Source organism: Sciurus vulgaris (assembly GCF_902686455.1).
Source record: "Sciurus vulgaris genome assembly, chromosome: 14".
NCBI lineage: Eukaryota > Metazoa > Chordata > Mammalia > Rodentia > Sciuridae > Sciurus > Sciurus vulgaris.
In genome coordinates this window covers 411,629-551,696 of record NC_136475.1, presented here as the reverse complement: position 1 = coordinate 551,696, position 140,068 = coordinate 411,629, and the positions used below count along the sequence as shown (strand labels likewise).

General features: G+C 55.4%; 3 protein-coding genes across 6 annotated transcripts; 1 reads left to right on the top strand and 2 right to left on the bottom strand.

Annotated features, from left to right (window-relative positions):
• Positions 1-11,963: 11,963 nt before the first annotated feature.
• On the bottom strand, positions 11,964-16,275 carry FOXI3 (forkhead box I3; the record flags this gene model as incomplete). Its single annotated transcript, XM_079109543.1, has 2 exons — positions 11,964-12,877; positions 15,585-16,275. The coding sequence occupies 2 exons, from the start codon at positions 16,273-16,275 to the stop codon at positions 12,273-12,275; spliced, it is 1,296 nt and encodes a 431-aa protein (XP_078965669.1). The 3' UTR covers positions 11,964-12,272.
• A 41,691-nt stretch (positions 16,276-57,966) lies between these two features.
• On the top strand, positions 57,967-59,712 carry SPMIP9 (sperm microtubule inner protein 9). The gene is made up of 2 exons (XM_079109542.1): positions 57,967-58,056; positions 59,039-59,712. The coding sequence occupies exons 1-2, from the start codon at positions 57,982-57,984 to the stop codon at positions 59,471-59,473; spliced, it is 510 nt and encodes a 169-aa protein (XP_078965668.1). The 5' UTR covers positions 57,967-57,981; the 3' UTR covers positions 59,474-59,712.
• A 14,925-nt stretch (positions 59,713-74,637) lies between these two features.
• On the bottom strand, positions 74,638-128,927 carry EIF2AK3 (eukaryotic translation initiation factor 2 alpha kinase 3). 4 transcript variants are annotated; one of them, XM_079111249.1, is made up of 17 exons: positions 124,714-128,899; positions 113,746-113,875; positions 100,341-100,535; positions 99,729-99,862; positions 97,387-97,621; positions 97,060-97,222; positions 94,957-95,094; positions 94,321-94,443; positions 93,414-93,634; positions 91,336-91,436; positions 87,739-87,861; positions 86,700-86,849; positions 84,957-85,728; positions 82,014-82,181; positions 76,855-76,956; positions 75,744-75,806; positions 74,638-75,152 (listed from the first exon to the last, which is right to left on the bottom strand). In XM_079111249.1, the coding sequence occupies exons 1-17, from the start codon at positions 124,980-124,982 to the stop codon at positions 74,976-74,978; spliced, it is 3,264 nt and encodes a 1,087-aa protein (XP_078967375.1). In that variant the 5' UTR covers positions 124,983-128,899; the 3' UTR covers positions 74,638-74,975. The 4 variants fall into 4 exon arrangements, with proteins under 4 accessions (XP_078967375.1, XP_078967376.1, XP_078967377.1 ...); XM_079111250.1 differs by lacking the exon at positions 124,714-128,899 and adding an exon at positions 124,172-124,629; XM_079111251.1 differs by lacking the exons at positions 113,746-113,875; positions 124,714-128,899 and having other exon boundaries at positions 97,387-97,577; positions 100,341-100,508.
• Positions 128,928-140,068: the final 11,141 nt, after the last annotated feature.

Here is a 140,068-nt window from a genome sequence, read left to right as displayed (position 1 = left end):
TGTCCTGTCTCGAGGGCTTGCTCCCTCCCACCTCTTCCTTCCACTTAAGGAGTGACCCGCTCCTGGCTCTCTGGCCGTGGGTCGGATTTGGCCTGCAGGCTGTAGGTTGCTGGCTACTGAGAGACTCAGACCTGGTATGGTTTCTTTGTACTGGCATGGAAGTCAGGCCTTGTGCTCTGTAGGCAAGTGCCCTACCGCTGAGCCGCATGCCCAGACCTCTTGTCTTGTATTTTGAGGCAGGGTCCCTTGCTGAGCTGCCCGGGCTGGCCTTGAGTTTGCAATCCTCCTGCCTCCGCCCAGTGGCTGGCATAGGCGTGGACACCACGGCACCTCCTGCCTGCTAAGATTCCTCTGGAGCAGCCCCTGAGGTGGGGCAGACAGGGCTCCCAGGCCACGTGGGCCTCTCTCCGACCTCAGGGGCTTGGACCCTTTCTTCCAGGAGTTCCTGCCTCCTGTGCCCCCAGTGCAGCTGCCTCCTGTGCCCCCGAAGCCCTTTGCTTTCCATCCGCAGCACACACCTGTGGGTCCCCACGTGGATCACGTGTGCACGCGGCTCCTGACCCTGCTTCCCACAGGGTCAGCTCTGCGCGGTGCCTGGCACGTCTCAGATACGGGGCGGTCTGAGGGCTGGGAGAGGCTGGCCAGCTCCCCAGAGTCACCTGCTCCTGACCAAGTCTGTGAGAGAAGCAAGCCTGGCCGCATCGGGCCTTCAGTGGTGGAATGAGGATTGCTGGGGGCACTTTGGGACTCGACTCTTATCTTGGTGGCCTCTCAAAGGTCGACCAGGAAACACCTTGGAGGCCCGAGAGCTGGGTTTCCTGCAGTGGTGCTTTGCAAAGCCTTTGGAATTCCAGGCGAGCCTGGGTGTGGTGCCCAGCTCCTGGGGCACTCTTCCCTCACTGCGGGGTCTTCCAGATACCCCTGAAGCCAGAAGGTGAACGGAGAAGGAACGAGGTTTTGCCTTGTCCAGCGTTGGGGCCACTGTCAAGGAAGAGGCCTTGGATGAGAGTGAAAGAAAATGGCCAGAGTCCTCACCCCAGCCCCAGAGAGGGGCGAATGAAGAGGTCAACTCCAGGGAGCACTGACCACAGGGCCGCCCGACCAGTGAGGCCGCTTCCCTAGTGACAGGTCCGAATTCCTGAGCTGGGGTGGAGCCCCGGGCACATTCCCTGTCTGCAGGGAGGACACCTGCGCCTCAGGGTCCAGACGAGAGGTGGCGGTGGGGAAAAGGACTCCAGGCAGGCCCTGCGTGGACGGGGGTGACCTGAGGTCGACCCAGGGTGAGTGGTGCTGGTCCTGCTCGGCCAGCCGGGGGCCTGCTCCTGGTTTTGCCAGGAGTGGGCAGCCTCCGTTGGTTGCTTGGTGGTTGCCTGGTTGTTTCAGGAGCAGCAGACTCCAGACCTTTCTCCTTGCAGGAGCTGGCAGGCAACCAGAGGCAGGCGTTCACTGTTCTGACAGGAACCAGTCATTAGCAGTCAGCAGAGAAAGGACGACAGCCGGGGGAAAGGGGTCCCTTCTCCCTGCTCCGCCTGGACACCCTGACAACAGAGCCTCGTGGGAAGCCGAAGCTTCCTGAATTGCTGAGAGCTTGCGGGGAGGAGCCCTGAGAGATGCAACAGAGACTGCTTTTCACTTTGTAGAGCACATGACTGGGCACAGCAGCCACACCTGTCATCCCAGCCGCTCAGGAGGCTGAGGCAGGAGGATCCCAAGTCCAAAGCCAGCCTCAGCAACCCAGCGGAGGCCCTGCACAGCTCAGCAAGACCCTGTCTCAAAATAAAACATAAAAAGGTCCTGGGATGTGGCTCAGTGGTTGTGTCCCAGGGTTCAGTCCAATCCCTGGTACCAAAAAGAAAAGGAAAAAAGAAGGAACTGAAGCTTCAAGTTCAAGGAAGATTTGTCACCATGAGGTGACAGCTACATTAGGGTCAAGAAGAGACAGGGAGGAAAACAGAATACAGCCCCAGGGTGAATCGTAAAAATGTGAACAGTAGAGAGCGGCGAAGGGGCTCGGCAGTGGGGAACTTGCCTAGCGAGCTGCCCAGCCATGGGCTCAGGTCCCAGCACCTCCAAAAACAAAAGTTTTTGGCGTTACAATTGGCATCAAAAATATGGTGACATCTTGCTATATTGAGTTTTCCTATTAAAAACATGACGGATTTTAGGATGGGAGGTTTTCTGTTTTGATTACAGGCATGCACCCACCATGCCTGGCCCCTTTTATGTTTTGAGAAAGGGTCTCCCCAAGTTGCCCAGACTTGAACTTGCAATCCTTCTGCCTCAGCCTCCCAAGTAGCTGAAACACTTGGGTGAATTAAGAAATGTTTCTTCTGTTCCTAGTTTGGCAAGACAGTTTTGGCATGGCGTTGCAGCCTGTGATCCCAGTGACTTGGGAGGCTGAGACAGGAAGATTGCAAGTTAGAAACCAGTCTCAGCAACGTAGGGAGACCCTGTTTCAAAATTAAAGGAGTGGGTGGTTAGGGGAGTAGCTCAGGGGTACAACTGGGTGGTATCCCCAGTACCACAAAATCAGTGGCCTAAAAATAGTTTCGCTGGTGTTCATTGTTTTTAATAACAAATAGGTGACAAACTTTACTTAACAATAATTTTCCAGCATGAGCTTCCTTTTCCTGTTCTCTTGGTGCAGTTGACTCTACTGGCAGGTTTTCTGATCTCCTTGAGTGAGTAACCCCACTAGGGCACGTATGTGACCTCTCCATGCATCAGTGAATGCCACCTGGAAGCGGAGTCGGCCGGTAACAGTCCGAGCCTTTGCTGGGAGCCGTGAAGGGTCTGCGAGGCATACCCTGCTTAGAGGCTAGGAGCCGAGGGCCACCAAGCACAGCTGCCCGGGACAGCAGACTCCCGGGCCAGAGCAGAGCCCGCAGACCAGCTGCGGCTTCCTCTTGATTTCTCTTGCTCTCAAGTCCCACAGTGAGGACGATCTGGAGGGGTCAAGAGGACGCTGTCCACACCGTGGGCCGTGCCCCTGTCCAGGCCCGGGGAACCCGAGTCTTTCACAGAGAAACACGCAACGCTGCTGGAGGGAGACTGTTGTCCACGGGCCAGGCAGCAGGGAGACCCGAGGCTCCAGCAACATTCCCAAGATCACGCGGATGTCCTTGAAGATACAGCGCAGAGCGCGAGGGCAGGTAGGACTTGGCGTGCAAGACTGGAGAGTCACGAGGGCTCATGGAGCCTGTCCCCAGCAGCTGTGGACACCGGCTGCTATTTCACGGTGAAATCTAGCCACAGTTTTCTCTGGAGGGCTGTCCAGTTAGAGAAGTATCAGGATTTCCCTGCTCCTAGGAAGAGCTAGGCAGTTGGCATACTTGTCCAGGGGACACTCGGGGACAGTGTCTCAGGAACACTGTAGAGCAGGCTTCCTCCTCCTCCTCCCTCCCTCCCTCTCTCCTCCCTCCTCACTCCCTCCCTCCTCCCTCCTTCCTTCTTCCCTCCCTGCTTGGTGGGTCAGCCTGCTTTTCCTTTGTCCTGCTCGGGTAGATCCACAACACAGCATCTTTGGAGCCCAGGTGGGAAAAGTTGCTCTCCAGCGTGCACCTTGCAGCTCCTCCGTGCTCCACGTGAGTGCCATGCTCCACGCGTCCTCCCCGGCGGGAGAGTGGGATGGAGGTGCTGGAACTGGAAGACACACACACTCATCGCTCTCCCTTTAAGATGCAGCTCCTGGCCAGGCGCACTGGCCATACCTGTAGCCCTGGGGGCTTGGGAGGCGGAAGCAGGAGGATCACAAGTTGAAAGCCAGCCTCAGCAACTTAGTGAGGCTCTAAGTGACTTAGGGAAATCCTGTGTCAAAATTAAAATTAAAAAAAGTACTGGGGATATTGACTCGGTGGTACAATACCCCTGGTTCAATCCCCAGCACCACAAGAGAAGACGCAGCTAGTGTCCTGAGGGTGGGGCTTGGTAGAGGACGCCCAGCCCAGGGCACATGCAGGACCCAGCTGGGCGGCTCGCTCAGAGAGCCCTTCCTCAGTGGCAATGATGGAGACCAAGAGTGACCCAGGGACCTCATGCAGCGGGCACCTTGCACCTGCCTGAGCTCAGACGCCTCCAGCGATCACACACACAGCACTGAGCAGCCTTCGTCCGCATCAGCCGGCGTCTGGCGTCGCCCCTTCCTCTGCACCGCAAGCAGCCCCGAAAGAGGGCAGAGGAGCTGGCCCCGCCCCAGACGAGGCCCCGCCCCAGACGAGGCCCCGCCCCAGGGCCCCAAGGTCGGCAGGGACGGGGAGGCCCCGCGAGAACCTGGGCAGAGGCCGGTGGCCAGTAGTCTTTCTCCCTGTGATTTCGCGTGTGCGCTGGATGGAACCCGGGACCTGGCCCAGGCCAGGCAGCCGGTGCCACCCGCCAGACCCCAGGCCTCGTTCTGCAGGTGCCTCGTTCTGCAGGTGCTTACTAAGCACTCTTGGGTGCAGACGCGGCCCGCCCCAGGCACACCCGGTGAACCAGGCGGTGTGCGGGAAGACGGCCACGCCCCGCGTGCGGCCTCGTGGCCACTGCCGCCCCACGCCCGCCCGGCTCCAGGGGCTCCGTGGCCTCTCCTCTGCTCAGGAGCAGCCACACTGTGACGGGCACACAGCAGCCCCTGCTTCATGGACACTCGCTTCGAGCAGCAGGGCAGGCAAGTGACTCGCGACACCAGGGGATTCATGGGTCCTCCGACGTACCCGTCGTCCAGCCCCTCATCTGGCCACAGCTGCCCCTGAAGAGGCTGTGCGAGCTCCACTTCAGCCAACCTAGAGCCCAGCACGGGGCCGCACGCCCGTGGTCCCAGGGGCTCGGGAGGCTGAGGCAGGAGGATCTCAAGTTCCTCAAGCCAGCCTCAGCAATTTAGTGAGGCCCTAAGCGCCTCAGGAAGACACTGTCTCTAAAGAAAATGTAAAAAAGGGCTGGGGATGTGGCTCAGTGGTTAAAATACTGAAGTATTTATGGGTAGCGCAGTATTGTCTGCCTCTCATCCAGGAAAAAGTCTGTGCATATATGTACATTCTGTAGCCCTCAGTGAGGTCGTGGGATACCTAAGGCAAAGAGAACCTTCTAGAAGCAGCTGGAGAGACGGGCAGATGCCTGAAGGGTGACATGAGTCCTGACAGCCAGAAGATGGGAACCCACATCCCTCAAGGCCAGAGGACGGAGTGCCAACCGGGAGCTTGAACACGTCCCTGCCAGTACAAAATGAAGCATTTCCAGGTGAGTGTCATGCTCTGACACTCCAGAACCTTGAGCCCAGGCCCCCGTCCTCTTTCTGCCTCGATCACCTCAGGCCATCTTCCATCACGGGAGGCTGAGCCCCTCCCCAAGCCTGCCAGGCCAGAGCCAGGCCCACCTGTGTTCCTACCTGGAGCGGATGGCACGGGGGTCCCTTGGTCCTCCCCTCCATAGCCGACTCACCTGCATTGGCATCCGTTCTGTCTTCAAAGTTCATCCAGGCATGGACTCTGTCTGGTTGGTACCCAGTCTCATAAGATTAGTAAACACAAGAATGTCCACATCTCCACACTGGGGAGAGGACCCAGGCACGGACAGGGATGGTCCGTGGAGTTTTGGGAAGCAATTTGTCATACGCTTTTAAAATCAGAGCGAAGGCGTTCCAGGCCAGGGTGGCGCTCAGGGGGGCCAGCTTCCACCCCCAGCACTGAACGCATCAAGCACACAGCTGGCCATAGCTGACCGGCCCTGCCCTGCAGTCCTGCAGCCGCTAAGGGGACGCCCCTGTCCTGCAGAAAGTCTCGGTGGCCCTCGCCCCGTCCGCACGCTGCTGCTGCTGAGCGGCTCCTTCCACAGCCCCAGCCTCCAGGAAGGTCTCTTGGCAAACATTCCTCCATTCCTCTCTCGGCTTCCTGTCTATCTGGCATTCCCGCTTGCTGGAACTGGCAGTTCTCTTTGAAACACATTTCATTCTTCAAATGAAATTAGATTTCTTTCTTTCTGCCCACCCGACTCTGCTTCCTCACGGGCTTCCTCAGTCCACCTCCCAGCCCCTGCTCTGCCCGCTGCCCAAGGCCCTGCCCTGGAGCCTGCCTCCCTGCCAGCCCGTCCAGGCCCCTGCTGGCTGCCCCCTCCTGCCCTGGCCCCTCCCTTCAGCTTCCCTCACCTGCTCACCTCCTGCGGGGCCAGGTTGGGGCTCCCTAACCCTGACCCTCCCCGTGGCCACGTCCCCGGCTGTCCCTTTGCAGATGCACGCACACCCTCCCTGGGGCACTGCATGCGGCTGCTTCTCCGGTGGGCACAGTGGGTACTTGGTAAGAATCCTGGAGCCTGTGGTGCTGCCCTCCAGAGCCACCTCAGGAGACCGAGCAGGACGGGGCCACCCTGGTGCCCTCCCCGACCCCGGCTCCAGGGAGGTGGGTCTCCAGGGCACGCGCCCTGAGCAGGTGGGGTGAGGCTGGCCCCTGGCCAAGGGCAAGGGCTTCTGCGGGGCGGGGCGGGTGCCCTGCAGGCATCTTGGGGCAGGGAAGCTCTAGGCTGGGGTGCAGCCTGTCCTGCCGTAGAGGCGCTCTCCAAAGCCTGCTGGGTGTTCTCCTATCTCCACCCAGGAAGGGTGGAGGAAGCTCCCCACAGCAGGAACAAAGGCCCCCGTGGAGTCCGCAGGAGAGCCCGTTCTAAATCCAGGCTGCACAGAGCGAGCCATGTGGGTCTGCCCACTTAAAGCCGAAGGGCAAGGAGAACTTTTCCCATTCTCTGTACCTAGAATGCCACAGAACGGCAAGCAAGGCACATCACAAATAAAATCATATCACAAAATCATGGCCGGCACGGTGGCACACGCCTGCCATCCCAGCTACTCAGGAGGCTGAGGCAGGAGTATCGCAAGTTCGAGGCCAGCCTCACAATTTAGTGAGACTCTGTCTTAAAATAATGAAAGGACTGGGGATGTAGCTCCGTGGTGAAGTGTTGTAGCTCCGTGGTGAAGTGTTCCCAGGTTCGATCCCCAATGTCCTCACCCCCCAAAAAAAGGTGAGGTGGCTCCAGGTGAACGGGCGAGGTGTCACGAGCCAGGACAAACCCTGGATCAGGAGCCAGCAGCCCTCACTTTATAGCACTGGCAGTTTGGCTCGGCAAGGGCACTTGCTTAGCCGGCTCAGGGCCTGGGCCCCCTTCCGGCCCGGAGACGGCCAACGGATGCGGAGCGTGAAGGAGGCGGGCAAAGCTGCACACCTGGCAGGTCTGCCACTGGCCCCTGCGATGTCAGGAACTGCGGTGTCAGTGAAGAGCGTCCCTTCCAGGAGCTGCCCTGTTTTCACCCTTCTGTCACGAGGCTGACGATCCTCACCTTCCAGGCCGTGGGACCCAAAGTGGGCATCCCTACCCCCGACTCTCTGGGAGACCAGTGGGGCTCCATGGGTGGAGAGTCAGGCAAGGAAGACTGAGGAGGGTGTCAGGGCCGCTCCCCTCCTGGCCACCCTGGCATGATTGGCTTCCATCCAGTCCACCCTGGAGGGGTTTGTGGGACTGGGCCAGGCCCGGGTGTGGGGTGGAGGTGAGGGGCACGGGTCAGTTGACCCCATCCTGGAGAGAAGGTCCTCCCGCGGCTGGTGCGCCGCTTCCCATCCAGCTGGAGCGAGGCTCTGCCACTGAGGTAACACAACGCCATACAGAAGGGTGGACAGAGAGGAGACACCCAACGAACGTGGGGTCGGGCCCTCCAGGAAGTGCCTCCAAAGAAGCCAGCCTCCCCCGCCAAGGCCAGGACGGGGTTGGAAGCAGGGAGCCGGGAGTGCAGATGCTGGTGGGTCGGAGGGCACCCCGGGTGGGAAGGGGGCGAGGGGACCCCCTGGGCAGGCACAAAGCCGAGGCCCTTTGCGAGCTCCCTCCATTCTGACCAGTCCTGTGGTCGCACTGTGGACCTTGTGCCTGGACCGTCCTGGTCCACGTTCTGGCAGGAGCCATCAGAGAGGAAGAATCCAGGCTGCAGCCTCTGGGCCCAGGCCTGTCAGCTTAGGCCTGTCCACCCTGCTCAGCGTCCCCCATTTGGAGAGTCGCAGCTGGATGAGGAGGCTCAGGGGGCCTTGTGGCCCCCTGCCCTGTGCACATCTGTTCTTGGCCTCCCCCATGTTTTCTAAGGGGCTCATCTATTCCTGAGTGGTAAGCAACTCAAACCAGGGTCTGGCCTTGGTCATCCTGATGCCCAGAGGGGGGATGCTGAGTGTGGCCACACCTCCCAGGAGTTCCCAGCAGTGGTTCCCAATGTCCGGCCTCCCTGGGCAATTTCAGGGCCCAAGACCTGGGCGTCTGGTCCAGTTGCCGGCTGATCCCAAGGAGGATGTGCCCAGGAAAAGTGGCTTCCCTTCCCACGACTTGCTTCCTGTGTTCAGAGGAGCCCAGACCCAAGTCCAACCTGGGGACATGCGAAGGAAATGCCGGGTCAGGAACACCATGTGGCTGAGCAGGAGCCAGGTTCGAGGCTGGCCTCCTTGGGAAAGTGCCCTGACCCCTGTCCCTTCTGTCTTTCTCCCTTTTGAAATGCAGAGGCGGGCTCTGGCATAGGCGGCCTAATTTTGAATCCCAATTCAACCCTAACCCTAACCTACAGCTCCCCTTGGATGGCTGGGCAGGGGCAGGCACCCAAACACCCAGGCGGGCATCCCTGGTGAGCCCTGGGCAGGGGCTACTCTGGGCTTCAGGCAGGGCTTTGGGAAGGTGCCGGCACCTGAGGTGGAACGCTTGTCTTTTCTTTTTTTTTTTTAGTGAGGATCCCTTAACTTCACCAGTGAGAAACTCAGAGGAACCGGTAGGTGACTGTTCCATTCTGACCTTTTTTTGTTTTCAAATCTGAGGGGAAATTCCTTCTCCTTTGGTGGCACCAGCCAGCCAGCCACATGCCCCTGACAGGCTTTCCATGACAAAGGCAGGCGGGCCCGGTTCCCAGCGAGCCTGCAGGTCTCCCGCCTGCCTGGCCCGGCCTGGGGACACACCGGGGTTTCTGTTTGATTAACTGCCCCAGGGCTGGAGCCACTGGAGCAGCACAAGGAAACAAAAACCCAACTTGACCCCAAGACAGGGCCTTGCGAAGATCTGGGAAGCCTCGGGAAGGAAGAGAGGCCGTTTGGAGTCTGTTCTGCAGTGCGCTGACTCCTCCGTGGCCAGAGCTTGGCCACTTGCCTGGGAGGGACTGAGTGCCTTGGGGGACCGGCGGGGGGAGGATGGAGAGGCTCATGGCTTTCAAAGCCTCCGGGTTCCGGCTGCCTTTTTCCAGTAAGTTCAAGAGTGGGACTGAGGATGTGAAAAAGCGTCAAGAAGGAAACTTGCAACCTGCTCTTAAGCCAATCACTCTCCCTGGGCCCCGTCTGTCCTGACCAGTCCTGAGAAGCAGGCAGGAGGTTGCCTGGGCCCATGGCCTCAGCCTGGGCTGAAACTCCAGGTGGCCTCCGCCTGCCCCCACCCCAGGGAACCTCTCAGATGCAACCTAACTGCCTGCCGTGGGCCACATCTCGTCCTTTGCACCCACCGAGTCACAGGGTGCCATGCAGGTCCAGCGTCTGACCTGGTTCCCAGGCAGTGTCAGGCTGCAGGAAATTGCAAACTGGTGCTGGCCAGATTTGGACCTGGAAGCAACCCAGGCCTGGCAGCTGCTTCCCCTGTTCTTCCCGTCCATGCCCAGCAGGAGCCAGGCTGGTGGACATGCCACAGCACAGTCCCTGCAGTATGTCGCAGCCTGCGGGGCTCGGTCGCTCTGACCTTTGACCGTCCACGGAGAAGGGGGAAACAGTGTCTCTTCACCTTTGTCCTCATAAAGGGCATCATTTGCATTTAATGTCCACGAACTACCCAGATCCAGGACTTTCAAATACATTGTAATGGTTTGTTTCTTCCCAAGAAACCCACATATCTGAGTCCCGCTGACCTGCCCCACGCCAGGTTCAGTCAAAATCATTCCCAGACTTGGTCTCTAATAACTCAATGTCAAGGAAGCTCCCCTAAGAATCTATAATCAGGAGCTGACACTGACAAGTTCCACCTCCACATGACAATGTGACCAACTGCAACCTCAGCTCCAAGAAATGCCTCAGCCATTTGGGTCGCTGGGCTCAGATTTTCTTCAGGTAGAAGCAAAGGCACTGCTGAGGTCAGAAGCTGCCCTGGACCAGAAGCCAGAGGTCTATGCAGACAGCCCTCAACCCCCAGCCCCAGGACCTAGGATTCGGGGAGGGGGCAAATGCCAGGCGTTGGGCTGATTGTGCCCCACCTCCTCAGGGGACTCTGGCAACTGATGAAGCCCTGGTCTAGAATTTCAGGTGCGGCGAATTCATGTTTCCTGTGTTCCTTGGAAATGATGGGCTTCCCAAGAGCACCTCTGAGCACCACGTCCGATGCACTGAGATCATCTGAGCTAGGGAGCAAAACCTTTCCTGTCAGGGTAACACTCGTACACTGGTGTGTGGGTGGGGGCACAAACCTAAGGGACAGGTGACTGCTCAACAGTCCCCAGTGGCTCTGATGCCTCGCCAGGTCCCCTCTAGTCCTTCAGGACAAAAGCCACCAACCAGCAATGCCCCAGAGAGGCCAGAGACATCCCACTTGGAATTTATTTCATGTGATCTTCTCAGCAGGCACTTGACTTTCCTGGGAAAAATTTTTTTTCTTTGCTGCCCTGGTTCACATTATAAATTAATTTTCAAATATAGAATTGTGCTAGAAACAATATTTATAAAAGTTCATATGCTTGCTCACATACAAAAATATCCATAGGAAGAGTTTTCTGTACACACAGGAGGCTAGGTAGTCTCTTTGGTTCTTTCTGCTTAACGGTTAAAAAGCAACGGGGGACATAATCTTTACTCCAATAAGCTATTTTTTTCCCACATGTTCTATTTCAAAATAAAGATTTTTTAAAAAATATTGTATCTTAAAGAATACACATGAAAAAGGGTTTTTTTCACAATATTCATGTGATCCTATTTCTAAAAAATTCAAAATCCCAGACTAAAAATGTTCACAATCAAAGGCTCGAAAAACATGACAGAAAGGAGACTCACTAGACACTGTCTTCATCTGAGTGAACTGCTGTCCCTGTAATTCCAACATTCATTTTTAACATTTTAAATAACTTGCTATTCAACAAATAATGGCCAAGTATTTGCCACCTAATGTCCCAGGTCCCTGCCGGGCACAGGGAGGGGGAGAATGTGTGAAGGGACCAAGCCTCTGAGAAGTGAAAGGGGGTGCTAAGATAAATAAAATCATCTACTATTTTTAAAAATTTTGACCACAAATGGCTCATCATATTAAAAACTGAGATTCCATTTTTAAACTATTTTTAACAAAATTCTAACAATTTTTGTTAGGAAATGAAATACCCACGACAGGAGCTGAGATCAGGATAGGCGCCGTGGTCAACTAGCTCAGCAGTCACCCCGGACCTTGGACTTGGGCAGCAGAAGTGAGCAGAGCTGGGGTGACCCCTTTCCTGCTCAGGGAACATCGCCAGGGACTCCGCTGTTTCAACCAGAATCTTTGGTCAAGTGAGATCCAGCTCTGCTGTCCAGGGTGCAGCTTGTGTGAGCAGCTAGGATACAGGCTACCAGCACCAGCTCTGGAACCAGTGCCCAGCTCCACTGTCTCCTCTCTGGGACCTCGGGCAAGTCCCCTCTCATCTCAGAATTCCACAAGTGTGGGCACAGGGCTCTCCTGCCACTCCTGCCAGGCAGGATTCCCGGGGCTAAAGTCTGTTGCGTCTAGAACGATCCATAGCACCCAGGGCTGCATGCAGTGTTTTATTGTGGTTAGTACCTAGTGGGTGCCAATCGGAGGTGACTGAGCTGGATGTGGCTCAAGGTTTGCAGTGCTTCCGAAACTGATAAAAACTAACTGGAGGCCAAGGACACAAAGTTGGAGGTTTCCTATCAAAAAATTACCTGCTTTTCTAGAAAGATAAGAAAGCTGCAGGACAGGAGATAGCCGCTTGGCGAGCCTTTGGCTGGTGGGTCCAGCTTAGCGTCGTTGGGGCCTGTTGTTCCAGCTGCCTGAGCACCTCGGAGCCCACCACCTGGCACAGAGCGACAAGCCCCCCAGACCCAGTTTCTGCCCTCACAGGGCTGCAGGCTGCCTGTCTTGGAGGCAGGTGGCCTTCTCCCCAGAAGCCCATCTCCAGGAGACCTGTAAAAGCTTGCTGGGGTCTGAGGTTCCTGGCTCCACCTGGCTCCTCCCAGGCAGAAACAGGACCGCCAGGATCAGGCAGGGGAGAAATGCAGAAGTTCAGCCCCACCCAGACCGGGCTGGGGGTCCGCAGCACCGCCCGCAGGTGTGCCCTAGACCTCGGAGCCCTCCCGGGGGTAGATGAGGCTGTTGACCACGCCCAGGTTATAGAAGGGGCTGCTGAAGGGGCTGCTCTGGCCCCCGCCTGCGCCGGCAGGGAAGGGGCTGTAGTAGGAAGACCGCTGGCTGCCGCCACTGCTGGTGCTCAGCGAGGAGGCGTCTGCGGAGGCCTCGGGGAAGGCGCTGCCGGGCGGCAGCTGGGCGCCCTGGACCCCCGGGGGGCGGCTGCCGGGGCCGGCGCGCTGGGTGCTGCCGCCGCCGCCGCCGCCCAGGGCGCCGAGGCTGCTGAAGAAGGCGCTGAGGCAGGGGGCCGAGGCCAGCACCGGGCCTCCCGGAGGGGACGCAGGGCTCTTGGCGCGCTCGGGCTCGGGCGACTGCGCTGGCCGCAGTAGGGAGGAGCTGTCTCCCTCGGCCGTGCCGCCCACTCCGGTCCCCAGTCCCGAGGGCAGCCCCTCCTCTGACTTGGAAGTCCCTGCGGCCACCGCGGAGCTGCCGGGGCTGCCGCTGGCCTCTGAGCGCCGCTTTCGCTTCCGACGGAAGTTTCCATTGTCGAACATCTTCTCGCAGTTGGGATCCAGAGTCCAGTAATTACCTTTCCCTGGGAAAGAAGCACACGTTAGAGGGGGGCCTGTTTTGTGCCTGTGCATAGTTCACAGTCCCCTCAGGTCCCAAAACCCCCAGGGGATGCCCAGGACCCTGGCAGCACCAAACCCTCTTTATAACTATGGCTTTTTCCATACATACTCACCTACGATATGGTTTAATTTATAAATTAGGCACAGTAAAAAAAAAAAGAAAAAAAAATCAATACTAATAGCTAATAATAAAATAGAACGATTCTAATGAAAATACAACTGTAATCACAGCAATGTGAGCCAAGCAGTGGCAATCACCTGTAATCCCAGAGACTGGGGGGCTGAGGCAGGCGCACGAACAACTTAGCAAGACCCCTTCTCCAAGTCAGGACTGAGGCTGCAGCTCGGCAGTAGAGTGCTTGCCTAGCGTGTGTGTGGCCCTGGGTTCAGCCCCACTAACACACACGCATGTGCAAGCGCGCGCGCACACACACGCAGACTTTGATTCCCAAAGCACTTACAATTAAATTGCCCAACACCTTCCCTTATTCTAGATCCAAACTGTGTGACCTTGCAAAATCACAGGATTCTGTTGATACCTAACACTTGGGATTTCATTTTTTTAATAAGAGCAATGAGAACAGCAGCCGCCTAAGTAGATTGAAGTTTAAATGACATTTCAAGCACGTAGCAGGCAGTGAAAAGAGAGTGTTTATTATAAAATTACTATTCCTTGAAAGTATAGTAAATTACTATAGAAAATTACTATTCCTTGAAAGTATAGAACTCCCACCCTTGAAAACACTATCCCACTGGAAAAAAAGGAACCTGGACATGATTACTGAGCAATCTGCTCGGTTTTAGCAGCTCCTGGGAAGGCGTTCCTCAGGTGTACCAGGAAGCCCAGCGATGGGGCTCTGCTCATGCCCCTGAAAATCTCCCTAGTCTTTCATCCACTCGGCAAGCATGGATGATGCTCGTCCTCGGCTGAGGAAGTGCCCCTCACATTCTACGACCAGGTGCGAAAGGAGGATTATCTCATCCAGTAGCCTTTTCACTTTTTCACGGAAACCTTGGTACCTCCTCACAGTTCTGTGGAGACACCTGATATGACTGTCCCTCCTTCTCAGACGGGAAACTGAGGTGCCGACTGGTCAGCAACTTGCCATATCCCAAGAGCTACACAATGGCTGCCATGAGAGCCGGCATCTAGGCAGGTGACCCCAGACTCAGCACTCTTAACCAGCCACTGTGCTAAGCTGCCTCCGTACTCCTCTGAGCCACTGAACTTCAGTGCAGCACCTTCCATAGAGAGTTGTAGGAAAGAGGAATGTCATACAACACCATTTAGGTAACAATACCTGCATCTGATCAGATCCGGATATTGAGCCATCTTGGTACCTACAGCTTACTGTTATTACCATGTGCATGTGTGGTGCTGGGGGACCCAGGCCTCCTGCACGCAGGAGAGGGCTTTGCCACTGAACCACACCTTCAGTCCCAAATGTTTTTTTGTTTTGTTTTGCAGGTACCAATAGCTTTGAGAAGCCACTACCAATAATTTTAAATGTTTCAAGTGAAGTTCAGGAGTCCATATAAATGACAAAATAATCTTGGGTGATTCAGAGGCCAAATGAGGAAGATCCATCTTCTAGAATGGTCTACTCTGTCCAATACAGTAGCCACTGGGTACTTGGAATTGAGATGTGGTATAAAATACACACAGGAATTTGAACATGTAGAACCAAGAAGATAATTTAAAGAATGCACTAGTGATCTCTTTTGTTTTTATAATTGAAACATTTTGGATACTTAATAATATTAAAAACATCACCACGTCTCTTAACTTTTTGAATGTGACTGCACAGTATTTCTACTGGTAAGTGCTGCGGGAGAGCCGTGCTCCCCTGCGGTGTACACGAGAACACTTTGGTTTGGCTGACATTTTTCCTTCCTTAACTCTCTCCCCTTCCCTTGTCTTGGACTCCTTTGGAAAGCCTCGAGTTTCTCTCTTGTTTTTAAGCTGCGTCTCTCCATCTCCACCTCCCAGGCCAGGTAAGAGAGGACACTCAACACCGGAAGGCGACTCTCCCTTATCCAGGAGTTGTTGGGCTCAGGGCAGAAGAACCCGGGGACATTCATTTTTTTATTTCTACCTAGTCAAGGTGTCAAAACCACAACTTGCAGGCTCCCGAAAGCCGTGCCGGCTCTCGGCTCGTGATGCGGTGCAACTGTGGGCAAGTCGTTCCTCTCAGGGTGGCCATAGTACTTGTCCCAGGAAGGTCGCAGAGACTAGAAGGAATCTGACTGAGTAGGAAGCGCGCAGATGCGCGGGCCTGCCAGCTGTTCCCTCGTCACCTCCTTCGTGAAACCGACGTGGATCTCTGCTCATCTCCACCACCATCCCTTTCTTCCAAGTTTCCTGGCGCTCCTACTCCCATCCGCCGCCCTAGGTAACGGCGACCCTTCGAACGGGCCGCGGGACATCGCCCAAGGTGGCCTCTCCTTCGGCACAAACGTTCCCCCTTCCTCTAACTGGACGGACGGGCTCCCCACTCACCGCGAGCTCCCTCCAGAGCCCTCTCTGACCTTTCCTTTTCCTCGGGTCCCCTCGCCCCGGTCGGACGAGGTGGGGCGCCCGTCGTGCCACCTGGGCCCACCCCGGCGCAGAGAAGGCGCGGCGGAAGGCCGGGCGGCCCAGACCCCTGCCCGGCTCGGCGCCCGGCTCACCTGGGTCGTCCTCGTCGCGGGGCACCTTCTTGAAGCAGTCGTTGAGCGACAGGTTGTGGCGAATGGAGTTCTGCCAGCCGGCCTTGCTGCGCTGGTAGAAGGGGAAGCTGTCGGCCACGAACTGGTAGATGTGGCTGAGCGTGAGCTTGCGCTCGGGCGCGCTCTGGATGGCCATGGCGATGAGAGCCGAGTACGAGTAGGGCGGCCGCACCATCTTCATCAGGTCCTCGCGGCTGGCCATGGACAGCCAGCCCAGCTCCCCGGGCGCCGCGGGCCCCGCGGGCGAGGCGGGCGCGGCGGGCGCGGGCTGCGCGAAGGGCCGCTGTGCGCACCCGAAGGAGCCGGCGGCGGGCGGCGGCTGCAGGAAGGGCCCGGCCGCGGCCCCGGGCGGCGGCGGCGGCGGCGGCGGGGCGCCCAGGTAGGCGGCGGCGGTGGGCGGGCCGCCCGCGCCGGGCCCGTTGAGCCACAGGTAGGGGTTGGCGGCGGCCGGCGGCGCCGCGTAGTCCGCCAGCGCGTAGGGCGCCCTGGCGGCCGGGGGCGCGCCCGGGGCCGCGGCGGCGGGCAGGCCGGGCTGCGGGTACACGCCGAAGCCGTCGCCGCAGTAGAGCGCCATGTCGGCGGCCGGGCGCGGGTGCGGCGCGGCCGCGGCGAGCGGAGAGCGCGGCGGGCCCCGGCGCGCGGGCGAGAGCATCCCTCTGCGGCCGCCCCGGCCGGCGCGCGGCGCCCGCTCCCGGGCAGGTGGGCAGGTGCGGGCGGAGCGGGCGAGCCGCCCTTATAGCGCCGCCCCGCGCCCGCGGCGGCTCCCCACGCCCCCGGCCCGCCCCGCGCCCCGCCCCGCGCCGCCCGCGGCCGCGCCCCGGCCCTCAGGTGAGCGGCGCCCGCCGTCCTCCCCGCGCCGGCCGCTGGGCGCCGAGTTCCGGGAAGACGGCCGGACGCGGACCCCGGGGCGGCGCGGGTCGCCGGGCGCTCGGGCCCCCTGCGCGCCAGCCCTGGCCCCTCCTGCCTGCAGCCGAGCCTGGCGCGTCGGGTGCCGGCGGCCTCGGGGTCTCAGCCCTCGCGCGCCAGCGGGGCGCATCCGGCACCTGCGGCGGGCGGGCTCCCCCGATCCTGCCATCCGAGCCGCCGAATTCGGGGTCCCGTCGCTCCGGGAAGCGCTGGCTCGCTTTTGGTCCGGTTCGTTCGAACTTCGCTGTGATTTCGTTGTCTTCAAAACGGCGAGGTTCTCAAAGACCTTCGGCCAGGTGGCCTCGGAATTCGCCTTTTGAAGCCGAAGGTTTAAGTTTGAAGTGATTTAAGTGCGGCAGAAGTGTTCGTTTACAGATCTGTCTGATTTTATGACTTGCATTCACTTCTCCTGTTTTCACATCGGGCTCCAGCCTAGAAAAAACATTCAGTGAAATACGGTGACGACCCCACGTTGCTCGCAAGCATTACTTGTTGCTCCAAACAGCAAGAAGATGGTGTCTTCCAGTGCAAAGTGTCCCTGAATGTACTCCCAAGCACGAGGTTCTCCTTCAAGGGAGAAGCGGAAGGAAAAACTTTTTTTGGTGGTGGGGGGGTATGACGTGGGCTAACAGTTCAGAAAGTTTATTCATTAGACCCCCACCCGCCCACATAGCAGGGCATTTATTTTCATGACAAAGTTCATTACTACTTTAGTACTTTCCTCTTAAAACAATGAAATTCAGAGATATTTACTTAGCAGGCTTCAGTGTCGAGAATGTAAATCTCACTTCAAAAGTAACTAGTCATCTGTTTTGGCACCAGAAAAGAATCCTTGACTCTAGAACACACAATTTCTTTAAATCTCCTACCAAATACTGTGGAAAGGAATAGTGTTTGTCTAAATCACATTTTGATTTAAGGATATGAATGTGTTCTTAATGTAGATAAACATGGTGATCCCCCCCCCCCCCAATGGCCTGAAACAAAGTCGTTTGGTTTGGTTTTGAGATTTCTCCTGGGATGTTAAGGATTACAACTATTTGCAGGAAATTGGAAAGCGCTTCTTGATATTCTAATGCCCCAATTTAATATTTGTTCTTAAGTTATAAAGTTCTAAGCTGAAAAGAGAAGGTTCAAAAGAAAAGTTGCCTGCATGGCAGAAAATTACTAAAGCTTTGAAGTCATCTCCCCTTTAGAAATTGTTGCTTTTAAGAAGACAATACCTTCCTTTATCTTTTAGCAAATTGCTCACCCATACAGACTTTGCAGTTTTGAAGGTTTCCTTTAGGGTCTCATTCTTAACCCAGTAGCTCCAAATTATTCTGAATGAGAGGCCATACTTGGAGATTATGGTTTATTGTTTTGATTAAAGGTTCTACTGAGTAGCGATACTTTGTTTCCTAACTGTATCTTTTGCAGTCTTTAGTTTTATTTAGAAAGGACAGAGCCACCTAGCGACTCTTTGCTTCCCTTACAGCACACATCTGTAAGGATGTGGGAGGGCACCCCCTCTAGAGAACTGGAAGTTACATTTCTATATTTTCAATTACATTTTAATTATATAAACTTAAACTAGTTTGGGTCATGCCCTGAGTTATTTAATGACAACATTAAAGTAATGCTTTTGGTCAGGCATGACACATGCCGGTAATTCTAGAGACTCAGGAGACTGAGGCAGGAGGATTGAAAATTTGGGGTTAGACAAGGCAATTCAGCAAGACCCAATCTCAAAATAAAAAGGCTAGGGATGTAGCTCTGTGGTAGAGTGCTTGCCTAGCATGTGTGAGGTGAGTCCTTAGGCTCAATCCCTAGCACCACCTAAGCAAACAACAAACAAACAAATAAATCCCTATTTTAAAAAAATAAATTTAAAAAGCATGTTAGGTACTCAAAAAAATTAATGAGATAAAAAAAATGTTCTTCAAATGCAAGTTCCCTGAAATAACCTTTTGTCAGTTTTGTTCCATTGCTGTTCACAAGATAAATAATAAAGAAAATTGATTGATGGATTTATATCAGTGAAAAATACAGGCTGTTACATGTTTTCATCACTGGAAAATAAAATATTTTGGGAAATTATTTAACCCCAAGAAAATACCATTTTCACTACCATTGGGTAATATTCTCACTGTGTCTTTGACATTGTTGAACAACAGTAAATTTAAACGAGTGGGGCCATTTTACAAATGCTGTACTGGAACGTAAAATTGATCACACTTGTTCATCAGCAGCATCCCAGAAAAGTTATCCTGTTAGTGTTTGCTAGCATCGCTCCGCATCTCCAGAGGAGGGAAAGTAGGACAGAACGTTGGAAGGTAGGGCAGTGCCCTTAAGTACCAGTGTCGGCCAGCGTTCCCTGTGCACTCAGTCCTGGCTCACCGCACAGCAGCCACGAAACCAGTGGGAGGAGGAAGCCACCCGTGTCACCTACCTGCCTTTTTTCCTGGCACTGCCCTCAGTGTGCTGATCCTACCTCTTCAGGTAGACCAGAAACTAGATTAATGATCTTTAATTCTCCCCTCCCCTCCCCCACCTCCCTCTCTCTTCCTCCCTCCTTCCTTCCTTCCTTTCTTTCTTTTTCTTTCTTTCTTTCTTTCTTTCTTTCTTTCTTTCTTTCTTTCTTTCTTTCTTTCTTTCTTCCTCTGTCTCTCTCCTTTCCTTTTTTCCCTCCCTCCCTTCCTCCCTCCCTCCCTTCCTTCCTTCCTTCCTTCCTTCCTTCCTTCCTTCCTTCCTTCCTCCCTTCCTTCCTTCCTTCCTCTCTCTCTTTCTTCCCCTCCCTCCCTCCCTCTCAGGGGAGCTTAATCTCTGAGCCACATCCCCAACCCTTTTTATTTTTTAATTTTTTGTTTAGAGACACTAAGTACTGAGGCTAGCCTTCAATTTGCCATCCTCCTGCTTTAGCCTCCTGAGTCTTAGGGATTATAGGCATGCACCAGGCCCAGCCCAAACACCACTTTTAAAAAATCAGTGTCTCTTGAATTACTGGATGACAAATGCCACATTGGAGTACGAACAGACCCGTTCAGGGTGTGTAACCATGCACACAAAACAAGCAAAAATCCTAGATGCAACCTGGGGAAATTTCTGTAGCAACAAAGAGTTGAAGCATTACCCAGCTGGGGTGGCCAGAGCCCAACTCTGAAAATAAATCACAGCAGACTCATGGAGTAGAGGCTTTAGGAATTTCTAGATCTCCTGTAAGATGTGAGGAAGTGTGGCCTTTATGAAGCACGAAGTCAGAAGAGGAAGAAATCCAGTGAACTGCCCCAAGTAGGGACGGGAAGGGTGGGAGAAGAGAAGGCCAGGCCGTGCCGGGCGCACGGAGCCACGGCCCTGACAGCAGCCGCCAGGGGAGAGGCGGGGCAGCGCGGCAGGACCCGCAGAGGGACGGCCAGCTCCGCCCTCCCTGTCCGCTGAGGCGGCTCCAGCTGTGGCTTCGCTAAGCCCCGGACGGAGGCGGCCCTCCCTGGGGACAGCGTGCTCTCCTCGGGTGGGATGTGTGGTCTGCTCCCAGAATCCCTTTCCCTTCTAGGCCTCATGCTGACTCCATGGAAGGCCAGGGAGCCCCAGAGGGTCGGAAGCACCGAGTGGCCGCCGTGCCCCAGCAGACCCCAGCCCCGGCCCCCTCCTCCACGTGGGTCAGGCCAGAGAGTCTAGCAGAAAGGTGGGTCTGAAGGACCCGAGGAGCCCACGGAAGATTCAGGTGCTTAACTCAGAAAATAAGGAAGGAGATCAGCCCCCAAGGGTCTCCAGCAGCCCCTGGACTGAGCGGATAACTGATGCAGCTGCCCTGCCTGAACTCTGCCCCTTCCCCATCCTGCTCCCCTCTCCGTCCCTGGAATGCTCCCTGCCAGGCCCCGGCTGAGGAGCCCCTGTCTCCCCTCCCCAACCACCCCTGCTGGGGATGGAACCCAGGGGCGCTCCACCACTGAGGCACATCCCCAACACTCTATCTTTATTTTGAGACAGGGTCTTGCTAAGTTGCTTAGGGTCTCACTATATTGCTGAGGCTGGCCTTGAACTTTCTATCCTCCTGCTTCGACCTCCTGAGTTGCTGGGATTACAGGTGTGGCCTCCACGCCCGATTGATTAGCCCATTCTTGAACTTTCCCGGCTACCTTCTCACACTTTTTTTGCTGCTCCAGATCAGCCTCCCAACCTCCCTGTGTGTCTGTAGCTCTCCTGGAGAGCTTTGCCTGCAGCGACTCCCTGTCCAGAGCAGTCCTGGCCCCCAGGATCCTCCCTCGCATCTTCTGCTGAGGGGGTCTCACCTCCCGGCTCAGGGCTGGGTGGGCTGCTGTCCTCCTGGCTCGCCATTCCCCTGCCTGGTGTTCCTTCTCCTGCCTCTTGTTTTATTTTTCACTTTTGTGTGTGGCCTGGGGCCCGAGCCCAGCCAGCGAGCCACCTGCAGCCCTTCCCCCTACCCCCTCCGTCCTCGGTCCTGGGCAGTCTGCCCTCCTCCCGCTCCCCCCTTCCTCAGCCTCCGTCCTCTGCTCCAGGGTCTTCTTGTCCCTCAAGCCCGCCATCTTGCTGAGTGGGCCATGGTCCCCCTGCTGCCTCATGCAACACCCTGGCCCCTCGGTGCCAGCAGCCCCTCTCCAGTCCAGCCACCCGCTACGCTGGTTCTCTCCAAGAAAGGACAGTGCTGCCTTTAAAGCTGGCATTCCTGGGTGTGCGCAGAACACCTGGCCCTGAGCTCAGCTCCTCACCTGTATTCTCCTGTGGCTTTTCAGTGCAATCCTGCAGGACAGGAAGGACACGAAGCAGTGGGCACGGGGAGGCCACGTGACTTAACTGTCCCCAACCCGTGAGGTGTCCTGGGTTGAGCCGAGGGGGCGGACTGTGGAACCCAGGCCTGGGACTCGGTGCTGCAGGTCAGGATCTGGCCAGCCTGAAAAACACTCTCCGGAATCGGTGGGTCCCGAGCATCACCCACCCAGCAGGCCAGGAAAGAGTGTGCCCAGCTCTTGGTTGTTACTTGAGTAAATTAAGAAGCACGAAATGGTATGAAATGGACACGAAGTGTCCCCCTTACTGCCCCCTACCTGCTCGCTGCTCGGGTCTCTCTCGGTGAAGGCGGCCACTTGTCATCGGCCTCTGATGGTTTCCTCCAGCAAGTGCTTTTGAGGTGCACACCTGCAGTCACAGTCATCAAAAATGTACAAATGAGCCAGAGCTGTGGGGCAGGCCCGTAATGCTGGCCGTTCAGGAGGCCGAGGCGGGAGGGTGACAAGTTCAAGGCCAGCCTGGATAGTTGAGCGAGATCCTGCCTCAAAATAAAATTAAGGCCTGGGAATGGCTCAGTGGTGGCTGGGAACGCAGGGCTCCTGGGTCCGGTCTCCAATACTGCGAGCACTTTTTGTAGTAAAGGGAGAGGTACGTGCTGTTCACGTGGCCCCGCACTTTACACTTCGATGACTGTATCTTGGAGAGTCTTCAGAACAGCCCGGGGTCTACCTCTGCTGCCTGCCTGGTGCTCCTTCTCATGGCCTACCCGGGGAGCCTGCCCGTGTGGTGTGTACTGGTGCTCCATGGCCAACATCCTTTCTAATGCTGGTTCCCTCCCTGCCTCTTGGGCAGTATTTTGCATTTAACCTACTTTTAAAGGTTGGTTTTTGGGTCACTTTTTTTTTTCCAAGGTGCTGGGGCTCAAACCCAGGGCCTTGCCTATACTAGGCTGCGAGGCAAGTCCTCTACCACTGAGCTATGCCCCTAGTCCCTGGGTCATCTCTATGTTTACAAAAAGTATGGTTTAGTTAGGTGCAGTGGTGCACACCTGTAATCCCAGCTGCTCGGGAGGCTGAGGCAGGAGGATGGTGAGTTCAAAGCCAGCCTCAGCAACTTAGCGAGGCCCTAAGCAGCTCAGTGAGAACTGTCTCTAAAGAAAATACAAAATAGGGCTGGGGATGCAGCTTAATGGTCAAGTGCCCCTGAGCTCAATCCCCAGCCCCCCAAAATAAATAAATAAAAAGAAGTAATATATTACAAATAATAGCAAACTCAATTAACAAAGAATCAAACCTGAAAAATACAGTTTTCCCTAAGTATAGGACTAGTATGATCAGTTTACTAACAAAGTGATGTTCAGTTTTATGATGTTTATTTTCAAATAAAGATTAAATTTCACATTAGTAAAATAAATTCATTTTTGGGGGCCTTTTTAACCAGCATGAAGATTTGTAGCTCCTAAGTGTCTGCATGGGAATGGAAACGGCTTCTCTTCAGTCAATCTTTGCTTCAAGAAGCCGTCCGAAGTAATCCTTCGGATCTGCTGCAAATTTAATCCAAGAGGATATCCAGACAGGGAGGGAGGAAGGGTTTCTTGTCCCCGCATTGCTGTGCAGGGGCGATGCTGTGGAGCCTTCTTCATCTGGGAAACGCTGCCAGCAAGTGCTCCGGGTGAGGTGACCAGGTTGCTGGAGTGTTCCGGAGCTCTCCCCAGCATGGCGGCCGGGGCTCTGGCTCAGGCTGAGGTGGTAAACAGTGCATGCTTGTCGCCACAGGGCTTCATACAAGAAGGCCCCACTCCATAGAACCCCAGCCAAGGGACCCCCAGCCCAAGCTTCCAGCCCCAAGGGCCCTTTATCATGCCTGGGAAAACTGAAACCAGCTTTCTTTTAAGAATAAATTGGGCTTTCAAATGCTGGAGACTTATCTAAAGATATGCTAATTTGCAAGTCTTCATGCAGTCATGCGCCAGATCTCTAAAGATAGACATTTTCTTCTTCAAAGACTTAATTCTCCTATCTAGAAAAGACAGGTATGGAGCTTCAGTGCAAAGAAGTCAGTCACTGCCCGCCCTTCCCACAGTAGAGGGGAGAATCCAGTGACCTGTTTAACGTTCAGTGTTTGACCTCCTAGCCCCTTGGGCTCCCCTTGGGCTCCCTTGTCAACTGAAGATGCATCAAAATCCCCACACTTTCTCCAAGAATGTCCCTTTTCTTCTTTCCAGTACTGGGATTGAACCCAGGGGCACTTTATCACTGAGCTAAATCACCAGTCTTTATCTTCATTTTGAGACTGGGTCCTACTGATTTGCTGAGGGTCTTGCTAAGTTGCTTTGGTTGGCCTTGATCCTCCTGCCTCAGCCACAGGCATGTGCCACCACACCCCTGGATGTTTTTGGCGATGGTGACGGTGATGATGGCGATGGCGATGATGCTGGGGCCGCCTTGACTCTGGCTCTTCCTGACTTCAGTTCTACTTGGCTGGCCCCACCCCACCAGGGCTGCCACTGAAGGAGCAGCCCATGGAATTTTCCAAACTGTGCCTCCCAGTCCTCTGTGGAGCCACCCAGGGAGCTTGGCTCCACCCAAGACGCCAGGCTCCAGGGTTAGAGAGCCTGAAGCCCTGGGCGAGATGCCTCAGGCTGTGTACTTCTTAATTTTCTTCTGTTGAGGATTAAACCCAGGGCTTTGCACATGCTAAATGCAAACTTTAGACTAAGCTACCCCTCCCGCCCCCCCCCCCATACACTTTGTAACCTCCACCTCCACCTGTTGAGTTTGGGAGCATCATCCTCAAGCATTATTTAGCTCTTTTGAAAGCCAGATGTGGTGGTGCACACCTGCCAACCCAGAAACTCAGGAGGCTGAGTCAGGAGGATCTCACATTTGAGGCCAGCCTCAGTAACTAGTGAGATCCTGTCTCAAAATAAAAAGGAAAAATAAAATAAAATAAAAAGGGCTGGGGATGTGGCTCAGTGGTGAAGCACCTCTGGGTTCAACCCCAGTACTGCAAAATAGAACCAAACAAAACAAATAAAACTTTGAAAGACTTTGAAAAGAAGGGAAATGTTTCTACACACACGTCAATGAAGGAGAAAGCAGCGATTCCCAGGTTGGGGAGGCTTGGGAGGGGTGTCAGGATCAATGACTGTCTTCTCCAGCGGTGGGAGGCTGGTGGCATCCGGTTGGCCACGATGGACAACCAGGACCAGCAGGCGGGTGGAGCAGCCAGGGGGCAGCGCGGAGCCCCGGGGCGGGGCCTGGGAATGGCCAGGGAGCCAGCGCGTCCTGTGAATGCGTCAATGTAGATTTTGAGGGAAAAAGAAGGAAGAGTGGTTCTGGGTAGAACAGGAATCTTATTCCCAGGAGAGAGGGAGGGTGAACGCAGAGTGAGCCCGCAGGGGTCACAGGCGGCTGGCCGCGGGGCAGACCGCCTTCCCCAGCAGAGGCCGTAGAGGCTCCTGGCAGACGGCAGCGAGTGCCGGCTTCTGGTCTCTGTGGCGGGCAGGGTCTGGCGTCGCCGCTTCTCAGCCTTAGGGATCAGGACCCCCAGCCCAGGGGACTCGCCTGTGTCCTGACGTTCTTCTCCCGAGACTGCAGACGGCAACCCCTGAGCTGTCCGGGATTGAAGGTGACGGAGTGGAAAGCCGAGGGGTCGTGGGTTGAACCCAGGGTGCTCGCCCACTGGGCTGGGGTTTCTGTGGGAGAGGAGCAGAGCTCTTGCGGGCACAGGAGAGGAAGCGGAGATTCTCTCTCCTGACGGCAGTTTGCAAGAGCCACCAGGCGCTGATGTCGCTCTGCAGACAGGTTAGGAGCCGGCTGCAGAACCTGGTGGCAGGAGTGTCTTCACGGGCACAAGGGCCGGGCTCATTCTGAGGCGCGGATGCTCACTTCCTGGCCTCTCTGACATTTGTTCCTATTCAGCCTCCAGGGAATCCAGTGCATTTCTGGAAATTGCAAAGATCAGAGCGCTAACATCACACAGACATTTTACCATTGAACTTACTTATTAGCAGCTGGGGTTGTGGCTCAGTGCAGAGCACTTGCTTAGCATGCGTGGGGCCCTGGGTTCCAACAGTCCTCAGCACCAATAAAAATAAAATAAAGGTATTGTGTCCACCTACACCTAAAACAAAAATATTCTAGAGAATTTACTTATTAAAACCAACTCTGCACGGCATGTTATAAACAATCATCTTTGATAAGCTGGTATATAACAAGCGTAAGAGTGTTTTACCTGTCAGTTGAGGACCAAATGAAATTCTCACAGCATGATTTACACCAATAAGACATTCATGTCAATTAGACATCTCATCAGCATCTAGGTAAATCATCCTGCATTTACCAAGCACCGAGTGTCATCTGCCTTCACATGACACAGAGAGACGATGTTCCCACCAGCTGGCAAGAGAGACGTGGTCGGCAAAACAATCCCTCCCCTCCCAAAAAAAATCCGCATCCTCCTCTGGACACTGTGAGGACACCGGATTTTTATTTTTATTTTTTTTATGTGATTGAGTGCAGGGTCTTGAGATGGGAGAGCTTCCTGGGCTGCCGGCAGGGTCCCTGTATCCAGAGTCTCTAGGAGAGGAAGCCAGAGGGTCAGTCAGAAAAAGCAAAGCAGTCACAGAGTGGCGGTTGAAGGGATGCTCTGGAGAGGCGGAGGCCACAGAGGAAGGTAGGCGGGGGAGGCTGGAATGGCCCGGCCTGGATTCTCCCCAGAGCCCCCAGGGATCGGGGCAGTTGACTCCGGGACTTCTGGTCCCAACTGTGAGATCGTGTTGTGGTGTTGTGAACCAGTCGGGGGTTGGAAACGGACTCGGGCCGGCGGGAACGGCTGCCGGGCTTGCTCACGGTGTGGCCTCCCTTCTGCCACCAGCTCCCACACATCTAACTCTGCCACCAGGAGGGCGGCTTCTGCCACTGTCTTATCGTTTCCCTTTATTATATGTATATGTATCTCGTTCTTTTCCTTTTTGTCCTTAGGGACAGGGTCTCGCTGTGTTCCTCAGGCTGGCTGTGAACTCCTGAGCTCCAGTGATCCTCCTGCCTCAGCCTCCCGAGTGACCAGGACCTCAGCCGCAGGCCACTGAACCCCCCACTAGTGCCTTCTGCTGTACTGGTGAAGAAATGGAGGCAGGAGGAGATAAGGACGGGGGTCCTCAGTTGCCAGCCTCTCTGGCTTCTGTGCCCAAACTGGGCAGTCTGCCACTCACCAGGTCAGGCGAGGGAGGGTCAGCAAGGGGCGGGTTCGAGCCACGTCACTCTGTAGCTGCACCATCCCCTTCCACAAAATACTGGCCAAGACAAGGTTGGAACGAGGGTGACCTTCCAGTGTCTTCCTGCCCCGCCACGGGGACCGTGGCACCTGGGGACCAGGGCAGCCCGGGTGACAGAGCAAGAAGGCTAGGGGCCAGTGCCACACGCAGTGGGCACGACTGTTGCCAGCAAGAGTGCCTACAGCTTGACCTGCAGTCGGAAGTCCTACAGAGGTGAAGCTAGCCGGAGCTGGGGTCACACCTGAATGGCAGCAGCTCCGGAGGCTGGGGCAGGAGGATGGGGAGTCCAAGGCCAGCCTCCTCAACTCAGCGAGGCCCTGTCTCTAAATATAAAAGGGCTGGGATGTGGCTCAGTGGTTGAGTGCCCTGGGTTCAATTCCCAGCACCAAAAACAAAACAAAACAAAAAGCAGCCACACCCTAAGGATCAGGTCAGACTACAAAGTATGATTCTGGGCCGGAGGGAAAGAGGAATGTCTTCAAAATCCCCAGGGATTTCCTCAATGAGGAAACAGCCATGTGCTGTCAACTGATGGACGGGTACATAAAAGCACAGCCATGGTAACGGGGAAGGCAGGGCTGAGAGCGTAACTCAGTGGCACCGCCAGGCTGGCCCACACGGGGCCCTGGCTCAGTCCCCAGCCGAGGAGCCCAGCAGCCTGAGGTTCCAGACCAGCCGCTGGAGTCCATCTCAGGTGATGCCCAGGACAGGCAGACGCACGGCCAGGGGTGCGGGCACCTGCTGGTGGGTGCAGAGGTCTTTTGGGGGCCATGCGAGCGTCCTCAGCTGGACTTAGGTCCGTGCACCATGCCCAGACGTCACTGGTGTTCGTGTGGCCGAGCGTGGGCTTGCTGTGTGGACGCTGCGATCCCTTGTCCTTTGGGGGCAGCTCCGTGACCCTGCATCGTTATCAGGCTGTCCCTGCCAGGAGCCAGCCAGCCGCGGGCGCACTGGGGGCCCAGCGCCTCCCACTCGTCCCTCAGGGCAGTGTGGGTGGTGCCGAAGGGCCTTCCAGGTGGCAGAGAAGGGCGGGGACACACACTCCCCCTGCAGGGGCACAGAGGGGACATTGGGGCGCGTGCACAACATGCTGGGCTTTCTCAAAGCTGGAGGCCCTCCGTCTGTCATCGGCCAGGCCAGGAGACGGGGCCACCCCTGCCATCCCTCTTCCTCAGGAGGCTTGCTCTGGAAGGACTTCTCCGCCTGACCCTGTCACCTGGAGTAAGGATAAAGCTGGAGGGCGCGACCCCTCGGGCTCCTTCCCGCCTCCCCCTCACCTGCTGACAGGTGCCTGCCAGACCTCGCTCACCTTTGATCTAGGTGAAACGGCATCTCCCACTCAGCAGAGGCCGGCCCGCAGCCCTTCCCGGAGCCTAGGTCGATTCACAAGGTGACCCGAGAGCCTTCCTCCTGCGGTCATGCCACTGTCCGTTGACACGTTCTGGAATGACAAGCTCCGGGGGTGACACACTCATGCAGGAGCTGGCTGCAAACAGATGTCCCGAGTTCTCAGGAGAAAAAGGAAGTTGTGCCCCCACAGACCCCTGGGCAGATCCCAAGCTGCCTCCACAAGATGCCCTGCTTCTGAGAACCAGGAATGATTTCTAGCCCACATCTGCACCTCAGAAGTCGACGTGTAGTTTTGGAGATAAGGATGGCAAACTTAGAACTGGGGTGGGAAACGACAGAATCATCCAAACCTCCAACCGAATTTCGTTTACTTATTTACTCATCTTTGGGTACTGGGGATTGGCCTCAGGGGCTCTCGACCACTGAGCCGCATGCCCAGCCCTATTCTGTATTTTATTTAGAGATGGGGTCTCACTGAAGTGCTTAGCACCTCGCTTTTGCTGAGGCTGGCTTTGAACTCGCCATCCTCCTGCCTCAGCCTCCCGAGTTGCTGGGATCACAGGTGTGTGCCACTGTGCCCAAATTTCAGATCATGGGTTTTTCTCAATTCGGCGTCATCTCCCCTGAAATGGGTTGGCATTGGTAAAAGTCGTCCCCAGCAATTTGTGTAAAGGAGGATCTGAGTGTCTTTTTTCTCAGTTGTCTGGCGCTCTGGAGTGAATAGCATGTTAATGTCTTTGTGTTAAATAGTATCTGTGGGATGATCCTATTTTATAGGACAGATGGGCTATATTGATTATGCCACGGAGAGAGGTAGGTGTGTGTGTATGTGTGTGTGTGTGTGCGCACGCCTTTTAAGTGTGGGAAAATGATTTTACTCAGGCAGGACGGTGCACACCTGACATCCCAGTGACTCGGGAGGCCTGGGCAGGAGGATCACAAGTTCAAGGCCAGCCTCAGCTACTTAGCAAGGCCCTAAGCAACTCAGCGAGACCCTGTATATATATCTATCTCCAAAGGAATTAAAATCAACGTACTCTAGTGACACAGTCACCTCAATGTTCAGAGATAGTTGATTTTATTTCTAACTTAATTCCATTGCAATCAGAGAATATGCTTCATATGATTTGAGTCTTTTAGAATTTATGGAGATTTCTTTTGTGGCCCAGAACACGGTCTGTGAGAATTTGAAAAGAATGTGCGCACTGCGTTTGTTGGATAGAGTCCCACCAAGGTCCGCTGGATCAGCCGGTTGTCGAGCCCTCCCCGTCCTTACTGAGTCTCCTGGTTTTACTGAGTAGTGATAGAGGAATGCTGACATATCAGCCCCTCTGCAGACTGAACCCAGGGCCTCCGCTGTCGCGATAACACTCCACCACCGAGCCGCACCCCTGACCCTTCTCTCGGGCTAGCCCTAGTTTGTCTGTTTCTTCTTGGAATTCTCTGTTTTGCCTCCGTGTATTTTGAAGGCTTGATGTTCAGTGCGTAAGTATGTAGTGTTGTTAGTTCTTCCTGCTGTTTTTGTGGTCATGAGATGACCCTCTTCATCCCTAGTGTAGTCTTTCCTCTGAAATTGACTTGGGTGTGAATGTGCCCATTCCAGTTGTTCTTAGCAGCGTGGTCTATTCGTCTCTCTGTACTCTTGCCCTGCGTTTATCGTGTCTGTCTATCTAAAGCGGGTCCTGGTAGGCCGTGTCGTCATTGTGATCGAATCTGACCACCTCCGCCTCTAACAGCGGTATCTAAGTGTCTACCCTATGCTGACACATCAGATTTTACAGTAGCTCTTTTGCCTGAAAAAAAGAAAACGGAGATGAATCCGGTGGAAGGGACTGAGTCCCGAAGGAGTAAGGTGTTTTCAGAAGCTGCACGCCATTCTTGGAGTGTTATTCATTTGCATTTGTTCAGATGAGTTCACACAGTCAGGAGACTGGGCTCCAGACTTCCTGGGCTGCCCGGGAGCTTCACAGCACCTGCGCCGGCCCTGCAGCCTCACCGTGGTGCTTCCCTTGATGTAGGGGACCTCGGCTCCCAGCCGGAGGCCCACTGGACAGTTTCCACCGGCTGCACCATCTGTTTTTTTCTTTTTCCTTTTTTTAGATCACCAACACTGCTGAACAAGTGTACTGGGGTCTGCCTTCCTACTCAGCTGGACGGCAGCACGGGTCAATGTCCATGAAGCCAAAGCCAAGATTCACTGGCAGAAGCGGGCCCTTTAAGGAGGCAAAATTATTTTTTCAGGGTAGCTCTCCATGCTTTAGCAGGATCTGTGTTACCAAGAAATGGGGGAAGAAGGCAGCTACCCAAATGCACCCAAATCAAATGAAGACAAGGTTTAAAGATGTACACGTCTGCCAGGCACAGTGGCACACGCTTGTGATTCCTGCAGCTCGGGAGGCTGAGGCAGGAGGATCACAAGTTCAAGGCCAGCCTCAGCAACTTAGCAAGGCCCTAAGCAACTTAGTGAGACCCTATCTAAAAACAAGAAATAAACAGGGCTGGGGATGTGGCTCAGTGGTCGAGTGTCCCCAATCCCCAGCACCCAAAATGAAAAGCAAAATGACCATCCACGCCTCTGTGGCCGTAGGTGCACAGTACCCACGGAGGGGTGCGTATTGCCAGTCATCTTTTGGAAGCTTTTTTCCTTCTTTTCATGGTGGAGGAGTTGGTGGTGGAAATTCCAAGCAGAACGGATTTCTTCCTCTCCTTTTCTTTTTGCTCACGCTGGTGTCTCCCTGGAGCGTGCCCTGCTTCCTCCCCTCAAGCGGCTCACCCTGCTCAGCTGCTCTGGGCCCCACCTAACTGTCCCCTGCGCCTGCCTCTCCACTCCTCCAGGAGCTGGAGGCAGACCCCATCCTGGGAACTGGTTTCCAGTCCCTCAGCGGTGGGGCGGCCTCACCCTCACCCCCGGAAGCTGGAGTCACAGGAGGAGCAGGAGCTATGTGCTGAGCCGTGAAGAGGGAAGCAGTTCTCCAGCCTACGCCCGGCTCCTGGGACAGTGGGCGTGGGGCTGCTGGAGGTAGGAGGGGGCTCTGCTCCTCCCAGAGCTCAGCCTGGCTTGTGGTCAGTGCTGGCCTGGCCTCCCGAGGCCTGGTCCATGGCCCTGTAGGGATGAGAAAGGCAGAGGAAGCTCCTGCCATTGTGACTGTGCGAGATATTTGTGACTTTCAGTCGACCGCTGGCCCCAAAGATGGAGCAGCATCTCCTGTGCTGGGTGGTCTCTGTCAGCATCAGCCTATTTGAGGCAGGAGACTGGCAGGGAAAGTCTGGGGCAGCCAGGGAGGCACCTGGGGGAGGTGGCCTTGAACTGTGACCACCATAGAGGATTCATTCAGACGAGCGGGCGCGCTCTGGGTGGTATGGCTGAAGAATCAGATTCACTCAAACGGAAAAGTGTGGAGGTCAAAAGAGATGGCAGGGGACATAGAAGGGATCTTCACTGGGAGGGAGAGACTGAAGATGAGGCTGAAGGTGGGAGGCTGGGGGAGGCCGAGGTCTTTCTGTCCAGCAGAGGGCTGACATTCTTTCTCTTTCTTCTGTGTGTGGTACGGGGTGTGAACTCAGAGGGCTCCATGTCTGAGCCACATACCCAGCCCTTTTTACTTTTGACTTTAAGACAGGGTCTTACTAAGTTGCTTAGGGCCTTGCTAAATTGCTGAGGCTGGCCTCAAAATTTCAATCCTCCTGCCTTAGCCTCCTGAGTCACTGAGATTATAGGCATGCACCACCACACCTAGCGTGGGAATTCCTCTTAAAATGAGAGGGATGCTCCCTCCATTCCTGAAATGCAAGAAACCCCCATGGGCCTGATACCTCCCAGCTTCTGGATGTACCCAAAGAAGCACCTGGACACCCAGGAGCCTGATTATGGAGGTGGTTCTGACTCACTTCCTCGGCCTGCATTTATTGAACACCCCCTGCCCTGGGGTCTGCACAGTGCTGAGCACAAGGCCACTTAAAAGCCACCACCTGCTTCAGGTCACTGAACGTGAAGAGGAGGAGTTGCACTGGATTCCAGGTGTCCATCGGTCAAAGCCACCCGTGGACAGAGACCCAGTGAGCACTGCGACCGTGGCCTGCGTGAAGAGCTTTGGAAGCCGGGTAGAGAAAGTAGGTATTTCCTCAATTTCCAGAAGAGCATTGTGGCTACTGCCCCACGATGTCACAGGGGGACATGTTGTGAGGGTCCTCAGCTTGTGGGGGTCGCTCCCTCCAGCTTCCTCTGAAAGTGACCGTGGGTGGTGGCAAGGAGGCCCAGGGGCCCGGACTCCACTCTGAGGAATTTTGCTGCTTCTCCTGAACGGGAACCAGTCTCGTCTTCCGCTCGTTTTCTTCCTTTTGGTTCTGGGGATGGAACCCGGGGTGCTTAACCATTGAGCCACATCCCAGCCCTTTTTATCTTTTATTTAGAGACAGGGTCTCACTAAATTGCTTAGGGCCTCGCTAAGTTGCTGAGGCTGGCCTTAAACTTGGGATCCTCCAGCCTCAGCCTCCTGAGCTGCTGGGACCACAGCTCTGCTCCTCCGTGCCTGGAAGAGCCCAGGAACCCTTGCTGCCCGCACAGCCCAGACACCTGCTCTACTCTGCGTGAAGCCTGGTGCCGTCACCAGGGCCTGAGCACCTGGCAATCACACAGCCGGCACAGACGGCGGCGTGCCACAGAGAAACTTCTCCTGGCTTTAGGTCTCCGAGGAGCAGCTGCCTGCATGGATCGGTGTCGCCTCCCAAAGTGGCAAATGCCTATTCCACAACCTGGGAGCTGGAAGCCCTGAGTCCGGAGAACTGGCCTGTCGTCCTCGGGTCTGGAAAGATCCCAGCGGAGACTCTGCCGGGTTCCAGGATCTCCGACTGGGACAAGCTGGGTAAGAGCCCTTGTGGTCCACCGACAAGGCGGAGTGAGAATCCCCGTCAGCGTGGCTCTGCCGCCCGCTCACCTCCCTCCTGCCTGGTGACTGGACCCCAGGCCCCAGGGCCCTGCAGTTGCCGGAGCACGAGAGGATTCCCAGCGTGCCCGGGCTGCCGTGGCAGGAGGTCCGGGGGACGCTGGGGTCCCAGGTCACCCGCCTCAGCGCTCCCGGCTGCTGAAGCAGATAAAGCCCTTTTTTTGCCTGCATGTGATCTGCAGAATCTCCCTCATTCCTAGAGAGAGTCACAGAGCGACAAAGAAGGGAAGGGCCAGAGGGCCGCTTCTAGTCCATACGCCCGCGACTCCGGTTTCCAGAGGACAGACGTGCTGCATTTGTTCTGCAAAAGACAAACGTCATCCCGGCGGAGCTGGGTGACCCTCGGTGGCAGGGCGCTGGCCTGGCACACGCCTGGCCCTGGCTTCCACCTCCAGCACCCCAACAGCGGACAAGACAAAACTGCTCCACATTAAAAAGAAGCGTCCCTAGGTCTCCAAGAAAGCCAGGCAGGTCTCAGACCCTCAGGTTCCATGCTGCTCAGCTGCGAAAGCTGTAGGAAGGAAGCGGAGGCTTCGCGAGGGATTCTTGAGGTCTGGGATGCGCAGAGAGGAATGCCAGGGACTTCCATCAAGCAACGTGGAGGGTCAATTTTCACCGGAGAGGAAGCGAGATGAGAAGACGGGAAACAAACACTTGGCACTTCAAGGTGCACTGACATTCCCCCGCCCGGCCCTCTTCTCCCACGACCCCGAGGTCCTGCCGCTCCTCAGCCCAGGTACAGATCAAAGGGAGAGGTGGCTTCTGACGCCTGTTGTTTGATCATCTGCGCGCCGGCGCTGCCTGTCTGTCAGTACCGGCTGGGAGCCGCTGGCCAGTTTCACGTTCCACCTGAGTTTATGTCACCTTCCAGGGCAACGCTGAGCGGTGCAGGCACACTGGGAAGCGGCGTTCCTGCTGCAGGGACGCTCAGGGACGACAGCGTCTTCAGCCCTGGGGTGCGGCCCGACACGGCTCAGAACTGGATGCTAACTGCATGCTTAGGTTTTAGGTTTTTCCCTTTTATCTCTTTAAATACCAAACTCCTTCTGTATTCTAAGATGGATTGTGTGCCCCATGAGAAACGTCAGCCTGAACCAGTCTCTGCTGGGTTTGCCTGAGCGTCTTCTTTGTCAGCTCCGAGTTTAGAGGACGTGTGAGTCGGGCACCTGCTCCAGGATGAAGTGAGTGTCTCCATCTGCACCCAGGACACTATAAACGCTGGTCTGAATCCAAATTGAGACCAAGGCCGGGAAGGCCACACGGCAGCTGAAAGTGCAGACTTCTTAGCCAAACAGGTCGGAGCCACTCCTGGCTGTGTGACCTTGGGCAAGGCAGCCAAGCCTCTGTTCTTCAGTTTCCTCATCTGTAAAATTGGAGTGCTGGCCTTTGACAGCATCGTGGCGAGGATTCCTGATAGAGATGTGGACTACCCAGACGCGACCCTCGCCGAGTCACGGGAGAAGCAGATGAGGGCTGTGCCCGTTACCACTCATCCCGAGCACCCTAATTTCACATGCAAGTCCAGTGGCCTTAGGGATCAGAGAGGTGGGCCTGCCCATCAACTGACGGAACACCAGTCATTATGCTATGCAGTGCAGCCTTCTGAACGCCAGTCCCGGCCACGGGCAGCCAGGAGAGGGGACTACTTTGTAACCAGCCTGTGTTTAGCCAGGTGCAGCCGCCCTGATGCACCCTGGTGTGGACCTGGTCTGCGGCTCTGGAACTGCATAGGGCTGGGCATGTCCTGCAGGAAGCCCTCCTGCCGTCCAGGGGTGGCAGGCCTGGCCCAGGGCCGAGGTCCTCAGTCTGAGCGTGTCCTGCAGGAAGCCCTCCTGCCGTCCAGGGGTGGCAGGCCTGGCCCAGGGCAGAGGTCCTCAGTCTGACGTGTCCTGCAGGAAGCCCTCCCTGCCGTCCAGGGGTGGCAGGCCTGGCACAGGGCAGAGGTCCAGTCAGTCCTTCCTTCAGGAAGAGCTCCATGCGGAGCGAGAGAGGGAGAGAGAGAGGGAACAGCAGAGAGAGAGAGAGAGAGAGGGAAAGAGAATGAGAGAGGGAGACAGAGAGCAAGAGAGAGAGGGGGAAGGAGAGAGAGAGAGGGAGAGAGAGGGAGGGAGAGGGAGAGAGAGGGAGGGAGAGGGAGAGGGAGAGGGAGAGAGAGGGAGGGAGAGGGAGAGGGAGAGGGAGAGAGAGGGAGGGAGAGGAGAGAGAGAGAGACAGGGAGAGAGAGAGAGGGAGAGGGAGAGAGAGGGAGGGAGAGGGAGAGGGAGAGAGAGGGAGGGAGAGGAGAGAGAGAGAGACAGGGAGAGAGAGAGAGGGAGAGGGAGAGAGAGGGAGGGAGAGGAGAGAGAGAGAGAGAGGGAGAGAGAGAGAGGGAGAGGGAGAGAGAGGGAGGGAGAGGGAGAGGGAGAGAGAGGGAGGGAGAGGAGAGAGAGAGAGACAGGGAGAGAGAGAGGGAGAGGGAGACAGAGAGAGAGAGAGAGAGAGAGAGAGGGAAGGACAGAGGGAGGGAGAGAGAGAGAGAGGGAGGGAGAGGGAGAGAGAGAGGGGGGAGGGAGAGGGAGAGAGAGGGAGAGGGAGAGAGAGAGCAAGGGAGGAAGAGGAGAGAGAGAGAGACAGGGAGAGAGAGAGAGACAGGGAGAGAGAGAGAGAGAGAGGGAGAGAGGGAGGGAGTCCCCAGTTCAAATACTGACCTTTTAAAAACATTTCAACACTAAGCTGCAGCTCGCTCCAGTCAGAATGGCGATTATCAAGAATACCAGTAACCATAAGTGTTGGTGAGGACATGGGGGAAGGGTCTCTCATTCGCTGCTGGTGGGATGCAGATTGGTGCAGCCACTCTGGAAAGCAGTGTGGAGATTCCTCAGAAAGCTTGGAATGGCCCCACCATTTGACCCAGCTATCCCACTCCTCCGTTTGTACCCAAAGGACTTAAAATCAGCATATGACAGTGATGCAGCCACATCAATGCTCGCAGCAGCTCAATTCACAGTAGCTAAGCTATGGAACCAACCTAGATGCCCCTCCTCAGGGGAATGGATACGGAAACTGCGGTATATATATACACACAATGGAATATTTATTACTCAGCCTTAGAGAAGAATGAAATTATGTCACTTGCAGGTAAATGGATGGAACTGGAGAATGTTATGCTAAGTGAAATCAGTCAATCCCAAAAAACCAAAGGTGGAATTTTTCTCTGACATGTAGATGCTAATTCAGGATTAGGGAGTGGGGGCTGGGGAAGAACAGAGGGACTTTATGTCAGCAGAGGGGAGTGAAGGGAGGGGCGGGGGTGGGCGAGGAAGGACCCCAGAATGAACGGGACACATTTCCCTGTGCGCATACACGGTGCATGACGGTGCATGACGGATGCGAGTCTGCATCACGGACGACCAGCGGATGAGAGCTCGTGCTCCACTTATGTGTGATGCGTCCCGTGCTTTCTACTGTCCCGTGTCGCTGACGGGAATAAGTCACAAAGAATTCAAACAGGCTGCGGTCGCCTGTCAGTGGAAGACGCTGACTCACCTATCCACAACTCTTGCCTTACAGTTCATCTGTAGCACCCCGATTTTAAACGCAAAACCAGTCAACTGGGGGATCAGGAGCGTTTGCCTTCAGGTCGCGTTTCGGTCCTCGAGTTGCAGACAGATGTCACTCAGATCACCACCTGCCACGCTCAGCAGCAGTCTCAGGGCCTAGCCTGTCCTGCGTGGGGCGCACACAACCACGGCTTGCTAGGTTGCCCGGCACAGGTGTCGTGGTCAGCAGGCAGAGTGAGAGGCTGGGGGCCTCTGGGCTCGGCTGGTGCCTGTGGACCGAGTGCCAGGGACGCGGGGGCTGTGGCACAGCACTGACGGGGAGGACAGGCACTGCAGAGCCCCGGAGCCACACGGGTGAGTGGGGAGGAAGCCGGGAGGAGGGCGCCGTCCACAGGAGCGGCCCCAGCGGGTGCGCGGAGGAAACAGCCCGCAGCCTGCCATCCCCTGGGCGCTGAGGTTTCCCCGGGGAGCTGTTAGAGAGGCTTCCAAGGAGGAGGCTGAGGTCTGCTGGACTCCCTGCCTCTTGCTGCAGCGCACGGCTCTGCTCTGCCTCTCCGGCCAGTCAGGGCCCTGATTTAGCAGCAGGGGCCTCACCCGCCTGGAAAGGCGGGGCCTGCGCGGCTCTGGGGCGGGGCCTCTGAGAGCCGAGTCTGCGGGGAGGCTGCGGGGGAGGCTGCCGCCCCTGGAGTCAAACGTCCACCTGGACAGCCTAGGCATCTCTGCTCACCCCAGTGGCGAACGAGAAAGAAAACCAAGGGTGCGGTTACCGTGAAAATCAGGGCAGGGTGACTCGGGGAACGACGTGTGCTCCAGGGGACCCCGGGGTGAGGAATTGCAGGGCCTCGTTTCTTAACCTGGGTAGAAATTACACACATGCCTTAAAGCTTTCTTTTTTTCTTTTCTCTTCCTCCCTTCCTCCGTCCCCCCCACCCTCCCTTCCCTCCCTCCCTCCTTCCTTCCTTCCTTCCTTCCTTCCTTCCTTCCTTCCTTCCTTCCTTCCTTCCTTCCTTTCCTGGTGGTTCTGGGGATTGAACGCAGGGACACTCCACCACTGAGCCACATCTCCAGCCTTTTTTACTTTTTATTTTGTGACATGGTCTTGCTAAGCTGCTTAGGACCTCACTAGTTGCCAAGCTGGCTTAGAACTTGTGATCCTCCTGCCTCAGCCTCCCCGCTGCTGGGATAACAGGAGTGCACCCCTGTGCCCAGCAATTAATCTTAATGTATTAAGACTATTTGTAGCCGGCACAGTGGCGCCTGCCTGTAATCCCAGCAGCTGGGGAGGCTGAGGCAGGAGGATCACAAGTTGCTAAGTTCAGCCTCAGCAACTTAGTGAGGCCCTAAGCAACTTATTGAGAACTTGTCTCTAAATATAAATTTTAAAAAGGGCTGGAGATGTGACTCCTTGGTGAAGCCCTTCCTAGGTTCGTATCTGTACCCCGCTAAAATATTTGTATGTTTGTCTTTTTGTTTTGGAGGAACCTTTTCATAACGTACAACACACGTCCGTCGGCCTCACCGGTCGGGCTGGCCCCTTGTACCCCCTCGCCACGGGCAGCACTCATGGTGATTTCCCTTCAGTGCCCGGCCCTCCACCGCCGAGCACGCCCACCCCAGCCGGAACTAAGGTCTCAGGCCAGGGCTCCGGCCTCCCTCCAACCGCTCCCTCTGCACGGAGCCCTCCCTCCCCCAGGTCTCCCGGCCTCCATCCAACCGCTCCCTCTGCACGGAGCCCTCCCTCCCCCAGGTCTCCCGCCCCACCGAGTCCACCGTCACCAGCCGGCTCCCCACAGCTGCTCCTCTGCCCACCCAGAGTGAGCGTCTTAAAGAGTTTCTTGTTTTCAAAATGCTTCTAGACTCACAGGAAGCAGCAGGAAGGTGGAGAGACCTCGGCCGCTCCATCCAGCTCTCCACCGAGCTTTCAGGAGCCAGCCACCAGCACAGGAGGCTGAGGCGGGCTCGCCCCCCAGCTCCTTCAGATCTCTGACCTGCTCTTGTTTACACCAGTGTGCGAGACTCTGCAGTTTCCCCGTGGTGTGAGCTCATACAGCCTCCAGCACAATCACGCGGAACTGGTGCCGAGCGAGTTGCACACCTGTGATCCCGTGATTCCAGAGGCTGAGGCAGAAGGATCACAAGTTCGAGGCCAGCCTCCACAATTAGCAAGACTCTGACTCCAAGTGAAAAAGAACCAGGCACGTCGCTCAGTGGTAGATCAGTTGTCTGCCTCCTGAGGCCTTGGGCTCCATCTCCAGCATCTCAGGGAAATAAAAATAAAAGGGAACTCTCACCTGTCTGCCATCTCCCCAGCGCTGCCTCTACCATCACGCCCAGTCTCCTCCCGGCCCGGACCCTAAGCCCCAGACGCTCTGGTCCCCAGGACTTGCCACCTAGAGAGCCGGTGTGGACAGAATGCCGCAGCGGGTGGCCTGTGTGACTGGCCTTGCCTCCTCAGCCTCAGGCCCAGTTGCCGTACCCACAGTTGCTCCCTGTTGCTGCTGTAAAGTCCACGGCGCGAATGACAATGACCCTTTAAAAACAGACGGGCACTGTCCCTTCCAGACCCAGGGAGCGTTGCCTCGGCAAGTGGCCTCCGGGCTCCTCTCTGCGCGGTGCCCTCCTGGATGACCTCCCTCGCGGCTCCTCCTCGGTGTCCCTGCTGGAACTGGGCTGCAGGGATGGGGCGTCTGCCCACACCAGAGCTAAAGAGGCTCGAGTCCCTCCAGCCCCGGCAGCGAGGCTGGCTGCCTCCTGAATTCCGGCTTCCAGAATTGCGAGTGGACTCGTTTTCTGTTTGGGCCACCACGTCTGCAGCGATTCCCTCCTGCAGCCGGAGCAGACCCCCCAGTCCAGGGCGCAGCCACAGAGGAGCCCAACAGGATGGGGCGCCTGGGCGGCGTGCCGATGGTGAGGCCTGGCCCCACGCAGCCACCCGTAACGACACCGCAGCTCCTCTTGCAGAGCAAAGTTCTCCATGGAGATCAGTCTTTTTTGGTTTGTTTTTGCTTTGTTACATCCCCAGCCCTCTCTGTGTTTTATTTTGAGACAGGGTCTCCCTGAGTTGCTGAGGGCCTCACTATGACGTTGCTAAGGCTGACCTTGAACTTGCAGTCCTCCTGCCTCAGCCTCCCGAGCTGCTGGGATGACAGGCGTGCGCCATCCTCCCGCTACAACTGGAAGGGAACTTGGCGCATTCACAAGCGGGTCGCCTGAGAGGTGGCACGTGGACTCGCAAGCCCCCTTGGTGCTTGGGGCCTGAAACAAGCCGGCCATGTCAGCACAGGGAGACAGAGTAGGGGGCAGGACAGAGACCAGAGGGGAGGCATGGACCGGCCAGCTCTGGACTGCAGAGGCCGCCCTGGGCCTGTGAGGACAGAGTGGACCTCCTTGCACAGAGAGATTCGCGGAGCATCGACCCTGTGCCAGGCTCAGACCCAGAGTGGAGTAGTGAAGGGCTGAAGGTGGGAGTGACTCTCCCAGGGTGGCAGACATATTGGGAATATTTGGTTGCAAGTAACAGAAAATTCAGCATAAGCTGGTCTAAGCAACAATAGAACCGAATCCTCAGTAACTAACCATGGATCTGGGCTTCCCGCATATTGAGCTAAGGTTCTACTCCATCTCTGTGACCGTCTCTTCTGAGAACTGTCCCAGCTGAGGCTGGCCTCTGCTTTGCTCACAGGTGTGAGGTGGCCTCCACAGCCACAGCGGCTTGCTGCACACTGGGGGAGGGGCGTCCTACCACCCGGATCCAGGAGTCCGCCTGCCTACTCACAAGGCACAGGAACGGGAGGTGTAGACCAGCGCTACTCAAAGTACGGCCTCCCTGCCAGCATCTCTGGGGGTCTAGAACCGCAAACTCAGGACCAGAAGCTGGGCGTTGGACCGAGGGCGGGGCTCAGCCTTGGGCCTCCAGGTGGTGCCGAGGCACGCTGTGGTCTCCTCCCGGGCTAGGCAGACCCTGTCTGTTGAGCTGGCGTGGCATCCCTTCCACCCTAACAGCCTAACTGCTGTGCCCTGGCACCAGGACGGAATGGACGCTGTGAGGGCCACCAGGATGGACCGCACCCTTAGCAATCGACGACTCAAACAGAGGTCGCTATTCTGCACCCGGTCACGGTGCCCTGCATGCACTCAGGGAACGGCCGAGGCTGGCCTTGAACATGCGACCCTCCTGCCTCAGCCTCCTGAGTGTGTGTACTCGTTGTATGCGATCCTCCTGCCTCAGCCTCCTGAGTGTGTGTACTCGTTGTATCTGTCTTCCCGTGAGACACTGGAGCTGCAGAGCCCTCGGGAGTCACGCTGACAACGGCAGAGCTCCGAGTGAAACCTGACCCTAGAGCACGGCCCGGGTGCAGTCCTCAGCACTGCAAAACACAAAAGGGGAAACAGCCTTAACCGCGTGTCCCCGGGCCACAGCCACCAGGAGCAGCTGTGGCCAAGTGTCTTCTCGTGTCACTATGACCCTTACACAGTCACACTCACGTGTCGGTCACGCGCACGCACACTGGGCTCTGGGGGATTGCAGGGCGGGGACAGCTTTGCCCTCTTTCCGTGCGTGGCATGAAGCGGCTGCTCAATGAATTCCCAGGTGGAGGGAGCGGGGAAGTACACGGGCAGTTCGTGGGCTTCAATTAATGACAAAGGTACACTCAAGATTTTGGTAAGAAGAATAGAGAAAAAATATGTTTGAACCCGTGGGCAGGACGTGTTACAGATGGACACAGATAGGAAGTCTCCAGGAACTGAAGAAGGTTGTCATGTTCAGCTGTTTTTAAATGTTTTCAAATACAGGAATCAGTAAAGGCGTTTATGGGTGCACGTTGTCTGGAGATTTATTATTTCAGTTTTCAACCCACTGCTACTGCTTCTGGAGTCGTGTCTGAGGTTGCTGGAATGCACGGGGGATCCTTGTAAGGCGACCTCTGCTTATTTCTGCTTGTTTTCTATGCCAGCCTAATAGAATGGAGGGTCTCTGACAGCTCGTGACACGCTCCACGCAGATACGATCAGACATAATGGGGTCCTGAAAGACGAGTCCGGGACAAGGCACCACCACGGCCTCCCTCAGTTGTGTCAAACTCCAGGGCACAAAAGAATTCCCTCAGCACTTGTTCAAAATGCTGATGTCCCTCGTCCCGCCTCCCCAGTGAGATTCCGACTTGGAAGATCTGGAGCTGGACCTTGGGATTCTGTGCTCTTAGTAACTGCACCCAGAGGGACCAGGACAGCGCGTTAGGATCCCAGATCATCCCGAAGAGTCCATCTCCTCCCCAACCTCTGCTGCCAGGCTTGTGCCCGAGGACCAGGGCTGACCTCGCAGTGACTGGCCCGTCTGTCAGCACGTCCTGGGGACAGCTGCTGCCCACTTGGGGCCAGTGTGATGCATGAGGGAGATGCGCTCAGAGATTACACGGGCAGTGCCGGGTCAGCAGGGCAAGGAGGAGGGAGGGCTCACTGATCACCTGGCGCTTTCAACGTCTTGGTGGCCGACCCAGCACTGACCTGGACAGACGTCCCAAAAGCATCTGAAAGGACTTAGGGAAGTTGACAGAGGGACGAGATCAGCTCAGCTGACAAGTTTCAGTAATCGTCAGGCCAACAGGAGCTCCCAGGGGCCACGTCCGGCTGCCAGCCCTTGGCCCTGCTCTCAACAGGCATCACAGCAGCCGCCGCGGCCAGCGACAGTCAAGAGTGCTCCTGGCAGGCACTACCGGTCTCCACGGGTAAGGGCCTCTGGGCCGGGCCTCCGATCCCTTTCCTGGCTTCAGGCACAGGCCGGGAGCCGGCTACCTACACGAGCGTCCACGTTGCTTTCAGTGCCCCACACACGTGTTTCTCCTCACATGGACAAACTTTCCATCTCAGTCCCTCTGAAGGCCTTATTCTCTGCAGAGAGACACTAACACTTCCTCGTGTGTCCACACCGCGTCTATTCAGCCAGTTTCTGCTGACATAGATCTAAGTTGATGCAAGTGTCTGCCACTTGGAGCCACGCTGAGCCACGCCATCCTGGCACACGGGAGTGATCGTCCATGTGAGACTGGCTTCTAGAAATGCAATTGCAAGGTCCGAGGGGACAGCACTGACCCGTCTGGAGACTCCGCCAGCTGCCCTGGAAAACTGGGTGCCAGTATTTACTCCACTCTTGGCATAAACCAGCAGAAGCTGGTTTGCTCCTGTCCCCGGACGCTGCACCTGGGAAGCAGGACAGGCTCTCCCGAGTCTCCTCCCAAGTCCTTCCCGTCAGGCAGGAGGAAGGAGGGGAAGAGGCAGCCGTGCCACCAGGCAGGAAAGGCCCTCCTGTCACTGCTGTGTCCGTCTTGAACAATGTCCTCGCTCCTCTCCGCTGAGCGGTGATAATGGGGGCGTCCCACTGTGGTCTCCGTCCTCCGTGGTCACCGCCACCTTCTTTGGTGTGGACGCTCCGTGAAACCGCTTATGCTCCACAGGAGGATTCGGCGTCCGATCCAGGCGCCAGCTTCTAGATCTGGAGACACTCTCTTCCGGGGACGGAAGGACATCGTTTAAAACAGACCGTCTCCCGATTTCCAGCCTGCAGGTTGCTCCTTCAGAGTCCGCCCTCTTTTTCACCAGGTGCAGAGAGGCCCTGTGACCCACTGGTCAGCTGAGGCTGGAGTCTGGCTTCCGTCCCCCGCTGTGAGTGGCCATGAGCAGGTCGTCTATTTTAATGGTGGATTCTGTGTCGTCTTGGCTGGCGAAGGGAGGGCAGGCGGCTGGCAACGTCGTTGCCGGTTGTGTCTACAAGGGCCTTTGGATCTGTGGGCCCGATAAAGAGGCCGCCTTCTCCGTTGGGCAGGCAGGCGCCAGCCAACCCCTCGAGGGCCCAGAAAGAGCAAAAGGCAGAGAAAGCAGGTGCGCCAGGTCCCTGTGGGCGTGGCCTTCTCCTGCCCCGACTCTGGGCGTGGCCTTCTCCTGCCCCATCCCTGTGGGCATGGCCTTCTCCTGCCCCGACTCTGGGCGTGGCCTTCTCCTGCCCCGACTCTGGGCGTGGCCTTCTCCTGCCCCGACTCTGGGCATGGCCTTCTCCTGCCCCATCCCTGTGGGCTTGGCCTTCTCCTGCCCCGACTCTGGGCGTGGCCTTCTCCTGCCCCATCCCTGTGGGCTTGGCCTTCTCCTGCCCCGACTCTGGGCGTGGCCTTCTCCTGCCCTTGACTCTGAGCGTGGCCTTCTCCTGCCCTGTCCCTGTGGGCGTGGCCTTCTCCTGACCCCACTCTGGCACTCCTGGTCTCCGTCTTTAGGCTCAGGCTGCTTCACGCTGCCTCTTTCTTTAAAAAAAAAATTTTATTAAAATATGTTTTATTGTTACAGACACATTTTGATTCATTGCACAAATGGGGCACAGCTTTTCATTTCTATTTCACTTAGCATGATATTCTCCAACTCCATCCATTTACCAGCAAACGCCATAATTTTACTCTTCTTTATGGCTGAGTAGTATTCCATCGTATACATATACCACAGTTTCTTTATCCATTCGTCAATTGAAGGGCATCTAGGTTGGTTCCACAATCTCGCTATTGTGAATTGAGCAGTTATGAACATTGATGTGCCTACATCACTGTAGTTTGCTGATTTTAAGTCCTTTGGGTATAAATCAAGGAGTGGGATAGCTGGGTCAAATGGTGGGTTGTTTCCAAGCTTTCTGAATAATCTCTACACTGCTTTCCACAGTGGCTGTACCAATTTGCAACTCCACCAGCAATGTATGAGTATGCCTTTTCCCCCACATCCAAGCCAACACTTATTATTGCTTGTGTTCTTGATAATAGCCATGCTAATTGGAGTTAGATGAAATCTTAGGGTGGTTTTAATTTGCATTTCTCTAATTACTAGGGATGATGAGCACTTTGTCATGTATTTGTTGATCACCTGTATATTTTCTTCTGTGAAGTGTCTGCCCAGTTCCTTAGCCCATTTATTGATTGGGTTCTTTGTATTTTGGGTGTAAAGTTTTTTAAGTTCTTTATAAAATTTGGAGATGAGTGCTCTGTCTGAAGTGTGTGTGGAAAACATTTTCTCCCACTCTGTAGGCTCTCTCTTCACATTGTTGATTGTTTCCTGTGCTGAGGAAAAACTTTTTAGTTTGAATGTATCCCATTCATTGATTCTTGCTTTTATTTCTTGTGCTATGGGGGTCTTGTTAAAGAAGTCTGGTCCTAAGCCAACATCATGGAGATTCAGGCCTACTTTTTCTTCAGTTTGGTGAAGGGTCTCAGGTCTAATTCCTACATCCTTGATCCATTTTGAGTTGAGTTTTGCACAGGGTGAGAGATAGGGGTTTAGTTCCATTTTACTGCATATGGATTTCCAGTTTTGCCAGCACCATTTGTTGAACAGGCTATCTTTTCTCCATTGTAAGTTTTTGGCACACTTGTCTAGTATGAGGTTACTGTACTTATGTGGGTATGTCTCCGTGTCTTCTATCCTGTACCATTGGTCTACCTATTTTGGTGCCAATACCATGCCATTTTGGTTACTATTGCTCTATAGTAGAGTTTAAGGTCTGGTATATTGATCACTCTTCCTGCCCAGGATTGCATTGGCTATTTGGGGTCTTTTGTTCTTCCACATGAATTTCATGATTGCTTTTTCTGTTTCTATAAGAAACGTCATAGGGAAGCTGAAGAGATGGCTCCTCTTGGTGGGTGCTCACCTAGCATACACAAGAAATGTCATAGGGATTTTAATTGAAATTGCGTTAAATCTGTATAGCACTTTTGGTAGTATGGCCATTTTGACAATATTAATTCTGCCTATCCAAGAACATGGGAGATCTTTCCATCTTCTAAGGTCTTCCTCAATTTCTTTCTTCAACGTTTTGTAGTTTTCATTGTAGAGGGCTTTTACATCTTTGGTTAGATTGATTCCCAAGTATTTTATTTTATTTTATTTTTTTGAGGCTATTGCAAATGGAGTTGTTTTCCTCATTTCCCTTTCAGATGGTTCATCACTTATGTATAAAAATGCTTTAGATTTATGCATGCTGATTTTGTAGCCTGCTATTTTACTGAATTCATTGATGAGGTCTAGAAGTTTTCTGGAGGAGGTTTTTGGAGCCTCTAAATATAGAATCATGTCATCAGCAAATAGTGACAGCTTAAGTTCCTCTTTTCCTATTGGTATCCCTTTAATTTCTTTAGTCTGCCTAATTGCTCTGGCTAGAGTTTTGAGGACAATGTTGAACAGAAGTGGTGAAAGAGGACATCCCCGTCTTGTTCCCGTTTTTGAAGGGAATGGTTTCAGTTTTTCTCCATTAAGAATGATGTTGGCCATGGGCTTAGCATAAATAGCCTTTGCAATGTTCAGGTATGTTCCTATTTTTTCTAGTGTTTTGAGCATGAAGAGGTGTTGTATTTTGTCAAATGCTTTTTCTGCGTCAATTGAAATAACCAAATGATTCTTATCCTTAAGTCTATTGACATGATGGATTACGTTTATTGATTTACGGATGTTAAACCATCCTTGCATTCCAGGGATGAACCCCACTTGATCGTGGTACACGATTTTCTCAATATGTTTTTGGATATGGTTTGCCAATATTTTGTTAAGGATCTTTGCATCTATATTCATCAAGGATATTGGCCTAAAATTTTCTTTCCTTGATGTGTCTTTTCCTGGTTTGGGTATGAGGGTGATATTAGCTTCATAGAATGAGTTTGGTAGGGTACCCTCCTTTTCTATTTCCTGGAATACTTTGAGAAGTATTGGAATGAGTTCTTCTTTGAAGGTCTTGTAGAACTCGGCTGAGAATCTGTCTGGTCCTGGGCTTTTCTTGGATGGTAGATTTGTAATGGCTTCTTCTATTTCATTGCTTGATATTGATTGTTTAAATCATGTATGTCCTCCTGATTCAGTTTGGGAGGAGCATATGTCTCTAGAAATTTGTCAATGTCTTTGGTAGTTTCTATTTTGTTGGAATACAGATTTTCAAAGCAGCTTCTCATTATGTTCTGTATCTCAGTGGTGTCTGTCGTGATATTTCCTTTTTCATCACGAATTTTAGCAATTTGAGTTTTCTCTCTCCTTCTCTTTGTTAGTGTGGCTAAGGGTTTGTCTATTTTGTTTACTTTCTCAAAGAACCAACTTGTTATTTTGTCAGTTTTTTGAATTGTTTCTTTTGTTTCAATTTCATTGATTTCAGCTCTGATTTTAATTATTTCCTGTCTTCTACTACTTTTGGTGTTGTTCTGTTCTTTTTCTAGGGCTTTGAGCTGTAATGTTAGGTCATTTAGTTGTTGACTTTTCATTCTTTTCTGGAATGCGCTCCATGCAATGAATTTTCCTCTTAGTACCGTGTTCATAGTGTCCCAGAGATTTTGATATGTTGTATTGTTGTTCTCATTGACCTCTAAGAATTTTTTTTTACCTCCTCCCTGATGTTTTCTGTTACCCATGTTTCATTCAATAGCATATTATTTAGTCTCCAGGTGTTGGAGTAATTTCTGTTTTTTATTTTGTCATTGATTTCTACTCTCAGTCCATTATGATCTGATGGAACACAAGGCAGTATCTCTATTTTTTTGCATTTCCTAAGGGCTGCTTTGTGGCATAACATATGGTGTATTTTCGAGAAGGTTCCATGTGCTGCTGAGAAGAAAGTGAATCTGCTTGTTGATGGATGGAATATTCTATATATTTCTATTAAGTCTAGGTTATTTATTGTGTCATTGAGTTCTATGGTTTCTTTGGTTAGATTTTGTTTGGAAGATCTATCCAGTGGTGACAGCAGTGCGTTAAAGTCGCCCAGAATTATTGTGTTGTTCTCTATGTGATCCCTGAAATTGAGAAGGATTTGTTTGATGTACAGTGATGCACCATTGGGGCATAAATATTTACTAAAGTTATGTCTTCCTGATTTATGGTTCCCTTAAGCAGTATGAAATGTCCTCCTTTATCCCTTCTGACTAACTTTGGCTTGAAGTCCACTTTATCTGATATAAGGATGGAAACCCCTGCTTTTTTACTGAGTCTATGTGCGTGGTAGGTTTTTTCCCATCCTTTCACCTTTAGTCTGTGGATGTCTTTTTCTTTTTTTTTTTTTTTTCTCTTCAAATTTCCTTTTAATGAAACACGTCGGTACGCACAAAAGCACAAGGAGAACAGCGGGAGAAGCCCGCACGGCCCGGCAGGTGAAGCCGCAGGTGCAGACGGTCGCCGCAGCCGCTGGTCTGCACAGAGCGGCCTCTCTGCCCTTCCCCCTGGCATCACCGATGTCCCTCCGCGGAGCTGGCAACCGTCACCTGCACACTGCTTTCCTTCATGGTTTCACTCAGGAGTGAAGAAGCCCCCGGGATGTGGCTTATTTTCACAGCCTTTGAACATTGCCTAACGTTTCATGACACTGTGCGTGAAACTCAAGCAAACGCCGTGTGTCCCCTCGCAGTGGACGGCTACCTGGTCACCTGTGCTGCTTGTCTCTCCGCACCCACCGCTTGTGCCCCCCAACTCAAGAGTGGGCTGGACCCGGTGACTTCCTTTAAACAAGGAGAACACAGCGACAGTGACAACGTCACGTCCCTGACAAAGTCACAAGCACCCGTGACTTCCAACTTGTCCCCACCTCCGCGGTCTCTCGAGCTGGCAGTCTCCGCCACCTTCCTGCTTGGATGAAGCAAGCCGCTCCTTCGTGCTGCGTGGAGACGCCACTTGGCCACCGACGCCCAGGATCCCGCGGTCCTCCGAACGCCCCCATCTCCACTCCAGCACCTCTGCTCCTCATCACTTCTCCGTGTCCTGGCAGCCCGCATCTCAGCAACCCCAGATCAGGCTAGGGTCCCGTGTCTTGGCCACGACCACCCAGGGTGCAGAGGAAAGAGCAATCCTCTGACCCGGTGACGACCGCCAGCGACGTGCTCCCCTCAGCCTGTCTTGAGCAGGGTCAGAAACACAACACCATCCAGCTTTTTATTCTTTCTTTCCATTAAAACACAAAAGCCTCTAAATTCACCAAATTCTGTGTGATCATAGGTAATAATTTAAGTAAATAATTGACACTGAATGTCACAATTACCGAGATCTTTTCTTGCAAGACTCTGGGATCACCGCTGCTTTGAAGCCAAGAGATTAGATGAGCAAGCAGGAGACCCATCTTGGAGGGAATGTTTCTGCCCTGACTTCGGACACCCACTCTGTCCCACTCCGGGTCAGAAACATGCAGGTGCAGGTTTCCGGGAAGGAAGCATTCTCCAGGGATGGATGGCTGACCTGCAGGCCAGGAGGGGCCGCTGTGCATAGTCCAGACTCACCAACATCAACCCCGCTCTGGGGGTCAGAGACCTGCTGCTGCCCACCTCTACCACCTCCACGGCCAGACCTCACTCTACAACGCCGTGGGCTGCACACACTGGGAATCCCGCCCAACCCTCACAGGTGCGACCCGCAAAGGGGTCCCGGCCTCCCCGACACGTACCCAGCCTCGTGCTGTGCATGGGGCCGGCAGCGAGAGCTGTCACCTACACCCCACCACCTCTGAGTAGGAAAGTGGACTCAGGCTGAGAAGCCGACACAGACACCAGGGTTCCCAGGGACGGTGGGCATTCGGTCTTCCCACGTCACCAATACTCACAGGTGGCACACGGGACCCAGGGAAAACTCACAGAGAAGTTAGAAGATAACTACCCAAATACAATCTCAGCATGAAGTCCATCACGCAGACACACAGGTGCCCACCGCCCTGGGAGTGCCACCCGGCTACGCAGCCTCCATCAGATGACTGACAGCCTCCACCTGCTACCGTCAGTGAGACGAGCTCTGGAGGAACCCATGCCAAGTTGCAGATTACGGCCAGTCGGGTTGGAAGTGGAGGAGCATGATAATCAGCGTTACTTGTGGATTTAATTCACGTTTCTGTCCACAAAGCTCATCTCCTTCTTGTCCAATTATTTCAGGATCATCTGGGGACGTTCTTGTTTTTCTTCAGTGAAGATAAACAAACCTGCCTTTTGCGATCTCTTTATCCTGCATGCACCCTGTTGTCCAGAGCAATCTTCAGTCTTCAGATCACAGCTTCCAGCAGAATCCATCTCAAGTCTGGCAACCGTGAGCTTCGGGCCACAAATAACCGGACACAGCTGGACCCTTGACTTGCGCCACACACCGAATCAAGCCAAAACAGAGCAAAGCTCTGAACATAAAGTCGGAGACCATGAAACCCTGGAAGAAGGCCTGGGGGAGTCACCAGGTGGTTGCAGGAGGTGACTTCCTGTCAGGACGAAAACACAGACCCCTGGATGTCTTTTTCTATGAGATGAGTCTCTTGCAGGCAGCATATTGTTGGGTCTCTCTTTTTAATCCATTCTGCCAGTCTATGTCTTTTGATTGATGAGTTCAGGCCATTAACGTCAGGGTTATTATTGAGAAATGATTTGTATTCTCAGTCGTTTGGCTTATTTTTGGTTTTTAAGTTGGCTTGGTTTCTCCTTTGATTGGTTTTTCTCTAAGGTAGTTCCTCCCTTTGCTGACCTCCATTGTTGTTTTTCATTTCCTCCTCATGGAATGTTTTGTTGAGAACATTCTGTAGTGCAGGCTTTCTATTTGTAAATTCTTTTAACTTTTGTTTATCATGGAAGGATTTTATTTCATCTTCAAATCTGAAGGTTAGATTTTCTGGGTATAGGATTCTTGGTTGGCAACCATGTTCTTTCAGAGCTTGAAATATGTGGGTCCAGGCCCTTCTAGCTTTTAGAGTCTGGACTGAGAAATCTGCTGCTATCCATATTGGTTTCCCCCTATGTGTAATCTGATGCTTTTCTCTCGCGGCCTTCAAAATCCTATCTTTATTTTGGATGTTAGGCATTTTCATTATAATGTGCCTTGGTGTGAATCTGTTGTGATTCTGTGCATTTGGTGTTCTGTAAGCCTCTTGTATTTGATTTTCCATTTCATTCTTCAGGTTTGGAAAATTTTCTGCTATTATTTCGTTGAATAGGTTGTTCATTCCTTTGGTTTGCATCTCTGTGCCTTCCTCAATCCTAGTAATTCTTAAATTTGGTCTTTTCATGATGTCCCACAGTTCTTGGAGATTCTGTTCATGATTTCTTACCATCTTCTCTGTTTGGACAATTTTATTTTCAAGATTAAATATTTTGTCTTCATTGTCTGAGGTTCTGTCTTCCAAGTGGTCTAGTCTGTTGGTGATGCTTTCCATTGAGTGTTTTATTTGGTCTATTGTTTCCTTCACTTCAAGAATTTCTGGGGTTTTGTTTGTTTCTTTGTTTTTTGTTTTTATGAGAATCTCTGTCTCTTTGTTGAAATGATCTTTTGCTTCCTGCAGGTGCTCTTTCAGCTTATTGGTATTATCATTCATTGCCTGCCTTTGCTCTCTTATCTCATCCTTTGCTTCGCAAATCATCTTAATCATGCATAATCTGAAGTCCTTTTCTGACATTTCTTCTAACATACTGTCATTGGATTCTATTAATATAGACTCTAGATTTGTTTGGATCATTTTCTTCCCTTGTTTGTTCATGTTGTTCATGTATCTTCCCCTCTAGCAGTGCAGATCTGGGGTATTGCAGATTTCCCCCCTATAGCCTTTTAGTGGCCCTATTGGTTTCCAAAACCTTTTCTTTAAGGGGAGATCAATATTAGCAGTGCCCAGTTCAGACAGTGTGCAACCCTAGACCAAATAGCCCCTATGAGGACATTAACAATATTGTCATAATAAACAGAATGAGTTCAATTATTATCTTCAGTATAACAAATAGATTTCAATAAGATCTACAGTTACTAATGGAGGACAAGGAGGATGCAGAGGGATGTAGGATGTAGGTGTTAATGGTATAAGAAAAGAATATATAGAAGTTCTAGATAATAGAAAGGGTGAGAGTATAGTCAAAAGAAATTGGATGTTAGCATGCAAAAAGGGAGAAAGAGACTCTGAGGGTACAGGTAAACAAAAGGAAAAGAGAGCGAGAAAAGTAAAGAAATAAAAACTTAAAATTGTTCAATAAGGAGAAAAAGGAAAATCTATACTATAACAGTCATATAGTAATGAAACCTCTCAGTCTTTGTAGCCTGATGCATGAGAGATACCTAACAAGAGCTTCAAGCCTCCAGCAGGCGTCTCAGGATGGGATTTGTCCCACCTAAAGATGGGAGCTACGGCTTCCAGGATTATCCAAGATGGCCGCTCTGGCTTCCAAATGTGTTGGCAAATGGGGAGCTGCAGCTCAGGGTGTGGCCATGGTCGACTGGAGGACCTGGAGGTCGGGTGTGTTTGGTGTGGTTGCAGGATCCTATAGGCCAGGTGCAATTAGTTGGTCTGGGGTCCCGGTGATAGGGCGCAGTCAGTTGGTCTGGGGGTCCTGGCGGCAGGGAGCAGTCAGTCGATGTGAGGGCCCCAGAGGCAGGGAGTGATCTGTCAGGCTGAGGGATCCTGGAGACGGGGCTCAGTCAGTCCGGCCAGGGGTCCTAAGGGGCCTGGCTATTGTCTCAAAATGGCGGCAGCCATGTGTAATCAAACCTGCAGGTACTGTAACAGTGAACTTCCAGGCAACAGCAGGCAGCTGGCGGTCTGCGGTCAGTCTGCTGACTGCTGTAGGATGATTGGGAGTGAACCTTGTGCATTGGGTGATGGATAGGTGTAAGGCAGGCGATACACAGGCAAGAGGCAGGCAAATGGTGGATAATAGGCATCTGACAGTGAGCAGTCTGCACTCAAAAAGGCGTCGATATGCTGTCAGACTGCAGGTGATCACAGCAGACAAATGGGGTAAACAGCAGGGGATCGATAAGCAGCAAAAACTGCCTCACCAAGAAACAGATAGACTCTGCTTGAAACCTGAGGAGTGACAAGGAGCGCAGCCTTCCTCCAGTCCGCCATCTTCCTCACACCTCCTCTTTACCTGGCTCTCCAGCTTGAGAGACGGACTTCTCAGCCTCTATACCCATGTGAGCCAATTTCTTTCTTTTTCTTCCTCCCTCTCTTCCTCCCTTCTCCCCCCTCCCCTTCTTTCTTGTACTGAGGATCAAACCCAGGGGTGCTTAACCACTGAGCCACATCCCCAACCCTTTTGATTTTTTTTTTTGTGTGTGTGTGTGTGTGTGTGTGTGACAGGGTCTTGCTAAGTTGCTTAGGGTCTCACTAAGTTGCTGAGTCTAGCTCTGACCTGTGATCCTCCTGCCTCAGCCTCCTAGCCCCTGGAACTGCAGGTGTGTGCCACTGCGCCCATTGTCTGAGCCGATTTCTATGATAAACCTCTCCCCGCCTCCCTTCTCTCTCCTCATTCTCCTCTGTTCTCTACAATTCTGTTTCTCTGTGTCCTCACTCCTGCTTCTGTTTCTTGGGGAACGTTAACACTCATCCTTCCTGGGCCTCATTTTCCTCGTCTACATAACAGGGAGGATGAACAGGATCTCCGTCTGAGGCTGGGGTGAGGGTCAAATGAAGCCGGTCCACACCCAGCTGTCGGAACCCCACCCAGCAGGAAGGCTGTGCTCTGTGCCACCATGGCCGCCGCGTGTCCAGCCAGCCCTCCGTGCACAGTGATGGTGGGCACCTCACCCCACCCCTGTCCCTTTCCTTCCTGACTTGCTGCTGTCTTGCGAACTTAATTTGCACTGGGGGTGGAAGGTCGAGGGTGCTCCCCCGAGGAGCTCCATTCCAGTCCTGTTCTTCTCTATTTTCAGACAGGGTCTCCCTGAGTTGCCCAGGCTGGTCTGGAACATGTGACCCTGCTGCCTCGGCCTCCCTGGTCACTGGGATTGCAGGTGTGCACCACCATGCCTGGCCCCCACGCTGGTCTCTTTAGAAGCTCCCGTTTGCGCCAGGCACGGTGGCACACATCTGTGATCCCAGCAACTCAGGAGGCCGAGGCAGGAGGATCTCAATTTTGAGATCAACCTGGGCAACTTACTGAAAGCCTGTGTCAAAATAATAATAATAAAAGGGGGACAGGGTGCAGCTCAGTGGTGGAGCGCCCTGAGCTCAAGCCCCAATTTAAAAAAAGTCCCCCTCATCCTACAGTGAAGGAACGGCCCGCACCCCCGGTTCCCGGAGTGCAGGCCCCCGCGGGTGTGGGGCTCAGGAGCGCGCTCCCAGGACCTGGCCCTGTTCTCCCGCGAGGCTGACATTTCTGTCCCCGCTTTACCACTTCCCATGGAAATGGAGAAGAGGGCGTAAGTAGCCCACCCACAGACACCAGCCGCACTGGTTCAAGTGCAAACCCAGCTGGCCCTAAAGCCTCCCAGAACATCCACATTCCCTGGGCCTGCAATGAATGTCCTCAGTGACCAGTCCAGCCCAACCCTTAAAAACCCCCAACCACCAGAGACGGGTTCCCATCTGCAGGGACCATCTGGCAGGCTGGGGGGAAACCAAGAGGAACAAGGCCGTTCAGAGCTTTCCTGGGGAGTGGAAAAAGCTAACTAAATCTGGTAGAGCAGCAGGTAGTGACCACACCTGGGAGTGTCCCAGCCGTCCAGGAAGAGGTGGGGCAAACACAGCAGCCAACCTGGTTGGCCCACAGGTCGGGAAGGCTGGCCTGGGGTGGCCAGGTGTGAACAGAGGAGGCTCTGCAGTACCAGGTCTCCATCCCGCAGGACGCTGGGCTCTGGCCCCGTCCCTGCAGTTGTCCACTGGGTTGCCCGCCTCCTCTCCAGCCTCCCTCCACAGCCTGTGAAGTGCTGGGTGGCAGGAACCTTGTGGGTGGCATGTTTTGTCATCCCGCCAACAAGCCCCGGCCCTGCGGGGTAGCACCATGACTGGCTCTGCTCAGGCCTTCGAGGTCGGGAAGGCTGTCCCTCCTTGCGGCCAGTTACTTTCCCCATGCGGTTACCATCACTTCTGGAAAGTTCCGGGAGCATGCAACCCCTAGTCGTGGAGGGCTTTCCTCAGGGAGGCCGCGCCTGGCACTGCGTTGTTCTTGACTGCGGGCTGTGCCGTCTGCCCCGGCGCCCACCTTAAAGGCGGCACTTATCACAGCTCGTCCCTCAGGGGAGGAAATGTCGGATACGGGGCTGGATGTGTCCCCGTGGAGAGGGGGCGCGGTAAGCGTGTGTTGAACGGCGAGGCTGAAGACCCCGAGCTGGGACCATTTCGCGGGTCCCCCCTGCGCACCCGGCCGCCGCAGCAGGGCCGCGCCGATTGGCGGTGGCCTCTGTCCCAGCCCCTGGGCGGCTCTGGGCCTCGCTCCCCGCTGTAGACGCCGGGGCCACCGGCCACGCTTCCTCTCCTGCGTGAGAGCCAGGAAGGCCAGAGAGGCTGCTGCAAGGTGGTTCCCGAGCTGGGAAGGCGGCGGCAGGTCTGGATTTTAAGATGCGCCCCAGGCCGTGGGTGGAGGGCCCCTGGCGAGCCCCTGTCCCCAACTGCAGAGGATGAGGCGGCCTCGCTGGCCCAGGGCGACCCGAAAGCTGAGCCCGCGCTGCCCGGGTGTCTGCCCGCCCACAGGGAGACCGGTGGCCCGCGGTCCCCAGCAGGCTGGCTCCAGGTCCTCCCGCTGTGCGGCGGGCTGAGGCTCGCTGGCCTCCAGGGTCGGCCTTCGGTTCGCTTGTCCCGGGCTCCTGCGCGGCGGGTCCCTGCAGAGGCGGCCGCTCGGGAGGGGACGATGCTCGGGAGCCGCGGGGCGCCTCCCGGGGCGGCAGGTCCACGCTCTGCAGCGGCGCGATAATTAGAGGCTAGGCCGCCGAATCCCGGCCGCGGCCTCCGGAAATGGATCGCAATCCGCTTCATACGCGCCCGAAGACCTGAGGCCTCCTCGCTCGGGGAGGGATTTCCCCGCGGTCCCACCCGCGAACTGCGAGTCTACAGCCGGGCTGGGCCAGCTCTCCTTCCTGCAGCGCCCCGGGGGCATTCAAACAACAATTAAGCTCCTGCGGCATACCAAGCCAGGAGCCGGGAGGGTAGCCGACATGTTTTTCGCCTTAGTCTTCACGTCCAAGCCTGTGGATGCCTGTAGGTTATTTTATAAATTTTTAAAAATGTAGATTTAGAAGGGAGTATCCTCCGGAGGAGGGAGAGGCGGACGAGGGGGCTGTTGAGTCCGGCGCTTGGTGCGCACTGGGTGTTGATCCCGGCCACGTCCTCTTGCATCCTTTCGAATCACATTCATCCATTCTCTACTTTATTGCTTTGTACCGGGACTTGAACCCAGGGGTGCTCCACCACTGAGCGGCCTCCCCGATCCTTCATGTTTTATTTTGAGACAGGGTATAACCTAGTTGCCCAGGATGGCCTCCAACTTGCCACCATCCTGTCTCAGCCTCCCCAGTTGCTGGTTTGCGGGTGTGCAGAGCTGTGTCCACGTGCCCTCTGTGCCCACCATGCCCTGTGTGCCATGGTGCCCACTGTATCCAGCATTTTAGCCATTTTCAATGATAGTGCCCAGGCACTAAGCACAGTCAGAGTTGTGTAACCATCCACCATCCATTCCTGGAACTTCCCATCTTCCCAAGTGAAATTCCATGCCCATGGGAACCTCTCTCCCCGTTTTTCCTTTCCCCAGTTCCTGGCAGTTCTTCTACTGCCTCTGTGGATCTGGCTCATCTAGGTACCTCAATTAAGTGGACTCAGACCCCATTCACCTTTTCGTGACTGCTCTTTTTTCCACTAAGCATAGTATTTTCAAGTTTATGCATGTTGCACCGTAGATATGTGCCCCATTCGGATGATCCATGCATCAGCTGGGGGGGGTTTGAGCATAGTGAATCATGCTGCCTTGAACACTGCTGTACTCATTGTCTGTTCGAGTCCCCATTTGCCACCATTTGATGTGAAATGGTGATGTGAAATTGCCAGATCTCATGGTGACTCTGGGCTCGACCTTGGAGAAAGCTCCAAGCTCTTTTCCGCAGCGGCAGCACCACCGTGTGTCATCGCCAGCAAGGAGCGGAGCGGAGGCTTTGCTGGCCCAGCACCTCAGCCGCTCTTGTTGTTTTCTGTGTTGTTTTGCTTTTCTGATCTTATCCATCCTGCTGCATGCGACAGAGGGTGGGATTCTGAGGCAGGGTGACAGTCCGAGCCACAGGCCACCTCCCTCCCTGCACGCCGTGCCTGTGCAGCGCCTGCGGGGAGCGCTTGCCCCTGGTGCCAGTCAGTGCTGCCAGGGTTCCTGTTGGCCCTGGTGTGCAGACACCCAGGGCCCCTCTGAAGGTGTGCGGGGGCGGGGCTGCGTGCGGGGGAGCTGACTCTCCGCACATCACAATGGCCGGCCTGTGACCGCAGCAGCCCCCAGGACCTCAGGGACAGGTGTGACGTGGGACAGCACAGCAGCTCTCCCTGCCACGGGGACGCTGGGGCTACAAGGGCAGGAAGACCGTTGTGCGCGGCAGGAGGGTAGGCTGCATGCGAGGAAGGGGTCCCGCCCCAGGACCACAGGTGTCTGCCCGAGAGGGACCCAGCGGGCCAGCAGAGCTGCGCCCCCCACCTCCTGCCAGCCACAGCGTGCTGAGCAGAGTGACGCAGCCTGTGATCCCAGCCACGCGGGAGGCTGAGCGGGAGGACCACAGGTTCAAGCCAGCCTGGGCGGCTCAGCAAGACTGGGCCTCCAAATAAAATAAAAAGGGCTGGGACCTAGTGTGGGACAGCTCCCCTGGGTTCAAGCCGGGGCCCTGGAAGAGGGTGCAGGGACCTGGCCCCCGAGGGCCTGCGTGTGCACGTCCTGCAGTTCAGCCTCAGTGACGTCAGCTGGCAACTCCCCAGGGCCTTGGGGAGGGATCCATATCACGGCATTGGCAGAAAACAGGTGCTCAGGGCTCACGCTCCCTCAAGGGGGTGTGATGTCCCCAGCACACACCTGCCCTGCGGCCGGCTTTCCTGTGGGAGAGCCGCACCTGATGCTTCAAGGGCCCCAAGTCCGCGGCTGCACTCTGCCCGGGGCCCCTGTGCGCCAGCCCTGGATGGTGGCTCTGTGCTGGGGCATAGAGGGAGGTGGGGGACGGGCGAGGAGGACCAGGACAGATGTCGGGGGTAGCCACCGCTAACCAACGTGTCCCCCCAGGGCCTTGGACATGGCACGCGCGGCGCACCCGGGACAGGTGAGTGGTGCAGTCCCGAGACCGTCTCAGCAGGGGCCCAGGGAGGCTCCCTCCCTCGTTGGACAGAGGCGCTTGTTCTCACGTCTTTGCCACAGGCACTGGGCAGCTGAGCACTTACGGCATTACCCAGTGTGCATCTATGAGGCACCCACCGTGCGCGGGCACCTGGGCAGGGCTGCAGAGATGCCCAAGATAAGGCCCCGCCGCATGTTCTTCTTCAGATCCTCTCAAGGCAGCGCAGCAGGGCCACCTGGAAGGATGTGGGTCTGCTTTCAAGGCAGAAGGGAAGAGGCTAATGCTTGGGAGGCAGAGGACAGAGCCCGGGAGGGAGACCTGGAGAAGCGGCACTGAACCTGGGTCCTGGGGGTACTAGGAGTTTGGGGCCGGAGAGGAGAGACCTGGGGTTTCCATCCAGAGACAGCAGCGAGCCAGGCCCCAGGGAGAAGAGCGGCTGGACGGGGGCGGGCAGTGGCAAGGCGGCGTCGGATCAGGCAGCCGGTGCCAGGCCCCAGAGCTGGCCCTTGTCCTGCAACCAGAGGTCCTTAGTGGCCGAGTGCAAGGGCGGCAAGACAGGTCTCCTCTGTCCCCTTGTCCTGCAGGCCCCCGTGGATCTGGACATGTACCAAAGCTCCTACATGGTCCACTACCAGCCCTACGGGAAGCACAGATACTCCAGGGCCACCCCACAGGAGGTAGGAGGCACCACGCGGCTCTCCACCCAGGCCACCTGCCTTCCCGAGGTGGCCCTTGAGACACTGACCAAAAACAACACCCAGTGCCAGCAGGCCAGGCTCAGAGGCCGTGTGTGTGTCTGCTGGGGGACAGTCAGGACTTCCCCAAACCCGCTGGCTGCCCTCTGTCCGCCCTGCACTTGGCAGGATGCGCCTCGGTGACTGGTTTCCCCTCAGTGAGCAGCAGTTCTCAGGCTTCGAATGGAGATGGCTCAGTATGTCTCTCACGACCTCTTCTGATGGGGGAAAGGCCTCCCTCCTGAGCACCCACAGAAATACGATCAGGGAGGCACACGGCCCAGGACCCTTCCCATAGCAGAGTGGACTGCAGAGAGGGGTGTGGAGTCCAGTGGTGAGGAGGCCCTGCCCACAGGTGGTCAGCACGCAGGGTTCTTGAGAGGCGGAGGGCGGGTCTCCAGACATGTCTGACAAGCAGAGTGGACTGCAGTGAGGGGTGTGGAGTCCAGTGGTGAGGAGGCCGTGCCCACAGGTGGTCAGCACGCAGGGTTCTTGAGAGGCGGAGGGAGGGTCCCCAGACCCTGTCTGACAAGCAGAGTGGACTGCAGTGAGGGGTGTGGAGTCCAGTGGTGAGGAGGCCCTGCCCACAGGTGGTCAGTGCGCAGGGTTCTAGAGAGGCGGAGGGCGGGTCCCCAGACCCTGTCCCACAGCACAGTGGACTGCAGTGAGGGGTGTGGAGCCCAGTGGTGAGGAGGCCGTGCCCACAGGTGGTCAGCGCGCAGGGTTCTAGAGAGGCGAGGGCCTGGTGTCCCGGCTCCTCTGGGGAGACGGGCAGCCTCCGTGCCCTGCCTCTTCCCCGTGTCCCCCTTCTTACCTGACTCCACTCCGGAGGCTCTTAGAACTTTCAGGAAGAAGGAAGAGCGCCTTGTGGGGGACCCGCTGGGCTCCCCCGGCCTCCCCTTCGCCCTGTGCTCTCTCTCCACAGCAGGCCAAGCTGGACGCCCAGCTCCGCTACAAAGAGTTCTACAGGCCTGTGGCCAGCCTCAGCCCCAAGCTGGAGGATGGCTTCCCTGCCTTCGAAAGACCCCACATGACTGCCAGGGACCTGGGACTGCCCGGCTTCTTCCCCCCACAGGACTCTGTGGTCCGCATGGAGCCCACGTCGCGCTGTGTGCTGTCCAGCGTCTGCCCCTGGGTGTACCCGGCTTCCCCTGCCCTCTGCCTGGCCCAGGGCGACCCCAATAGGCTTCCCCAGGTGGCCCGCTTCCCATGCCTCCTGGAGCCCCAACACCAGCCCATGGCAGAGGAGGGCACGGGCTACCTTCTGCTGCCCGGCTGTCCCTGTCCCTGTCCTCCTCACCAAATGCTCAAGGTCCCCGTCCTGTATCGGTGGGGACCCCTCCTGCCATTTTACCAGTAGGAATAGCGAGGACATGCAGGGACCTTGTGCCCAGTGCTCTGCCCTTGGGGACCCAGAGGGATATCGGAAATAAAAGGGAAAGATTCCAAGGAGACAGACCGTCCCTGGGTGCCGCCTGCTCCCCCTGCCCAGGACATGCCTCCTCACGTGCAGGGCAGGGTCGGGCCACCGTGTCATGGCCCCGAGGCCTGCCACGAAGCCTGGGGCGTCCGAGGCGGCCACTTCCTTCCACGCACGCCCAGCTTGGTCCCAGGTTCCCAGTCACTGGCCTGCGATGGGCAGTAATGGGATCTGATGGGGCAGCCGTGGCCTTGCAGGAAGAGGAGACCCAAGCTGGCCCCGGTGCTGTCCTCCTGTGACTCAGCAAGGTGGCCCTGCCGAGGGGCCAGGCACTGCGTTCTCGCCTTCCCTGCCTCCAGGTCTGTGTGCCAAGTGAATGTCTCGTCTTTATAAATTATCAGGCCTCCACTGTCTTCCCATAACCATAAAAAATGGCCTAAGACAGGGTGGGAGAAGGTTGTCTCCACGGTCATACAGATACGCACGGTGATGGTGAAATGAGGCGCTGCGCAGAACCCCCCAGCACCGTGTTGTCCCCCCACCGCCCAGCCTCGTAGGGATGGACGGGAGCAGTCAGAGGGCTCCTTGCTTGGAGGGGCGTGTGCAAACACGTGCAGTACGCAGGTATGAAGGGGGTATGTGCCAAGAAACGACCTGTCCGTATCACTGCGAACACGGGGGTACTCGGCGAATTCGGGGGTGCTGTCCTGAGGCTGCCCGTCACTGGGCAGCACAGCTCCTGGGCACCACCAGGCAGCCCCGGTGGTGGAGACCTCAGCACAGCACGTCAGCCAGGAACAGCCAGGTAGCTGTAAAGAGGGAACCCAGGCACGCTGGCCTGGCCCACCTGACCGACGCTCTTCTGCCCTTGGGGTTCTGGCCTCCAGGGCTGCAGGTGGGCACAGAAGCTCAGGACGGCAGCTACAAGGCCACGTTCCTTGGCAGACATCCCGGTTCGGCCTGCAACTTCGTCCACTGACCACCATCTCCTAGCGATGGAAGCAGTCTTTGGGGAGAAAGGAGGATCCTGGTAACCCCAAACTGGGCTTGAGGTGTCTTTCCACCCCGAGCTGCCTCATGCCGGCTCTGGCCTGGTCCAGGACTGTCCTGTCCACAGAGGGGGAGGAGCCTGCATGGCCCACACATCCTTCCGGTCGGCACCTCGCCCAGTTCATGGCTGGGGCAGGGAAGGCCAGGAGCCTAGGAGGGCCAAGCCGCCCACGCGTCCTCATCCCTCAGGCGTGCTCCAGAGCTCCCGACCTCCCTAGACGTAGGGTGAGTCGGGCGGAGGGCATGGCGACGCGGCAGGGACAGCCAGGCCTCAGTGTGGCTGACCACCTGCCTGACCATGGCAGGGTCACGGCCTGGGTAGGCCCACGTGCAGACTGTCCCACCGCTGGGATCTGGAGCTGGGCTTCTCTCCCTCTGCCCTTCAGTTTCCTTATGTGTGGAAGGAGGGCAACTACCCGAGGGGCTGCCGCTCACTGGCGCAGGCCCTCCTGGCAGGCAGGGAGGCACCCGCACGGAACGAGGCCAGACCTGAACCGCAGGCAGTGGAAGGCCCTGCCCCTCCCTGGTGCAGAAAGGCAGGCACTGGAGCACCAGCCCTTGAGAAAGGTGGGGACGTCCCTCCCCACCTCAGATGCGGAGAAGGAACCGACTCCTATCGCTGCCCTTGCTGCCCAGCCGCCCCACTGAGTCCACTGTGTGTCATGTGTTTTGAGCTATGCTCTGCCCTTTCCTGGTCCATGAGGACCTTGCCCAGCAGGCTGCAGAGCCTGGCTCCCTGCATGGGCACGCGCCCCAGAGCTACAAAACAGCCCAGAGGTGTCTGCACGCCTCTCGTCTCTGGGGCCTGGGACTTCTCACCCCACTCCACAGGGGACGCCGACCAAGGGGCCAGTGGACTCAGCCTCCAGGTTTCCCTTGTAGCACACCCTCCAGTGGGTTCAGTGTCCCCGCTGCCCACCGCTCGTGGGTGCCCCAGTAAAGGCTGATTCCTCAGCTCCATGGCTAGGTCAGGAGGCAGCCCTGGGCAGCTATGCCTTTGCCCAGGCCAGTGGAGGCACAGCTGCCGGAAAGCAGATGCGGAGCTCCTGGATGTCTGGGACAGGCCGGTCTGTCCCTCTGGAGACGAACTTACCACCAGGCAGGGGGCAGGCAGGGGGCACGCAGGGGTGGGCAGGTCCGAGCCAGCAGGAAACATCCCAGCCATTTGGCCAAGCAGCGTGCCAGAATGTCTGCTCACCTCCAAACACTGAAAGGTAGCTATGCTCCTTGAATTCACAGGCCTAGAACAGAAGCCGAACTCCTGGACACAAGTGGAAGGTGGCGGAAGGAGGTCAGTACTCAGAGGGAGCAGGGCCTCAGCAGGGAGCCAGAGCACCCTTTGTGCAAAGCATGAATGTGCTCTAGGTCACCGAAGGGCACAGGGAAAACAGCACCTGTTATGTTCTATGTATCTTTTAGCACAAAATTATATATATATATATACACACATACACACACACACATACACAAAAGTTTTTCATGTGCATAAAATCCAGAAACCATAAATTAAAAAATTAAATGTTGTATATATAATAATCAAAATTTCTGCATTGGAAAAAAAAAAAAAAAACCTAAATAGAATTACAGAGCAAACCCTAGCAAACTAGGAAAATAATGGCAACATGAATGACAAAATCATCTGATTCCCTTACACGCAAGGGAAAAAGACCATGTTGGTCATGTTAACCTATCATCAGCTACCTGGGAGGTTGGGGCAGGAGGACTGCAGCTAGAGACCAGCCTCAGCGACCTAGTGAGACCCCGTCTCAAAATAAATAAAAATATTCCCCGGCAGGACTGCTGGCCTTACCTTCAAGCCCCTGGGCCAGGTTTCTGATGAGCAGCGGGGTGCGCCTCAGTGGCCCTGGGCTCCGCGCACTGCCCCTGCGCGGGCGGCCCTGGGCTCCACCTCCACCTCCGCGACCAACGGTGCAGCAGCTTAAGTGCCTCTAACTCGACCACGGGCTCATCTGGCAAATATTCATCCGACATCTATTTGCCAGCAAATTCTAAGTGCTGCGGCGGGGCAAAAACTTAAAAAAATGAGAACGCAGGGACTCCACTCCACTCGGGAACTGGCCACCATCTGAAGGAAAGCGTGGTGTGTTGGAAGGAACACGCGAACCGCGAACTGAGAAGCAGAGAGCGCTGGGCGTCGCTGCGCAGGGGCGCAGAGCTCCACTGGGGAAGGGGCGCCCATGGCGAGGAGCGAGAGGGCGGCGGAGAGCCCTCGCTCACAGGATCAGTCCTCAGAGGGCCCAGGTCCCCTCGGGTTTTCCTGGGACAGGTGAGCCAGGTAGATGGGAGCCGGTGGAAGTGGACTACGAGGAGCGGCAAGCCCCGGCTCCGTCTTGGCAGGATGGCTTTGTCCCCTGGGTGAAGACCAGGGTGCAACGGCAGCAGCAGGCAGTGACCAGCACAGTCCAGGCACTGGGGTAGAGGCGTGGACTGAGAGGTGAGGACCCCCCTTATCTGAGCTTTTGCTTCCTTCAGTTTCAGGTCTGTCACCTCTGAACTGCCACTGTGCTTGCTCTTAGGGTCACTGTTAAGATTTTAAAATAAGAGTCACTGAACACCAGGACCAGGACATCTTGACAGTTGATCTGGTAACTAGTGACTGTCAGGGAGGCAGCACGCACAGCATGGAAACGCTGGCCCAGGGGCGATCCAGGTCCAGGTGCCATGGAGTCAGACTGGGCGAAGAGGCAGAGCGTTTGCAGAAATGGAAACACAGGTGACTGAGGTATATGGGAGGAAGACAACTTCAAAAGCCAATAAATGTTCATAACGAAGAGAAGTCATTTACAATATCAGACCAGAGGAGACATAAGAGTTCGCCACAGTACTGGCAAAGGCAGAGAAGCCAGCTGCCCGCCATTGCCAGGACTAAATCATACCGCTGTCTGGATGGTCAACCCACTGACTCTCAGCCAGGTTGTCCTCCTAGCAATCTGCTTGGGCGGCGACACACTTAGTGCCTGCACACGCATGCGGAGTGTGGTTCTTGTATCAGCCAAGTGTCCGTCAGCTGGGCTCAGTGCAGGTGCTGTGTACAGATATAGTCTCACTGTCATGAACCAGAGGCAGACAGCAAGGCATAGACAGAGGGCTGCCTGCATTTGTCAGGGAACGAACACCACCTGCCCACCTGCCTGGGTCTGAAAGCACACACCAGGACTGCAGGCCAGGGCCTGCCCACCTGCCTGGGTCTGAAAGCACACACCAGGACTGCAGGCCAGGGCCTGCCCACCTGCCTGGGTCTGAAAGCACACACCAGGACTGCAGGCCAGGGCCTGCCCACCTGCCTGGGTCTGAAAGCACACACCAGGACTGCAGGCCAGGGCCTGCCCACCTGCCTGGGTCTGAAAGCACACACCAGGACTGCAGGCCAGGGCCTGCCCACCTGCCTGGGTCTGAAAGCACACACCAGGACTGCAGGCCAGGGCCTGCCCACCTGCCTGGGGTCTGAAAGCACACACCAGGACTGCAGGCCAGGGCCTGCCCACCTGCCTGGGTCTGAAAGCACACACCAGGACTGCAGGCCAGGGCCTGCCCACCTGCCTGGGTCTGAAAGCACACACCAGGACTGCAGGCCAGGGCCTGCCCACCTGCCTGGGGTCTGAAAGCACACACCAGGACTGCAGGCCAGGGTGACTGGGAAGGGGGAGGGCTCAGGGGAGGGGTTCCCTTCAGCTGCCTCCTTCGCACTGATTGACATTGTAACCATGTGCTCCTTCTGCCTTAAGAATTGAACCTAAAGCACTCCTCCACCTGAGGGGTCAGACCTTGCAGGGCAGAGGGGATGTCAGGGCTCCCCTTCCGTGGCTACACTGCATGCTCATCCCCAGGTAGCGTGTGAAGACAGATGCCTGGCCACCCTCGCCTGTCAGGAGAAGGCAGCAGGCACCGCCTCCCCAGTACAGTTCCCTGGAGAGAGAGTGCCTTCAGGGGCCAAGAGCTGCTGGGGGGTGGGGGGCGTCCTCACTGCAGGGAACCAGGGCAGGCCATCCCGGGGCGGGGGCTCTCCTGCTGTGAGGGAAGACGCTGCCAACATCTGCGGGGGAGGTGCCCACTGCTCTCCACAGTCCTGTTAAGATGAGAAGACTGAGGCACAGAATCACCATCCCACAGCCGGTGAAGGGAAGAGCAGGCTGGGAACCCCAGGATCATAAGCAACGGGCTGGGGAGAGGCCGGTGACAGCGTGCACACTGCCGTGGGCTCACTCCCAGCACCACGGATGAGCACTGGGGAAAGATGCAGACAGACAGGATGGGGAGGTCTGTCGTCCCGGACGGCGGTCAGGGCGGACGCAGACGGTGTGCTGGTGGAAGGAAGGCCCATGTGGCTGGCTGTGGGAGCTGGGAACGGGCCGCAGAGTTGTGGATGCAGAGCACCTGGTTACTGGAGCGCAGCGGGGCTCTCCTGGAGCACGAGGCTGCAGGCCTGGGTGCATGGCCTCTTCCGTTCCACGACAGTTCTGTCCTTGAGGACCTTCTTCCTGGGCCTGGGCTCGGCTAGATTCTCCCCACTAATCAATTTTTCTGGTGTGCTAACCGAAGCCCTGTGTGGGTCGCAAGGCCTGTGGCCCTTTGGAATCAGCCCTAACTCATCGTGGGCTGGAGGTATAGCTTAGTGGCAGAGTGTGCTTCACATGCACAGGGCCGTGGCTTCAGTTTAGTTTAGTTTTGTTTTTAGGTAACAGGGATTGAACCTGATGTAGCTTAGTCACTAAGCTGTTTAAAAAAATTTTTTTTTTTTTTTTTTTAATTTTATTTAGAGACAGGGTCTTGCTAAACCGCTGAGGCCGGCTTTGAACATGTGATCCTCCTGCCTCAGCCTCTCTAGCCACTGGCATTACAGGCCTGCACCACCACACCTGGTTAAGATTGTGGTTTTGATCCCCAGTACAAAATAATAAATACCGAAGAACCTGATGCCTGGGCTGTGCAGCCACAGGCTGAGATGGGAAGGGCTGAACTGAGGCCTGGGGAGTGTCTGTTGTGTATGGTGCTGAGGTTGACCACAGGCCGCAGGCATGCTAAGCAAGCGCCCTGACTCTGAGCCCCCGAGTCTGGCATTTCTTAACGATCTCGGTATTCTAATGCACTATTAGGATCAAAAAGCAGTACCTTAGAGTCACCTAGAACATATCTTTAAAAGGTCAGTTCTAAGCTGGGCACAATCACAGGCCTGTAATCCCTTCCATGAAGGAGGATGGCAAGTCCCAGACCAGCCTGGGCAACACTTAGTCAAACCTTGTCTCAAAATAAAAAGAAATGGTGGTGTGGGCGGGGTGCCTGGGGATGTAGCTCAGGGGTAAAGTGCCCCCGAGTTCCATGCCCACGACCACCACCACCACCCCACCACCACCAAAAAGCTGGTCTAGGGCACCGTCCTTAAAGCTCTTGGTTCCTACATCTGGGCCCTGGAGGGAATGTGCATACCTGGTGATTCCTGCAGGTGAAGGACTCACACTTGGAAAGGGGGTCAGGGCCCTGGAGGGCCCAGGCATGGACGTCGCTGGAGCTCCTTCACTCCCGGTTCCGGTCTCCCAGCAGCTGGAGGGTGGTAAATCACATCAACAAAACAGCACACAGCACCACCAATCCCACGCTTGCCTGTCCTCTCCGGACAGCACCGTTCGCACCTGCAGATCAAACGGTGGATCTCAAATTCGCAATTGCTGTGTCCAGGGAACCTTTCTAAGTTAGACAGGTGCAGTTGAAAAACAACAACAACAAAAACTCATAAAAAGGCGTTTCAGTTGCGCTTCAAAGAATGGGGGAAAGGCTCCTCCACCCGCCCTTCATGGCGCAGGCACATCTTTCAGATCTTCTGCCTCTTTCCTTTGCCTTTCCCGGTGAGCAGCTGGGACTGAGCTCGTTTCATTATTATGATCTTTTTTTTTGGGGGGGGGGGGTGCTGGGGATCGAACTCAGGGCCTTGTGCTTACAAGGCAAGCACTCTACCAGCTGAGCCATCTCCCCAGCCCCCTATTATGACCATTTCTCACCAACTCACCCGAGGTGCTGGTCCCTCCCATGGGTCCATCCCGGGCTCAGCCAGACTGTCCTGCGCTCGCACCGCCCGGGACCGGGTACGCCCGCAACCTGTGCCCCGCGACCCCGACCCCGACCCCCGGTGAGCCCGCCCCAGCACCAGCGACCCCCGCAAGTCTCGCGGTGGCGCTGGAGGCCGCGGTCCGCGTCCCAAGGCCCTGTGGGGACCGCGGGCGCCAGCCTTTCCTGGGCGCTTGGCGTGGGCGCCGGCCGAGCTCCGTCTCCCTCTCAGCTCCGCACCAACTACCGTGGGCCAGAACGCAGCCCGGGTGCGGAGGACCGGCACATGGGCGTCTCTCCACCCCGCCGACCACGCAGTTGTCCTCCTTTCCACCCCTGGGGTTCCGTGGGGCAGCCCCGGGTCTGCCGCCTTCTGAGGTGCACACGATGTGTCGGCCTGACTCCTCGCTCCTGGTGTGTCCCCCGACCTCAGCATCGCCCTCCACGACCTGCACCCAGCCGAGTTGAGGAAGCAAGCTGTGATTTCTTTTCCGCCTCTCCTGATTGACTTCCAGCTATTTCCCAGATTCTGTGCTGAAGTTCCAACCCGACATTGTTTAATCCCCACAACATGCTATCCTCGGTGCAGGAAGCAGAACAGAGCTGCAGCAAAATCAGCAAGAGGTACCCCAGGCTGCCGTCCAAAGCCCAGTGCCATGCCATCACCTGCCACTCCTCTAAAATGCCCTCCAGATGGCAGAGAGTCCAGAGAAGTTGTGCAAAGTGGTGGATTAGTGCGCGCTTCCTGTCCATTAGTGTAGCTCTTTGAATTATGGAGGCTGTTTCCTCACATGTAAAACAGCAGTGAGAATCATCTGCTTGGCAGTTTGTGCCAGAATGCGAGGAGACCGCACTAAGTTCTTCTGTACAGCAGAAAACAAACTCGAGAAGCTGAGATCCACAGGAATGTTGTAAGTGCTGCTTACTGCTGTTCTTTTCCTGATGTCTTAAAGATACTGGGATGGAGCGCAGTGGCAGCGCACGCATGTGCTCACCATGGTCCAGGCCCCGTTCAATCCCCAGCACCACCACCACCAACAAAAAAGTCACAAAATTATTCAATTTCCAGCACCCCGCCTCCCAAATTACTAACTGCAAAAAAAGTCACACCCTTGGAAAGAAGTCACACTGTACTGAAATGCACATTACATCAGCACCTCCTCCCAGCTTCCCCAAGGCAACCCGGGAGCATTTGCAGGTGGGTCCCTTAAGAACCTCAGGGCCCTGCCTGGAAAAACCGCACAGGCACAGGCACGGAAGCTGTTCGGCTTGGTCAGTTACACTGGTCACACATCTCTAAATTCAAACGTGCCATTAATTGAATTTGTCATTAATAAACCCTCGAGTAATTCCACTTGTGCTGCCGAGGCCTCTGCTTCAACAGTAGCTTCAAATCAGAGGCGGCTTCGCTCACCCACATCACCAGGCTGCTCTGAGGTCCTCGGAAGGGCCCTTGGGTGTGGGTGTGGCCGTGGTGCTGGGACTGGACAGGCTCTCGCCCTAGCCACACCCAGACCCCTACCACCACCACCGAGCCACACCCAGGAGACCCCTACCACCACCACCACTGAGCCCCCAGGAGGCCCTCCGGGAGACAGAACACCCTTTCTCCTCCATTACTGCTCTGTGCCAGGCCCTCTGCCCCTCTGGGTGGCTTTGACCTCTGTGTAGTGAAGCTTCTCGGCTCCTCCAGGGTGGCACTGGGTCCCGTCCTGCCAAGACTGCACTTCCCTCTTCAGTTCCACCCACATCCCCGGGGCTCACAAGAGCAGCACTGGCTCTTGTCCTGAGGCTGTTCTCTGGGTGCCCTAAGAGCTAACAGCACCCGGAGTTGTGGGTTCTTCCTTCGGAATCCACCTCAAGTCCCTCAGAACTCCACACCAAGAGCGGTCACAGAGCGCCCCTCTGGGCTGTGGGTGTGTCTCCCCGGCCAGGCCTCTGGGCTCAGGCTGTGTGAGGGGGTGCCCTCCAACCTGGCTCCTGGCTCTCCTCCTCCCCTGGGGCAACCCTCCTCCTCACTTGCCATGCTGACTTTAAAATCGGTCACCACGCCCTTCCTCAGCTCAGGAGCTTTCTTTGGCTTCCCATCGAAAGCCCCATTTTTACACAGAATCCTGGGAAACCCACCACCCTCCAAAGGGGCACTTGCCACCTTCTACCCCCAGACACAGCCTCCCTGGTTCCATGGACGTTCCCAACAAAGCTCAGGAGCGGCTTGTCCTCCCCTATACGGGGCTGGTTCTGGGGTCCTGGCTTTCCTCTTGCATTGGTCCACCTCTGTCCACCCCTGTCCACCCCTGTCCACCCCACCGCCCTGAGCTACTGCCTGGGCAGTTCTCTCCTTCCCCCACCTTGGCTTCCCAGAACAGAAGGAAGCGTCAGTGGGGAGCCTGCTACTCTGCTCCCCGAGAGGACGGCCCTAGGGTGGCGGAGGAACGGGAGGTGGAGTCCTGTCTTCTTGTCCTAAGCCGTTGTCCCTGAGGGTCTGAAAAGCAGTTCAAGCAAACGCGTTACTGGACTCGGTGTGGTCGAATCCTGCCACCTGCGCCTCCTTCAGGTCAGCTGCGTTGAGGTGCCTGGTGCGGGGTGGCGGGGGCCTCGGGGGCGGGAGGTGCTGGGGTCGCGGGGGGCCTCGGGGGCGGGAGGTGCTGGGGTCGCGGGGAGCCGCGGGGATCGCGGGGGCGGGAGGTGCGGGGGTGGCGGGGGGAGGCCTCGGGGGCGGGAGGTGCCGGGGGTCGCGGGGGGCCTCGGGGGCGGGAGGTGCGGCGTCTGGCTCTGGGGGCTTCGGGCCAGCCCTGAGCCTGGTGCGGAGCTCCCGGCTGTCGGGACCAAGTCTCCTTCCCGAGATGTCCGGGCCCTGCGACTTCATCTGTGTTCAGCATCCGGAGCCTCCTTTCTTTGCCCTGGGATTGATCCCACGGGGCCCTATCACCGAGCTACGCCCCAGACCTCTTCGCTCTGCGACAGAGGGTCTCCCCAGTTACCCAGGCTGGCCTCGGCCCCCCGTAGCTGCGTTACAGGCTGCAGCACCGCGCCCAGCACAGCCTTCTTCTCAAAAAGCTTTTAATTATGTAGACTTTGTTTAGCTCCTTTTATTTTTCGTTTTTCGTTAACACACTGACTGCACACATTAATGGGGCTCGCTGTGGTATTTTCGTGCCCAGCACCTTCTGCGGTGCTGGTGTCCACCCGCTTTCCCTCCTCTTCCCTGTCTGAAGTCATCACAACGTTCAGTTTCAGGTTGACTTTTTTCTTTTGCATGTTTTTACATATAAGACAGAACACGCAGTGCTTGTTTTTCTGTGTCTGGCTTCTTACACACGACAGTGACCTCCAGATCCATCCTTTTTCCTGCAGCCAAAGGATTTCATTCTTCTTTAAAGCTGTATGATATTCAGTGCATATCTATACCATATTTGCTATGTCAGCTCGTCTGTTGACAGGCACCTGGGCTGATTTTGTAGTTCAGCTCTTGGGAATAGTGTGGCCACAACCATGGGCATGCAGGTGTTTCTTGTATTTCCTTCAGGTGAATACCGGAGTGGAAGAGCGGGATCATATGGAATTTCTGTTTCTGTTTTGGGAGAAACTCCATGTTGTTTTCCGTAGCGGCAGCACTAATCGGCAAGCCCACCAACAGAGTGAGGGTGTATTCTCCTTGCCAGCATTTCTTGTTTTTGTAATGTAACAGCCATTCTGAGGTGAGAGGGCCTCTCACTGTACTTTATATATAGTCTTTTCTCGGTACTAGAGGCGGAGCCCAGGGCCTCTAGAACACTAGGCGATCATTGTTGATCTGCTTTTCTCTGATGGCTAATGATATTGAGCATTTTTGCATATATCTATTGGTCTTCTGTATTTCTTCTTTTGAAGGGTCTATTCAGGTTATTTGCCCACTTTAGAAATTGGATTGCTTGTTCCTGAATCTTCTGAGCTCCTCACACATTCTGGATATTGACCCTCTGTCAGGTGAGTGGCTGGCAATGACCCTGCACGCTGCAGACTTGATCGTCTCTCCTCTGTGCAGCAGCTCTGTGATCTGATGTGACCCCATTTGTGATCTTGCTTCTATCTCCTGTGCCCTTGTCTTGGAGTGGCCCCTGTTTCACCCTGTGGCTTCAGAGTTCCAGGTCTTACCTTAAGGTCTCTGTTCTATTTTGAGTTGACTTCTGCAGAGTGAGGGAGAGCGGTCATTTCTTTTGTATATGGAGACCTTGTTTTCCCAGTGCCATTTGTTGAAAGGCACCTTCCTCACACGCATGTTTCGACACATTTGTTGAGAACCTTGGTAAAGATGGGCGGGTTTATTTCTGGCTTCTCTATTCTGTTCCATCACTTTATGTGTCTGGTTTTTTTGGGGGGGAGCAGTTTTTCTTTTTTGAGGTACTGGGATTGAACCCAGGGGCGCTTAGTCACTGAGCCACATCCCAGCCCTTTTTTGTGTTTTATTTAGAAACAGGGTCTTGTGGAGTTGCTTAGGGCCTCACTGAGTTGCTGAGGCTGGCTTTGACTTGAACTCCAGCTCCTCCTGCCTCAGCCTCCCAAGCCACTGGGATTGCAGGGGTGCTGTGCTGTACCCAGCTTCTTCTTCTCTCTCTTCTGAGATGTGGTCAGGTTGGGCTCCAACTTGCAGTCTTCCTACCTGAGCCTTAGCTGGGATTGTGTGCATGCGTGGGACACCACGCCTGGCCTCTGTGATGCCAGGGCCAGGCCAGTTGTTAAGTGGCTTCACCGTCATGGGATAGGTGTGGCGGTGCCTCCGCTTTTTCTTTTTGCTCACTTTGGCTATTCTGCGTCTCTTATTCTTCCGTATGAATTGCAGGACTGTTTCCAGGTCTCTGAAGAACGTCACTGGCATACTGACGGGATTGCATGGAGTCTGCAGATTGCTTTAAACAGTATGGACGTTTTAACTCTTGATTCTTCCAGTCCATGAACATGGGAGGTCTTCAGTTTCTTTCTCTAGTTTTGTAGTTTTGTTTGTGGAGATCTTTCTCTTCCTTAGTTCAGTTTATTCCTAGGTATTTTATTTTATTTGTGGCTATTGTAAATGCGATTGCTGTTCTTGTTTTGTCCTCAGCAAGTTCATTATTGGAGTTAGAAGAGCTACTGGTTTCTGCATGTCGAGTTTGCATCCTGCCACTTTTTGGAGCTTGTTTATCAGTTCCAATAGTCTTTCGGTGGAGTCTTTAGGATTTTCCGCATATCAGGTCCAACCATCTGCCAACAGGGATAGTCCGACTCCCTCCTTGCCTAACTAACCTGCCTGGCATTTCCAGCAGTATCTGGAATGAGAGCAACCAGACTCTTGTCCTCGACTCTGGGGGGCGTGGTCCCCGTTCCCATCACCGTGACGTTGGCTATGGATTGTGGTGGACTGCTGGTTCCATGCTGAGGAATAAGACAAGAAATCAACAGCCAGAGAAACTCTAGAATATACGAAACACATGGACACTGAACAACACACTTTCGAACGCAGTCACTGAGGAAGCCGGAAGGGAACTTGAAGAACTCCTTGAAACAAGTGGAAATGGAGACAGGACTTGCCCAGGCCTACGAGACACAGCCCGTGTTGCGTCCACTCTCCCTCCCGCGAGCACCTCAGCTGAGACGGTTTGCCCAGCTCCAGCCACAACCCACTGGGTCCCTGACACACAGCAATATGTGCCTATATCAAAATAATAAATTTCAAATACACAACCTAATGATGCCTTTCGAGGTCTTAGAAAAGCAAGGGCAAACCCAAGCCAAAACTAGGAGGAGGAAAGAAACAGTAAGGAGCACAGCAAAAGCAAATGAAATAGAGCATAAAGGGACAAGGTGAAGCATCGATAAACAAAGAATCGGTTCTGTGAAAAGGTGAATGGAACTGACAGACATTCAGCTAGATTAACTGAAAAGAGAGACAGAAGGACCTGTAAATAAAATTAGAGAGGAGTAAGGGAACATTACCACTGATCCCACAGAAATCCAAAGAGGATCATTAGCGATTATTTTGAAAGACTTTACACTGACAATTAGATAATCTAGAAGAAATGGGCAAATTTCTGGACATGTGAACTACCAAAATTATATCAAGAGCATATTAAAAAAACCACCACCAACAACAAAAAACCCAGCCTGCATGGCCCAATAACAAGCGATGTGATTGAATCTGTAATAAAAAGTCGCCAGCAGAGACACGCCAGGACCACAGATGGTGTGGCTGCTGAGTTCTGCCAGACTCTGGAAGAACACCGTGCTCCTCAGACCGCTCCGCAGGCTGAAAGGGAACCCCTCCAACTCCTTCCCGGGCCAGTACTGCCCTGTTACCAAAGCTGGACAGGGACACCTCGAAGACCACCACAAACGGACATCCTGATGAGCACAGACACGAGACTCAAGGGAACACCAGCACGTCGGGTTCAGCAGTACATCAAAAAGATGATACGCCATGATCAAGTCAGCCGCATTCCAGATACAGGATGACTGACACGTGCAAATCGATAAACCTAACACATCGTCACATCAACAGAATGAGGATCAAGGCACTTGGTAAAGTTCAATATCCCCTCATGATGAAAGCCCCGAACAGCCGGGTGCACTGGTGTGTGACTGTAATCCCAGTGGCTCAGGAGGCTGAGGCAGGAGGATGGCAAATCCAAAGACAGCCTGGGCAACTTAGCAAGGCCCCATCTCAAAATAGGAAGAGCTAGGGATGTGGCTCAGCGGTACAGCATTCCTGGGTTCAATCCCCTGTGCAAAAAAAGCCCTGAACGATTAGGTGTGGAAGGACTGCCGCAGCCCTTCTCCATGGGGACCCCTCCAGGGCAGGGTCCTTTCCAGACGTCCAGGTGGGCACCGCACAGATGCCACTTGATACCGAATCCTGAGAATTGTGAGGACCTGCCAAGTCTTTGGAAAATCAGGGAAGAGATGCTTTTCTTGATGGCAGGGTTATGTACGCCTATGATCCTAACCTGGAAATTAGAAAGTCTATCATTGTAGGGCTAACTCCCCCAAGTAAGAGTCAACCATGCACAGCCTCTCTGGAAAGCAGCATGGGGTTCCTAAGAAAACCTGGAATGGACCCACCATTTGGCCCAGCTATCCCACTCCTCGGCCTATACCCAAGGGACTTAAAATCAGCACACTACAGTAATGCAGCCACATCAATGTTCACAGCAGCTCAACTCACAACAGCTAGATCGTGAAACCAACAGAGATGCCCTTCGATTGATGAGTGGATAAAGAAAACGTGGTATATATACAATGGAATATTACTCAGCCATAAAGAAATCATGGCGTTTGCAGGTAAGTGGATGGACCTAGAGAAGGTCACACTAAGTGAGACAAGCCAATCCCCAAAACCAAAGGCCAAATGTTTTCTCTGGTAAGTGGGTGCTGATCCACGCTGGGGGTGGGTAGGGGAGAATGAAGGAACTCTGGGGGGCGGTGGGAAGGATGAGACAGACATTGCCCCACATGTGTGCGAAAAAGATTTTTAAAATGAAAAAAGTTGAAAAAAAGAGTTGACCATAAGTATTTTAAAAAAGTTTTATTAAATCATTTAGACTTGAAAGAAGTCACAATAGTTAACACACTTAAGTGCGTTCTGTACACCACCAACCCAAATGGATTGATTTCAGAATTTTGATAAATAAAAAATAAACATATTTACAGGGGAAAATAAAAACACGTTAACAAGAGAGATGATTGAACGTATCTATAATCACCTGGGGGACCTGGGAACCTAAAAGCTACGTTTGCGGCATGATCAGGTTTAGTCCTCGACTGAAGAAGTTAGTCGCAGTAGGAATTCATTTCTTGCTATAGCTCTTTTCCTTCCCGAACCAGCACTTGTGACCGACGTACACAAAGGCGTCATTTCCCTTTCCTGGAGGTGACGGCACGGGAAGCTCTCAGCCCTCCCTAGAGCCACGTGAGGAGCAGCCAGCAGGACGACAGTCAGGTGACAGTGCCAGCTGTCCTCCCCAGCGGTGCGCCCGTCTGCCCACAGGACACGGGTGGTCGGCCTTCTAGGAATCAGCTTTGCAATGGTCCTACCTCCAGAAAGCATGTTTCTAGAACAGTCACTACAAAGCGGCTGGGCTGCAAAAATACTCCCACTTTGGATCTGTCTCTCGGGACGTGCCCACCTCTGGGCCAAGGCGATCTCGGCCAGTGGAGCACGCGGAGCTCGGCCTTTCAGACGGCCTCTCCTCAGGTCCAGCCGACAGTGATGTGACCGGACCCTGCGGAGTGTGGTGCAGAAAGCGCAGGCCATTGTAAAATGGAGTGAGGGCAGTGGACGGGCCACCGAGGGAGGAGGCGGTGGCCCACGTCCGGGCGGCTAACTGCTGGGCTGCCTGGGCTGCCTGGCCCCCGAGGAACTCAAGGAGCGAGACCGCTGTCTGAGCAGGGTCTTCCCCGGGACTGCCAAGTCCTCGAACACCCCATCTTCAATGATGTCCGTGGCTTCAGGCCGCTCCGTGGGGCAGGGAGAGAGCATGTCCTGGACCACCGCGTACTGAAACATAAAGTGGCGTTGTGATAGTCGCCCCGGTGCAGAGGGTGGTGTGGGCACTGAGCCCAGGGCCTGTGCGCCAGGCAAGGGCTCTGCCGAGCCACCCCACCCCGCCCTGTCTCAGAGAGCTCAAACTTGCGATTCTCCAGTTCCGTTTCCCAAGTAGCTGGGTCACAGGCCTGTGCCGCCATGCCTGGCTTAGCCCCTTTTCAACGAACCATCCTGAGAACAGTCATCAACTTGCACAACGTAAGATGACAGTTTCTATCAGGACATGGCCGTCTAGGTCAGCGTGGCTAAGTGAAGCATGAGTTGGCTCTAATGCAGTGCTTCGCCACTGGACTTCCCTGATGCTGAAAGATAGTCTGGTCTTTCCCATTTGATAACATGCACTGTCCAATTTACTCAACTCCCTCGCGGTGAGTTACCCAGGGTGGACACTTCAGCCCAGCAGCCGGCAGGGAGGCCTCTGGGGAGGCTGGGCCCGTCTTCTCCAGAGCTTTGCCTTCCTCCTCTGAGAGCTGAGGAAATTGCTGGCCGACTGCTAAGGTTCTAAATGTGACTAAGAAAATAAGGGATGAGAATCGCACTCACCTCCCGAGGGTACTTCTGAGTGAACAGCGGTGGAAATTTGAGATTCCTTACATCAGTTAAGGTCTAAAGGGAAAGAGAAGTACCATCTTAAGAAGCACTCTGACCCACGGCTGCCTCAACACCATTCTGCCTGCTGGGGCTGAACCCAGGGCTGGCGGCGCCCGGTGCTGTCCTGACGGTGTTCTCTGAGGTACTTGTTGAAAGTTCAGTATAAAAACTGACTAAAGGGCCCCCACCCGTGGCTGGCAGGGCCTGAGGGTGGCCTGTCTAGGTCTGTGGGCCTTCGGGGTCTGGAGGCCAGCCCCAGCCATTCTGGGGAAGGCGCTCGGCCCTCTGAGGGCTCAGGGCTCTGCTGGCGCTGACACCCGCTGGTTCCTGGTCCCTCGCCTGGCTGCACCTGTTTTAGTCCCTCTCTGGCACCTGGAAGGGCCTTCTTGTGGTGCTGGGCAATGTTACTATTTTTATTCCCTTTCTCTCCGTTTACCCTTCAGAAAGCCTGGAGGGCCCGTCCAGGTGAGGGGGAGTCCTTTGGTGCTGAAGGAGGACCACCCCTCTTCCTCAAGGCTGGAAGCCGACAGCTCTGAAGCCCACCCACTAGGATGTGGTGATAAGGGCCTGCCTGGGAAACAGGGAGCCCCAAGGACCACGGTAAAGAGCACAGGGCCAGGAGGGAGGCCGCGATAGGGGCTTCACCACTCGGAGGGGCTCTGGCTTGTTCTAAGAAGGAAAAAACAAGCAAAACCCCCAGATCAGGCCGCCTGCTGGTTCTGCGCGTACAGTGTGCACTTTTGTCCTCTGGAGAACTGTTCTCTGCACGTGCCACCCTCCCTCCCGTCCCCGGCTTGCCTGGCACACCCCACAGATGTACTGAGAGCGAGACTCGACGAGGCCTGAAGAACTGAGGCCCCAACCCAGGACCAACAACCCAAAGAAAAGATTTTGAAGACTAAGCTTTACATGGAAGCAAACATCATGAATGCCTGAGTCGCTCACGTGACCTCTTCTGCTCCTACTAGTCTGCTGGCAACAAGTACAGCTTAATCCTCTTCTAAAACTTTCTGTAAATCTCATTTTCTTTTTCAGTCTTTTTTTTGAGGATGGGGACACTCACCCGAACTCTCTCCATCTGAGTGCTGAATGGGTACAGCAATTCAAACAGAATCAGGCCCAGAGAAAAGATGTCCACTTTATGAGAGTAGCTGTTCCCACGAATCTGAAACCCACAGAGAAGGCTTTAATTAGCAGAGAGGACAGGACGGGTCACTTCATTCTGATCCCAGTGTTTACTCAGAAGTGCAGGGTGGAAATCGCGCAGGGTAATCCCTGCTCCTGCCACACACCAGGGGTAATCGCCCACTCAGCACTACAGAGGAAAGCCCGCGGGCCGGAGATATGCATCAGGGAGGCCACAGAACCCTGGAGCCGGCTGCTGGAGAGCAGCCCGAGCCTCCGCCGCCCCAGGTGAGGATTTTCAAAGCAGACGCTATCTTGAGCAAATCTCCCATTTCCAATCACCTCTGTCCTCACCCATTTTTATGAAAACATCTCCATTACTCCACGCCATTCATTGCCTGTGGTCAGCCTTCATTAGGAACTTTAATTACCGGCAGCCACAGCCTCTGCTGCACTTCTCATGTGCATATCCCGACTTCTCAGCTAGCGAGAAAGACCCCAGGGGCATGGCTGCTTTTGCATTCCCCGCATTCAGCAGGGACCTGCTCAGGACCTGGAGCCCTGCACAAACAGCTTGCAGGACCGGGAATCAAACCGGCAGCTCCACCCAAGAAGACCTCATTCAAATGGAAAGTGACCTCCTGGTGACTCTAGAGCCCGTGACTGGTGGAAATTTCTTTGGGCCTGAGGCTTGGCGTTTGGAAAGGGCCAGAGGAGGGCAGGATGTGAAATGCTCCCAGCCTTGCTCCTGGGGGTGGAAGGTCTGGCTGAAGAGGGCTTTGCAGTTCCCTTCACCAAGGGTGGTGTGGCCTGGCCTCCTGGCGAGAGCAGCAGAAAGTCCTCAGGCCGGTACCAGCCCCCTGCCCTCCTCCCTACCAAGTGATGGTAGAGGTGGGAACCTGCCCTGGCCTGGGGGGCCCAGAGGAGACAAGTAGGAAGCAGTGCTTCCAGGGCACACAGGGCACCTGCTGCAGCATCCAGTGACACCAACTCCGAGAAGCAACCAGGCAGGGCAGGTTCACGGCCACTCCAGGACCCATCTGACCTGTCCACCCGGGGCAGGTGGAAATGAGACAGGTTTGGATGCAAGGTGCCCGGGCGACGGTTCCAACAACAAACGTCCAGTAGCTAAGATGTCCAGAACAGACCTTCAGTGACCGCCAGTAGCCGGGGCACTTTCTAAGATTGCCTAATAACACAGGAAGTGCTCGCATTTTAAAGGTATTCATGATGTTATGGAACAGAATCCCAATTCTGTCTTCCTAAACGCAGTATAAACAGGTAAGATGCATGTATACATACGTGTGCACACACACGCACGCAGGAGGAATAGCTAACCACTGCTTATGTCTGGGACTTTTAGCATGGAAACGCCTTTTCTCCAAGGCTGCTCTCCCGCATGCCAGGTCCACTCTGCCCTATGCTAGCCACACCCCAACCCTCGGTCACTTGCTTTTTCTTTATGTTTTCCACAGTCCTACATAAAGGACAGATTAACACATAATATGAAAGAAAGCATTATTGATTATACTTATTATTTTAAATGCTATGAAATATATACATTTAAAAACCTAATGAACACATGAAAAGTAATTTTCAAAGCACCTAAAAAATGAGGAATTATCACGGGGCAGTGGCACATTCTTGTATCCTCAGCAACTCTGGAGGTTGCCCCTGGGCTCAATTCCCAGTACAAAAACCAAAAAGGTATCATCTCCAACCTCGTAAATAAGAATTTTTAAAAATGCTACTAAAAATCTGATGTATTAATTCCGATGGAGGCCGATGAACTACAAACTGCAGAAAAGCCCGGAGCAAGTGAGAATCTGTTCTACGTCCCCAGTGATCACGGACAGTCTGTTTTTTCCGCTCTTTTTCCTCTGGCTACAATGTGAGTTGACCGCATACTGATACCCCACAGCTCTTTCTTTCAATCAGGTCCTAGCCACATCCTTTAACCAGGACCGTTCAGTTACCTGGACCAACAGATTTCTTCTTCTATTAAGTTAGATACTTTGGTAAAAAAACAATCAAAATATGTATAACAGGCTCTTATTTATAAATTAAAATCTTGCTGTATCCTTTCAAATTTACTTGTTTTTCTTCCACTTAATTAGGTATGCTAAGGGGATTCTTTTTCATTCACACCTACACTCGCCAGGAGGGTGTTCTGCAGTTCCTGCTCCCCCTCCTGGGCAGCGCGGCCTGCCTGGAGCCTGCGCCTCCTGAGTTCCTGAGCGAACGCAGCACCCCACCCAGCAGTGCGCTGGGCTGGCGAGGCCTGCACCCCACACCACAGTGCGCTGGGCGGGGCCTGTGGACAGCTCATCTCCACCGAGAACCTGGTGGATTCAATGCTTCTCACTTCTTTCATTATTTTCTTAATATTTTGAGTGATTTTACTTCGTCATTAGTCTGATAGTTATGTAGGATGGTTGTCAGCTAGCAAAAATCAGAATGGAAAACAAAATAAAATAAATTAAAAATAAAAACAAACTAAAACCCAAATCAGAGCAAACCTCCCCACCTCTGGTTACTGCACTGAGATCAGAGACAGTTAGTGTCTGCTTTCAACACAGAGGCGTCTCTGCAGCCCTAAAGCGGGACGCACGCCCTGGCCGTCCCTGGGCCTTCTTCCAGGGCTTCTTCCTCAGCCGCCCAGGCCCCACCTGCACACCCACCTGCACCTGGCCTTTAAACTCTTCCCAGCTAGAAATACCTGATTTCTCGGCACACGAGCCAGTTCAGGACCAGGTCGCTCCTGGGCCACAGACCCTTTCGCCCCGCTGTCTTCCAGGGCTGGCGCTGCAGAGAACCAGCTCCTGGCCACAGCCAAACGCTTACTCCACTCTCCCTGTCCTTGAAATCCATCTAAATACCTTGTTCTTGAAAACACTCTTTCATTCAAAGTATTTAAGACTTGACAATTAGAATTTGAATGACATGAATGAGTCAGACACTTCAAGTACAGTAGCATAAGAACAAAGTTCTGCTCCTCAAAGGCAGTTCCTGTTTGGCCTCTGATGTGATTAAATCCACTGGTTCTCAAAGTGCAGCCACGGGCCCTGGGGGCCCCAGCACCCCTAGTGGAGATCTGCAGGTCAAGCCCATTCTTAACCTAACACGCACACACCTGCCTTTGACTTGTGACCTCGGCCGAGGGGATCAGTGGTAATGACAGCCCTCAGTGCCACGCACTCACGGGTGAAGATGTACACCAAGAAGCCAGGTCTCATCAGAATGTCCTTTCTAAGCAGTGAGCATGAAGGACTGCATTAAATCCCGACCCGGGAATGCACGCCTTTTTAATAACGCGTGTGGCCGACTGGAAGCTACTGAGCAAGCGCTTCTGCTCTCAGACGTGTGGAGAGGGGCACTGGCTGGCCACATGAGCCACGGCCTCAGTGCTGAAGGCAGGAGCAGGGGCAAACCAGCTGCGTGGCCTGGCTATGTGACAAGCATTTCCTTCGGGATGAGCGACGTGTGGCAATACTTCAAGAAGCACGGGCAGCGTCTGCTGCTGTGCGGGAGTCGGCTCTCGACTGAAACGAGCTCTGTGAGAATTTGCAGCCGCCCCGGAAGCTCCCTGGCTGCCCCGCACTCGGAGCCTTTCTGGCTAGACGCCCATGATGGCGACCAAGGCGACTTTCTTGCACCATGTATGAAGTGTGACCGTCTGTGGAAAAGTGGCATTGTTTAGGGACCCAATCATTTCCAGAGTCGGGAGAGCACTACAGAACCACGCGCAGGTGGAGACTCCCTTAAAGGCCACAGTGGACCCAGAACGTTAAACTGACAGTACAAAGTGCATCCCAAGTGTCCACCGTGTGAATGACTTTTCCTTTCTGGAACCTAGGGTTGAACCCAGGGCATTTTACCACTGAGCCACGGGGTCTCACAAGTGTCCCAGGCTTCTTTGCACTTGTGATCCTCCTGCCTCAACCTCCCGAGTGGCTGGGATTACACATCTTGTACCACTTGTAAATAACTCTTAAGAAAAGTCATTTTCTGTTAGAAAAAGGTGTGGGTTCTCAGCTATTTCTGCAACTATCACTTGCTTGACGTGGTGGTGCACACCTGTAATCCCAGCAGCTTGGGAGGCTGAGGCAGGAGGATCTCAAGTTCAAAGCCAGCCTCAGCAACAGTGAGGTGCCAAGCAACTCAGTGAGACCCTGTCTCTAAGTCAAATACGAAAAAGGGCTAGAGATGTGGCTCAGTGGTCAAGTACCCCTGGGTTCAATCCCCAATACCAAAAAAAAAAAAAAACCAACAGTGCTTCTTCTTCCATCTACTCATCTGTGTGAGGCCACATTTTCTTCATATACTTCAGCCAAAAACCACATGGCAATGGATTAAATGCAAAAGCAGATATAACAATCTAGCATTTTTCTCCCATATTTTATTGGTGCATTAAAATTATGAAATCTAGCTTTTATGAGTCAGATTTTAAAGAGATTTGCAAAAATTTAAACAAATGCCACTCATCTGATTTTTGTTTTGGGAAATATTTTTTCATAAAAGTATCTCAAGATGTGATGGGCTGAATATCTCAATGGAATGCACAAAGCTTCATGAAGTTCTCAGCTTTAATTCCTACTGTGGAAAACACTGCCAGATAACTTCTGTGAGAGAAGGCGTGGGTTCTCGCGGAAGGACAAAGCCTGCACGGAGGCCCAGATGAGCCTGTGCCTGCAGCAGCCTGGTGGGCACCAGCTCTGGCTGCTGAAGCTCCCCGAGTCCTGACGGCCACAGCTTGGGCCCCACCCAGCTTGCAGTCCTGCCCTCTGCAGACCAAGCACCCCAGCCAACTGTCCAGCCACCCACGTCCTGCCACGGGTTGCACCAGAGGGCAGCGAGCCAGTACCGCCAGGACTCAGGCCCGGCAGGGGTCGCTCAGAGCCTTTCTGGGGGCCTTGCTGCCGGCAAGCTCAGGCTCGGGGCGAGGGCGTGCCCGGGTAGTGTTCTAGACCCACCCCAGGTTGCCTGGTGCTGGGCTGCTGTACTCCTGGGTGTCAGACAGTACTGCAGGCGGTGAGGATGAGGGGAGGTCCCGTGGGCCCAGGGCTGGCTGCCAGGCCACAGCGTGGAGGGACTCACCTGCTCTGGGCTCATGTACAGCTTGGTCCCCACTTGTCCCGTGTGTGTGGCGTAGGCTGGCATCGGGGTCAGGACCGTCTGCTCTTCCTCGTCCTGGTCCATCGCAGTCACTAACCCGAAGTCTCCCACCTTGACCACGTCGTCCATCGTGAAGAATATGTTGGAAGGCTGGAAGACACAGCAGATGGCGGGGCGCTGGAGTGAGCGCGGGGAAGAAGGGCGGGGCCTGGCGGGTCCCAACGCAAGCCAGTAACAGCGCCGCTGGCTGGAAGGCAGCCGCCGGCTTCTGTGGCAGGTGCCCTGGGACTCACTGAGTGTAAGTTCGCACCCCGAGGGAGCCACTCCTGAGGGCTCAGTGTGCTCAGTCCTCAACCTGCGTACCCCACGCTCACCGTGCAGCCAGGACGACGCTGCCAGGACCAGCGCGAGCGGTCCCTGCCACAGAACCCGCGGCTGTGGGTCCATCCCGCGGAGTGGAACGGAGGCCACCTGGCTGGCAGTGGCAGAGCCCCAGGGCCTGTGCTTCCCTGCGGCCCACTTAGCCCGTCCTTGCTTGGTGGTGGCTAAGCACTCCGGAGACGAATCCTTCCGCTGGTGCCTGAGCGCGGGGCACAGGGACCCACCCTCGCCCAGGCTGCCTCGCCCAGTGCTGCAGGACTACCCTGTACTGAGTTCTGAACTGGCACAATCTGACCCACGGCCCAGGGGCTCCTCCCACGCAAGGTGCCAGCACCAAGTGCACCCTTTCCTCCCTCGCAGGTGAGGAGCAAGGGAGTCCCTGAGCTGCAGCAGTGGCTGCGGGAAGACGGCCAGTCCTTCCTGATTTCCAGCCGCCACTGAAGCAACAAAGTGACTGTGTGTAAACGACCCTGTAGACCTACAGGCAACACCGGCAGGCAGCTCAGCACACGACCCGAGCCAGAGGCCACGGCGGACGCTGCCCCTCCCTGCACCCTCCCATTCCGACCCTCCCTGGCGGCTCCTGGCTTTCCCGTAGCTGTGCCCTCACCTCAGTGCCTCCCAGGGAGTCCTGAGCACTGCAACCTTGGGGGGCGAACCGTCCTGGAATTCCATTCCTGGCCAGGAGAGCCTTCAGGGGTGGGTCTGCACCCTGGGTGGACCAAGTGGAAGGACCCCAGGACTTCTGACCAAGGGTGGGGCCCTCCACCCTCCAAGACTTGAAAGAGAGCATGCAGCCCTGAGAGGCTGGCAGCCACCCACGGCCTGGGAGGACAGCCTGCAGCGAGAGCAGCAGGGAACGGGGAGAGCGCCAGCCACCATCTGATCCTAGAAGCTTCACCTCGATCCTCAACAGTGCGCTGCTCCCGCTTCACTCAGTGTAAATGCTTTTGGTTGCAAAAACAGAAAAAGGAGACTAAAATGAAGTGTGCATCTAGAACATTCCTATTCCTATTATCCCCAAATTCTTATGTGTGCAGAGCCTCCACTGTGTGGAGGCTGTAAGGGGCGAACAAAACAGATACGCTGGTGCCACTGTGGAAACCAGAAACATCACGGTGTGGTGACAGTGAGCGGACTCCCGGATGCACAGAACACTGTGTCTGAGAAACTGGGAGGCCAGGGACAGAGTCCAAGACTAGGGGCAGGCAGATTACGTTCTTGGCTATTTTTCTGGTGCACATACAAACACAAAAAATCTTTAGACAACACTGTAGCATTAAGCAACTAGTCACCAGCATCTTGTTGACAGTATAAAATCAGAAGAATGTTCATTGTTACTGAAAATGAAACTGTCTTTCAACTTGTTGGGCTTGTGTGGCATGAGGGAGGGCAGGCGGTGTGGTGGCACACACCTGTAATCCCACTGGCTCAGGAGGCTGAAGCAGGAGGACTGTAAATTCAAAGCCAGCCTCAGCAACTCAGCTGGGGATGTGGCTCAGAGTGCCTCTGAGTTCAACCTCCAGCACACACAAAAAAGGAGCACCTGTGTGTGAGCCAGCTGGTGGCCTCCTCAGGTCCAAGGCGCCTCCCTCTCGTAGGCTGCCCCTCCACTCCAGCCTCCACTCTGGACTCCTGACGCAGGGCAGAGCCATCCTGGACCCATCCTAAGTCACTGCGCATGGGGACTACATCTAACCAACGACTGTACTGAAGTGGGAACTCTTTCTAATTTTTATTCCTATTATCTCCCAATTCTTAGAATTCATTCAGGAATGTTAAAACCTACTGCTGACTTCAGAAGAAAATAACATTTGTCCCAATAGCTACTTTGGTGCTTGCAGCTAAAGTCTATTACTCAAAATAAAATTAAACCTATTAGGAATTTAAGCCATCTCATTAGAAAAATATTTACCTTTCAAATGTTCATACATCTACTGTCTACTACTATGAGCATGTAGAACGAGGCAGAAAGTAAATAAAACTTGTAGATTCTTCCAGAAACACTAGGGAAACGCGGCTCGGTTCAAGAAGCAATCCCGGCAAGCACGCATGCTGCCCTGCTCCGCCACCTAACTAACACTTGGTCACCAAAGCAATGGCTGGATGCAGGCTCTGGTCACCTGGCCAGCGTGTCCTGCCCCTCTTACACCCAGCTTCTCCCCCAGAGTTCCCTCGTCAAGAAACAGGTGCCCAAGTGCGGACATCTGCTGCCCCACTCAGAGCTGGCTGGCGAACAGACTCCTCCTTCCACGGGGGTCCCTCCCGGGGCCGCAGGGGCACGTGTGCGGCGGTCACGCAGAGCCACGCAAGGCGGGTACAGCTGGTGGGCAGTGTGCCCACCGCCTCTTCCCCACCACAATCCGGGGAACACCTGCTCCGGCAGGCCGCACGAACGCATTCCAGGGTGGAGGGTGGCCGCCTGAGGCTCTCCGGCCCCCGGGCGCCACTGCGCCCACTCGGTGCCTCGCACCTGCACGTTCGCAGGTCCCCTCGGAACCCGAGGCGTGGCAGCTAGATGCCTGCGGCGCTCCAGACACCGACCTTGAGGTCCCTGTGCATGAGGCCCTTGCTGTGCAGGAACTCCACCGCCTCCGCGATCTGCAGGAAGATGTGCAGGCACGCGCCCCGCTCCCTCTCCTCCAACGTGCAGCGGCGGTTCAGCCAGTCCTTGAGGGTCTCCTTCCTGCACAGCTGCATCTGGATGTACAGATACACCTTTGGGGAGCTGGGCTGCAGTTTCTCCGCCGTGCTCCTGGAGAGATCCAAGCTGAGAGTGGTCGGTCTTGGGGGAGAGACGGACAGGGTGGCTTCGGGGGACGACCTGCTGCCGGAGCACTGGAAAGCTGCCACTCTGTGCGCAAGGAGGCTGCCGATGCGCAGTCGCTGCGTCCCGTGCCCTTCCCCGCTGGATGCATTGTCACAGCCAGAGTCCTCGAAGACGATGGAGGAGGAGGTCCGCTCCCCTGGCCTCACGGCGGGGCGCGCCTCGGAGGGACCGGGCACGATGGAGTGCCCCCCGCCGCCACTGCCGCCCTCCACACCCTGGTCCGCGAGGCGGTGGTCCTCGTGGCCGCTCGGCGCGGCACCCGACCCTCGGGCGTCGCCGAGATCCACGTCCGAGAACTCCAGAGGAGAGAACTGGCTCTCAGAAGAGCTGGTCTGGCCACAGGAGATGCCTACTGAGAAAGACGCGCTTCTCTGCGGCGAAGGAGCGATGACTTCGACATGCTCTTTTGAGGAGAAAGGGTCCATTCTGCGAATTTTAACCGAGGGTGCGTCCAGCAGGCTGGGCGAGCTGAGCGGCCACTCTGTGCTGCGAGTGGGAGAAACAGGCCGGTGAGCACCCATCAGGGTCTGAGCCGCACGTGCCCGCGCCTCCCCGCAGGGGCACCCCCAGGCCTGCACAGCCCACAGACGGCCAGAGCAGCGCAGGCCTGGGCACTGAGGAGGCCAGGGACAGGATTCGGCTCTGCAGCCCTGGCCAAGGCCCAGCACTGTCTGCACTGGGCCCCTCCCGGGGTTAGCTACTTGGAATCTAGTGTCCCTGTAACAGTGACCTGGGTGGGAAGCAAGCGGAGTCTCACCTGGTGTGGGGATGCTACCTGCACACGCCTCGCTTTGCTGTTCTGGTTCGGTTGTTTTTTTGTTGTTGTTGTTGAACCAGGGGTTGAACTAGGGGCCCTTAACCACTGAGCCACATCCCCCAGACCTTCCTATTTTTTATTTTGAGACAGAGTCTCAATAAGTTCCCAGGCTGGCCTCAGATTTTCGACAACCTTGTCTCAGCCTCCAGAGCTGCTGGGATTCCAGGTGTGCACCACACCTGGCACCTGTTCCTCTCCCACAGTTTGTAAAGGGCCCTCCTTCCTACAGCTTGTCGCAGCTACTGTGGAAATGTCTTCAGGCCACTATGTTTATGTGGCTTTTTTTTTTTTTTTTTTACTACAAATAGTTTAAATCTATTTAAAAGGGATTTGTAAATTGTTAACTGAACAGAGAAAAACTAAATAAAAAAGTTTTTAATAAAAGAAAGGAGGGAAAGAAAAGCAGCTAACCCTCAGGCTGCAAAGAGAGCCATGAATCCTGAATCGCAATGCCAAGGGAACTCTTGACTCAAAACTTGAAAAGAGAAGTCTCATTTAACAGGTGGCAAGAGAATTTTCCAAACCCCAGCACAGAACTCTGCTGTTTTCTTAAAAAAAAAAACAAGACCCCCTGAACTTACAAAAATGAGCAAAAAAACCAGCCAGAAGAGAGTGTGAGCTCCAGGGTGCAGCCCCTCACCTCTCATCCTTGAGCCAGACTTCGTCCATCTTCTCCTGCCATTTCTCGGGTGGCGCCTCCAGCCAGGCGTTGAAGTACCTGACGATGCCCGGGTGCTCCAGCTTGGCCAGGGCTTTCACCTCCCGCATGACCTTCTCTCTGGCCAATTCCCTGGAACAGAGAGAAGACGCTCAGCGCCGCCCACATCTGCGAAACACTCGGATCCAGTAATGGAAGTGAAATGATACAACAGACGTCCCCCTGGGATCCGAAATGAGGGGCAGATGTGTCAGCCCAGGGGATGATTTTGCAAAGCTGTGCAGTGAATCCTGCATTTAAAAACGCACCGGCATCTACTTAGCGTTTCTTTTCCTTCCGGAAGTAAGTACTACCACTGTCGCCTCACTCAAATCGAGTCTTTTGACAGGCTGAAAATGTATCACCATAGACAATGTTCTTAGCACCTGGGAAATGCTGAGGCCATCATGAAGGAAGCCACAGACCACACTGCCTGTCGGCAGTAGGTAAACTGATGATGGGAGAAATCAAAGGAGACTGAACATTCGTGGTGGCCAAGTGTTCTGAATACTTTTCTTTTTAGGTGGACACAATACCTTTATTTTATTTTTATGTGATGCTGAAGATCAAACCCAGGGCCTCACGCACGCTAGGCAAGTGCTCTACCACTGAGCCACAGTCCCAGCCCTTAATACTTTTCCTGTTTGCTACAGTTTTTTTTAGTGGTGCTGGGATGGAACCCAGGGTCTTGCACATGGTAGGTGAGTGCTCTACCAACTGAGCTTCGCCCCTGGCCAGAGGGGTTTCAGAGGCTGTGGTCTGTTAAAGCCTATGGTCATCACCTGTCCTGTGGGTGGGTCAGCAGCAGGCTTCCCGAGCAGGTGCAAAGCCCTCAGGATGGGTCACAGCCCTGCAGCTGGCTGCCCGGCAGCCAAGACTGGCAGCCAGGACCGCTTATCTCTCCAGTGGTCAAGAGCACAGGAGGGATGCTCTGCCCAGGAGTCAGCTCCCCAGGCCGCCCGAGCCCGCTGAGCGCCACTACCTGTTGGGCAGCCGGATCCTCTTGATGGCGTAGTTGCAGTCGTCTACCTTGTTTCTAGCTTCAAAGACGACGCCGAAGCCACCCCGGCCCAGGCACTGAACAGGCTCAAAGTCTGTCAGATAGCTGGAGAAACAGAAAGGTCGGGCTTAGGAAGCTGGGAGTTGTTTACAAGCTCGCAGGGCAGTAAGGGGCAGTCAAGTCATGATCCACAAAGACGTGGGCTCAGCAAACATGCAGAACTCCTCTAATAAGTAGTAGAGTCTGGATTCTATGAATTGCATTTGTAGCTCTTCTGTTCATGTAAATGAAGCAAACAAAACCTTATATATTTTCTAGGGAAAAAAAGTCAAAAACGAAAAAGCTCTGTTTAATTGGGAAGCTCTCATTAATCACCCATTCCTATGGAAAATGTATTTCTGATGTGTCGTACCCCATACTTTCTATCATCTACCAAAACATCACATTCTTAATTCTCTAAACTTCTATGTTCTCCATTTTATGCTCTATGTAAATGTAATTTAATCTTATTTCTTTACATGTAAATGTTATGGAAAAAAATACAGTCAATCCTGTTCAAGTACTTTTTATTTATTTATTTATTTGTACTGGGGATTGAACCCAAGGGTGCTTACCCCCTGAGCCACATACACAGCCCTTTTTCATATTTTATTTAGAGCCCGGGTCTCACTGAGTTGCTTAGGGCCTTGTTAATTGCTGAGGCTGGCTTTGAACTTGTGATCCTCCTGCCTCAGCCTCCCGGGCCGCTGGGATTATAGGCTGCGCCCCCAGGCCTGGCTTCAAGTACTTTTTTGGCCAGAAATCTTCAGGAGCCAAAGCCTTGGCGGGCAGGGCTGCCTCGAGTCCAGGTGCTCAGCACAGGTGCCCATGAACTGTCACTCACTCCTGCAGTCAGTGCTGGGCTCTCTGCTCTGCCTGTGGGCTGCCGGGCACCTGGTGAACCCTGTCCTTCCTCCTTTCCGTCTTCTCACTGCCTCTGGATAGCTCTCCTGGACCTGCCTGTGGTCCCACGGGGCCCTGAGCCTGTCAGACCTGACCTGGGGTGCAGTTATTGGAACTCTTGTCTCACTAGCACCGCAGGATCAGGTGTGTGGGAAGGCCTTCCTGTTTGTCTTTCCAGAAAGTCAAGGTCTAATGACTTGTGCAGTGAATGCACACACACTGTGGAAATCGTTGCAGCCTCAGGGGCTGCACGGTTCCTGACCAGGTGAGTGTGCTGCTTCAGACAGTGAGTCCATACTAATTTAGTAGCTGCCTCAGCTGTTTAGAACTTGGCATGAAGGAAGAGAAGCTGCAGATCCCAACCCTCCCTGGGCCAATTACCTTCCAGAGAATCAGAGTAATGATCTGCACTCCTACAAATAGCAGTGGAGGAGCCTCCTACAGCCCACGCCCTGGAAGCCAGGGCCCACTGCGCCCGCCCTATTCTGGGGCACAGAGCTACCCTCCAGATCGCATCTGTCACAGGTGGTCACAGACCTAAGAGTATAAGCGTCATCTTGTCTAAGGTCCCAGCTGATGAACGGCCAGGCCGGATCTGAGGACCGAAGCAGACCTGGCTGCTCAGCAGTGCCAGGGTTGCGCCCTGTTAACGACTCACAGCTGACGAAGCTGAAGGTCGCTGCAGGCCTGCAGGACACCACGCCCCACTCTCCCCTCCCCGCCCCTAAATATCTCGCTCTGGGGAACTAAGAGTTGACCCGGATGTGACCCTGTTGGCCTCGCCCCCTTCAACCACCACAGCCAGTGCCCGCCCCAGGGAACGGCTGTGCCTCGGGTGATCCCAGGGACTCCGTCCTCACCAGGCAGCCGCAGCTGCGCAGGGCACGGAACCAGGGCCCCATCACGTGGGCAGGCGCTGTCGCCGGTCAACACTGTCCTGCGCACGGCCCTGCTGGCTCGGGGGTGCAGTGCGAGGGGTCCTCGTTCTCCTCCCACTGTGCAGGCGCTGGGGCCACAGACCTGCGGCCAGCATCTGCATCAGCAAGGGTACAAGACTGGCCCAGGCCAACTGTGTGTCACCGGGTCAACTGTGTCCGTGGAATTCGGTGGTCTTACCGCCGCCCCCCACTTCTGCTAACCTCCTCTTATGCTTTTAAAAGCACCTGATCAATTAGCATTCCCCCCAGTCTCCTTCCTACTGCAGACAGAATGAAAGGTGAAATGAACGACGGAGTTAAAGGAGCATTTGGAGATGTCCCTCCTATTCCAACGCATATGGTGATCACCAAGCCCATCCCCAACACCAGAGACCACAGAACTCAAAGAAAGACTGAAATCCCAAACAGCCCCAACTCCACCCTGGGGCAGAGTGGGTTCACAGCCCTGGCACCTGAGGATCAGGTCTGCCTGCCTGGCCTGCAGAGCCACTGCCCCACTTCCACCCTGGGGCAGAGCGGGTTCACAGCCCTGGCACCTGAGGATCAGGTCTGCCTGCCTGGCCTGCAGAGCCACTGCCCCACCTCCACCCTGGGGCAGAGTGGGTTCCAAGCCCTGGCAGCACCTGAGGATCAGGTCTGCCTGCCTGGCCTGCAGAGGCGCTGCCCCACCTCCACCCTGGGGCAGAGCGGGTTCCAAGCCCTGGCAGCACCTGAGGATCAGGTCTGCCTGCCTGGCCTGCAGAGCCGCTGCCCCACCTCCACCCTGGGGCAGAGCGGGTTCCAAGCCCTGGCAGCACCTGAGGATCAGGTCTGCCTGCCTGGCCTGCAGAGGCGCTGCCCCACCTCCACCCTGGGGCAGAGCGGGTTCCAAGCCCTGGCAGCACCTGAGGATCAGGTCTGCCTGCCTGGCCTGCAGAGGCGCTGCCTCACCTCCACCCTGGGGCAGAGCGGGTTCACAGCCCTGGCACCTGAGGATCAGGTCTGCCTGCCTGGCCTGCAGAGCCGCTGCCCCACCTCCACCCTGGGGCAGAGCGGGTTCCAAGCCCTGGCAGCACCTGAGGATCAGGTCTGCCTGCCTGGCCTGCAGAGCCACTGCCCCACTTCCACCCTGGGGCAGAGCGGGTTCACAGCCCTGGCACCTGAGGATCAGGTCTGCCTGCCTGGCCTGCAGAGGCGCTGCCTCACCTCCACCCTGGGGCAGAGCGGGTTCACAGCCCTGGCACCTGAGGATCAGGTCTGCCTGCCTGGCCTGCAGAGCCACTGCCCCACCTCCACCCTGGGGCAGAGCGGGTTCCAAGCCCTGGCAGCACCTGAGGATCAGGTCTGCCTGCCTGGCCTGAAGAGTCACTGCCCCACTTCCACCCTGGGGCAGAGCGGGTTCACAGCCCTGGCACCTGAGGATCAGGTCTGCCTGCCTGGCCTGCAGAGCCACTGCCCCACCTTCACCCTGGGGCAGAGTGGGTTCCAAGCCCTGGCAGCACCTGAGGATCAGGTCTGCCTGCCTGGCCTGCAGAAGCGCTGCCCCACCTCCACCCTGGGGCAGAGCGGGTTCCAAGTCCTGGCAGCACCTGAGGATCAGGTCTGCCTGCCTGGCCTGCAGAGGCACACTTTTAAACACAGCTCACAATACCCTGAGCTCAGGCCTCGGGTCCAGCGGCCACTGTTGGCCCCCACCGCCTGCCGCAGTGCCCACACTCACCGAGACACGTATCCTGAGCTCTTCGAGTCGCTCCGGCTCCGGGTACTGGCCTCATCGTACTTATTTTCAGTTTGACATTGCGTTTCAGATTCCTTCCTTTGCTGATAAGGTAAGAAAGAAAATCACTACCAGGATGACCTGAACTCAAGTCAGTACGACCTCAGGTTGTGAGACAGCACCAAAACATACACCGGACTCGGAAAAATAAAACCATCACAAAAGCACCACATTCAGCACTTCCCTTCACCACGTGTAAAAAATAGGCTCCTTTCCAAGTGCCATCCACTGGCTCCCGTGGAGCTTTCTGTACCATGAGGTGCATCACGTGTGCGTCTAACACGTAACATGTGAGGAGACTAGGGATAAAGTGCACATGGGTGTGGACAGACTCCCGGACAGACAGACTCCTCTTTCCCAGCTAATTCTGTCCTGGCTTTACCAAGTGCCTCTGGCCACAGCACCCTGGGCTGGGCACTCTCCTCACCAGCCTCCCTCCAGATCCAGAGGATGCTGGCAGCACTGTGGTCAGAGTACCGTGGCCCCCGGGCTCAGTCACCAAGTCTTCCAGCACTGAGCTGTTGGCACCAGGGCAGTCGGCGGCGTCACCTACACACTCCGCTCAGCGAGGTGGCGTGCTGTCCCAGAAGCAGGGAGCCCACTCAGCCAGGAGGTTAGGAAGGCTCCCAGGACGCTTAGGGACTGCAGGGTCAGCAGGGCAGGACAGGAGAGGAGGCGGGTCAGAGGCAATAGCTCCAGGAGGGAGGGGAAATCGGGCAGGGAGGGACGGGCACTGGTGAAGAAGAGTGTGTAGCAGGTGGAGCAAGCGGCGAAACCTTACAGAAAGGCCATTCCTTACCCTGACAGCCACGAGGGTTCCTAACCAGGCTTGGTTTCCATTTATTTATCTATTCTTACGTGGTACCGAGGATTCAGGCCAGGGCCTCACACGTGCCAGGCAAGTGCTCACCCCTGAGCCCCAGCCCCAGCCCCCATACCCAGGGTTTTAAAGCTGAGAGTTAGGTGTGGACCGTGCACTCGACCACAGCCAGGAGAGGACCAGGGCTGAGTGACCAGGGAGAGCAATTTCAGTGTGTGTGTGTGTGTGTGTGTGTGTGTGTGTGTGTGTTCCAGGGAACCGGAAATAGGGAGATGGAGAAGACGACAATTTTGGGACATTCAGGAGGAAGACTGAGGCAGGACTGGTGACTGATGAGAGAGCAACTGGCCCTGGTGATGGCATGGCTGTGCAGAAGGCTGTGGCTGGCCATGCGTGTGAACAGGCAGCCTGAGGCCCGCTCCCCGGGGTTCCTGGGTGGCTTCTGCTGGGGAGCTGCTCTAGAGAAAGGGATCTGGGGACCTGTTTACAGGGCAACTGGAGGGCTGGGGTGTAGCTCAGGCTGGAGTGCTGGCCTAGCCAGCTAGAGGCAGAATCCAGGGCCTCAGTAAAGAAAAGACTATAGCCTGGAAGGTAGGGAGACCCTCCCAGGATACTGAAATACAGAGAGGCAGTAGGAGGCCGAGGAGCAGGTCCCCAGCAGGGGAAGGTGTGCCTAGGGCCTCAGGCAGGGGAGGTGCAAGGTGCCCAGTGGGACCAGAGGGCAAGGGCTGGAGATGCCCACTGCATTTAAAAAGATCATCCAGATCTCTGCAGGAGAGCCACCGCAGGGGCAGGGAGCAGCCAGACAGCAAGAGGCGGTGTGTGTGTGTGTGTGTGTGTGTGTGTGCGTGCGTGTGTGTGTGCGTGCGTGCGCACGCGCGCAACCAGAGCAGCCAGCGTCAGTTGCACAGGACAAGGCCCCACAGTGGCAATGGTGCTGCCAAGGGCTTATTGCCAGCCTTCGACTTCCCGTGCACAAGCACCGCGGTGCTGCAGCCTGGCCCTGCAGCCTGGGAGCCCTGGGCCTGTGGGGACGATGCGCAGGCGGCCAGAGCGCGCGCGCGGCCTGCACACCCACCATGCAAGGCCAGCAACGCGTCCCCGCAGCGCCTCCTCGCGGCCAGGCGGTGCGGGCCGCAGGGACTTGAGGGTGAAACCCGCTGTCCGCCCCCGCCCACAGCACCCTGCGCGGCGGGCTCACCCGGTGCAGCTGAGGGTGGAAGAGTCTGCGCACGATGAACGTGGTCGCTACGATGCAGAACAGAATGGTCCCCACGATCTCCTTCCACCAGTGCAGGAGGAGAACGGGGTCCTTCCTGCGCATGTTCTTCGGGTAGCTGGGGCTGTCCAGGAACCGGACGGTGATCTGCGTGCTCCGCTTGCTGCGCTCCCTCTTGTAGTACGGCAGGTAGTAACCGTTATCTCCAGGGAACATGGAAAGGGGTTTAGGATCTTAAGGGGGACCGAGACGGGTCTGTCGATCATCGTTGCCCAGACTTCCGTCTCTCTGTCACACACCTTCCTTTGCCTTACTTTTTCCTTCTCGCTGGGATCGAACCCAAGGTCTGATGCGTGGTGGGCAAGCGCTCTACCACTAAGTACATACCCCATCCCATACCCCACCCTTAATTTTCCTTAAATGTAGGCATTATCCTTTATGACAAGCATCTTAAATTTTCTTTATATTAAATAATCATATTAGCAAAAAATTTAAGGGCCTCCCCATTCATGACCTCATTACTAATTAATTCAAACATTTCAATGCAAGAATCAGTGCTTGGTCTTCCTTGGAGATTTTTTTTTTGCGGGGGGCGTACTAGGATCCAACGCAGGGACATTCTGCCACTGAGCTTCCCCAGTCCCTTTTATTTTATTTTTAATTTTGAGGCAGGAGCTCACTAAACGGCCTAGGTTGACCTCGAACTTGTGATCCTCCTGCCTCAGCCTCCCAAGTAGCTAGAATTATAGGCGTGTACCACTGTGCTGGGCCCCAAATATTTTTCTATGCTCCAATCAACCTCCCTTCATTTTAATTCTATTAACTAATTTTAAGTCCTTGAATAAGCCAAATACAACTGCATTTTCCACCCAGGAGAAATCGCACCTACCATAGGGGTACTGAAGGACTGAAAGTGCACCGTTGCTGTATTCTTCGTGAGAAAACTTATCATTACTCAGACACTTGTCGAATTCGTCAGAGCCTACCAAGACAGGAGTTCTGGAAGGAGAATCTGCAGGAAGAAAAAATGTTGACTGCTATGCACTGATGGAAATGCATGTGCCCAGTCACCGAGTGAGCTGACGGGGACGCAAGTCACACATGGCCCAGGGTTCCTGCCAGCAAAGGCACAGAGCTCGTGCGGTGAGCAGCAGAGACGCGGAAGGCACAGAGGTGATGAAGGGAGGCACCTGTCACCTGAGCTCAGGTCACTGTGGGTCTGTGTGGCCACCAGTGGATCTTTTTCCCGAATATTCTTAATATAAATACATTATGAGCTAAGTGTCAGTTTGGCATAGTCAGTGAATTCAGGTTTTTCTCAGAGAAAGAGTTTATTAACACTTACTTCTATAGAAACAACTAAGTGATCGTTAAAATTCACTGTCAAAAGCTGAAATGCCTTCCCAATTTACTGGTAAAATATATGGTATATAATAACTCTTATCTCTGCAATATCCAAAATGAGGGTAAAGACAGAATGTACTCAGTACTTTAACGGTATTTATAAAGTGTATAATTCACTTACGGATTAAGGGTTTCCACTTGATTGTTGGCAAAGGAATGATCTCATTTCCACTGACAGATTCCAAGGCCTTGGGGTTTGCAGGAAACTTTTCTGAAATCCGGACTGAGGACTGCAGGTACAGCTGGCCTCTGTACATTCCTGAACCAACCACAACACTGTCCATCAGGCAACCATGTTTCTAAGAGATTCACTCTGATCTACTGAATCAGCTCAGTTCCAGCTGTCTGCATGCTACACAGCGATCTTCAAAGAAGAAAGATGGCGGAAGCCTTAAATGTGACTCCACAATTCCCGAGAAAAAGGGAGAGTGGGCGCAGGCCCTGCAGTGCTTCTAGCGGAATCAGAGCACACCCCCAGAAACCCCAGGAGAGCCCGCAACAGGAAGTCCAGGCCAGGACGTCCCGACCAAGCAGGAGCAAGCTGTGGACATCCAGCCCGAAGCCATCACCCCACGTGAGCATCTACTAGACGGAGGTAGTGCACACAGCAGCACTGTTGATTTCACAAGCATTTACTGACCCACACTACTTCAAGCAGTCAGATTCAAGAGCTCTCAAAACCAGGGGGCGAGGGATACAGCTCAGTTAGTAGAGTGCTTGCAAGTACAAGGTCCTGAGTTCAATCCCCAGCACCGCAAAAAAAATAGAGTTCTCAAAACTTACTAAAGGCTCTTTTTTTCCAAAATAGATAACTCTTCCTTTTGTACTGGTTCTTTTTAGTTGTACATAACATTAGGACTCATCCTGGCGTAGTCACAAAAGCTCTGAAGTAATCGGCTCTGATTCAGTCCCCAGTACTTCCTCTTTCCTCCCTCCCCATTCCCTTCCTAGACTCCACTGGGTTTTTGTTGCTGCTGTTCTCTTCTCACACGCCAGCCCGCGGGTGCATCCTGACACTCCATGCACACGTGGAGCGTGGCGTCCCACTCTGTGCTTGGACCTGGTGTGGTTACCCTGGTCGTGTGCTCATACGTGAACACAGGACAATGATGTCCAATTCATCCTGTCTGCCCCTTCCCAGTCCCCATTGCCCCTTGTCTAATCCACTGAACCTCTGCTCTTCCCACCCTCCATGTTGTGAGTCAGCATCTGCGTATCAGACTGACATTCAGCTCTTGGCCTCTTGGGATCAGCTTATTTCACTTAGGATAATATTCTCCAGTCCCATCCATTTCCCAGCAAAGGCCATGATTTCGTTTTTCTCTGTGGCTGAGTAACATTCCATTCTGCATATGTACCATGATTTCTTTATCCTTCATCTGTCAAAGGACACCTAGGCTGGTTCCATAGCTTAGCTATTGTGAATTGAGCTGCTACAAACATTGATGTGGCCATGTCACTACAGTATGCTGATTTTTAAGTCCCTAAAGGCTTTTTCTTTTCTTTTTTTTTGGTACCAGAGATTGAACTCATCAGGGGCACTTAACTACTGAGCCAGCGCTTCTTTGTATTTTATTTAGAGGCTGCGTCTCACTGAGTTGCTTAGGGCCTCACTAAGTTGCTGAGGCCATCCTTCTGCCTCAGCCTCCTGAGCTGCTGGGATTACAGGATGCACCTCCATGCCTGGGACGCCTAAAGGTTTTTTCAATTACCCAGAAGCACCCCATATGTTTTTGTTTTTCAGATTAATTATATGGATACATGAAAGAAAAAAAAATCCTAATTTTTTTTTGGTATGGAGGATTGAACCCAGGGCCACTGAGTCACTGAGCCATATCACCTTTTAAATATTTTATTTAGAGACAGGGCCTCACCAAGTCACCCAGGCTGGCTATGAACTCGGCATACTCCTGCTTCAGCCTCCCAAGCTGCTGGGATTACAGGAGTGTGCCACGGTGCCCAGATAAAAACCCTGACTTTTAGGTGGGAGCAGACGGGCTGGACTCGGGCTGGTGAGGAACTTCACCATGCCACAGCGAGACCGTCTCTGCGACTTTCCAGGACAGGTCTCGGACGAAAGGAACGTGCGAGTGCAGTCAGGTCTCAGAGCTGCACGCACAGGGCAGAGCAGGAAGGAAGTCAAGGCACGGACCTGCAGGCGACACGCCAGGGGCACTCAGGGCTGCCCCTGGGCGCCATCGGACGTGGGAAGCCGCTCACTCACCCAGGTACACGCTGCTCTCCGTGGCCCCTCGGGCAGCTTCCACGATGTCCTCCTCGTCCTCCGAGCCCTCATCTGGGGACACGTAACTCGTGTCGTCAAAGAGGCTGATGGGGATGACTTTGCCGTCCCTGACCAGCCAGGCCGACGCAATTGGAGTGCAGAACTGAGCAGGACGGAGGAGACCAGGGTTGAGACCGTGCTCACGCTCACCTCCCAGAAGGCCACCTGGAGCCACTGTTCCCAACACGCGGGATGGGAGGGCCTGTTCCCTCCCCCGCAGGTGGCTGCCCGGGCCAGGGCAGACGTTCCAGCTGGGGCTCTGGGTACCTGGTGCTCCCACTCCAGGTGTCCTCCCTTTTTACTGAACGCCACGACCTTCCAGTCGGCCACTGAGACCTTTATCACCGTGTCCAGCATGGCGGCTTCCTGCTCGTCCACATCTGAAATAATCTTAGACTCTTCTTTGTTTCCACTGGGTCTAAAGTTGCTTTCAATAAATCTGGCTCTAGTTTCCATGTCTGGAATATACCGAAGTTCAAAGTGTCCAACACTGAAATTCCACCTTAAATTTACAAAGGTGTGTTTTAGAAATTCACCCTTAAATACAGGAACCAAACAACACAGAACTCTCCCAAAACCCAAGAAGCAAATGCACAATTTTGTGAAGAGGAGAACCAGTCAAGATGTCAAAACACTCTACTGTCATGTAAATCAAAGAAGAACAAATAAGAAGTAAATAAACCTCAGAGGCACCATTCTAATTAAATGATCAAAGTTAGTATTAACTAAAAAACCCAAAACCACCACCAATAACCAAAACCCAGCCAGCACTCTGGAAAGGGGTGCTCTGCCGCTCCCGGCCACAAGGCGCAGGAGGGCATCCTGACCCTGCTCTGGGGACGGGCCAGCTGTGCAGGAGTCCCTCAGAGGTCCAGGACACCGCCACCTGCAAGCCAGGAGGCCCTCCTTAGCCCAACGAGAGGCCATGCAGCCTCCCAGCCACCAGCACAGCTGACCGTGGGCATAGGTCAGTGCCTCCGTGTGACCGGCGCAGCACGGGAGCAGAAATCCACCGCCTGTGGACGAGCCCAAAACGGGCGAGCTGATGCCGGACCTCCCAGAATGAGGCCTGGCCCGCAGCGCCAGCGTCCTCCCGACGGGCTGCAGCCAGCTCTCACCCTTCCCCGCAGAGCAGCGACTGAGGGCCCTTGGAGGCAGAGAGGACAAATGGGACCTCGCTAACTGCTGGTCGGACGGGCCAGAAGCCCGCGAAGAAGGAATGGAAGGAACCGATCACGCAGGAGTTGGAGCTCAGAGGAGGATGGTCATCCTACAGCTGGGCTGCGACCAGCCAGGAAGCCACCTGCTGGATGGAGCTGCGGGGGTGCCAGGCCCGAGCCCAACTGACCACCCAGCTCCTGGCTCCTGCCACCGAGGCTGCTTCAAACAACGTCCTCAAGCTAAGACAGCGCTCCTACGCGGCCACCGGCCTGCAGCCCGGGCAAGGTCCAGGACAGCCTGTGGATGAGCGGGAGCCCCTCATTTCCCTCAGGAGCTTGGTGGACTTCAAGGGCAACGGGGGGGTCACAGAGTCTCTACCAGGGAGCTGGCGTCCTGGCCGGGGTTCACGCAGAACAGGCCACACCCTCACAGTCCAGGCCACACCCTCATAGAACAGGCCACGCCCTTGCAGACCAGGACACGCCCACAGACCACGCCACACCCACCCTCACAGACCAGGACACGCCCACAGACCACGCCACACCCACCCTCACAGACCAGGACGCGCCCACAGACCACGCCACACCCTCGCAGACCAGGGCACACCCTCACAGACCAGGCCACACCCTCACAGACCAGGCCACACCCTCACAGACCAGGCCACACCTCGCAGACCAGGCCACACCCTCACAGACCAGGCCACACCCTCACAGACCAGGCCACACCCTCACAGACCAGGACATGCCCACAGACCATGCTACACCCTCGCAGACCAGGACATGCCCACAGACCACTCCACACCCTCACAGACCAGGACACGCCCACAGACCATGCTACACCCTCGCAGACCAGGCCACGCCCACAGACCAGCCACACCCTCAAAGACCAGGACATGCCCACAGACCACTCCACACCCTCACAGACCAGGACACGCCCACAGACCATGCTACACCCTCGCAGACCAGGACACGCCCACAGACCAGCCACACCCTCACAGACCAGGACACGCCCACAGACCACGCCACACCCTCACAGACCAGGCCACGCCCACAGACCACTCCACACCCTCACAGACCAAGACACGCCCACAGACCAGGCCACACCCTCACAGACCAGGCCACACCCTCACAGACAAGGCCACTCCCTCGCAGACCAGGCCACACCCTCGCAGACCAGGCCACACCCTCACAGACCAGGCCACACCCTCACAGACCAGGGCACACCCTCGCAGACCAGGCCACACCCTCGCAGACAAGGCCACTCCCTCGCAGACCAGGCCACACCCTCGCAGACCAGGCCACTCCCTCACAGACCTGGCCACGCCCTCACAGACCAGGCCACACCCTCGCAGACCAGGCCACTCCCTCACAGACCAGGCCACCGCCCCGCCCTCACAGACCACGCCACTGCGCGGTGCCTCACAGACCAGGCCACCGCCCGGCACCCACTTCTCACTGCCGCTGCGAGGTCCCACTGCCCGCACGGTCTTCTGGGTGCGCTGCAGGAGCAGGATGTCCTCCTCCTCCTCCAGCTCATCGCTGTCCCATCGGCGACAGCCCAGGGCAGAACAGATGTACCGCAACTGCAAAGAGAGACGTCAGGGAGGCCAGGCTGCGAGGACAAGGGAATGGGGGTCAGGGAGACGGTGTCCAGCACCGAGAAGCATCGGCTGGATCGCTGCCTCCTAGGGGTGTCCTGTCCACCTTGGCAGTCCCAGGACACGCACCGAGGGAGTGTGCCGCTCTAGGGGACCCAGCCGGCCACTGCTCCCGACATCACGTCACTATGCCCTGTGGTGGCTCCTCCGCCGTCAAAACGCGGAGCGACGGGCCCCAGGAACGCTGCCGGACCTCACACTTGGAAAACGATGTCTGCACGGAGCAGGACATGCAGGACCACGGCCACTACCCGCCCTGCTGCTGATCCCGACCCTGCCCTTCCAGCCACAGGGCGGCTGAGCCTCTACTCTCTACTTCCAGTTCTCCTGTGACGGCCACGCTGTCCTCAGGGGAGGGCCAGGCCACCTGGACGAGTGCGCTGGTCAGGAGACTGCCACTCACCTTCCCACTGTACGCACTGAGTCCATACGTCGTGAGAGATTTTCCTCCAACCAGAACTACGTCGTCTCCGAACTTGTAGGAAGCTTCCAGGAGAGATTCCACGGTGAAAGGAACTGTCTCCATGCTCTCCCGGTCCCGGTCCCACTGGAACAGGTCCCCGTCCAGGGAAGGAATGATCATCTTATTCCCGAACACCTAAAAGGGGAGCCCGCTTTGAAAAGGTCGTCTTTTTTTCTTTTCTCTCTGGTGCTGGGGAGAACCCAGGGCTCACTGGGCAAGTGCCTGGCACCGAGCTGCAGCCCGGCTCCTAGCCAGACAGGGTCTCCCCGAGTTCTGAGCTGGCCGCTAGCTTGAAATCCTCCTGCCCCAGGCCCAGGGGCTGGGGCCACAGCCACGCCCACCTGCCCTTGGGCCATGACCTGAGGAGTGGCACCTGAGCTCCTGAGCAGCACAGGCACCAGCAGCCCACCCGCCCAGTGCCCTGAAGACCTGGCAGGAGCCCCCAGTGTGCACACCACCCGCCCAGTGCCCCGAAGACCTGGCGGGCGCCCCCAGTGTGCACGCCACCCGCCCAGGGACCTGAAGACCTGGCGGGCGCCCCCAGTGTGCACGCCACCCGCCCAGGGACCTGAAGACCTGGCGGGCGCCCCCAGTGTGCACGCCACCCGCCCAGGGACCTGAAGACCTGGCGGGCGCCCCCAGTGTGCACACCACAGCAGTCAGGACACGTCTTCCTCAAACTGCCATCATGACGAGCTGCCAAGAGAGTCCGGGAGCCCAGGAGGCCAGGAAGCTGCCACAGCTCCGCAGCCTCTACCTCGGCAGTGGCAGCGTGGTTCCCAGGGGTGACGCACAGTGTGTGCCGGGCCTGTTTCATCCAGGCCCGTCACAGCCGCAGACTCGGGTGCAGGGAAGCCGTGTGACCTGGGCCCAGCCTGCTGTCACGGCTCCTCCGCCTGCTCAGCATCCTGCTGCACCGCTCAGGGTCCTTCCCACTTAAACGAGGGTCAGGGAGGCCCATCGCCAGCAGTCTGAGGATCAGGAGAGACCAGAGAGGCTGGACTCAGGCATCACGAGGCGGCGGCACAGTGGGCGCACAGGCAAACACATGGGGACCGGGACCCGGGGCCTGTGGGACATGGGGCTGTCCCTGGAGTGCTTGCGTCAGTGGTACGAGACAGCAGCAGCTGGGGCTGGCAGAGGGTGGCCTGAGGGTGGCCCCACTGACCACCACGCTGGACCTGGGACCCTGCCACCAGGAGGCCCTGCCACGGAGGCACGAGGACAAGAACAGCGGGCCAGCGAGGCCAGGGAGGAGAGCGGGGGTCCTGCTGGGCAGGACAGCAACCAGGAAACAGGTCCAGAAGAAAGGGCCATGCAAGGGAGTGGGGAGGGACGGGCCAGGACAGTGGGGAGGGACAGGGGCCAGGACAGTGGGGAGGGACAAGGGCCAGGACAGTGGGGAGGGACAGGGGCCAGGACAGTGGAGAGAGACAGGGGCCGGGACAGTGGGGAGGGACGGGCCAGGGCAGTGGGGAGGGGCAGGTGAGGACAGTGGGCAGGGACAGGGGCTACAAGACAGTGGGGAGGGGCAGGTGAGGACAGTGGGAGGGACAGGGGTCAGGACAGTGGGAGGTGTGCTTTTTCTGTTTTTGTCCTGGGATTAGACCCATGTGCTCTTCCACTGAGCCACACCCCCAGTCCTTTTTATTTTATTTTCAGAACGGGTCTCGCTACGTTGCTGAGGCTGGTCTGGACTTGTGATCCTCCTGCCTTAGCCTCCTGAGTAGCTGGGATCACGGGTGTGCAGCTGGCACAAGGTGGACATGTGACTTCTCTTCAAATGTGTGTAGGGTAGAGATCTAGAAGGTCAGCCAGAGCACAGGGCCCTCACCTGGCTGGGGCAGGTGGGTCTGTGGCTCCACTTTTATTTCTGCAACTTTTGTACTTTGAACCCATTTCCAAGTTGGGAGGTTGCACATAAAGGTTTTCAAGAGCCTGGCAGGGGCTCTGTGACCAAAGCAGAAGACTATAAATTGAAGGCTCACCAGGATTCTGGATACCTAGGTTTTTCCATCTATCACTCTTCGAAGGGGGAAAGGGCTTGGTGGGTCTGCAGCGAGAGATGGTGCTTATTTGGACTTGCTTCCTCCACTGACTCCTGCAGAGTAGCAGCTGGTCCCCAGGGAACACTGTGGCTCGTGGGTACAAAGCACAACTGTCACACCAACATGGACTGAAATAAGTTCTGCTTTAAGATTGATCTATGCACCTCCAAAAGTAAAAGAAGACTTGCTTTGATTTTAAGAGTGTGGTTTAAGTCGGGAACAGTGGGCATGCCGGTACACCCAGCAGCTAGGGAGGCTAAGGGAGGAGGAGCGAGAGCTCAAAGCCTGCCTCAGCAACTTCATGAGACCCTGTCTGAAAATAAAACACAAAAAGGGCTGGGGATGTGGCTCATGGTTAAGCATCCCTGGGTTCAATCCCTGGGACCAAGAAAAAGAATGTGGTTTAAACAACCAAGAAAGTTCGACAGGACTGACCATGTTGAGAAAATCATTCTAGAAGTTCAGTCTTCAGCAGCAATAACCAAGTGCAAAGCACCAAACAACAACAGGGAGGAAGATTCGGTCCTGGGTGTCACGTCCCGTTTCTGGGCTGTGACTGCAGAGGGCCACTCTGAGGGTGCTGCTGGGCGCTCACTGGCTGGCGATGACTCACTGGCTGCTGACCTCCAGCTGCACACGTGGAAGCAGATGGTGTTTTTCCTTGAGGGCCTGAGATGCCGGCGTATGCATGCCGCTCAGGTTCGATGACATCACCCTCACAATGGATTACCTCACCGCCAGGCAAAGGCATGAGTCACCCTCTTGGAAGGAAAAAAATGTAGGCTGCAAAGCGGGGAGTCTCCTGCCCCTGCACAGACCCCCCTGCAGCCGAGCTGGGAGCTGCTCTGACTGGTGGCTCTGACTGGAGGCTCGGCATCTCACACTGATGATGGGCTCCTTCTCCCCTCAGCTGTTTAAGAGAGTAACGTGTTTCATTCTGTTTGTTCTCTGTCTGTTCTCCCCTGTCCGGATCTCAGGAAAAGGCCCGTGGCTGGCATGCGCAGACCCACAGACCTGGAGGCTATCTGTGCAGCCACCAAGCAGTTCAAGGAAGCCATTTAACCTCTGCTCCTGAAGGAGGCAAGTGGCGCAGTGAGCTCCAGCACAGCAGGGGCATGCGGTCAGGGCTCTATCTGAGGTCAGAGTGCAGGAACCTCAATCAAGAAAACCACAAGTACTCCTGCTAACAGAGCGGCGGAGACCAGCGCCCTCCGGCTCTAGGGAACACCAGCCTATCCGCTGCAGCCGGCTCCCCAGGCCCCCCGCCCCCCGCACACCTCACCCCGCCTCACACGCACCCACACGCTGAGAAACCAGACTCTCTATCCTACAGGGTGCCCCTCGGTCAGGGCTGAGCATGTCCGTCCCCTGAAACCTTGCTCTGTTCCCTGTATTTCCCGACAAGGGCAGGGAGTCCTGGACCTGGGACCTGACAAGCTCGGTGTTTTGGGTGAGAACACTTCACAGCTGCTGTATGTACTTCCTGCTATTTTACAGGTCTACAGACCACAGACCACGGCCCAGCACCAGCCCAGTCACTGTGTGGGAAAGGACAGTTTTACGGGTACAAACCACACGACTGCATATCCCCCACGGGCAGTGTTCGTGGACTGCAGCAGAGGCCACGTGGCTGTTCGTCAGCTTTCTGCTGTTGTGACCAAAACACCTAACGACGTAGAGCTTATTCTGCCTCCGGTTTTGGAGGGTCAGTCTATAGCGGCTGACCCCACTGCTCAGGGCCTGAGGAGAGGCAGACCATCGTGGGCTGCGTGGAGGGAGGAAGCTGCTCAGATCCTGGCAGACAAGATGCAGAGAGGCGGGAGGACCCACAGGGAGGGTGGTGCCCAGGACGGGCCAGTGAGCGGCTGCTGGAGCAGGCAGCCCGTGGTCAGCACTGGGCCCACTCCACCTGGACAGCCCAGGAGGCCTCGGCTCTCACCATCTCGCCCCACTGAGTACTGCAGCCTCGGGGGACATGGCCAGCTGGCCCTTCACAGGAGACGTGGAGGCCTCGTGCTGTGTGCAGAAGGAGCCTGAGGCCAGAGCGCTCCAAGCCAGGCCAGGAAAGGGGCGGTGGGCTGGTCATGAGGGGACGGAAGTCAATTGAAGTACAAGCTAGGCAGCACTGAGAGTCAAAAGGAACGGAAGGAAACGTGGTAAGAGGAGGGTCACCAGGCGTTGACCCTGCGGAGACAGAGCAGACCACCAGGAGCGGAGGAAGACACCTCCCCCCGCTGCTGGGGCACACTCCCTGTCCACCCAAGACTCCAGGGAGCCCCCAGGGGCCACCGCAGGGGGCCGGGGAAGGAAAAGAGCCCAGCCTTACAGGATCGGGCGACCCGAGGAACAACAGAAATCCAGCCTTACAGCAACGGGCGACCCCAGGAACAAGAGCCCAGCCTTACAGCAACGGGCGACCTGAGGAACAAGAGCCCAGCCTTACAGCAATGGGCGACCCAAGGAACGAGAGCCCAGCCTTACAGCAACGGGCGACCCCAGGAACAAGAGCCCAGCCTTACAGCAACGGGCGACCCCAGGAACAAGAGCCCAGCCTTACAGCAATGGGCGACCCAAGGAACAAGAGCCCAGCCTTACAGCAATGGGCGACCCAAGGAACGAGAGCCCAGCCTTACAGCAACGGGCGACCCAAGGAACGAGAGCCCAGCCTTACAGCAACGGGCGACCCCAGGAACAAGAGCCCAGCCTTACAGCAACGGGCGACCCAAGGAACAAGAGCCCAGCCTTACAGCAATGGGCGACCCAAGGAACAAGAGCCCAGCCTTACAGCAACGGGCGACCCAAGGAACAAGAGCCCAGCCTTACAGCAATGGGCGACCCACGGAACAACAGAAACCCAGCCTTACAGCAACGGGCGACCCAAGGAACAACAGAAACCCAGCCTTACAGCAACGGGCGACCGGAGGAACAAGAGCCCAGCCTTACAGCAACGGGCGACCCAAGGAACAAGAGCCCAGCCTAACAGCAACCGGCGACCCAAGGAACAAGAGCCCAGCCTTACAGCAATGGGCGACCCACGGAACAACAGAAACCCAGCCTTACAGCAACGGGCGACCCAAGGAACAACAGAAACCCAGCCTTACAGCAACGGGCGACCGGAGGAACAAGAGCCCAGCCTTACAGCAACGGGCGACCCAAGGAACAAGAGCCCAGCCTAACAGCAACCGGCGACCCAAGGAACAAGAGCCCAGCCTTACAGCAACGGGCGACCGGAGGAACAAGAGCCCAGCCTTACAGCAACGGGCGACCCAAGGAACAAGAGCCCAGCCTAACAGCAACGGGCGACCCAAGGAACAAGAGCCCAGCCTTACAGCAACGGGCGACCCAAGGAACAAGAGCCCAGCCTAACAGCAACGGGCGACCCAAGGAACAAGAGCCCAGCCTAACAGCAACGGGCGACCCAAGGAACAAGAGCCCAGCCTTACAGCAACGGGCGACCCAAGGAACAAGAGCCCAGCCTAACAGCAACGGGCGACCCAAGGAACAAGAGCCCAGCCTTACAGCAATGGGCGACCCACGGAACAACAGAAACCCAGCCTTACAGCAACGGGCGACCCAAGGAACAACAGAAACCCAGCCTTACAGCAACGGGCGACCGGAGGAACAAGAGCCCAGCCTTACAGCAACGGGCAACCCGAGGAACAAGAGCCCAGCCTAACAGCAACGGGCGACTCAAGGAACAAGAGCCCAGCCATAGAGCAACGGGCGACCCGAGGAAAAACTGAAGGGTCAGGGCTCAGGTCACTCTGAAGGGTCGGGGCTCAGGTCACTCTGAAGGGTCGGGGCTCAGGTCACTCTGAAGGGTCGGGGCTCAGGTCACTCTGAAGGGTCGGACTCAGGTCACTCTGAAGGGTCGGGGCTCACGTCACTCTGAAGGGTCTGGGCTCAGGTCACTCTGAAGGGTCTGGGCTCAGGTCACTCTGAAGGGTCAGGGCTCACGTCACTCTGAAGGGTCTGGGCTCAGGTCACTCTGAAGGGTCTGGGCTCAGGTCACTCTGAAGGGTCGGTGCTCAGGTCACTCTGAAGGGTCTGGGCTCAGGTCACTCTGAAGGGTCAGGGCTCAGGTCACTCTGAAGGGTCTGGGCTCAGGTCACTCTGAAGGATCTGGGCTCAGGTCACTCTGAAGGGTCTGGGCTCAGGTCACTCTGAAGGGTCGGGGCTCAGGTCACTCTGAAGGGTCAGGGCTCAGGTCACTCTGAAGGGTCAGGGCTCAGGTCACTCTGAAGGGTCAGGGCTCAGGTCACTCTGAAGGGACAGGGCTCAGGTCACTCTGAAGGGTCAGGGCTCAGGTCACTCTGAAGGGTCTGGGCTCTAGTCACTCTGAAGGGTCGGGGCTCAGGTCACTCTGAAGCGTCTGGGCTCAGGTCACTGTGAAGGGTCTGGGCTCAGGTCACTCTGAAGGGTCGGTGCTCAGGTCACTCTGAAGGGTCTGGGCTCAGGTCACTCTGAAGGATCTGGGCTCAGGTCACTCTGAAGGGTCAGGGCTCAGGTCACTCTGAAGGGTCGGGGCTCAGGTCACTGGACAGCAGCCCGTCTTTCCTCTCTAGTCCTGTTCCTCACTCACCACTAAACTCTCCTTTGGCCTTTCAGGGGCCACCCTGTGGGGCAGTCAGAGGCGGCACTCAGAGCAGATGCTGAGACGGGGTGCGGGTAGGGCAGGTGGACAGGCGGGGCCCAGCCAGGGTGAGCCGCTGTCCTGGTGGGTTCTTTGGCCCCTATGCTCGGGTGGTCCCACGCCGTGTGCCTGGCGCTCACAGGCCTCTCGCTGGCCGCACTAGCACCACGTGGGATGAGCTGGCTCAGGGTGTGCTGGGCGGGGCCTGGGCCATGCACTGGGCTGTCCACCATGCAGGTGAGGCCCAGGCCGAACAGCGCGCCTGATACAGCACGCACAGAATCACAGCTACAGCAGAGCGAGTGGGAACTGGTGAGCAGAGGCAGGGAGGGGAGGTGGGTGTGCGGACCAGAGAGCCTGGCTCTCCCTCTTCCCCGCCTCCTCCACTCTGAGCCCCAGCCCTCTACCTGAAGGACGGGGTCGATGGAATATGTGCCTCATAAGGCACGTCAAGGGCTAAGAACAGGCTCGACATCGCCGTGCAAGCCAAGGACGGTAAACATGGCTCAGCAGACGCGGCCGGGGCTGCTCTTTTGACTCCTAACGTGATCTGCACTGGAGCGATCGGCACGTGGTGTACGTGTGACGAAAGAGTTAACAGCAGAAGTATAAGATCTAACCTGGAAACATCTGAGCACCTACGATTTACCACAGGCTTCGCTTTATCATCCACAAGGACACGTCAGGAAAAACGTGGCTCGTTAATACCAAGTTTCAAAAATAATTAAAGCTTTTTAGTCCTCAAGGAGCTGCTGCAAAGGCACATCTAAGGGGAGAAGAGACGGGAAGCTTCGTCATGTCCAACCAGCTCTTTCCCAACTGTGGAGTCTGACATAAAAACAATGCCTGTCCTGGGAGGCTGAGGCTGGAGGGTTGGACGGAGTTTGAGGCCAGCCTGGGCAACACAGCAAGACCCCGGCTCAACAGCAGAAAACAAGGCCTCAAAACCAATATCCAATTAGACATATCAAATGGACAGCAGGTTGTGATTTTTTGGAAATCTCTAGGTTTGGGTGGTGGCTCAGTGGTAGAGCATTTGCCTAGCATGTGTGAGGTACTGGATTCGAATCTCAGCACTGCATATAAATTAATTAATTTCCATTGACAACAAAAAATAATTTTAAAAAATCTATTATCAGCCAGAACACGCTTCTTTGTTACTAACACCAAAGCTCTGAAGAACTGTGAAAGACTTCTTCAATCACTAAGGAAAACCAACACCAAAGAGAAGCCACAGGTGAATTTCTGCATATTTCAATTCTCCAAAGAGGATATGCTGTATGGGACGTAAAACAGCAACCCTGAACCCCGGTGAGCCGACGACACAAACAGTGGCAGGATTGGCTACTCAGGTCCAGAAACGCTGTGGAAATACTGTTTCTGTTTCCCTGGAAACGACAGAATGACCGATGGGGAGAATACAAGGTAGACTGCCCAGGGTCAGGGTCCCTGGGGACTCCGGGTCAGGGGAGGGCAAGGCGTCAGGCTGACCACCAGGGGGCGCGCCTGAGAGCAGGGTTCAGCTTGCAGCGCACCACCAGAACACACCCCAGAGACAGCCTAAAGGGACACAGAAGCCCAGAACCATCCAGTGCTTATCATCTTCAAGGCTGGGAATCACGGCTCAAGAACGAAGAGCAGGGAGGTAAGAGGGCACCGGTTCTCCTTCCTTGCCTTGGTCGACCCACGGAAGAGCTGGAGGAAAGCACCAGACGAGCTTTTGAGACGAACCCTGCACACCTACAGTGAGAGCACACTGATTTTAACAGCCATCTCTGCCTTTGCCTGGATGAAGACACATTTGTGAAGTTAGACAAAGGATGTGCACGAAGACTCTGCTTCTCAAAACAGAGGGTCAAGTCGACTTCCCATCCTGCAGCACGCATGCTAGAATAAACTGGCTTAGGTCATAGCACTGCTCTGCTCTCAGCCCTGCTAAGGGACTCATAAAACAAAATTAAATCAAAGCATTGTTTCATGTCTATAATTAAAAGAAAAGCAATTAACCCAAGCAATTATTGAAATATTGGCTTGCTACATAATTGACATTCTTCAAAATAAAGTGCTCTCTCAGATGACACAGCCAGACTCAAAATGCACAGTTCAATGTGCAAATGGAAAAATGCAAAAGGACTTCAGCGCAGGCTGGAGAATCTTCAAAAGTGACGGCAGATCCTCTTTCAGTAAAGCACCCCAAGATCTGCCAATGGACAAGTCAGCAAACACAAAGGCACCCCCTTCAGAGGCACCATGCGGGGGGCAGAGATCTAGTCCAACCTTGTGATCTTACAGAGGAGGAGCTCGAAGCTGCACTGGATGAAAAGATCTAGCCAGCTTACAGAGCGAGGTGCCGGAGGCATCAAGACTGGCACAGGAGACCCCGGATCCCAGGCACCCTGCAGGACGGAGGGTGTGCAGCCTGGACAGCTCCCTGCTGCTTTCACTTTTCCAGTGGACGCCCAAGGGCCCCTCCAGCAGCTCCTCGATCAACACCTTAAACGCCGAATCCCTCCTCCTCCAGCTTCTCTAGATTGACAAGTCGCCTCAACAACTGCAGACCTCTCTTGCTGGAAGCAACGGGAAGCGGTGGGTGTCGAGGGAGCCATGGTCTCTGTGTCCCTCCCGAGGTACTGCTGCACCCCAATGGCCATCTTCCTGCCCCTGCCCTGGTGATCCCTTCCAGCCCAACAGGAAATCGGTCGTCGGGCAGGAAACTGTTCCAGGAGGTCTGGAACGTGTCCTCTCTCTATCCTTCCCGGTCAGGGCGTTCCCAAGGGCAGCTCTTGGCCGTGTCCATGGTGTCTTCCGCTTTGAACATGACTCCCGGATGTGGACAGAGGTTCCTCACCGAGCACAGGTGACTCAGGTGCACGCTCTCCCCTCCTGCTATGTGTTCACAGCCTCACAGGTGTCCTCAGTGCCTGACAGAGCCTGGGTCAGCACTTCTGAGTGACGTCCTCCTGGAGGGGCGCAGAAGGTCAGTTTCATGAGCCACTACTGTCCCTTATGCTGTGGCTGTCTGCACTGACGGTTGGCAGTGCTGGCTAACAGTGCTGGCTTCTGAGCACAGACTGAGCTGGGCAGGGGCAGGGCAGGGCAGGGGCTGGGCTGAGCTAGACAGAATTGAGCTGGACAGGCCTGGGCAGGGACTGGGGCTGTATGGGGCTGGGGCAGAGGATGGATAGGGCTGCACTGAGCTGGACAGAATTGAGCTGGACAGGCCTAGGCAGGGGCTAGGGCTGTATGGGGCAGAGGCTGGGGCTGGACAGGGCTGGTCTGAGTTGGACAGAGTTGAGCTGGACAGGCCTGGGCAGGGGCTGAGGCTATATGGGGCTGGGGCAGAGGATGGACAGGGCTGCACTGAGCTGGACAGAATTGAGCTGGACAGGCCTAGGCAGGGGCTAGGGCTGTATGGGGCAGGGACTGGGGCTGGACAGGGCTGGTCTGAGTTGGACAGAGTTGAGCTGGACAGGCCTGGGCAGGGGCTGAGGCTGTATGGGGCTGGGGCAGAGGATGGACAGGGCTGCACTGAGCTGGACAGAATGGAGCTGGACAGGCCTAGGCAGGGGCTAGGACTATATGGGGCAGGGGCTAGGACTGGACAGAGCTGGACAGAGTTGAACTGGACAGGCCCGGGCAGGGGCTGGGACTGGACAGGGCTGGACAGAGTTGAGCTGGGCAGGGCTGGGCGGGGGCTAGGATCCTGTTCCTGGAGCTCCTCTTGCACCCGACAGGCGTTGGAGACAACGATTATGGGACCGGTATACGGCGGACACTTCCTCAGAAATGAAGTAAGAAGACTCTCAGTTTAAAGAAGACTCAAGTTTTTACGTGAGACTCTGACTGCTGTAAGTTTGTGTCTGCCATGTCAAGCTGAGAATCTCAGCACTCCAAGGCGTCTCTGGGGCTCCTGCACAGCTCAGCGACAGACACTTGTTCAGCACGCAGAGGCCGGGGGTCAATCCCCAGCACCATAACAGTAAAAAGTAAATAAGATTCTTCTGATGCAGTCAGTAATAACAAGACTTTTGGATATCCTGTGAGGAAACAGAGTCAACACTTGCAGATCTATGTACCTCAGTGAACACGTGCTTTCCAAACAATGCCGGAAAATCACACAGGACTAGTAAAAGGCTAGACAGACGAGGATGTTAATGTGGCACAGAACAAAACCACTGCTACAGTCGCAGACGCACGGGACAACAGACCTTTGAGAAGCTTCCGCTTGTTCAGGGTGGTGTCTAAAAGAACCAACGGCCCCATTTGAGAAGGCTGCTGAAACGCTCCTCCCTTCTCCAGCTACGTCAGATGCTCAGGGCTGAGCTTCCCTTCATATGATTCAACCAGAACAACGAGACACAACTAACCCAGAACCAGATGCAAAAATCTAGTCTTCTGTTACCCAGAAATTAGAGATATACAAATATCTAAAACAATCCCATTTCTCCCATTATATATTTTCATACTGGAAAATAGTTATTCTTGATAAAAATGTTATTTATGTTATCATGTAACAGATGTTACTTATTTATTAATAAATTAATAAATCTTTTGGAAATTCATTTTAATTTTTAATCTTACAAACAGAATAATCCATGGATAAAAAAGCTCTTGGGAGCCTTGGATGAATTTTCAGGGCACAGAAGGGCCCTGAAGGGCCTGAGCAGCCTGGGCCCGTGAAGGGGCCGTGGCCGCGTGGGAGGCTCCAGAGCAGGCTGGCACCGCACAGCCCGCCAGCCCGGGCTGTCCCTGCGCATCGTAGGCCTCTGGCTTCGAGCCTCAGCTTCTGCTTTTACGAAACGGGAGCAACGCCCCAACGACGGCATGGGAGCCGCAGCCAGGGGGATCCAGGCGCAGGACTGGAGGCTGGGGCACCTGCAGGAACCTCCCAGGCGACGCGGCCGACCACCCAGACACGCCCCCGGAGGAGTTCCCAGGCCATCAGGCGGTCACGGCGGCCGATGTCTTCAGAATCGCTATTTATTTTTCCTGGGACACAGAAAATTTACATCTGGAAAATGCAAAGCGGTCTCAGGGTTCTTGTATGAAAAGTGGCTGGTGAGCTTTCCATTTGCAGCTGTAAGGTGCACAGAGTGACTCGTAAACAGGCTTGATTCAACGGGTCGAGGCATTCTGTCCAAGGGGGCAGTGGCTGGGGATGGGAGGACGGGGGACATGAGGACAGGAAAGCCTTCGTAACTGCAGGCACGGCTGGGAAGCTGAACGCAGCTTACAAAGGGCTACTCGCTTGCCATTTGTAAGAAAGCCTCTGAGCACGACTGGCTGCTTAGAGTCCAACACACTCAGCGGGCTAAGTTATCCCAGCCACTCCCGTCCTGCTTTGCAGACCACGCAGCTCATCTGTGTGCGTGTGTGTGTGTGTGTTTCAATTTGTGCACATGCTCTGCACCACCACGATACACTGAAATTACCTGGGACGTAAGTACTTACAGTCTTCTCATTCTGCTGACCGGCCTTTATGTCTAGTTTAAAAACAAAGCAGAACGTGCAAACCTAAGCACAATCAGCAGAACGCAAGCGGACGAGGTTCGGCTGCAGCAGATTCCCCTGACGGCCACTCAGTACTGGACTATTTTAAGTGATTCAGAACCAGACCTCTATGTGCACTGATAATTCACAGTACAGACGCTTGCTACTCCCAGAAGGCACGTCGGATGCTGTGACCCGCCCCGGCTCCGCACGCAGCCGGCGTGAAATGTGGCCATGCTGCCGTCCTGAGCTCCACTGGTGCAGCAGAGGGAGGCCAGGCTGGTTTTCTGGAGTGCAGGGAAGTCGTCAAGACACATGGGTGGGTGGTGACAATTCCATCAGAAAGTTCCGCCTGCAGCGCTCAGCTCAGCCTTTCCCAAGCTCAGTGCTGGTTAACACTGCTTCAAGAAAGACCCAAGACGGAGGAGAAGACCAGCGTCCCCGCAGCCCTTCCCCTGGTTGAGGACTGAGGATGTTCTATGAAACGGGCAGGGTCTCCGCGCAGTCACAGCTCAGAGGCTGGGTTTTGTTAGAAGATTTAAACGGTGGGGATAAGGCTCCTGGAAAGGAAGCTGGCCCTCCACAGGGACGCCTCCCCCAGGCAGGAGGTGCCCAGCACTCACACGGACACCAAGCTCTGGGGTGGCGGAGCCTGAGCTGGAACAGCTGTGGGCAGTGCCTTCGGGTCTGCGCTCACCACCTGGGCAGCTGCAGAGATGAGACCAACAAGTATGAATTTTCTGCAAGAAACCAACTTGTCCCGAGTTTCAAGAGAATCCCGGATGACACACGTCCGCAACCAGGACGCGCGCCTGAGGGGGAACGCCGGAACGGTGATCACGCGCCCTGCAGCACGACTCCTAGCTGGAAAAGCTCAGGCCCCTCTTTTCATCTGTCTCCTTCCAGGGGTCTCAGGCCGAGAGCCGCCTGCGCCACAGCTCAGACGGCAGGCTGCGCTGACGCACCCCACTCCTCGGGCACTCTGTCCTCCTCACCAAGGCCTGGCCCTGCCCAGCAGCAGGTGCTGTGGCTGAAGCAAGGAGAGCTGAGGACTGCCCACCAGGTGCTGCCCGCAGAGCAGTCTGGCCTCAAACCTGGGCCAGCGCTATAGGCCAGGGCCAGCAACGTCTCGCCACCACCAGGCCTGCAGCTGACGCGGAAGGAAGCGTCTTACCTCAGGCTTACTGAGGCTGGACGAGACCAGGGCCCCGGATCCCACGTCCAGATCCCACTGCTTTTCACCGCGATTCTCAGCATCCAAGGCGGCAATCCGTCCATCCAGAGTGCTGATGATCACCAGGGACCTGTGGATTTAAACGGGGACAGGACAAGATCAGAAAGCTGCCTAAGAGGCTGGGCTTCAAGCCCCTGAAGAAACCATGGCCCCTGCCCAGGTCCCTCTGGGGAGAAAACAGAGGGGAGCCCACTTCCAAGTCCTGCCACCACCACGGTCTGTAGACAGGGGACGACTTCCACCTGCCTTTCGGCTGTTCAGTCACCCTCCCTCCATACCAGAGTCCACCACCACGGTCTGTAGACAGGGGACGACTTCCACGTGCCCTTCGGCTGTTCAGTCACCCTCCCTCCATACCAGAGTCCACCGCCACGGTCTGTAGACAGGGGACAACTTCCACATGCCCTTCAGCTGTTCACAGTCACCCTCCCTCCATACCAGAGTCCACCACCACGGTCTGTAGACAGGGGACGACTTCACGTGCCCTTCGGCTGTTCACAGTCACCCTCCCTCCATACCGGAGTCCCATGGGAACTCACCAGCCTGCTGTCCTCGCCGCCTCCCTTCCCTGCCTCCCAAAGCCCTGCCCCTGAACTGTCCTCCCAAACCTCCGCAGATCTTCTTGCTCTCATAGAAACGGGCTTCCCCAAGGACCCTGCCTCCCTAGGGAGCAGAGCACTCTGTTCCTCCAAGGCCCTGGACCGCAGCATGACGGGCAGGTGTGCACTCCTGTACCTCCGACCGTTTCTAGGCCCTGGTCCTCCACTCCCCGCTGGAGACCTCAGGCTCAAACTACCACAGCACCAGCCCTCCCAGAGTCACGAGCCACCAAGGTCACCACCCCCCTGCTGCAGGGTGTCGGCTGCCCATTTAATGCCACCGCCTCACGGGCCTGTGGGTTCTCGGCCTCTGTCCACCTTGCCTCAGCCACTGCAGTGGTCAGCGTGGACCAGGGCACTACCAGCAGCACCCTCCCTGCCCTCCGCGACGGCGAGCAGCGGCCCAGCACTGACGCCTCCAACCAGCTCACGCCCGTCTCCTGGCCCCACAGCCACAGTCCTGGGTCCTCGCCCATCCTGCCCTGGCTCCCCCGCAGCTTCCTCAGCCTCAACCCTGGGCCCTGCCGAATGTGGCTGGTGGAACGCCGTCCATACTGACCACCAACCTGGAAGAGGCTGCGGTAATGCCCTCGATCAGGACACACTTCCCGTGTCCCGCGCGACCCGGGACAAGCTTACCTCAGTCCCCCTCTTGAACTTCTGCCCCCAGCTCTGCGGAGCTCGCCACTCTGACCGAGGAGAGGGCACTCCCAGGAGTGTGCTTCCCGAACAGGATCTGTCCTGTCCACCAGCAGGTGGGCCAGGCCTCCGACCGCCCTCCCACAGTGAGGGGCCTGCAGGGTCCACAGCTGTTGGCACCTCTGCCCGATCACAGCGCCCTCCTGCCAGGGCCTCCCTCTCCCAGGCCACCGGCATCCCCTACAGAGCCGACACCACGTCCACCCCTACCTCCAGTCTTGAACCACTTCTTTTTTAAAAAATATCTTTAGTTGTGGACAGACATAATACCTTTATTTTGTTTATTTAGTTGTTTACGTGGTGCTGGGCTTGACCCCAGTACCTCCTGGGTGTGATGCAGGTGCTCCACCACTGGGCCACACTGCCCTTGAACCCCCCACCAGGTCGCTGCCCTACCGTCCTGCCCAGCGGTTCCTGAGGAGTCCCCAGGAGTCCTGTGGCAAAACCTGGGCCGGGCTCAGGTCTCGGCTCACCATCCCGCGGGACCGGACCAGACCCTCTGCCCTCCACGAAGCACACCTTCAGAGGGGGCTTCCAGGACACCCCGTGCGCCTGACTTTTATTTTTTTTAGACTCAATTTTATGCTATTCTTTCTAGGTCTCATTTTTGGGTTCCTCTTCATCCTTTTTCTCTCTTAAAACAGGTCCTATCTACATGTGATTTTTTGATCTGATTCAGCCTCGTAGCATTAAATACATCCAAACACTGGCCGCGCCTGGCTCTCTCTCTGGCCCCAGGCCTCTCCCTGCGGGCGCTGGACATGCACCTCTAATCGCCTGCCCCTTCAGGTCGCCAACAAGCTTCTGCAGGTTGACATCCCAGCTAGCACCCCGGACAGTTCCCAGAATTCTTCCAACACATCATGCATGGTTTCCGGGGTTTCACATGACCGGCGCTCACACAGCCGGAGCCAGAGCAGACCCTCCATGATCCTCTGCTGATCCACGGCGGGCGAGTGTTCAGTTACTCTGGAACCCACTGGCACAACCGTCTGCCTTAAAGAACACACGAATTCCATGCACGCGTGGCCCTGCTGCTGGGCAGACCACAGGGACGGCACCCTCCCGTCCACTGACTGGATGCAGGCAGAAAGACAGGTCTGGAGTCAAGCCACACTTCAACACTGGAAGCCCATCAAAGAGCCGTCTACCAAGCGGGACACGAAATCACCCACTTCATTTCCAACTGCACGCTCATTCTCACTTTGAAATTTCCTAATGGTAGCTCTTGGTCTCGTTTGCAAAAGTGAAGCCCTGGTCCCTCGACAATCTTACGATCTCAGGCGACAGGCAGGAAAAAGCCAGCTCCCCACGCCCCACACGCACTGCTGTGCAAAGAAACCCGTGGGACTGGAGGAGGGGGAGGATGCTTCCAGGAAGACGTCGTGCCTTAGACACGCCACCTGACACACCTGATCAAGCCCGCGGCCGGGGGTGAGAGACGGCTCCTGCCCAGCCCCATGGTGGAAATGTCTAGTTTTCTGTCCAAAGACCTCAAACTGCCAGTAAATGGCTGAACAACAGCAACAAGTCTTCCACTGAAATGAAGCTGCTGTCAGGCAGCGTCGCCGATGAGAACGTGACAACGTGAGAGGGCTGCTGGGCAGCCCTGGGCGTGAGAACCCGCAAGGGGAGGGCCCGGCGGGCTCTCTACTCAGAGCTCCTCTTCCTGAGCGCCGCCAGCTGTGAGCTCAAAGTCCACTCGAGAATAAGAGTCTACTTCAAAACAGAGACAAGGAACAAGAAAACCACCGCGAAAGAGCCACATGTACGTAAACCACGTTTTAACAGACACTCGAGGGTTAAAGTGCTGACTGTTCTTTCACTGGAAAACCATCACAGAGTATGCTGAACTGCCAGACAAGGTGATTTCTGGCCAATCTATTCCACTTTTTAACATAAACAAGCTACTTTCACTAACTATCCTGTTTGGATAACATGAGAGAATAATAATGGTGTGAGCTTGAGTGAGTTCAAAACAGACGTGGGCAGGAGCAACTGAGCGCGTCACTGTCTTCACGCAGCGGCTCCTGGATTTGCATGGGTTCCCTTCATTGTTCTGGCCGCTTTTCACCTGAGTAGCAGGGACCCCTAACCAGCTGTCGCGTCTAAGAACACCCCTCTTCATCCTCTCACCTGGCCAGCCAGGGCGCACTGCAGGCCAGCTTGAGTTCACCATGGTCCTTCCCACCCAGTGTCCCGAGGGAGCGTCCCCTGCTGCAGCAGCTGACAGTACAGACAGGCCACCGTGTGAGCCACCGATCAAGCCCAAGAGGGGGACGCTCACTGGCAGAGACTGAGAAAAGCATAAGTAGACATTGCTTAAAAAAAGCAGGGCGAGAGGCCAGCAATAAGATACAGGGTCAGCAGGAACGCAGAGACAGCAGAGGGAGAGCACGCCATTCAGCTCCGCACGCCCACCACAGAAGCAAGCGGGAAACCTCCCTCCTCGGGACTGAAGGGCCAGGGCGCAGAGGGAGGCACGGGGCCCGTTCGGCCCTGGTGCACCGCCCTGGTTCGGCGGGCTCTCCAGGCTCACTCCACCTGTATTCTCAGGGGTAAAGCATGGCGACGCCCCCATCCCAGTATAGCTCAAACCTGCCTGACCACGAATGATCTGCAGAGCTCATTCAAAACTATCAGGTCACAGGTCCCATCCCAGGAGGGGCTGGAGGACAACCTAACACCCCAGGGGGGTCGTCCACACCAAGAGGGGCTGGAGGACACCCTAACACCCCAGGGGAGTCGTCCACACCAAGAGGGGCTGGAGGACACCCTAAAACCCCGGGGGGTTCGTCCACACCAAGAGGGGCTGGAGTACACACCCTAACACCCAGAGGGTTCGTCCACACCAAGAGGGGCTGGAGGACACCCTAATACCCCCGGGGGTTCATCCACGCCAAGAGGGGCTGGAGGAAGAAGAAAAAGGAGAAGAAATTCATGACCCAGAACAGGTTCCTCGGCAACTGCTGTGGAAACGTCCATTTCTCGGCCGTGGTTCACCAAGGCTTGGCCCCATGGCTCCACAGCGAGTGCTTTCGGGATCTTCCGAGCTCCTCTCAGCACAGGCTCTCAGGGAGCTCCTTGGCCAGATCCACCCCATCCCGTCTGCGTCCCCAGAAGACACGGAGGCTGACGCAGGGCTGGCCAGTGCCTCACTCAGGACGGCCTTCCTCTCTGCTCTGCAGGAGCAGTCCCTGGCAGACGGACCTCCAAGATCTGTCCTGCGTCTTCCTCCCGGAGGTCCAGGCCCACAGCTTCGCCTCTCCAAACCCACACCGTCCCAGTGCACCACCCGCCCCTCCCCTGGACCAGTCACAACAGGCACGCTCAGGAACAAGGCTGCTCCGCCAGGACCTCCTCCTCCCAGACAGCACGGCTGTGCACCCTGTCACCCACACGGTCATGGGATGTCCACTGTGCCTGTGCCCTCCACTCACCAGCGACACACCAGCCTGTGCTTGAGACTCATCCCAAAGCTGCTCTTAAACCTCTTCCTGCTTCATCCCACCACCCTGGGGAGAACAGTCTCACCACCAACAAGGACATCCTAGAGGCTGTGACACACTGCTCCTCTGCCCCTCCAGCAGAGACCCGAGAACCCGCTGCTTACCTAAGAGAGGTCACGCTGCTTCACTGGGTCAGGAGGCCCTTCAGCTGGCTCCCGTGCCCCTCCTGCCAGGCAACCTCCTCTCCCTGCACCTCCTCACCTGCAGCAGCACCCCAGGGGCCTGGCCCTGCCTGCACCTCCTCACCTGCAGCTACAGCCCAGGGGCCTGGCTCTGCCTGCACCTCCTCACCTGTGGCCGCAGCCCAGGGGCCTGGCCCTGCCTGCACCTCCTCACCTGCAGCTGCAGCCCAGGGACCTGGCCCTGCTTGCACCTCCTCACCTGCGGCCCGCAGCCCAGGTTCTACCTTTCCACAAAGTTCCTTTGCTTAATTATATTTTGCCCCTTGTCTTCAAATATTTCATTTGCCAAATAACATTGCTTCTCATGAAATAGTCCATCTTTATAGGAAATACTTAAGAGTCAATTAAGTATTCAGGATTCCTGGAAAGAAATAACCATAATTATTTTCTAAGATTTGATATAATTCAAGCTCAAAGCAAAGAAACTTGAGTTGTAAATTCGCTTCGTCCTTATTAACGTCTAGTTTCCATGGGTTATCTTAGAACACTGACCTCACAGTCCCTGCACCGAACCCTGGGGTCCCCTGTTGCTCCCCACCGGGCCCCTGCTGGCAGGGTCCTGTTGCCCACACTGTCCTGGGTCATCACTCCCACTGCCGCAGGACACTTGCTGCCACTGTAACAAGTTCATTGGACACATTATCCCCTGTCGGACTCGGAGTTTCTCAAGGTCCACTCTCGGAACCTAACGGTGCCCAGCCCTGACAAGATGCGATGGTAGCTGCTGGATGAATAAACCTGGAGGACAGACAAGTCATCCACATGAAAGCAAGACGGAGCTGGGGAGGCAGAGACCTGCCTGAGGTCTTGGCCAGGTGTCCTGAAGAGGAGGGAAGCAGGCTTCCTGACTCCTACCCCTTTGCCCGCCAACCAGAATCTGCCTAGGTGGCTACTGCTGCATCCTGTAACGGGCAGCACGTCCCTCCTTCCAGAGATCTCCTCAGAAGTCAGTTATCTTGCAACTGCTCTGAGTATGCACTCAATTTAGCAGAAATACCAGAAAGAATACATGAGTTTTTTTTAAAAAAATATTTGCTCTGATTTAAGTCACTCAGAACATCTGCCTACTGACAGTCAGGCTGGGTTCTGATAAGCAGGTACTGAAGTCCTTCACAGAGCAATTTTAAAGGAGTCCATCAGGAGCCCAGCTCCTGTAGAAATTTCCCATGGGAAAGAAGGGGAGCCAGTGACAGGAGAGCATGGACTGAGCAGTCTCCTTACTAACAACTGTTCCTCTTCAGATTCTGCATTTCTTTTTCTGGGGGAAAACACTTCGCGAAGGTGAAAATGGGATTTGGATGAATCTTCCGGGCTTCTGCCCTGCCCCCTGAATCCTCTGCCCAGGAATAAGCTCTCACTAAAGGAGGCAGATCTTCTCATTTCAAAACAAACTAGTCTCATTTGGGCTTACTTTCCAGTCCTTACCTACAAAGCAAACTTTCAATCAAACCTCCTTTATTTAAACCTCCCTCAAACAAGCTATGCCCAAATCAAACAAGTGTAATGTTAAAAATTAGCAACTCTACTCCATCGCTTTGACACATCAGCTGCACCTTGAAGAAACAACATAGTTTTTGGTGTTACAGGTGACGTGAGAGCGACAGGTATCTTCTTCTGTTAGAGCAAAACATCATGGAGACACTTCTGCTGAATGGAATATTTTTCATCCAAATGGTCATTCACAGTGGTCAGGCAAACATTTAGTCTCCTCCACTCACACTCAGCTCTGACTCACGCATTCTCCCTCGGTTTGTGGCTGCGGGCACTGGGGACTGACCCAGGGTTCTGCCACTTGGAGCGCGGGCTCTTCCCAGATCCACCAGCACCTTCCTCTACATGCTTAAACATGTTGGTGACAGGCGTGCCCAAGTCCTCTCTCACAGGAGAAAGCGGATGGGTTCCCAAGGTCTGAAGAGCCACAGGGCAACTACTGCTTGGAGCAGATGAAGATGGGTCCCTCTGCAGCCAGCTCAGAGCACGCAGAGGCAGCTGAAATGAACACCGGCCGCTGCTCCTGTCACGTAACACCCAGAGTGGAGCCTAAGGACAGCTGCAGACAGGAAGGACAGTCCACCACTCGCTCCGAGTATGTTTATTTTGACTTATGAACTGCTTCAAAGTTATGTGTAAATTCTTCGTTAAATGTGATTTCTAGTTAACCGGAAGACTCTCAAGTCAGAAGAATGAGCACTGATGGGACTGAATGATGGAGCTCCCTTTCAACCTTGACTTCTGAGATGCCGTCAGTCGATGGTCCTGGTAGTTTACAGGCAAAATCATGATTATGGCCAGGTGTGATGGTGCACGCCTATCACTCCAGCAACTTGGGAGACCATGGCAGGAGGATTCCAAGTTCCAGGCCAGCCTGGGCAACTTAGTGACACCCTGTCTCAAAATACAATAAAAGGGCATGGTGGCACACACCTGTAATCCCAGCGGCTTGGGAGGCTGAGGCAGGAGGATTGTGAGTTCAAAGCCAGGCTCAGCAAGAGCAAGGCCCTAAGCAACTCAGTGAGACCCTGACTAAATAAAATACAAAAAAGGGCTGAGTATGTGGCTCAGTGGTCGAGTGCCCCCAAGCTCAATCCCTGGTAACACCCCCAAAAAATAAAATAAAATTAAATTAAAAAGGATTGGGGATAAAGCTCAGTGGTAGAGCACCCCTGGATCCAATTCTCAGTACCACAAAAAAAAAAAAAAAAAAAAAAAAAAAAAAAAAAAAAAAAAAAATCATTAATCTAAAAATCAGGAAGACCAGATTTACATCCTGTCGTTTCACATCATGTCAGTTTGTGAAAAAGAACAGAGAGGAGATGCAAAGAGAAATTAAGGAGTTAAATTATCTCACTTTTGCAGTCTTTTCATGTTATCTCATTTAATCTCCCAAATTCTGCTCACAGACGCTAACTGAGGCAGCACCAGGGAGTAATGTCAAACTGTTAGAGACCCTCATGTGAAGGTGCCAGCCCTCAGCAGCAACCACAGGAAAACTTTCTGATTTGCTGCATCAGTGACGGAGTCAGAAAGCCAGTCACGCCAACATCCGTAGAACCCAACTGTTTGCCAGAGACCACTTGCTCTTTCAGGCACAAGTCCTCTGCTGTTCAGTCTTATATCTGAGCAAAACGGATCCTCCTGCCTCCAAGTAGATCCTGCTGCACTGCCTTCACCCCTGTGCTGCTCTTTTCATTTGTGACCTGTCTATGCAGGCTGCCTCCTTGCCATCTGTAAATGAGATGAAGGCTTTCTTCCAAACTTTCTGCAGCGACCAGACCATTGGAATTCCAACATAATATTTAGCAGAGGAAACACTCAAAAGCTACTACAAAAACAAACTTATTTTAGCTACTTTAAAAGAAAAAAAAAAAAAAAAAAAAGTCCATTCACTCACTGACAAGCTTAAGATGCAGAGCGAGCATCCTGAGAGAAACCAATGAGGAGCAAACAATCCCACTAAGAGAAGAAAAGCAGCGAGCTGCCGGCTCCTCTTCCTTCCTGGGCAACAAAAGACTAGGTGCGAAAACAGATCTCAATTCCCCCACCTTCCCCTTTTTAAGAGTTTTGCAAGGACTGTGGTTTTTCACAGCTGTTTGTAATAAATGGTTGGTTAATGCAAATCTGTTCCCCTAACCCTCTTCCCTGAAACAAACAGGATATCAGTCTATTATTATGAAGCTGACAGTCTTTTTTCTTTCCGTTTTAAGAACACTTAGAAGGGCTGGGGTTCAGAGGCAGAGCACTTACCCAGAATGTGTGAGGCACTGGGCACTGCATAAAAATCTAAAAATTTTTTTAAAAAGAGCACTTAAAAAAACTTCTATAAACTTTGCATGTTTATCTTCCACTATCAAATTACTTAACCAAGGTTTCTTGACTGTTCCACACTATCTTAACTTCACACCACCAGATACCCCAAAACCAGGTCCATCTCTTCTCAGTCAACTGTTTGCCAGAGACCACTTGCTCTTTCAGGCACAAGTTCCCTTCTGTTCAGTCTTGTATCTCAGCAAAACGGATCCTCCTGCCTGCTAAGTAGATCCTGCTCCACTGCCTTCACCCCTGTGCTGCTCTTTTCATTTGTGACCTGTCTATGCAGGCTGCCTCCTTGCCATCTGTAAATGAGATCGGAGGGCAGGCCCGCATCTTTTTGCTTCCTGACCTCCGGTTTTCAGCATACACTGTAGCTAGAGAAACACCCCTTAAGCATAATTTCAATCCTACCTGGTGTTCAAGATAATCTATGTAGTATTTCTCAAACTAATGTGTGTGTAAATCACATGGTGATCTTGTTAAAATGCAAACAGTTGTCTAGTGGGTCCTAGGTGGTACCTGACTCTGGAGTTCTGCACTCCCAAGGGATGGGGCTACTAGTGTAAGGACACACACACACACACACACACACACACACACACGTACGTACATGGAACAAAACATTTTCTAAACATAATTTTCTATCTCTTGAATCTTGCTGATTCAAGTCCAATGCCTATCAGACTTCTAGCCACTTAGAACCACAGCCTTTGGGACAAGAGTCCCCTCTTTCTCCTTTGCTAGGAAAGTAATTAACCTTCTTTTTATTTTTTCTAAAAAAAAAAAAACCAGAAAAAAACTACCCATTTTTTAAGAACTCACTCATTCTGCTACAGCATTTTCTTCTAACACTCCGAGCCCTGCCCAGCGGACACCAGGAAACCCCGGGGATACCGATGACACCTCATCTTTCCTCCTGCTCTGTGCTGCCAACAGAGGGCTCCTTATTTCATCCTCAAGCTGGACTGTACCCTCCTTGGAGGATAGGGGCTGCCTGCCCAGCATTGGTAACCCCAGGGCATCTCCAGCTTGTCAGTGAAAGTTCTAGAAAAACAAAATATCCTACTGCATGTGATTTGCTGAACGTTGCTTCAGAAGTTTCTTTAAGATAAAGAAAAGCTCTCCCAGCAGAGCTGATTCATTAGCTAGTCTAAGAAAATTTTGTTACCTATATGCCACTTAAAAATATTCAAATATAAACATTCAAATGATACCTAAAGAAAGTTAGTACTTATGCTATTTACTGTACTCTACAGGTATACAGATCAAGGTTCTGACACTTGACTGAAAATCAAATCTAACTTGTTAAGATTTAGTAATCACTATATCATAAGCTTATAGTATATTACTTATTGTATGCTGTAATATATTACTTTCTCGAATTACTTTGTAATCCCACTCTGGCCCTCCCTGGCTTACTGTGACGAATGCTCCTTTTACCCTTCCATCTGTTAAGGAGCCCGTTCTTCCCGGCGGGCTGCGACTGGACGGCTGCAGAATATTTCATTCACCATTATCACGTCGGGGGTTTGCATTGAGACTTTGAAAAGTGCTTGAAAACACGTACCTCAAAGCAGATGTTTAAGCTGCTAATACAGCAGCGCCCGCCCCGCGGCTCTTCGCGGTAGGTCTGCACCCGCGACCCCGCTCACGCTAGGCCAGCGCTGGACCTCAGGACTACATCCCAAACCCCGCGAAGCCTGGCGGATCCAAGAGCGGCGGGCGTGGGGAACCTAACCGTTGCTCGGAACCGTCCCGAGTGCGTGTTGGACTCGCAGTCTGGCCTCTGCCCAGCGTCCGACTCGGTACCGCGGGTGGAGCCCGGGAACCGCGCTTAACCAGCATCCCCAGGTGCGGGTGTCCGCCGACCTCGCGAAGAAACGCTGCCCAGCCTCGTCCGGGCGCTGCGAGCTGGGTCGGACGCAGACACCCCCCGAAAGCCCTTTCCAAACAGCCGTCACCCCCGCACAGGCACCGGGAAGGGAGAAGGAAAGGAGGCGCGCAGGGCGCAGCGAGCCCGGAAGCGAGGGACCGAGGGCCGGGCTTCCCTCCCGCCCTGCCCGCGCCCGCAGGGCGCCACCCGAGCCGCGGCGCGGCGCGCACCCTCACCTGCCGCGCGGCCGCAGCTCGGCGGCGTCGGGCTCCGGCGCCCGCGGATCCTGCTCGCCCGCGGCGGCGGGCAGCGCCTCGGCGTCCTCCACCGTCACCTCGGCCGGCCCTGGCCCCGCCGCAGACGTCGCGGTGGGGGCGGCCGCGGCGCCCAGGCCGAGCGCCGGCGCGGGGATGCGCGCGCGCCCCGCCGCTCCGGGCCGCGCCAGCCCCAGCAGGAGCGGCAGCAGCAGCAGCGCCCGCGGCCCCGGGCGGCCGGCGCGCGCCATCAGCGGCCCGGCCCGCGAGCGCGCATGGAGGTGCCGCCGCGAGCCGCTCCGAGCCCCGACCAGCGCAGGACGCTCCGGAGACCAGCAGAAGTCCAGCGCGTCCCAGCAGCCCGCCGCGCTCGGGCCACGTCTCAGCCGGGCCGCGGCCACCGCCTCCTGAGTGACAGCCGCCCGCCGGCAGCGCCCATGAGCGACGTCCGCCCTGGGCCCTCTGATTGGCTGCGGGCCCTGCCGCTCTGCGGAAGGCGGGCTCTTCGCGGCGGGCCACGTCACTCCTACCAATCAAGTCGTGATTCCATTCCTCGACGCCTGGCGCTTTTCCGGATGCGGCTACCAATGAGAAGCGCGCAGCCCCAGAGCGCTCTTTCCTGATTGGCGAGCCCTGCAGTTCCCGGAACACCTTTCCTGAAGCAGATTGGCTGTCCTGGGTCTGGCCTCGCCTCTCGAGGGGGGCTGGTGACTATCGTTGGTGGAAGTGGATGCCCGTCAAAGGGCTGAGATAACCGCTTCTTGATTGGTTGGAAGCAGCACTTACTACGTGGCGGATTCTGACTGTGAAGAGCGGCCCCCAGGGCAAGGAGGAGTGGGAGCCGAGTCCCTGGTGGCCGGAAGGCACCGAACTGGAAGGGGCTTCGGCTGCGGTCCTCCGAAGCAAAAGCGAGGCAGCAAAAAGAAAGTGACTGCCGAGCCGTGCGAGCCTGGAGGTGCCTGGAGGGATGGGGCGGCGCAGCGCAGGGGACGGTCCTGCGGCCCGGAGGCTGGTCAGGGGTCGGTGACATGTGGATAACCCAGTCCGCTCCTTACCCAGAGGAGGGGCCCGGCCGGTGCGCTTAGGTCATTCGTCCAGGGTCACAAAGCGGGTTACAGAATGCGACCTCGGAGTTTTCTGACTGGTCTGGCATGCTTGGCACCTCCCTGCAGGCGGCACTGCGAGGACCAGCCTGCAGAGGCCCAAGTGGCGGTGCGAGTGGACGGCCAAGGCGGACCGAGCAGATGAGGGAACCAAACGCTGCACCCTGCAGCTGCGCGTTCGGAGGAATAAGAGGAATGGGGACGAGGATGAGGAGAGCGCTCGAAAACCGAGGTTTCTAAGGGGTCGGCAGTTTGTGTGCGTACTTACGCGGTCCCCAGGCGCATGCAGTCTTGCTCCATTTCTCCCCCCAAAACAAAACCAGACCGCACTCCCTCCAGCTCTTACCACAGGCCTTGGCTCTCCTGCAGGGAGCCCTAAACTCCTGGCCCCATCGCCCCTTCTCGGGCTCACTGCCGTCAGGACTTCTGACTTCACCAAAACTGTTCTGACGGTTGCCAGCCTCAAAGGGCAGCCACACTGGACTCGGGACTCAGTCCTCGCCCTTTGAAATACCTACCCACTGGTTTTCCTGCTTTCCCGTAGGCAGTCACGTCCCTCAGAAGGTCCCCAGTCACTCAGGACGCAGCCAGTCCTCCCCAGAGAGCCCAGGGTGCCACAGCATCTGGCTCCCATGCTTCCCATTTCCCGCTCCGTGGTGCACTCACTCCGTCCTGCCAGGCTGGCTGCCTTGCTGTGACAAAGCCAGGTCCCACCTGGGGGGTCCTCATGATGTCTGGCCTATCTAGGAAACTTCCCCTCGGATTAGTATGCGAGGCACCCTATCAAGCACCACAGAGTGGCTTAAACAACCGAGTCTGGTTCTTACAGCTCTGGAAGCTGAAGTCCAAGACCAGGGGGCCACAGGATAGGGTTCTTCTGAGCCCTCCTTGGGTTGTGGGTGGCCACTTTCTTGCCTCTTTATTTGGTCATGTACCCCTGCTGACTCTCTTCTTGTAAAGACATATCGGTCATATTGGCCTCATTTGAACTTAGTCATGACCTTAAAGATCTTATCTCCAAATACAGTCACCTTCTGAGGGGTTGGGATTTCAACATGCAGCTTTAGGGTGATAGGACACAACTCAGCATAACACCCAGGCACCCACGAGATGTGTTCCCTTCCTCAAGGTTTTATTACCTCACCAGCGAAGCACCTCCTGCACACCTTACTTAGGACTGAGCCACACCGCCTTCCTTCCTGCATGCTTTATTTCTCTCCTTAACCGGGCACACTCTAGTTGGCGTTTTTGTTTTGTTCATTGTCTGCCTCCCTCCACCCACATGTGGTCCTGTGATGGTCTGCTCATTGCTGCTGCATTCCACAAGCCCCAACACAGTGCAGGTGGCAGTAAGCACTGAGTGGACATTTGCTGAATGAAGGCAGGAAAGCCTGGAGACGGGAAGGGCGTGGAAGGGGTGGTTGCTGTAGGCAGAGGGACGGTAGGCAAGCAGGACCCCAGAGTGCACTGAGGAAACAGGAGGGCGCTGCCTGTGTGCTGAGGGACATTAGGAGGCTCCCCTGGAGGAGACCCGATCTTAAAATGAAGAGAAAATAGATAAGAAACCGCAGACCATTACCTACTCAACAAAACAGGAGGCAAGATCTCCTAAGCAAGGGATTATCACCGGTGATATAAGGAAAGTGTCAGTCTGTTAACACTGAATAAAAATTGCTGTTATTGGCCTGCAATGGCCCATGTGAGAGGAAACAGTACTTATGTGTTGGAGGACCTGGTCTTTATGGTTTGATAATTTTTTCAAAAATAAACATGGGGGGCTGGGGAGATAGCTCAGTTGGTAGAGAGCTTGCCTTGCAAGTACAAGGCCCTGGGTTCAATCCCCAGCACCACAAAAAAAATAAAATAAAATAAAAATAAACATGGCACGAGCAAGGCCGTTAATCTGAGCTAATGAGTCAGGAGTCTGCTTGCCACCTGTGCACGCTGTGGAAGTTCTCATTCATTTATGCATCAAGCATTCAGGGTCGCCACATAGCAACTGCATGCAGTTGGAACAAAACAGAGCTGGACCTTGACACCCATCTAGCCAGGGAGACAGACATCACTCTACCAAATACTTAATTTAAACAGAGATGCATGCTGAGATGAAAAGGGCACGGGCAGAGAAGCATAGTGTGAGAAGTGCCAGTGAGGAGCATTTCCTTTACGCTCAGGAAGAAACAAGCAGATATTTCCATTTTGGGGGGAAAAAAGTCCTGAGTCGAGGTCAGCTGACTGGGATAATCACTTGAAAGAGGGTCTCTCTTGAAAAGCGCCTGCCAGGTTTAGGGTGGATGGAGTCCTGGTGCCTAGGCAGCGGCTCTGAGAGCTGAGTCTGAGCACCTCGGGAACCGTCAGACAGTGGGACCCAGTGACAGCTGGTCAAGGTGTCTGAACCAGGGGAAGCTGGCACCTGGCAACCCTGAACCAGAACAATGAGACTCTCACACTGAGCTTGGACCAGGAGGTCAGCAAAACCAGTCAGGGATTTAGACACTGAAGCTGCAATCCATTCATAGTGTGCCTGTTGAGACTGTTTGGTTGTAAATATCAAAAACTTTCACCAGCGGCTGAGATGCACAGGGGGTTTATTTTTCTCCAGCGGCTCCACAGTGATTTAGACTGATGCTGTCATCTCACTGACCCCAACCCTGACCTCCAGCACCACTTTATCTCAGGAAGGGAAAGGGAAGGACAAAGACATTTAACACCTGAGTTTGTCCTATCAGAGAACTTTCCAGGACTTCTGTTTGCATTTCACAGATCAGCCTATTTCAAACAGCCACCCAAGCTACAAGGGAAGCCTGTCAATCCAAACCAGGTCGGGGCCCTGGCAAGGAGGGGGAAAGCTGGCAACCAGCCTTACTGAAGTGTGATGCTTGTGCCCAGGCTGCGCCCGCTGGAAGTCTACCATAGGCGAGCTTCAGTGGATGCACACACCGCAGTCGAGACCAGACGTCCCCACTCCCATCATCCCAAGGGCGTCCTCTGGCCCTTTCCAGCAGCCAATCCCTCCCCCCATTCCGTCCCCCAGGTAATCACTGATCTGTTTTCTGTCACGATAGATTAGTCAGCATTTTCTGGAATCTTTAATAAATGTAATCATACAGCATAGACTTTGTCTGGCTTCTTACGTTTCTGCCACTTCCATAAGAAAACCTTGCTTTGACTAGATCATAAGGCCTGGGTGAAGAATGTGAGAGTATAAATTTTTGCCATTTTAAGTGGCTGGATTCTGCCAATAGCAACCAATATAACACTGCAAATTAGAATGGCAAATTCTGCTGGAGGCCTGCCAATAAGATATTTTGAATGAACATTTCACAAGAGGAGATATACAACGTCCAGTCAGTGTATTAAAAGATACTCCAAGTCAGTATTCACCAGAGAATTGCAGGTCAGAACACGGGGACACCATTGCATACACACCAAATAACTAAGATTTAAGAGAGCCACAAAAACAAAGTGCTCCTCAGCAACGCGAGGAACGTGTGTCCCTCCGCCAACAGTCTGTTTGCTTTTCAGAAGCGCCAAGGGAAAGAAAGCAGAGCGACGGCTGTGCTGTGTGACGCCACCCACCACGTGACGCTGGGAAAGGCTAGTGACTGAGGGAAGAGAGGGCCCAGGAGGGACGCAGGGACCTTTTCAGGGTGCCGGAAACACACCCCGTCTTGGCGGTGGAGGTGGTTATGCAAGCAAAGCGGAGAGTGGGCTTCCTGGCGCGAGTTCTCACGGCAGTAAAGAAACGCGAAAGGCCAGCGCACCACACACGTCGGTGGCAAAGCTCCGCTTTCCTGCTGTTAAAGTTCCTACAGCCAGAGCAAGCTGCATGGCCAAGTCCAAAGGGAAAGGGCGGAGAAGCCGCCTGCAAGGCCACAGTGCGACCTGCCTTATCGCTGTGGGCACCAGGTCCTGACCTGGGCCGCACTCATCTCAAGTGTGCGCTCCCTCATTGAGCCACGGAGCTTAGAGAAACGGCACGGAGCTGCCCGTTAGCAGCCTCCCCAGTTGCCAACCCCTGAGGTGGCAAGTTCAGTCCCGGGCGGTGACAGTGCGTGCGCTGGTGTCCTGGAGAGGGCTCCAAATGCAGGCCAGTCTGCACAAATGCAGCAACAAGTGCCAGCACGTGTGCACATCGAGTTTGCGGACGTGAGCTTGTGTGTGCGTGTCCACTTGCTCACACCCTTCCTACGAAAGTGTAGTCGTCTCTAGTTTTCCCATATAGAGAAAAAAAGTGAGATGGGGAAATAACCGAACTGAATCACAATGAGAAAAAAAGATGGAGAATACAAGGAAAAAAATAAAAAAACCCTAAGAGATACAGGAAGCATTGCCGAAAGGTGTACAGGAGTCTTTCATAAGGAAAGATGGCATAATCAATATTTGAAGAAAAATTGAGAATTTACAAAAATTAATTTAAAAAAATCGTGCCACAGATTCTTTAAACCCCAAGAAATTGAAAAACAAAACCACATGTAGACCTATCACAGTGAAATTGCTGGGAAAACAAAGATCAAAGAGACAATCAAGGAAGACTTAGGGGGAAAATACACATGGCTGTCCAAGAATCAGAGTTGAGACTGACAGGTGACTTTCTGTGACCGTCAAAGGTGAAGCAATCACCTTAAAATTCTGAACTGAGTGGGGACTGGGGGTGCCACCTGTCATCCCAGCCTCTCAGAAGGCGGAGGCAGGAGGATCACTAGTTCCAGGCCAGCCTGGGCAACTGAGCAAGACCCTATCTCAGAACAAAAAAACAAGGACTGGGGATGCGGCTCAGTGGCAGCACCCGGGGTTCAGTCCCCCGTCCAAAATAAATAGAAAAAAAAAAATAAAATAAAACCAGAACAGGGGTGTAGCTCAGTGGTACAGCTCTCGCGGCTTCAATCCCAGCATGCAAAACACTGCTCCACCAACAGAACCCTGAGAATGAACACTGTCATACTCAGGGAAGATGCCTGTCAGAAATGAAGACAAGAAAAAGGCACCGAAGGGGCCGAGAGGCAGGGCCGGGGTGGCCCAGTGGTGGAGCGCCTGCCCAGCTCGCTCAAGCCCTGGGTTCAAGCCGGCACGGCAAGACACCGGACATACAGGAAAATACACACCAAAGGGAGCATTCAGGATGGGAAATGGCCCAAGGTGGGAATTCAAGAAGGAAGAACCCTGGACCCTGGGGCTCTAGCATGCCTGAGGCCCTGGGTTCGATTCTCAGCACCACATACAAATAAATGAATAAAATAAAGTCCATAAGCGGCTAACAAATACATACATTTTTTAAAAATACTGGGCATGGTGGCACACACCTGTAATCCCAGTGGCTCGGGAGGCTGAGGCAGGAAAATGGTGAGTTCAAAGCCAGCCTCAAGCAACTCAGCCAGACCCTAAGCAACTCAGCGAGTTACTCCCAAATAGGTGCCGTTTTATTAATTTCTTGTGAATTCTTCCAGAGCTTCTTTATGCAAATTCAATTAATGCAAACATGCATTACTTTACCCCGTTTTTTGCATAATGTTAACATTATATTCTATACTGTACTTTTTTAAAAATTCAAGAACATTTAGGCATCCTGAAGCCCACATTGTAAATACTAAATGCCAATCTTCACTTAAAAGAACCAGATATTCTTGAAAGAAATTACTCACTCTAGATTTGGCCAGGAAGTATACAAGATGGTCCCAGAATAACTTGTCTCATGGAAAGACAGAAAGCTCACAGAGACCTGTCCTGGTAAAGCACAGTCCTGGTAAAGGGGCTGCAAACTGCAGAGGCTTGCCCGGGTGAACAGCGGGCATGTGACACTGATAGATGGAAAATACATGATTTTACCTTGATAACCCCAAAATGTCACCTTCTGAGGAATCTAGAGATTTCATAGTTTTATTCATTTATTTTTCTGTTTTTTTTTTTTAAATTGGTGCATCACAATTGAATTTCATTGGTTTTAAAACTGGAAGAAAATAAAGGCAAGTGAACCAAGCATTTCCATTGAGTAATCCAGTATGGTGAAGAAAGTGTCTCTTCCAGGACACTCTCTAGCTCAGGGGAATGGCTGACACAATGTTGCCACCCTGAACCTCCCAGGAAGGAGTGTTTGGAGAGCTTGGAACTGAAGCGGGGCCGCCAGCGCAGAGAGACAGCCCAAGGGAGCTGGACTCTCAACGTGCTTGGCGCTGCTTCTGAAGTCATCCTGGTGCCAAGTAGGAGGATGAGGAGAGGAGGAGGAGAGGAGGAGAGGAGGAGGGGAGGGGGAGAGGAGGAGGAGGAGGAGGAGGAAGGAAGGGGATGCGGAGGAGAGGGGGGGGAGGGGAGGAGGAGGAGAGGAGGAGGAGAGGAGGAGGAGAGGAGGAGGAGAGGAGGAAGGAGGAGGAGGAGAGAGGAGGAGGAGGAGGGGTGGAGGAGGGGAGGAGGGGGGAGAAGGGGAAGAAGGAGGAGGAGAGGAGGAAGGAGGAGGAGGAGAGAGGAGGAGGAGAGAGAGGAGAGGAGGAGGAGAGAGAGGAGAGGAGGAGGAGAGGAGGAGGAGAGGAGGGGGGAGGAGGGGAGGAGAAGAGGAGGATGAGGAGAAGAGGAGGAGGAGGAGGGGGAGGGGAGGGGGGGAGGAGGAGGGGAGGGGAGGGGGAGGAGGAGGAGGAGAGGAGGAGGGGAGGAGGAGGAGAGGAGGAGGAGGAGAGGAGGAGGAGGAGAGGAGGAGGAGGAGAGGAGGAGGGAGGAGGAGAGGAGGAAGGAGGAGGAGGAGAGAGGAGGAGGAGAGGAGGGAGGAGGAGGAGAGGAGGGAGGAGGAGGAGAGGAGGGAGGAGGAGGAGAGGAGGGAGGAGGAGGAGAGAGAGGAGGAGGAGGAGAGAGAGGAGGAGGAGAGGAGGAGGAGAGGAGGAGGAGAGGAGGAGGAGGAGGGGGAGGGGAGGGGGAGGAGGAGGAGGAAGGAGGAGGAGGAGAGAGGAGGAGGAGGAGGAGGAGAGGAGGAGGAGAGGAGGAGGAGAGGAGGAGGAGGAGAGGAGGAGAAGAGGAGGATGAGGAGAAGAGGAGGAGGAGGAGGGGGAGGGGAGGGGGAGGAGGAGGAGGGGAGGGGGAGGAGGAGGAGGGAAGGGGAGGGGGAGGAGGAGGAGGAGAGGAGGAGGGGAGGAGGAGGAGAGGAGGAGGAGGAGAGGAGGAGGAGGAGAGGAGGAGGGAGGAGGAGAGGAGGAAGGAGGAGGAGGAGAGAGGAGGAGGAGGAGGAGAGGAGGGAGGAGGAGGAGAGGAGGGAGGAGGAGGAGAGGAGGGAGGAGGAGGAGAGAGAGGAGGAGGAGGAGAGAGAGGAGGAGGAGAGGAGGAGGAGAGGAGGAGGAGAGGAGGAGGAGGAGGGGGAGGGGAGGGGGAGGAGGAGGAGGGGAGGAGGAGGAGGGGAGGAGGAGGGGGAGGGGAGGGGGAGGAGGAGGAGGGGAGGAAGAGAGGAGGAGGAGGAGGAGCAGGAGGAGGAGGAGGAAGAGGAGAACCACGGTCCGCGCTGCATTGCCCGCTCGTGGGAAGGATAGGGAACAGAGAAGTACTTCAAATGACTGTGGACACACCAGCAGGTTTCAGAGGTAAATAGCTTAGATGATTACGGAGGGGTGGAGAGAAGGGAGGGGATCCTGAAGACCAGGAGAGATGGAGGAGACCAGCCAGTCACAGGTCTTCCTTGACGGAAGTGGGAGCAGGCCTGGGTGGGCCTTGGGAAGCCTCCTTGAACAGTGGGTCCCGCCCGGCACCTGGAACTGACCCAGGAAGGCCCCGGTCCTTCCCTCAGTGCCTGGCGTGGCTCACTGAGCCTCCCTGTTGTGCAGAGAGGTTGATGGCCAGCACCCGCTGTCCCTCTGGAGTCCGGAACCTTGGTACCTGCAGGGGTTTCCACGGGACCAGCTCCAAGAAGACCACTGGCCCCTGGGTTCAGTGACCTTCCTGGAGACACACTTTGAACGCGTCACGGTTCAGAACTAGAGGAGCTCAGTGTGCCCAGTCTGGCGGCACAGGGAGGACTCCGGGAAGCTTGTGCCTGGCTCCTCCGGGCTTCCTCCCATCTGTCTGGCTGGTTTTTGCTTTATGTCCTGTGGTCAAGAATCATAACCAGGAGGAAGAGCCAATGCGAAGTCCCGTAGACCTTCTGAGGAATCATAAAGCCTTGCGGGTCTTGGGGTCTCAGCCACTGTTCTTTTTTGGCGAGGGATACCAGGGATTGAATTCGGGGGCACTCGACCCCTGACCCACATCCTCAGCCTTATTTTGTATTTTACTTAGAGCACTGAGTTGCTTAGTGCCTGGCTTTTGTGGAGGCTGACTTTGAACTCACTATCCTCCTGTGTCAGCCTCCCGAGCTGCTGGGCGTGCACCACAGGCGTGCACCACTGTGCCCAGCTCAGCCACTCTTCTTAATGAAGCTAGTTGAGGGCTGGGCTGGGGCTCAGTGGTGGAGCGCTTACTTACCATGTGTGAGGCACTGGGTTTGATTCTCAGCACCGCATATAAATAAATGAATAAAATAAAGGCCTATCAACAGTCAAAAAATTTTAAAAAATAAAGTTAATTGAAACAAAAACATAAGCAAAAGCCGGGGGGGGCAGGAGAGAGAGAGAGAGAGAGAATAAGAGAAATTTGGACTCAGTGATCCCACAAGTGGTGGCTGAGTTTCTTGTGATAACGGTATTGCGATGGTGCACAGCGCTGGGCACTGGGCTCTGATGGAACACGGTGTCTGAGGTGTGCTTCCAGATGACCTGGGGGCAGGACGGCACGTGCCTGGGGCCTCATGGTGAGATCTCTGAGGGCCCCATGGAGAGATCTCTGTAGGGACCCCATGGAGAGATCTCTGAGAGCCTCATGGAGAGATCTCTGTAGGGCCCCCATGGAGAGATCTCTGAGAGCCTCATGGAGAGATCTCTGTAGGGACCCCATGGAGAGATCTCTGTAGAGACCCCATGGAGAGATCTCTGTAGGGACCCCATGGAGAGATCTCTGAGGGCCCCATGGAGAGATCTCTGTAGGGCCCCCATGGAGAGATCTCTGAGGCCCTCATGGAGAGATCTCTGTAGGGACCCCATGGAGAGATCTCTGAGGCCCTCATGGAGAGATCTCTGTAGGGACCCCATGGAGAGATCTCTGTAGGGCCCCATGGAGAGATCTCTGTAGGGACCCCATGGAGAGATCTCTGAGAGCCTCATGGAGAGATCTCTGTAGGCCCCCATGGAGAGATCTCTGAAAGCCTCATGGAGAGATCTCTGTAGGGACCCCATGGAGAGATCTCTGTAGGGACCCCATGGAGAGATCTCTGTGGGCCTCATGGAGAGATCTCTGAGGCCCCCATGGAGAGATCTCTGAGGGCCACATGGAACTCTTCTATGTTCTGCTGCATGTGTTTGAACGTTTTCCTAATAAAAAGTTAAAAAGAGAACGAGTCTCGGACGCCTTCTCCTTGCAGCTCCCGGGAAGCCCTGGCTCTTCTTCGGGGCTGCCTGGGGTCCGTCGCGGGCGCTGGACCCCTCGGGCCGCTCGGCTGGGCTCCTGTCCTGGAGCCTCTTGCCGCCTGCAGCTCCAGCTGGGACTGCCTCTTGGGTGAACCTGCAGGGTGGTCCCAGGTAGCCAAAAGGGACACCCTGAAAGGCCAGGTGTGGCCCCCAGACCCGGCGGAAAGGGGACTCCTGGGGCTCCTGCCTGAGGGAGTGAGCTGGACACCCGAGGGGCAGAGGGGCGCTGCCCTCGCACAGGAGACGGGTCAGGGCCGCTGGAGGCACTTCCAGGGGAGCCGGGGGAGGTGAGCTGCGCACAGGGACCAGGGCCGTCCCTCAGGGTGCCCAGGGCTGTGTCTCGTGGCCGACTGCTATTTCAGGATGACCGACTCGGGCTTCTGGGAATGTGAGCCTGGACTCCGCTGTGGCAGACCACAGAGACCAGCTGTGATGCTTTAGATCGTCCCTGGAAGGACACGGGCTAACTGGAGTGAGAGGACGTGCCCTGGTTTGCTGTGGCGTGGCCCCCAGGGCCCGGGTGCTCAGGTCTGTCCCGGGCGCTGCGGTATGGAAGTGGGGGGTCTCGAAGAGGGGGACCTGCTGGGGTCCTGAAGTCACTGGCACTTCTTCTCGGGGACTCTTGTTCTGACAAGAGTGAGTTGTTATCCAGCAGACGCTGGGGCTGGGCCCTTGAGCCTACAGAACTGCGAGCTAAATAGGCCTTTTCTCTGCAAATTAGTCAGCCTTGGGTATTTTATTATAGTAACAGAAATCAGACAAACACTGAAGGCCAGACAACCGAACAGCTCAAAGTGCAAGAATCAGTCAGCTCTGGGCGAATCTAGGGGGCAGGCAGGACCCAGGGGACAGTGTCCTTGGGGATATGTCACCAGGAGCCATCACCTCAACTGCTTCCTTTCCGGAGTCACACTGTCACGGTTCGCACTCTCTGGAGAGAGGGCTGAGTGGCCTCGCCTGGATCATGGTCCACTCACGGATGGGGGGACAGGACTTCTTGTGACAGGCGTGGAGAAGGGGGGCTCCTTCAGGGACACCCAGGTCCCTTTGACAGCTAGATGGGGAGATGGCTCCGGGCAGGCGAAACCAGCAGACGTCCACTTGTGAGGAGAGGAAACCTCGGGTGGGGCCTTAGCATGGCCAGCTGCAGAGTGTCAGGAAGGAGGGGCCGGCGAGAAGATGATGTGGCTGCCATTTCCTGTTGGTTGGTAGCCGGGAAAACAAGGCCGTGCTGGAGTAAGAGGACACGGTGGCCCTGCCTTGTCCTGCTCCGTGGCCCCTAGAACCCCCGGGCACCGAAGAGAGGTTTTCTAAATTAATTAAAGAAACAACGCGTAAGGTTTCTGGGCAGCGGACATCAGAGGCTCACGGTGGCCCAGGGCAGGAGCTCGGCCACCTTCCTCCTCCTGACAAAGCAGGCTCCACCCTGTCCCAGCTCGAGGGCTGTGGGTGTCCCAGGGTATGGTCTCCACTGAGCGTTGTACTGAGAATGCAGCCTGGTGACTCCTGCTCAGGACCCTTGGTTAGAGCCAAAGGTCGGGAAGCACTGAAGAGATTCCTGCACAGCTGGGGGCTTCCCGCGTGGACAGCCGTAAGGACACAGGAAAACAGTCTCTGTTTCAAGATGGCCCTTCTAGCGGCCTCCACTCCTACGGCTTGTTGTTCTTTAAGAGCCGCAGTGTGAAAGGAAGTCCCCGTGCGCGTCCGTGGCCATTCTTGCCACTTGGGGCCCTGGCATGCTTCCTGGCCCTCGCCGTCTGAAGCCTGGTGGCCGAGATTTGGAAGTCAGACCTCAGGAAGACCTTGTGCTCGGCCCAGCTTCACCGAGCCCCCATCTTGCCTCCTCGCAGTCACACGGGGGTCTCCCAGCAAACTCCTGGCTTCTACCTGCATGGCCACGTCTTTTCTTTGCTCCCTCTTCCCTTTCTTCCGATCACATCTACATTTACTTTAATGAGGTCATTCCCAGTTAGTTAGCTCAAAAAGCAATGAGGTTGGCCGTGAGGGAGGCTGGTGACCGCTCCATCATAGCCGATGGAGAACCCAGGAAAGCACAGGTGCCCTTCGCCAGGTGCCCAGTGCCATTCTGGGGGTGAGACTCAGGACTGGGCCAGGAGTTGGGAGGGGTGCTGGCCTCCCACGCACAGGTCCCTCCCGCTTCCCTCTGGCTGCACTCCTAGGCCCTGCGCGAACGTCCCCTGGGCAGCGTGGCCGCTGGTGAGTACTGCCAACTCTCCCAGAGCACAGTGGGCCCCCGGCAGCTGGCCAGGCAGGGCCCACTGTGTTCCTGGAAGAGGGGGGCAGGTGACTTGGAGGTTGCAATCTCAGGGCACCATCTGGCGCAGCGCAGAGTCTCAGTAAATATTTGACGATATAAATGAGCAATGACCGAGTGAATGCCTGGCATGCAGGCTGTTTGCCTGGACTGGTTCTGGATGGGCTGTGTGGCCTCTGCGCTCCGTGCGACAGGGTCCACCCCGCCTCTTGAGTGCAGCCCTCGCTGCCTACTGTAAAAGGGATATGCTTTTCTCTTCCTGTCTTCCCGACCTGGGCCGGCAACACGATGACCTTTTCCCATTCTAGGCCTTACCTGTCCTTGAGCACACACCCACCACAGGAAGATGTCACCGAAGATCTAGGAAGCGACCTCTCCCACATTCGGGAGCGAGTTTTAACACCCCAGACACTAGGGAACGGCCCTCCCCGCCAGGGCACACCTGGAACCCAGCCTTCCAACAGCTTCTTGAAAAGCCCTCGCTCTCCGGGGCGGGCAGAGCCACAGCCTCTGGGAGAGGAGTCCCTGTTTCTCCTTTGCCGGCAAAGCAATGAAGCTTCTTTTTCCTTTTTCTCAAAAATCGTGTCCCCGTTATGCCGTCAATGGACTGGCATTGAGGACAAGGACTGAGCTTGTGACAGGGTGACGGGGTGACAGTCTCCACTCTCCGGCCCAGAGAGGCCCACAGTGACCCTGATGCTCTCCGAAGGCAGATGGGGCTGTGGCCTGGCCGCTCCCGCGGGTGGACACTCTGCGCTGCTGTTGATGGGTTTTCCTGGGAGGAGCCGCAGGAGCTGGAAGGAGCTGCTGTTTGGTAGGAAATCCATAGTGTTAGAGCCAAAAAGGCGACCAAGGGCGGGTCCAAGGGCGGGTCCAAGGGCGGGTCCAAGGGCGGGTCCAAGGGCGGGTCCAAGGGCGCGTCCAAGGGCGGGTCCAAGGGCGGGTCCAAGGGCGGGTCCAAGGGCGGGTCCAAGGGCGGGTCCAAGGGCGGGTCCAAGGGCGGGTCCCAGGGCGGGTCCCAGGGCGGGTCCAAGGGCGGGTCCCAGGGCGGGTCCAAGGGCGCGTCCAAGGGCGGGTCCAAGGGCGCGTCCAAGGGCGGGTCCAAGGGCGGGTCCAAGGGCGGGTCCAAGGGCGCGTCCAAGGGCGGGTCCAAGGGCGGGTCCAAGGGCGGGTCCAAGGGCGGGTCCAAGGGCGGGTCCCAGGGCGGGTCCAAGGGCGGGTCCAAGGGCGGGTCCAAGGGCGGGTCCAAGGGCGCGTCCCAGGGCGGGTCCAAGGGCGGGTCCAAGGGCGGGTCCCAGGGCGGGTCCCAGGGCGGGTCCAAGGGCGCGTCCAAGGGCGGGTCCAAGGGCGGGTCCAAGGGCGCGTCCAAGGGCGGGTCCAAGGGCGGGTCCCAGGGCGGGTCCCAGGGCGGGTCCCAGGGCGGGTCCCAGGGCGGGACCTGGGTCCCAGGGCGGGTCCCGGCGGGTCCCGCCCAAGCTCTGGCCTCCTGTGCTCCCCAGGGTTGACTTGAGCCCGAAGCCTGAGCTGCTCTCCAGGAGGTGGACTCCCCTGCCCGGGGTCCTTCCAGGGGGGAGGACCAGCTCTCTGAAAGGGGCTTGGAAGGGCAGCCACCCAAGAGCTGCCTCCGCCCGCGCCCTGGGAGCACAAGGCGGCCCGCAGCTCCTCCGGCCCTGGCTGCGCAGACGAAGGCGCACAGTCTTTTCGTTCTTAAAACCTCAACAGAAGACAGCACAGCAATGGTAGGAGAGAGGGAGGGAGAGAGAGGGAGGGAGAGAGAGGGAGAGAGGGAGGGAGAGGGAGGGAGGGAGAGAGAGGGAGGGAGAGAGACAGAGAGAGGGAGGGAGAGAGAGGAGGGAGGGAGAGGGAGGGAGGGAGAGAGAGGGAGGGAGAGAGAGAGAGGGAGAGGGAGAGAGAGGGAGGGAGAGAGAGGGAGGGAGAGAGAGAGAGGGAGAGGGAGAGAGAGGGAGGGAGGGAGGGAGAGAGAGGGAGGGAGGGAGAGAATACACACGAGAGAGAACTCACACAATTAATTACTGGGGCTGGCCAGTCTGGATCTGAAGGACAGGCTGGAGACCCAGGGAAGACTCTGTGTTATGGTGCCAAGTCTGAAGGCAGTTTGGAAGCAGAATTTCCCTTTCCTCTGGGGACTTCAGTCTTGTCTCTTAGAGTCGTCAACTGGTTGCACCAGGCCCACCCACACTGCAGACATTAATCTGGTTTACTCAAAACCTACTGCCTTAAATTTTAGTCTTATTGAAAATATCTCTTCACAGTGACATCTAGAATGGCATTTGACAAACCCTCTGGGCACTATGGTCTAGCCAACTTGCCCTATGAAAGTCCCAGGTGTGCCCACCCTGCCAGGCTCCTGGTCATGAGCAGTGATGCTCTTCCCAGGCTGCTTGTTCCTCTATGCACTGAAACACTCCACTCTGGTACAGCCAAGTAGGGTGTGAAGGGGACCGAGCCCCTCTTCATGTTTTTATTTC

Excerpts from the sequence above, each read along its gene's own strand:
- EIF2AK3 (XM_079111249.1), bottom strand. The coding sequence starts at position 124,982 with ATGGCGCGCGCCGGCCGCCCGGGGCCGCGGGCGCTGCTGCTGCTGCCG. Across the intron at positions 100,536-113,745 it reads CCAGCCTCAGTAAGCCTGAG|GTGTTCGGGAATAAGATGAT; the intron begins GTAAGACGCTTC and ends CTCCCCTTTTAG. Across the intron at positions 87,862-91,335 it reads AGCTCAGGATACGTGTCTCG|CTATCTGACAGACTTTGAGC; the intron begins GTGAGTGTGGGC and ends CTGTTTCTCCAG.
- SPMIP9 (XM_079109542.1), top strand. The coding sequence starts at position 57,982 with ATGTACCAAAGCTCCTACATGGTCCACTACCAGCCCTACGGGAAGCAC. Across the intron at positions 58,057-59,038 it reads CCAGGGCCACCCCACAGGAG|CAGGCCAAGCTGGACGCCCA; the intron begins GTAGGAGGCACC and ends CTCTCTCCACAG.